This window comes from Pan troglodytes, chromosome 12 (assembly GCF_028858775.2).
Source record: "Pan troglodytes isolate AG18354 chromosome 12, NHGRI_mPanTro3-v2.0_pri, whole genome shotgun sequence".
Classification (NCBI taxonomy): domain Eukaryota; kingdom Metazoa; phylum Chordata; class Mammalia; order Primates; family Hominidae; genus Pan; species Pan troglodytes.
Window position 1 is genome coordinate 91,407,157 of NC_072410.2, and position 144,179 is coordinate 91,551,335.

The following is a 144,179-nucleotide window of genomic DNA, read 5'->3' on the forward strand; positions in this document are numbered from 1 at the left end:
CAGAAGCCCCTGGTCCTCCTGAGAGAACGAGGAGCAAATCCAAGCACTGGGCAGACCCTGCAAGAGTGCCGCGCCTTCACCCTTCTCTGCATATCCTGGGCTCAGGGACCTGGGGGGAGTTGGCAGTGGCTAACAAGTTCCGTTCCATCTGCTGCTTCTGGCAGAGTGGACCTGGAACCTGGGGCCCTTCTCTAGGTCTCCCCGAGCCAAACTATCAAATGAATGACAGCTAAGATTCTATCAATTTCCCACCGTCTGGTTCTTTTCTTTCCCTGTGACATTTTTACACTCTGCATTTTAGTTTGGGTTTGCAGAATTTCACAAGATTCTTGTTCGATTTCCTTCCTCAAAGCACTTTATTGTGATTGTAACATTAAAAACAGAGAAACAAACCACGTCCATGAGTTTTTTTAAGACAGGCCTGAAAGCCTTGGAGCCTGCTGTGTCACACTACATGCTGTTTCATCTTCTACTCTCCTCACTCTGATTCTTCTAAGGCCAAACTTTCTCACTGCTGCTGCCAACCCTGCGTTAGTGAGACTCAATGAGATGGTTTTTCCTCTGCCCCCCACGCCTATACAGTGTAAAGGGGCCATCCTGGATGGTGTCCAGCTAGGAAAGCCCAGCCTCTGCTCTCTATTGCTGTCATAAGATTCTAGAATCACAGGGGCTTGGGTTCGAGTCTTGATTATACCTTACCAGCCATGTGACTTTTTGTGACAACTTCTGTGAGTCCAGCCAGCTTCCTTATTTATTAAAAAATGTGTCTCTCTCATAGGGATTTTTTGAAAAGTAAATGAGATAAATATGGAATGCCTGGCACATATTACACTCTTCATAAACTTTTGTCCTCCTCAAACTGTCTCTCACTATGGAGGTGATTTTGCCTTGGCCAGCAGGCTGGAGGCCTTCTGGGGAAGCATTGAAAGCAAGAACTTGTAGTCTCCTAAAAGAGCTTTAAGCTACTTACTAGATCAATAAAGAGATATGAATGTCTTAATTTACCCAATCCTCATAAAATGCACCAAAATAAAGCTAATGATACAAGAAATCCCCTTAAAATTCTCAACAAGGCTTGCTCAGTGTGCTGAGAGGCAACTGTGTTATTGTAGCTCATGAGATAAAATTTATGTTTCAGAAAATGCTAAATATTATGTCATGAACTTTCAGAATTACTCACAAATAGCCAAAATCTCAAATATTAACCCATAAATGCCAAACATCAACTTACTTTCAAAGCTCTGGAGAAAGGGGCAGACATTTTCCAAAAGTGTGAAAAAGAGTGGAAGGAAATGTCCCATCAGTAGAAGACAATATTGGCCAGGCATGGATCAAACCACCAGTAAGTGATTCCTGCAGTAGGGAAGACTCTATGGAGAAAGTCAGTCCAGTTTCCATTTCCTCTCCTTGAGTGTTGGGAAAACTAAACTTACTCTAGAGAACAGATCTGAGGTTGTCAGCTTGCTCTCTGTCCCTGATTGCTTTGGGGAATATGCTCCTTTTGGGGGTTATATGCCTAGGGATGCAAACAGTAGTTTAATGGACTTCTTTTTGCAGGAGAAAAGGGGTTCTTTTCTTTTTAAAAGTAAAACAAAGAAGATGACAGCATTAACAATACTGAGTTCCTGTGGAGAGTTCCAGTACAAGAACAAATTTAGAACAGGAACAGCAGGTGATCTTCCTGTAGCCTTTTGTGCTCTGAATTGACTTCTTAGAGTCCATTGTAATAAAACTAGGAAGTTGGCCCAAGCGATCTGGAGGAAGTGCTCAAGTTTTCATATTATACCTATTTCAAATATATCAATATATCAGCCTGCATTTTGCATCTGTGTTAGGCCATTCTTGCATCGCTACAAAGAAATACCCGAGACTGGGTAATTGATAAAGAAAAGAGGCTTAATTGGCTTATGTTTCAGCTGTGCAGGAAGCATGGTGACAGCATGTGCTCAGCTTCTAGAGAGGCCTTAGGAAGCTTTTAATCATAGCAGAAGGCTAAGGGGAACAGGCACGACACATGGTGAGAGTGGGAGCAACAGAGAGAGGGAGTCTCCACACACTTTTAAAAAGCTGGATCTCATAACTCACTCACTACCATGAAGACAGCACCAAGCCGTAAGAGATCTGCCCCCATGACCTAAACACCTCTCACCAGGCTCCACCTTCAACACCGAAGATTACATTTCAACATGAGATTTGGGTGGGACAATTATCTAAATCATAATAGCATCCTTGCTCTGGGGAGTGGTGAAGTTTAGGAGGGTAAGTAAAGAGCTTGGGTTCCGTTTTTACAATGTTGGCTCATGGTTTATTTCTAAGATACAGTAAGGATACACTTTAAGCCTCTTTGTCCCTAGAGTTTACTCAATGCCCAGCATAGTGCCTGACATATGTCATATGACAGAGCCTTGTTATGGTTGATCAGTAAATGGATGTGTAAATATTGCCTAGTGTAGAAGTTGCTCTGGAATCCATCCTTAAAACATAGTATGGGAATGGGGACACTTAAGGTTGAAGACCTGGGGATGAAAATAAGTTCTCCTAAGGACCTAACACCTGTTTGTGGTATGAATGGATGAAAAAGGGAAGTGATCAAATGAATGGTTCCACTCAGGTGTGGATTAGAGCCACAAGACAGAAAAGACTCAGATGAACTACCAAATATTTGACCTAGGAGGGACTTTCTAGACAGCATCAAGTTCAACCCTCCAACATCAGGTAGGAGGAAACCCTGAATAGTTAAGTAGCTAGTTCAAAGTCATCCAGCAAGTTAGTGTCAGGATCAAGATTCAAATGAAGGTCTCCAATCTCCTAGTTGGGTGATCTTTCCACTATACTGCCTTTGCAACATGAAAAGGATGGCTTGAAAATAAGAAACAGAAATAAAAGAAACACTTTATAAAAAAAAAAAAAGAAAAGAAAATAAGTTCTCCTGAGGAGCCTATGAACCCCAGTGATACCATTTGCACACACAGCTTTGCATGAGGGCCAAGCCAGACATTTAAGCTATGCTCCTTTGCGTTTAACTAAAACCTGGTTCTGATATCGTTTTCATTCATTCATTTGTTATTCAACAAATACTTCTTGAATATAATAGTATGCCAATCATGTCCAGGCAGAGTTTAGCATTGAATAAAACAGATAATATCTCTGCCTTTGTGGAATTTATTGTATTAGTGAATGTAATATTAGAGGCTATAACAGATAAACCCAGAAATCTCAGTGAGAAAGCACAATAGAAATTTATTTTTTGTTCCTGTAAAGTCAATAAGCAACAAGGGTAGGGGGAAATGTTCAGCTCATTGTATTTATTTAAGCACTTGAGTTTATTGAAAGCTCTGCTGTCTTCAATTTGTGACTTCCAACGTCACCCTGGTCATTGACATCAGTTGTCAGACAGTAGAAAAGACAGAATGGGAGCCTGGACATTGTACACATCACTTTTACCCATATTACATTCATCAATATTCAATCATGTGGCTTTAGCCATATATAAGGGAGCTGCAAAATGTAGCTCCTGGCTGGATAGTGACTTCCCAGCAGAAACTCTTCATTAGAGAAGGAGAGCATGAATATTTGGTGGGAAGATTGACATTCCTGCCACATTTACGTTCTGCTGGGTGCAGGAAGACAGACAATAAACATATAAATGAGTGCACTAGGTATCATTTCAGATGATAATAGTATAAATAAATCAGGGGAAGGAATTAAGGGTGCAAATAGTTGTAATAATAATTTTCTCCAGTGGCTACTCATTGGTCTATATTGTCTACAGGTCACATGTGAGTTGATCCTTGAATAAGTGAAGAGGTAAGGACTTTCTTTCCTGAATTGTGCAAGAGCAGCTCATAGTGGAAAGAGAAACTTTACTTTGTCCAGCTAGCCACCAAACACACATGGTCGTTGCCACACGTGACTCTGTGGTGACAGACTTTATTGAGTGAAAAATACATTATAAAAAACATAAGGATGATGCAGACAGATTGAAGTGGGTTTACATTTGCTTTGAGGGCCTTTTCTATTCCCTGGGACTTTGTGTATTTGCAGTGAAGACCCAGGCTGAAGTTTACATGCTTTTAGTTTTGACTGTGTCCATTTTTTTTTATAATCTCATCTTCCTAAGAGGATTCTCCCAGATGAATATTTGCTTGATTGATTGATTTCCTCTATAGTAATGAAGTAATGTGACCTTTATCTTAAGGAATACTAGCTGGTTAACTAACAAAAGTTTAGTTAGAAAGGAACTGGTAAACGAAGTTAAATGATGCTGAGAATATATGAAATGACGGAAGAAACTTCTGTGTTTAGTAAAAGGCAGACGCTTAGATATTTGTGAAAACATAACTCATCCCTTGCACTGTGGACACAATTCAACAAACATTTTTTGATGCTTCTATAGATCTGGCTCTATGCTAGGCACCAGTGAAACAGTGGTAAACACTGTTCTGCTCCTAATCTCAGGGGCCCACTATCTAGGCAAGAGAGAAAGACACTTTACCAACCAGAAAGCTGGATTTCAGCCAGACTAAGAAGGGCCATAAATGCTATGCTAACAATCCTGGTTTTACTAGTGAAGAACCATCAAAGAGATAACTTTTCTGCTGGGAAATGGGTGACGGATGTAGAAACTGGCATTTGCTTGTCGTGCGACAGTTGGCAAGTCAACCTCTCTGACTCTCACTTGCTTTTGTCTGAAAAAGGAAGATAAAAATAACTTCCTTACTTACCTCACAGGGCTATTATAAGGATCAAATGAAATCAAGATGTGTGAAAGAAATGTTATTCATAGTCAAGAACTATTATTAGGATTACTTAATAATATAGATGTCTGAGAGAACAAAGGAGTATTGGGTGTTGAGTAGTAATGCTCTGAGAATATGGCAAAAATCTTTCATCCAGAGTGGAGCATATGTAGGAGTGAAACCAGTCTTGGTTAAAAAAATCTGAACAATGGAATATATTGAAAAAACATTTTCTTTCTTTTAAAGTAAACTTTGTTGTAAATAAAGAAAATGAACAAGAATGCCCTTAGGTTACAGACAAGAATGTACATCTGGTTGAAAAGAAAAAGGATGGAGCAGACTGGGAAGAAGCTGCTGCAGAGGCAGGATAAAGGCCAGCAGTGACTTCTAAAGAGAGCTAGAGACACAGCCAGGGCACAGAAGGTCAGGGCATGAATTCAAAAGCACTAAAGTCTCCACAGCTGCTGGTCTAGCTCTGACCAGCCTTTCAGGAAACACTCCATAGTCTTTCTTGAATCATCTTCTTCCAGGAAGTACTTGGCCCTGAGGGAGCTCACTCTTCAAAAAATAAGTTATGACTCTTGGCAGCATTTTTACTTTTCTTATCTTTTATGATTTCCTGAAAGTGTGGCTCCCGCTGGGAAGAGGTCTGTGTCCAGAAGGCCTCAGGGCTTATCTGGATTTTCTATGAATCTTAAAGCCTCACATGCCAATGCAGTGTATATTAAAAGCCAAGATATCTCTTAGGAGAATAAGGTAAGTTAATGTAATACAATGTACATCACAGTTGGTCTATTACCAGGTGGTAAAATTCCATTACTTCAGCCAAAATTTCAGAATTCATCCTAATGTGAAAAGCATATACAGTAGATATTCAGTATGGAAAAAGTTCTGACTTTAGATTTTTTTTCCCTTCATTTATACTATTTTGAAAAGTACCAAAGAAGAGACTGATGTCAGCAAGATGGTGGAATAAGATTTTTCAGCACCCATCCTCTTGCAGAAACATCAATTTAAACAAATATCTATGCAAAAAAAAAATGCCTTCATAAGAGCTAAGAATACCAACTGAGAGATTATAGCACCTAGGTACAGCATAGAAATGAGAAAAGATGCATTGAAGAGGGTAGGAAGAATGGTTTTACATTATCTGTGTTACCACTTCCCCAACCCTAGGCAGCACAGTGGAGAGAGATATCCTTCACTTGGATATCTCTCCAAGATCTCCAAGGAGATATCCAGGGACAGGGAAGTGAGCACTAAACTTTGCCTTGGACCCAACACTGGGTCCACTAGAGTAAAACCCAGTGCCAGGCAGGCGTCCATGGGCCCAGACTCCAATCCACTTGGGGATTAAACCTCCAAGCCCACTCTGGTGCCAAGTGTGACCCCACAGCTTCAGGTTCCACCCTAGCACCCTAAGCCAGCCCCTGCACATTCAGGTTCAAAACTTATCCCAGCACCAGGTCAATGCCTACAGACCCAGACATCAAGCATCAGTGGAAATAGGCTCCAGGCTTGCCCTCACCAACTCAGGCTCCAGGCCTACTGCCCTTGGATTCAATCAATAGGTCTACCCCAGTGGATCCTGACCCCAGGCCCACTCACCTGCTGACCTAGGCATCAGGCCAGTCTTCCTGAAGGCTCCAGCAGAAAGCCCACCCTCAGATTATACCAGACAACCTGCCCCAAATCTCTGGACGGGCTGACTGGTGAAAAACTTTCCCAGACAAAGCCAGTTTGCAAATACTGGAGTAAGTCACTACTTCTTTAAATGCTCAGATATCAACAGAAGGCAGAAAGAAACATGAAAAAGCAAGTTGATAGAACACCACCAAAAGAATAATCTCCCAGTAGCTGACCCCAAGGAAATAGAGATATAAAAACTGCTTGACAAGGATTTCAAAATAATTGTTTTAAGGAAGTTCAGCCAACTTCAAGAAAATATAAAGAAATTCAAAGAAATCAGGAAACACAATGCACAACCAAAATGGGAAATTTAACAGTGATATTGAAATTATTTAAAAAGACAGAAATTATAGAGCTGAAAAATACAATGAATGAAATAAAAATGCAATAGATAGCATCAAAAGCAATATTGATTAAGCAGAAGAAAGAATCTGTGAACTAGAAGACAGGTTATTTGAAAACATACAGCCAAAGGAGAAAAAAAATGATAAAAAGGAATTTTAAAAAAGCTTATGGGTCTTATGGGACAACCTCAAAAGTACAAATTTTGAGTCATAAAAGCTCAAGATGGAGAAGAGAGAGACAATGGAGGTATAAAGCTTATTTAAAGAAATAATAGCAGAAAACTTTACAAATATGGGGAAAGATATAAATACACAGGTAAAGAGGGTCAAATGTCTCCAATAAGGTTCAATTAAACAAAACTACACCAAGACACATTATAATCCAACCATTAAAAACCAAAGAGAGGATCCTGAAAGTAGCAAGAGAAAAGAAGCAAATAACATATCAGAGAGTTCCAATGAAGTTAGCAATAGATTTATCAGCAGAGACTTACAGGCCAGGGATAGTGGGATGATATATTCAGGATGCTGAAGAAAAAACTCTGTCAACCAAAAATATTGTACCTCAAAAGCTGAAATGAAGGAGCGATGAAGAAGGAGAGATAAAGACTTTCCCAGACAAAAACTGGGAAGGATGTTTACATCGCTAAGCTTGTCTTACAAGAAATGCTAAAGGAAGTTCTTCAAGCTGAAAGAAAAGAACACTAATTAGTAATACAAAAACATATGAAAGTGTAAAACTCAGTGGTAAAAGTAAATACACAAATTCAGAACACTCTAATTCTGTAATGGTGGTGTGTAAATTGCTTATATATTTAGTATGAAGGCTAAGAGAAAAAAACTATTAAAAATAATGACTACAATAATTTGTTAACAGGTACACAATATAAAAAGATGTAAATTGCAGCTTCAAAAACATAAAATGTGAGGGAGAATGGAGCAAAAGTTTAGGGTTTTGTATGCAATGAAAGTTAGGTTGTTATCAGCTTTAAATGGCCTGTTACAACTGTAAGAGGTTTTATGTAAGCTTCGTGGTAACCATAAGGGAAAAACCTACAGTAGATACACATAAGATAAAAAGTAAGCAATCACAGCATAACACTAGAGAAAATCACTTAATCACAAAGTAAGAAAACAAAATAGGCCAAAAGCAACAAAAGATCTATAAAACAACCAGAAAACAATAAAATGGCAGTAGTAAGTCCTTACCTATCAATAATTACCTTAAAAGTAAATAGATTAAATTTTTTAATCAAAGGACGTAGAGTGGCTGAATGAAAAAATAAATAAATAAAACAAGACCCAATTATAAGCTGCATACAAGAGACTCATCTCACATTTAGGACACACATAGACTGCAAGTGAAGGGATGGGAAAAAATATCCATGAAAATGAAAACCAAAAAAGAGCAGGTTAGCTATACATATATCAGATAAAATAAACTTTAAGTCAAAAACTGTAAAATGAGGCAAAAAATTATTATATAGTGAAAAGGGGCTGAATTTCTCAAGAGAATATAACAATTGTAAATATATATGCACCCAACATTGAGACACCTAAATATAGGTCTAATCCCAGCACTTTGGGAGGCCAAGGTGGGCAGATCACCTGAGGTCAGGAGTTCATGACAAACCTGGCCAACATGGTGAAAGCCCGTCTCTACTAAAAATACAAAAATTACCTGGGGCTAAATGAGAGTGCTTCAATGGTGGGTCTGTGAGCAAAGATTGTGAACTTGTTCAGGACAAATGAGAAAAAGAGAGTACTTCTTCCTAGGAAAAATTTCATCAGCCTCTCCATGCCTTTGTTATAAACAGACAGAGGCCTCATTTAACTGGTCTAGAGAATTTTGGAACCAAACATGAGGGTGGCACATGCCTGTAATCCCAGCTACTTGGGGTGCTGAGGCAGGAGAATTACTTGGACCAGGGAGTTGGAGGTTGCAGTGAGCTGAGATCACGCCACTACATTCTAGCCTGGGCGATAGAGCTAGGCTTGTCAAATAATACAGAATTTCAGTTAGATAGAAGGAATAAATTCAAGAGATCTATTGTGCATTGTGGTCACTGTAACTTAATAACGATGTATATTTTGAAAATCTCTAAGACAATTTAAGTGTATTCACCAGAAGAAATGATAAATATGTGAGGTAACATGTATGTTATTCAGCTCAATGGAGCTATTTAACAATGTATACATATTTAAAAACATCATATTATATATGATAAATGTGTACGATTTTAATTTGTTAATTAAAGAAATAAAATAAAGTCACAGAGAAAGAAAATGGTGGCAAATACTTTGCTAAATAATAAGTAATCATACTAATTCAAGTTTTTGTCAAATGTCAGTATTTGGGGTTTCAACTAGTTATTACAGAGCTGAAAATTCTGCATGACAACACAAACCCTTATTGAAAATTTATTTCACTTTTATCTTTCAATGCTCCATAGTAATATAGAGGAATTTCACCTCTAGGTAAGAGAGGGGTTGAAGATTTGCTGAGTGGGGAGAAGCACACCAACATTAGTTTCTCCTGTGGACAACAGATTTAATCTATGTTTTATTTCATTCAGCTAAGAGTTGGTCCTTACAAAGCAATTATGGCCACCTCCATTTTGTAAATGAGAATACTGATGCCAAGAGAGAGATTTTTGCCAAAGGCACACAGAAGTGGTGGAGCTAACATTCAAGCCAGCCTATCCAAAGCCTGAGCTCTTTCCTCAGCCCGTCCCTTTAGCTTTTCTTGGAGCATTGGCTGGGGAATGCCTAGGAGGAAGGGGAGGGCTTGTTAAATTGGGTAGATTAGTGCATAGAGGAAAAGCCTCTCAATCAAAGAGGTGTGAGGGTTTGGAAGAATTGACTAATTACAAAACATGCCCGAGGTTCAGTCCCTTTCTCTCTCCCCAGCTCCTTCCTTCTTTCTTTCAGGGCAGAATTTCTCCAGCTTGGCTCTATTGACATTCATTGTTGTTCATTTTATTGGGGTGGGACTGTCTTGTGGTTTGTAGGATGTTTAGTGGCATTACTGGCCTCCATCCATTAAATGCCAGTAGCATCCCTCCCCAGTTGTGACAATAAAATATATCCCCAGACATTGCCAAATGGCTTCTGGGGTAGGGAATCTCTCAGATTTAACAACCGGTTTTGGTTTCGGTTTTGTTTTTGAGATGGAGTCTCACTCTGTCGCCCAGGCTGGAGTGCAGTGGCACGATCTCAGCTCACTGCAACCTCCACCTCCTAGGTTCAAGTGATTCTCCTGCCTCAGTCTCCAGAGTAGCTGGGATTACAGGTGGCCCACTGCTCCCAGATAATTTTTGTATTTTTAGTAGAGATGAGGTTTCACCATGTTGGCCAGGCTGGTCATGAATTCCTGACCTCAGGTGATCCACCCACCTTGGCCTCCGAAAGTGCTGGGATTATAGGTGTGAGCCTCCATGCCCAGCCAACAACCAGTTTTATAGTGACCAACCATCCCAATTTGCCCTGGACTGAAGGATTTACTAGGATCTCTGAGGCATTTGTCAGGGATTCAAGGCTAAAACTAGGATAGTCCAGGGCAAACTGGGATATTTGGTCAACCAACAAGTAAAGTTTCATCTCCTGGTTAAATTAAGGCTGTGGTGGGAGGGGGCATTGTGTTGATTGTGTGGTTGTCCTGTCAGTCTTCAGTTTCTCTAAGCTGTTGCTATATCAAGTACATCTGCCTAATACTCCTTTCTTCCCCCTCAGGTAGCCTGCTAGGGTTGTAGTGGAGGTGTCTTACTTAAGGAAGGCTGGCTGAGCCACTGTATGGGTCATTACAGGACAGAAGAAGACCAGAGTGAATGCTGGTCTCTGTGTGTGTGTTTTATGTGTGTGTGTGTGTGTGTTGAACTAAAGAACTGGTAGGGGCAGTTGGGAGGGTGCTGGACTGCAGAGAGCCCTTTAGTGCTTCTCCAGTGGACGTGCACATCTGTGTTTAAACTGAGAGTTAATGGATATTGGATGGGGAAAGGTTTTCAGCTATGTGTTACTGTAGCCTATGACTATGTGGTATGAGCATTTTAATTTATTTGGTGTTTTGAGATACTTTTATGAGTTACTCTGACAACTTGTCAAGGATATTTTCCTGAGAGAAACAAATAAAAGACAAATCTCAAAAATAGTTTGCTATTAGGATTTTATTTATTGAGATGTTGAAGATGTCTTTTCAACAGTGAAAAATGTTTTGGTTCTTTGCAAATTTACAAGGCACTCCCAAAATGTCATTTGTCCCTCATTCTTCTATTCTTGATGTCATTCTATGATCCTGTACAGGATGAAAACAACTGAGTTCTGAAGGTAGTAAGTAACATGCTGAGGTCAAATGCCAGGATCTGAGTCAGGTTCATGGGGCTCCATGTCCTGTGACCTCTCTGCTCCACCAGGCTGTGAAAGAATGACTCTTGCATTCATGCAGTCAGTCTGTGTTGCTGTAAACCTGAATGGTAAAATGACAAATGTAGACACAGAGGGTGTGAATCAGCTCTATTAGCAGTGACTCTGAGAATGGTCCTTCCCCTCCTCTGTCTTCCCCTTCTCTGTCTTGTAGCAAGTGGGAGGATGAAGCAGGTTTCATGAGAGCAGTGCCCAAGACCCACAGTCACCTAGTGCCAAGTCAACAACCTTACTGATATCTGGATGTAGTTTCCTGTGCTCTTTGACACAGGTATGGAGATTGTAATTTGCTGTGTGTGATTGTTTGCACTTCCTTGATTATGTAAACCAGTGGCTTTTGCCAAGAACTCTTCATGCCCTGAAGCTCTGAGCTGGTTCCCTCCCATTGGTGGACCTTATTTCATTTTATTGGGAGGCGTAACTTTCAGGTCACAGAGCAGTGATAACTACCTGCCAGTGTCTCTTAGGAGTGAGGTATCTGGAGTTCGGGGACCCCAACCTGTGACAATGACAGCAGACGAATTGGTTTTCTTTGTGAATGGCAGAAAGGTAAGTAGGAGCTGACCTTTGGTTTTGTGTCCCTTCTCCCTGGGAGGGGAAATGTGTCCTCTGGCAGAGCCATATCTTGCTCTCTGTCTTTCCTGTTCCCTCTTACTTGTTCTCCTGTCTTTCTCTCTCTCCCTTTAAAGGTGTCGCTGCATTTTGGTAACATTAGGGAAGAAGACCTTCTCGGGGCTAGAGCACAGACAAGATACTCAGAGGCCAAAGAATGAGGGAGAGAGAGGCAAGCAGAGAGGCATCTGTGAGCTAGCTGCCAACTCTCTGCAGTAGTGGAGATTGGCACAGAATGAGAAAGGGGAGTCGAGTTCTAGGTGAGATTTGAAGTCATCACCACACTTCTATTTCTGTCTTTAATCAAATATATCCTAAAATTTACATTGCTCTCTTTACAGAGAGAAGGAACAGGAATGTGTTTTCCTGCTTTTATCAGGATATAAGATGTACGCAGCCTTTGAATCTAATATATTATATATATAGGTTTAACAGCCAGTCCTGATTCACTGTGAGGTGACATATACTGACACCTTGTGGCAAACCACAATTTTTTTTTTCATAAAGGGCATCTCCCGCATTCCCCCCACTCCCCACCCACACACACTGAGTTCTACATGTAAGCTGCAAATCTCTTACCTACTTGAATTTACCTTATTGGTACACAGGGACTTAGGGAAGGTGACATGGGTACCAGCCCTTGGACAAGAGTGAGAATCTTTGCAAATTTTAATGTGGTGCAGAGAGAGAGGGGGCAAGCACATTACATGGTCACTAGCCTCCATTTGCCCTCCTTCAACACTGCTGAGATGCTCACACCTGTTCAACTTCCCACCTAGGAATGAAAAGGATAGTAAAAGAGTCCCATAGTTGCACATTGTAACTAACTGTGTGGACTGTGCGTGATGAATGTGCCCAAAGTGTCCCCCAAAAAAGGGCAATTTTATTTGTCTTTCTATATTGGCATTTTTGCATTGAGTTGAGAAACTGTTGATGTAATTTTGAGTGACTTTTGGTGTAATTTTCAAGAACAATAATGTGTTTCACTGGACTCCTAGGTCTTAAATTTCCAGGATGTGTTTGGGTGACTGTAAAAGAAATTTCATGAACTGTTTCAACGTCGGTGCTCCAAAGATTGATGGACTCTCTTTGAGTGGTGCCTTTGGGAAGTGCTGGGGAATGGGGACAGTCATGTTCTTCTGGGTTCAGAGTTTCCTCTCTGAGCTGCATCCTTTTCAGGGTTGGCACCTGGTACCAACCCAAGAAGTAGGGCAAAGCTTTCAAGTGTAAGATTTTGCATCCAACATTTCAAACAACTTCTTTCCTTCAGCAATTACATTGTAGAAATCTAGGAAACCATTGTGCAATTGGCTTTCTAGGAGAGCTACTTACACAAAGCCATCTCTGGAATTTTTATTAGTAATTTTTACATTGGGTAAACAGCTAGATTCAATGACGTCCAAGGTCATGTCTTACTCTAAGGTTTTATTATTTATTAAACCAAACCATTGGTTAACGTGTAAAAGTATAAGTTTCTGCTCTTCTTCAGGGATGGCTTGCTGTTATGCACTAAATCTAGAAAGAAGAATTTCAAGGTAAATCTGGCTTGGGGAAAATTATTTTCCCTTGCATTTTACTTTCACTTTAGGAGAGTAATTTTAAATTTTTCGATGGTACCATCACATCAAATCCTATTATTTCTAGAAGCTTCTACTACTGCCAGTTTCTGTGATGAATATCCATGTTTGTAATTTATAATGATGTAGCATCTTCAGAAACTGCAAGAAAGGTAGAGGGGCAATGCAGAAAGTAATTATGTGAAAGCAATGCTGTAAAAACAAGACCAAGCAAGGGAATTCCTGGGTAAACAATGGCAGCTGTGAGAAAGTTGTCCTCATTTTTATTCAGAAGATATTCTAGACCTTTTGTGACAGGAATTGTGCAAAGTAGTTACCAAAGAAGCTGTGAGAACTTAGTGACTCTTTTTTTTTATTATTATACTTTAAGTTCTAGGGTACATGTGGACAAAGTGCAGGCTTGTTACATATGTACACATGTGCCATGTTGGTTTGCTGCACCCATTAACTCGTCATTTACATTAGGTATATATCCTAATGCTATCCCTCCCCTCTTCCCCCACCCCACGACAGGCCCCGGTGTGTGATGTTCCCCTTCCTGTGTCCAAGTGTTCTCACTGTTCAATTCCTACCTATGAGTGAGAACATGCAGTGTTTGGTTTTTAAATGTGAGCCTACTCCTCTCCTTGTTTTGTACCACTGTCCAGGACTCTGGCTTCACTAAATGGGGTCCTGCAGAAGGTGTTCGATGCAAAAAGTCGAATACCTCTAGGGCCTTCTGTGGTGGTGATGAGCCTTGATGACTATTGTTTTCATTCACATCTTCTTTTGTTCTAGAGTCAGAGTCAAAGGGAAAGAGCTGTCCAGTATTTTATTTTTATTGTAATGACAGCCTTTTTGCAAGGCAGCATTCTAGCTTTTCTGAGTAGTCACTCTGTCTAGCTGAGACTGTGGCACCTGGAAGAATCTGGGAGGATCTGGCAGGTTGGGTGCAGCCAAAGGTGTCCAGGAGTGATCCCCACAAGAAGTGAGTGTCGGCTACAGAGATCGTCACGGTGACTTTCACTCACTCACTCACTCACTCACTTACTCATCATTCACTTGCTCACTCCCCATATAGTCAACATTTATCAAGCTCCTTCTGAGGCCTCAGACAACAGGATATGCACTGGGGGAATAAGATCTCTAAGATCGGGCATTTGCCATTCTGGAGCCCATATACTAGTTAGAGAGATGGATTATAATTAGACAAAGTAATACCTTCTGAAATGTATTTCACAGAAAACTAGCAGCATGAGATGCTTTTCTTGGATATTCTTAAACCACTTAGCACAGTGCATGGTATACAGTAGGTGTCCAACTAGTGTGGATGGAATAAGTGGGTGAATTTTTAAAACTTTGAGAAATCCTGTAGTAAATAAATTACTTCTCTAACTTTGTATTTTACAATTATTTTATATTTAAAGAAAAATTGCAAGAAGAATACAAGGAAATACTAAATACCCTTTATGTACTTTACCAACTGTTAATGTTTTGCCACATTTGCTTTATTATTCTCTCTTTCTTGCTCTGGACACACACACAGATACACGTGGATGTATTATAAGTACATAAATAATTCTATATATTAATGTACATAATTAATATAAATGAATATATAGTATAAGATAGATTTCTGAACCTTTTGACAGTAAGTTTCAGACATCATGTTCCTTTAGCTCTTATCCTAAGAATAAATATATTCTTTTTTTTTTTTTTCTGAGACAGGGTTTCACTCTGTCACCCAGGCTGGAGTGCAGTGGCGCGATCTTGGCTCACTGCAACCTCGCCGCCTGGGTTCAAGCAATTGTCTGCCTCAGCCTCCTGAGTAGCTGGGATTACAGGCGCCCACCACCATGCCTGGCTAAGTTTTTGTATTTTTAGTAGAGTTGGGGTTCTACCATCTTGGCCAGGCTGATCTTGAACTCCTGACCTGTGATCCACCCACCTCGGCCTCCCAAAGTACTGGTATTACAGGCGTGAGCCACCGCGCCTGGCCAGAATAAATATATTCTTACAAAACTGTAGTCCATTTATAGAAATCAAGAAACTTAGCTTTGGTGTAATACTATAAACTTTATGCAAATGTATTCCAATTTTCCCAATACTGGCATTTATAACTCCCCAGCCCCAGCCCGGAATCCAAGATTACACCTTGCAGTTGGTTGCCATGTCTTTAGTCTCCTCTAATCTAGAACAGCTCCTCGGCTTTCCTTTCATGACACTGGTGTTTCTGAAAAAACAGGCCAGATGTTTTTTAGAATGTTCCTCACATTGAATTGTATTATGCTTTCTTATAATTAGATTCAGAGTCTGCATTTGGGGGGCAGGAATACCACAGAAGTAATATGTTTTTCTCACTGCATTCTATCATTAGGTTTGTTTTTTTAACGTCAGTTTTTGGGTCTTTTTTGTGATGCAAACTTTGATGACTTGGCTAAGGTGTTATCCACCAAGTTTCTTCACTGTAAGGTAACTTTTCTTTACCTTTATAATTAATAGAGGCTATGTGAGAAGATAATTTGGAATGATACAAATTCTTGTTCGTCAAATTTTCACCCACTAATTTGAGTATCCATTGATATTCTTTTTTTAAATAATTTTTATTGTGGTAAAATACATAAAATTTACCATCTTAATCATTTTTACATGTACAGTTCAGTGGTATTACATACATTCATAATATTGGGCAACCATCATCACCATCCACCTCCATAACTTCTTTCATCTTTTAAGACAAACTCTATAAATTTACTAAATAATAACTCCCTATTCTACCTTTCCCCCAGTCCCTGGAAACCATCATTTTTTCTGTCTCTATGAATTTGACTAAACTACCTCACTTAAGGGGAATCATACAGTATGTCTTTTTGTGACTGGCTTATTTCATTTAGCATAATGTTCACCTATGTTGTAGCATATGTCAAAAATTCCTTCCTTTCTCAGGTTGAATAATATTCCATTGTATGGATGTACCACATTTTGCTTATCCATTCATCTACTGATGGACACTTTGGTTGCTTTCACAGTTTGGCTACTGTGAATAACGTTGCCATGAACTCAGGTGTATAAATATCTGAGACCCTGACTTCAATTATTTTGGGTATAAATCCAGAAGTGGAATTGCTGGATCATATGCTGGTTCTATTTTTACTTTTTTGTGGAACCATCCTACTTAGTTTTCCACAGTGGCTGTATCATTTTGCATTCCCATCAACAGTGGACAGGTGTTCCAGTTTCTCCACGTCCTTGCAAACACTTATTTTCTGTTTATTTGTTTGTTTGTTGATCATAGCTATCCTAATGGGTATGAGGTGAAATCTCATTAGAGTTCTGATTGGTGATGTTCAGCATCTTTTCATTTACTTGCTGGCCATTTGTAGATCTTTGGGAAAATGTCTATTCAAGTCCTTTGCCCATTTTTGAATTGGGTTTTATAGTTGTTGAGTTTTAGGAGTTCTGTATTACACTTGATCTCATAGTCACTGATGGCTCATTGCAACATTTACATAAAAACCAGAAGAAAAGAGAAGAAGGGGAGATGAAAAGACCTTTAATTTTTAATTTTTGGGGCTACATAGTAGATCTACATATTTATGGGGTACATGAGATACTTTGATATAGGCATGCAATGTGTAATAATTACATGATAGAAAATGTGGTATTCATCTCCTCAAGCATTTATCCTTTGTGTTACAAATGATCTAATTATACTTTTTTAGTTATTTTTAAATGTACAGTTAAATTATTATTGACTGTAGTTATTCTGTTGTGTTATCCAACTCTAGGTCTTTTTCATTCTTTCTATTTTTTTGTACCTATTAGCCATCCCTACTTTCCTCCTACCCCCTACTACCCTTTCCAGCCTCTGATACCATCCTTCTACTCTATCTCCATGAGTTCAATTGTTTTGATTTTTAGCTCCCACAAATCAGTGAGAACATGTGAAGTTTGTCTTTCTGTGCCTGACTTATTTCACTTAACGTAATGACCTCCAGCTCCATCCATCCATGTTGTTGCAAATGATGGGATCTCGTTCTTTTTTATGGCTAAATAGCACTCCAGTGTGTATATGTACCACATTTTCTTTATCCATTCATCTGTTCATGGATGCTTAGGTTGCTTCCAAATGTTGGCTGTTGTGAATAATGCTGCAAAAAACATAGGAGTGCAGGTATCTGTTTTATATACTGACTTCCTTTCTTTTCTGTATATACCCAGCAGTGGGATTGCTGGATCATATGGTAGCTCCATTCTTAATTTTTTGGGGAACCTTCAAACTGTTCTCCATAGTGGCTGTACTAATTTCCATTGATGATTCTTAACTGGATCAATTGTGCTGATTACAAGATGGCCAATCATATTTATTAGATGACATTCTTCTGCCAGGAAGAGCTTTTCCATATCTTCCCTTTGTTTGTTTGTTGACTCTATCTATTTGGACTCATAGGTTTTAATTGTATTTAATGTATTATAGCCCATTATGGCTGTTATTTCTTTTGATGCTCAAGTTTTACCAGAGCAATCTGCTTAACCCAACATTTCCTTAACTCACTTCCCTATAAAATGTTTTTCCTTTGGGATACCCATTGGTATCCTGTTGAGAGTGTTCAATGGAGTGCACCATGGTAATCCTGCTGTCACACCTTGAGAGTGGCACAGTCATTCTCTATAGCAATCCACTTGTGGCTGGAGTGATAAGGAAAGCCTTTATGAAGAAATTGTTTGAAGTCTTCTGATAAGTCAAAATGCAGGTGGAAGAGGAATGGCATAGTCAAAGGCACAGGAATTAGAAGATATGAAATGTATTTTTAGTGCACTAAGATGACCAGCTTGGCAGGGAAGTAGAAGGGAGAAAGGCTGAAAATGAAGATTGGGAATATATTGAAAAGGGCCTTGAAAGACAGCCTAAGGAACTTGGATGTTACCTTGAATATGTGGGTGGTCATGAAAAGCACTGAGCAGGGAACTGATGTGATGTGATAAAAGCAGAACTGCAGTACAGGAGAAATGAACAGTGTGGTAGTAAGCTAAGAGGCTCTTAATGTTGTCTACAAGAAAGGTGATAAAGATTGCTATTTTGTGCATTTATGATTACTTCTATGATTTGTAACCAGGATACTGAATAAGCTGGACTCATGGGGTGTAATCATATAAGAAAATTAATTTCATCTACCTTTCCTTTAAACTTTATTCAAAGGACAAATTCTGGCAGTTTCATGAACTTTTTATTACTCTTAGTCAATAAAAAATCTTATGGTTATTTTTAAGTTGCCAAACAGTCTCAATTCAGGACGGCAGGGTGAGGATAGCAAGAAAGCTCTCCTTTAATTGGTACTATTGTAAGATGGCTTCCGGCTTTCTGAGCCTTTTAGGTGTTTGGAGCTGACCTTTCATTCTTCTTGTGATGGCTTTCAAGGATCTTCAAGGGCCACCACAGGGAATATTTGCATGCATGTCTCATGGTATGAGTGATGCACTTTTCTCAGGCTGCTGTTCTCCATCAGCCTCCAGTTTGGGGAAGTCCACTCCACACAGTCTCTCTTTATTGAATGCTCTATCCTGTATTTTGGGAAATGATTTAAAGACCTCCAAGCCAGCTCTTTTTATCTCATGAATGGCTTGCATTACATCCATAGGCAACACTTCCACATCCTCTGCTCTACCAAGCTCCGGGAGTGTATACCAACCCCAGCACAGCCACCTCTCCAACTTAAGTTTAATGAGGAGTTTAAACTTGTCATTGTCGGTATTAATTTCTTGTTAAGCCTATCTCTTCCCCTATGCTGCAAAGGTGGCATGTTAGATTTTTATGTAGCACAAAGCAAGCTCCCTCACTGAGTTTGAGGTGGGAGGCAAATATTCCTCCCCTTCTCTTTTATTTAGGAAGGTGTGGGTAGTATAGTTCCCTCCAACGAAAACCTTATCATGAATTCTTTCTCTTTATTATCCCAATAATATACACCCTTTTAAGCTTTGGTAATGTGTGAAGAGTACTGAAATCGGTTTTTGTAGATTTCCTTTGACAATTCACAGTGGGAACTGACATCGCACTTTCTAGACCACTTTTTCCACCTTATTGAACCTAGTGATGGATCTTTGGTTTGAGATTTCTCTTTCATTTCGGACATGTATTAGTGTTGAGTAATACGCATCACATGCCAACACTCTGCTCTGAGCACAGGCCAACAGAATGGCCTTCCACAGTCACATGCAGGATCTGAGAGTGTATACTCAAAGAGGCAAAGTCCGAGATCTGCATGCCATGCTCTCAGATGCCCCTGAAATTCACAGGTGTGATCTAGCAGTTGAAATGAGATGACAGGTTTTATTTGAAGGGGATTTTGCCTTGGTCGAGCCAGCGTGGAAGGTGCAATGCCTGCGTGTTCTGTGGTGGGTCCCAAGATGAGCATTGAGGTACAATTTTAGAATTTAAGGATTTGAGTATATACATTGTCTGGCTGTAGTTTATAGGTTCATTCTTATGGAGTTGCCATAAAAATACCTTAGTTTTCATGATCTATTTAGCACATTGTATTAGGCCATTCATGCATTGCTATAAAGAAACACCTGAGGCTGGGTAATTTATAAGAAAAGAGATTTAGTTGGCTCACAGTTCTGCAGGCTGTACAAGCATGACACCAGCATGTGCTTGGCTTCTGGGGAGGCCTCCAGGAGTTTTTACTCATGGCAGAAGGCAAAGTGGGAGCAGGCACATCACATGGCCAGTAAGAGCAAGAGAGAGAGAGAAGGGGGTGATGCCACATACTTTTAAATATCTCGTGACAACTAATTCACAACTAAGGGGATGGCACTAAGCCATTCATGAGAAATCTGCCCCCATGATCATATTGCTTCCCACTAGGCCCCACCTTCAACACTGGGGATTACAATTAAACATGAGATTTAGAGGGGCAGAGTCCAAACTATATCACACTTCCTACTAACTCTACAAATTATTGAGTGAGACACTGAAGGAAGAAATTAATTGCAGAAAGATGACTAAGTATACCTATGATATATTTTTCTTTCATTTATTTTAATAGGTGGTGGAGAAAAATGCAGATCCAGAGACAACCCTTTTGGCCTACCTGAGAAGAAAGTGTATCCTGACTTTGGAGTGGGAGTGATGGAGAAGGGGGGCAATGGTGACTGATTCTGTAGGCCTTACATTGTTTCCTAGTGACTGGTGGGGTGGCCTTGAGGTGTGGAGGAAAGAGCACTGGATTAGGACTTGGGACACTTGCATTTTAGTTGCACCTGTAATCTGAAATTCTCAGCTACTGAATGAGAGGATTGTTTGTGGTGATCTTCGAGGTGTCTCCCCGCTAAGACTCTAGTAATGCCAAGGTTTAATCCAGGGCCTGTAGAAAGGTCCTCATTAGCCTTGGTGAGAGCTTCATGGTCATTCCTCTGTGGGAAGAGGGGGGCCTTCCTTAGGTGACATTTGCTTAATACATAAATGGAGTTCCTGGGGAATGTTTCCAGCTCTGCCTAGGTGGAGGGAAGCAAGGGAACATGTGTCTATTGGGAAAAGGATGCGTGAGGTAAGAATCCTATACAGGTAGCATTCATTGTAGAAACAGCAAACAGGGAGCCCTGGAGGGTGGGGGGACTCCTTAGAAAGACTGGGGTGCTGCTCTTCACTCAGTGTGGGTGGGGCTTCTGGAAAAGCCCCTTTACCTTTAGTTCTGAGTATCGGAAGTATTCTGGGACCCTGGAACTAAAACGATAATAATAATTGGAGTTAATATTTAATGAGCACTTCCTATATACAGGCAGGATTCAAAGTGATTTGTGCAGCTCACCTCAATCTCCACAGGAATCCCATGGAAGCGTAACACTCCCTTTTCACAGAGGAGGAACTGAGGCCTTGATATGTGAAGTGACCTGCCTTTTGCTAGTGTGTTCTGGGGAAATAGTGATGGAGACTGCACCAAAGCCTAGAGCTGTGTTCCCAACCTCTCACCCGCACTGGCAACTCTCCAGGGGGCCTGTGAGCAGGACTGTGCTCATCCTGACCTCTGTCAACAAAACCCTCCTTCTCCTAGCGGGGGTGTCTAGTGGATCTTTCCAGTGACATATTTGGGGACAGCAAGGATTATTTCAACACGCACAGAAGTGAGACTGGAGCCCATGCTTTCACTCTGGTTTGCTCCCCTCCTATCAGACGGTACAGTGGTTGGCTTTGGTGTACTTTGTTCTGGATTTTTTACCTTAAGTGGGTGTATCTGGAGGTTCACAGAAGATAAACCTGGTGGTGCTGGGGAGTGAAAGTGTCACTAGATCGGATCAGGTGATTGTGTGGATCTCCATTTACAGCCCATCTACCTGGGAGGTCTGGGAAGAGAAGCTCATTTTCAGAGATTATTGAGATCAATTTTAGCTTTCTAATAATAAAACTAATTTTAATTTTTTAATCATTTCCATTGTAGTTTTGAAGGCCCAGAAGCCTCAGAAATTCCTTATCACAGCAATTGGCTGTGTCACATCTTAAATGAAATGCAAAACCGAAAGTTGGCACATAAGTAGGATAACCTTGCAACTTATGGCTATCTGTGCTCAGAGTCAATTTATGGGAGTTCCAGATGGGGGAGAAAACTCCAGCCTTGACTTTTACCCTAGCTTCCAGAAAGGTCTCCAGGCTGGAAGAAGACCTTGCTAGACTTTGTACTGCCACCATTCATCTTCAGGTGCCACCATTCATCTTCAGGTGCCCCCAAAGTTGTTTGACCTGCTGAGAGCTGCATATATCCTGACTAGGACACAGAAAACCTTCCCAGGTGTGCTGGGGAGGAAGGAGCGTGATGAAGGGACCTCACCCAGTCTGGAGTCCGATGGCTGTGATGGAGCCACACCGGCAGGGCAACATGTGTTCCTGTGTCATCTTGTGTGGCCCATGTTACCTCTTGGGTCTCAGTTTGTTGTTTTTTTAAATCTGTGAGGAAGTTTCTTTCCTACCTGCTAACCAAATCATTCTGGAGATCAAACAGGTATCTAGGTGAAAGTGCTTTTCAAAAATAAGATGTTAAATCATTGTTTTTAAATTTTGTCTTGAAAATGAGAGAAGTGACCAGGCGATTATATCCTCAGTTCCCTCCATCTTCAGTAGGTAGTGGGTGGCTTAGAGGCCTGCAGGTCTGAGGGAGAAGCAACCATGTGACTCAGGGAAAGTGACCTCCACAATAGCTGTTCTCTAGAATAGCTTACCAGTTAGGCACTTTTAAAACTCAAAGTAGCAGATGATCTTTCTGCAAGTATATGTAAGAGTGAGGCCCAGTATTGGACCCGGACCTAAAAAAACCACTCTATTTTAATTTCCATTCACATATCTTTTGGACCAAATATTCAAAAGCCTCTGGTCTAGCCCTAATTTTGATTCTTGGGGATTTATCAGCCCAAAAAGTTCAGAGTGAAAAGCAAGGACTCAGAGGTCCCAGAACAGATCAATGTCTCATTCTGGCCCAAGTGGCTTCATGGTGTGCCCAGCTGGGAGTGATGTGAGAACTGCCCCGTATGCTCAGGTGTATGATTTACCTGCTCACACATAGAAGACCTCAACCCAAGAGAAGGCTCTAGGACTGACCAGTCCTAGAACTCATGTCCCAAGAGATGCTACTTGGGTGCTGTCCATGGGGTTCTGATGCCTTTGCTCTTCTGTGCAGTGGAGATGGCCGTGTTCCCTGCCTCCCTAGGGTGCAGTGCAGCCCCTCTGAATAAGGAGGCCAGTGGGCCTGCTGCCTTCCTTGGTTGAGGGGCCTGAGCACGTGTGGGAATGAATGGCTCTGCCCACAGCTCTGCCCAGGCATTTCCTAGCAACCCAGCAGACTCCTCTCCCTGAGTTCATTCTCCTTAACTCTTGACCACCCAGTGGGGCTGAGTGGAACCAAGCTCGGCTGTGGAGAGGGGGGCTGCGGGGCTTGCACAGTGATGCTCTCCAAGTATGATCGTCTGCAGAACAAGATCGTGTATCCTTTGCCTGCTGGCTGACCACCCACATGGGGGCTGCGATGCAGGACCAGCTTGTGAGGGAGTGCATGAGTGTATGTGTGTGCATGTGCGCATGTGTGAGCCCCTGTTTTTATGGAGAATCTGTGCACAGGAAAACTGTAGAATGATCTCTTGGCAAGTATCTTCTAGGCTTATAATATTGACCAGGCTCCGAACTGCTGATAAAATGACTTTTCTAAAATCCACATTTATATCACATTCCATAAAACCCTTCAATAGCTCTTCATTGCCCCCAGGACAAAATCTCTTTGCTTAGTGGGCAAGGCCCTGCACAGTATGCCCCAGGTTTCTTCTCCAGTTTTCTTTCTCACCATGGGCCCAGCACTCCATTCAAGCAGAGATAATTGTGAAATACCAATGACACAGGCCCACTAATTGCTTGGTCTTTGTTTAAGCTGGGAAGTTCTCCTAGGATTTCTCTATCTGACTAACTCTTACTAGCTCTTTACAACTGGGCAAAAATATCACCCCCTCCAGGAAGCCATCCTGGATCTCTCAAGACTGGGTTAGGTGCCCCTTGACTGTGCTGGTCCCATAGTGCCCTGTGCACAGCATTCCCAGTGTAAACTCAGGCATGATACAATTTTTACAGTTTATTTGAGAAAACAACAGTTCATGAGCTCAAGAAGCTCCAGATTAGAAGCAGTTCAGGAGCTCCACCAGGGAAATGCAAGCAGGAGGTTTTTGTAGGATGGACACAGGCAAAAAGCAAAGAAATTATTTGATTGGTTACAATTATACAATTGCCTTACTTGGTCTATCCCACTGGAAAGTCCCTAGTACTATAGTTATAAGTTTGTTGACTACTTCTGATTGGTTGATCGTAAGGCTTTTTTTTAATATGAAGATGTTCGTAAGAAGTAGCTCAAGTTAAGACTCTGCTGCAAATCAAGCAGAGTTTAGGTCACTTATGAGGCCTAACTGGTTTCGTCTGCTGAGTCTTCAGGCCTGGTCTCCTTTTTAATTTACTTTAACAAGATTTAAATTGCACCTTCATATGAGCTTCTGTTTTCTCAGTTGACTGCAGGCTATTGAAGGGCAGAGCTTTCATCTTATTCATCTTTATTTTCCCAGCCCTCAGCAGAGTGCCTGACTTATGTCTGGCACTCAATAACTGATGCTGAATGTAAGTGAATGAGTGATGAATAACAGAAGAATGCAAGGAAGTTCTAGCTAAGGGCTTGCTGTCTCATGTTGCCTGGGGGTTTCCTCCCCCTTTCCCCACAGAGGAATGAAAGCAATAGAGGCGAGGAAATGCAGGGAAGCAAAGTGATTGGAGGCTAAGGAACAGCCCTGCAGGCAGGAGCATGCTTTAAGGCTGCAGCCTGCCAGAGAAATTTCCTCTTGACTCAGCCTCCTGGGTCAGGCTGAGTAAGAGGCGACTGAAAGTGACCCTGGCTCCCTTGCTCCTGCTCAGAGGCTGAGGATGCTCTGATGCCTGATCCCACAGTACTCTGGAGGGGCTCAGCTTTACCTATAAGGAGGGCTTCCTTTGTTCCTTTCCCAGAGTCTTCAGTGGAGAGGTGAGGACACTGGTAGAAGAGACAAGAACATAAATGGGAGCGGAGAGACATAACATAAAGCCTCACAAAGTCCTCCAGAGCTCACAGTCAGGCCCATTCTGATGATCTGAGTGGACAATAAATGGAATGACCTTAATCTGGGGTTCTAGCCACTTTTCTGCCAATGCCTGCCTGGCCCCCATCTGCTCCTTGCACCATGTTGCAGTGACAACTGTGGAAGGAATAGGAAGCACCAAGACGAGGCTGCATCCTGTGCAGGTAAACAGAGGAAAGGGAGCTGTGCTCTTGAGATCAGGCTGTTTGCTCTGCAGGGAGGCTCATGCCAAAGTTGCAGACTTGCTTTGGGTTGTTGGGAAGAGTTTCACTGCCTAATCTAAGGAGGCATTGCACCCTGGCCACCTCCCCATCTCCTCTGGGTACCGTGAGGTGAAAAGAAGAAACACCCAAGCATGAAGCTCCTTCCTGTGAGCTGGTTGGTTATAACATTGCATGATCTGAAGGGACCCAAGAGGTCAACTGAATCTGGTGGCTAGGCCAGTCCAGAACTTGGAGGAAGGGATGCAGAAGAGCTTCCTCACTTTGTTCTGGAGTGTGTTTAGGAAACTCCCAGCCTTCCCAGATTTGAATTTTAATTATCTGTGCCCCTTGTTTATAAGCCCACTTACTCCCTACAATGGTAATTCTGCACCCCTTACCTCCCACCCGCAGATAGTACAAATGTAAACTGCTAGGCCTCCTCTTTCATTAGAATGGAGGTTAGCAAGTGCTAAATAAGATGACAGAGATTTAGTGCCTGAGCAAGGCTTTCTCCTTGATGGTATCAGACCACCTGAAAATGCATTGAAATCTGAAACACTTCTGGGGCGAATGGGCAGTAATAATCTTAGACTGGTTTGGGGAGACAATCAGGATGCTCTTAGGCTGAGTGGAAAGAAAGGGGAGTAGAGCCCTGTTGGAAGGAACGGCCATTGTCCCCAAAGCATTTTGTTTGAGGAAACTTGGGGTCTTTGGGAGATCAAGACTATCCTGACTAACACGGTGAAACACCATCTCTACTAAAAATACAAAAAAATTAGCCGGGCGGAGTGGCGGGCGCCTGTAGTCCCAGATACTCAGGAGGCTGAGGCAGGAGAATGGCGTGAACCTGGGAGATGGAGCTTGCGGTGAGCCGAGATCGTGCCACTGGACTCCAGCCTGGGCGACAGAGTGAGACTCCATCTCAAAAAAAAAAAAAAAAAAAAAAAAACAGAAAAAACAAAACAAAACAAAAAAAAACAAAAAAAGAAGTTACCAGAGCTTGGCCCAGGTCTTAATCCTCCCTTGATTATTTGAGGAGACATGTCGTTCAGGCAATGGAGCCAGAGCCTCCTGCGGAGAGGCTGGTTCTATTCCTTGGAGTGGCATCTTGGGCCAGTTATGTGAGGCCAGCCAGGTCGGGGTGGTATTGCTTCCCATCTATAGATTTGTTTCTTAGGCAGGAAGAGGGGAAATTACTAAACTTGTCCAACCTGAAGGAGACGTGAGAGGGTTAATTAAGGCTTGTTATTTTCTTTGAAACAAATAGGTGAAAGAAAGAATAAATAGTTTAAACATAGGAGTCAAGTCTCACACTGCTGATAAAGACATACCCAAGACTGGGTAATTTATAAAGAAAAAGAAGTTTAATGGATTCAGTTCCACGTGGCTGGGGAGGCCTCACAATCATGGCAGAAGGTGAAAAGCACATCTTACATGGTGGCAGACAAGAGAAATGAGAGCTAAGTGAAAACAGAAACCCATCAGATTTCATCAGATTTATTCACTACCATGAGAACAGGATGGGGGAACCACCCCCATGATTCAGTTATCTCCCACAGGGTCCCTCTCGCAACACATGGGAATTATGGGAGCTACAATTCAAGATGAGATTTGGGTGGGGACACAGCCAAACCATATCAGGTTGTATCTGTATAATCAACCTAAAATCCTCCCTATCCAATGGTACAGGTTCTTATTCCTAATCCACTTATTTTGGCTACAAATAGGCTACAGAGCCAGATTCCACTTCTTGTCCATTTATTTGTTTTCTCTTGGTTTCTGTGACACTGTGGTTCTGGCTTTTCCTTCTCTCCCCACACTGGCTCCTCCTCTGCTCAGTCTCTAATTGCTGCAGTGCCCTGAGCCCTGACCTGGGCCCCTCCCCTTCTTCATCCCTACACTCTCCCTACATGAGTTTGATGTTGTCCACATGCCAATGGCACTCTCATTTACAACTTCAGCTTTGACCTCTCCTCAGAAGTTACATTTCCAATTGCCTATTTGACATGTCAATACGGATGTCTAATCTCAAACTTAAGAAAACCCTACTCTTCTCCTAATGGCTTCCTTCCCCAGTCTTCTCCCATGTGAGTCAGTGGCAAAGCCATCCACCCAATTGCTCAAGACAAAAATCTAGACATCACCTTTGACTGTTTCTGTCATGTGCCACACCCCAATCCATTCAGAAGCTGCCTTCTGGTTATGATAGTCACTGTTCTTTGAAGGGACCTTCCTAGTCATAGCTAACACTGGCTGACTGCCTGCTATATGCAGGTACAGTGTTAAGGGTTTTACATGAATATCTCAGTTAATCCTCATCGCAGCTCTAGAGGTAACTACAAGGATGGTCCTCATCATACAGATGAAGAACCTAGACTCAGAGGGCTTGGAAACTGGCCAAGGTCACAGTTGGTAAATGGTGGCACTGGGGCTTGACTCTGTGCAGTGATTACTACCCCCACTGTCTCTCAACATGGGCTGGCTCCAGTCGAGTCCTTTGGGGAGCCTGGGAGGGTTCTGCCATCCCAGTTGTCTATGCCATCTGTATCTTTTAGGAGAGAATTGCCAAAAGCCACGGCTCCCAGTGCGGGTTCTGCACCCCTGGCATCGTCATGAGTATGTACACACTGCTCCGGAATCAGCCCGAGCCCACCATGGAGGAGATTGAGAATGCCTTCCAAGGTATGGGCCTTCAGGCACAGCCTAGGAGGTGGAATGGCAAACGAGGCCCTGCAGAGGTCAGGGCAAGTGCCAGAGTGAGAAGCATGAGGGACTACCCTTTGGAGGAAGGGCTCAGGCCCCCCAACAAGGTGGTGACTAAGATCTGCTAGAAAGCCAACCCTCTCTTACTTGGGAGAACTCCTGGTTGGTGTGGAGACCTCCTGGGGTCTCCTGCCTTTGGGTCCATCTTTCTGAGGTGTCTGTCTGCCTTCCACCAGTATTGGAGTGGGGTTGGCAGTGCATGGCTGGTGCAGGAAGACGTCATTTAGAAAACTCCACGGGGGCTAGTGATATGATTTCCTTCCCTCTCAGTTTTCACCAGAACAGGATTCTGCAGGGCCAAGACCACCAATGTGTCTGCTTCTCTGAATTGAATAGAGAAGCCTCCCCATCTATTCACCATTTCCATCATTTATTCAGTTATTTTAGTCACATCCTATGCCACAGGGATAAAAGACACAGCCTCTACTCTCAAAAAGTTCATACTCTGAAGAGGAGAGTTTGTAATGTAGTCTGATAGGCTAACTGATGAAGCTATGATCAGCCACTGTGGGAGCACTTAGGAGAGGCACCTGACTCAGTCTGGGCATTCTAGGAAGGCTTGCATTCTAGGAAAGACTTCCTGAAATCATGATAACTTTTCTGAAGTCAGGATATGAGAAGGCCAAGAGGCCTTCCAGACAGAGGTAACAGAATATGCAGCCTGGTAAAGAGAGCACCCAACTTAGTTGCAAGCAAAGTCACAAACTCCTCACCCATCCCAGGGCCCTGCACTGACATTGCAGTTTTTTCCTTGGCCCACAGGAAATCTGTGCCGCTGCACAGGCTACAGACCCATCCTCCAGGGCTTCCGGACCTTCGCCAGGGTAAGTGGGGACCCCAGAACATCAGTGTCTCTGCTTCTAAAATGGCAACACTCAGAAATCACTGTGGGGAGGGAGACCAAGGGCCTCTGGTCTACAAACAATGATGATAAGATGACCAGTTAGTGAGTCTTCCCTCTGGGGACATCTGGCATTGGGAGTAGAGTCTGCCATTCTTATTCAGGGAAGGGTTCTTATGAATAGCATGGGACTTTCTGCCAGTGATGGTCTGGAGACTGGCTTCCTGGAAGAGGCTCACCGCCTGAGAGTGCCTTTGAGCTTGGCAGTGCCTTTGGGCTTGGCAGCTTTCCCTTGGAGACTGGCAGGCTCAGCCCATGGCACAGGTGCTGAATGTAGCATTTAATAACAACATGGCCTTGCTCAGCACTTGCACCCCTCCTCCTTCCCTCTCCTGGCTGCTTTCTGTGGCTGGCACTCTGTTGGGCTTATGAAACTGGTAATTAGATCTCCAGACAGTTTGTGAACCCCTGCAATGTTCATATAACTCTGAGTGAGAAGTCACAGCCGGATGTGTGGGCATTGATTATATAAACACATACACACACCTGCCATCTGGCAAGGAAGGCAGAGAGCTGGCATCTCCTTTCTTGGCTTAATCTCCCCCCAGGTTTTACTTGACTTCTCAATTGGGCCACGTTAATCCTGACTCCAAATCAAACCATCTCATTTCAGTTTGATTCTGGGTCCAGGGGAGTTACAGACTCCTGTGCTTTCCACTCACCTTTAGGGTTGGAGCTTCATGAAAAAGAGTGCTGTGTCTGTATAATCGTATAATCCAAGAAGGGGTGGGTAGACATGGAGACAGGACCTTATAAGGATGGAAAACACCACACTCTGATTAATGCTGCTGCTGATGAAGAATTAACAAGTGTGGAATTAAATGAAAATGCCTGAAAACACAAATTCAGATTCTGCAGACCTGGGTTCAATTTGAGGCACTTAATTGATGCACGACCTTGGGCAAGTCTCCTTGTTTCTATTAGGTTGGTGCAAAAGTAACTGTGGTTTTGCCATTAAAAGTATGGGAAAAACTGTAATTATTTTTGCAGCAACCTAATAAAATGGTGATTTTATTAGGTGATTTCATTAGAATATCTACCTTACTGTGTTTATAAAAATTAAGTACTTCTTGAAAAGCTTTTAGAACAATGCCTGGCACATTTCTGTTATTCAATAAATGGGAACTATAAATTATGAAGCTGGTATATTTCTTCCATTAGCCTCTATATAATCTTCCCAAGTTACTCAGTGTTTCCTGAGAACCAGAGATTGTTAATCTTGCCTCTATTTACTTCATAAGAACCTGCTCAAAGTGATATAATGTAATCAGTCCTCTTAATTTTTCAAAAGAGAAGGATTTTTGAGTATAGCAGTTGCCTTCCCTCCTGGAAGTTGAAATGGCTCTTGATTTCACCATGCAGAACTTACCTCCCTCAATTCAGCTACCCTGCAGTGCAGAGCAGAGCAAGACTGAGAGCTCTGAGCAGCCAAAATGCCTGACACACAAAAGGTGCTCAGAAGCTAATGCATGTTACTCATCGGAGGTCTCCGAGATGTTTCTTCAGAGCCTTTTTACTTTTATTTTACACACAGCTCTAACAAACTCGGTTACTAGCTTTCCTGTCCACAGCACACACTAGAAAGCATGTGGAGGGTCAACTAGAGGTGGGCACACTGCTCACGGCAAGAAGTGACCACAGCTATCTGGTGACAAGGAAAGAAATGGAGGAACCATTAAACAGGTACAAGCAAGACTTCCAGTTTCTGGTCTGGCATGTAAGCAGCTTAGGAGTCTTTATTTCACCTAAACAAGAAGAAAAAGGCGAACAAACTGAAGAATCAACAGTTGTTTTTAGATCCATCAGAGGAATGAGGTCACAGGACAACTCATTGTCCAGAAAATTGGAGAGACAGACAGGCAGACACGGCATATCAGAGCAGAAACCTCTGCAGGAACCTTTGCCAGGATAGGAAGATGTAAGGACTAACTGATGAATTGCTGGAGTTTATACATGGATATAAACTCCAGGGGGATGCAGTCATGGAGGGGGTGCTCTACACCTTTGTGAGTTTTACCTCCAGGATCTCCACCAGGTCCTCACAGTAAACGTTGGAGAAAAATCTCCTTGTGTTTCTGGTAGGGAGTGGGAAAAATGAACCATTTTGGAATATGCCAGAGCATTCTGTTCTTCTTAAAAAGGCCTGTCCTCAGAAGAAATTATTTTACCGCAGCCTAAACTTCTGAGGTTATATTAGATCCTTGCCTACCTTGGGGAGGGGAAATACGCAACCCCAGGACCTTTAGTCTTTCACCTGTGGGAAGGGAAATACACAAGCCCAGCCCCCTCCAGCCATCCTGTCCCACCAAACAGAGAAAAAAAACCCTGAGAAGCACTTGTGAAGTTCACAGGTGAGCGGCACAAGCTCACCAAAAAACTGAGACTAATCCTAGGACTATAGGATACTTCTCCTTCATATCTTACCAATACATTAACTAAAGGCCTATTTATATCAGGTCTTTTTAGCCAGTACATCATGTCCACCTTTCAACCAAAAATTATAAGGCATAGTCAAAGGCAAACACAATTTGAAGAGACTGAACAAACAGCAGAACCAGAGTCAAATAGGGCAGGAATATTGGAATTAACAAATGAGGAATTTTATAAAGCTATGATTAGTATGCTAAGAGATTTAATGGAAAAAATAGATAACATACAAAAACAGATGGATAATGTAAGCAGAGAACGGAAATTCTAAGAATTAAAAAGAAATGCTAGAGATTGAAAACGCTTATAACAAATTGAAGACTACCTTCGGTGGGCTCATTAGTAGACTGGACATGGCTGAGAAAAGAATCTCTGAGCTTGAGGATATGACAATGCAAACTTTCAAAACCAAAAAACAGAGAAAAGGAAGTGAATGAAAACAAACAGAAACAAATAAGAACTGTGTGATAACTACAAAAGATGTAACATACGTGTAACGAGAATATCAGCAGAAAAAGAAGAAAAAGAGAAAGGAAAAGAAGCAATATTTGAAACAAAAATGACTGAGAATTTCCCAAAATTAATGTCAGATTTTAAACCACAGAGTCAGGAAATTCAGAGAACACAAACCAGGATAAGTACCAAAACCCAAAACCAAACAAAAACTATACCAAGGCATGTGATATTCAAACTTCAAAAAATCAAAGGTAAAGAAAAATGACTTGAAAGAAGCCAAAGGAAAACACCCCTCACCTATAGAAGAGCAAATATAAAATTATATCTGACTTTTCCCAGAAACCATGCAAGCAAGAAGCATGGAGAGAAATACTGAAAGTATTGAAAGAAAAAACCAAAGCACCTAAAATTCTGTAACCTCCATAAGTATCCTTCAAAAGCGAGTGAAAAATATTTTCTCAAACAAAACTTGAGAGAATTTGTTGCCAGTAGACCCATCTTGTAAGAAATATTAAAAGAAGTTCTTTAAAGAGAAGGAAAATGATGTAGGCCAGAAACTCATATCTACATAAAGGAAGAGCATCAGAGAATGAATAAGTAAAGGTAAAATAAAAATTTTTATTTTTCTTAATCTTAATTGGTCTAACAGATAGCAATTTGTTCAAGACAATCATAGCAACCATGCATTTGTTTATGTGTGCATATGTATATATATATGTGCTTGTGTATAAGTAAAATGAATGACAGCAATGATAAAATAAACAAGAGGGAAAAATTAGAAATATTTTGTTATTATAAGATACAATCACTATCTGTAAAGCGGCGTAGTGTTATTTAAAAGTGGACTTGGATTAGTTAAAAATGTATACTGCAAACTCTAGGGCAACTACCAGAAAAAAAAAAAAAGAAAAAAGGAAGTATAATTGATACTTTATGAAAGGAAAGGAGATGAAATTATATATAATGCTCAGTTCAAACCACAAAAGTCAGAAAATGAGTGAAAGACAAAACTAGAAACAAAGAATAAGGACGACAAATAGAAAACAATAACAAATATGGTAGATACTAATCCAACTATATCAATGATTACCTTAAATGTCAGTGATCTAAATACACCATTTAAAAGACAGAGATTGTTAGAGTAGATGAAAATAACAAGACCCAACTATATGTTGTCTACAAGAAACCTACTTTAAATGAAAAGACACAGATAGATTAAAACTAAGTAGATAAAGAGAGGTAGACCATGATATACTAATCAAAAGAAAGTGGAAGTAGCATATTAATTTTGGACAGAGCAAACAGTTATCAGAGAAAAAGAAGGGCATTAAAAATAATAAAGGAATCAATACTCCAAGAAGATATAACAGTCCTTAATGTGTGTGCACCTAACAACAGAGCTTCAAAATACATGAGGCAAATCTGGTGGAACTGCAGAGACAAATAGATGAATCCATTATTATATGTGAAGACTTCAACACCCTTATATCAGAAACGGACAGCACCAGGCCAAAAATCAGTAAGGACATAGTTGGACTCAACGGCACCATCAATTAATTGGATATAATTGACATTTATAGACTACTTTAGCCAACAACAGCAGAAAAGACATTTTTCTCAAGCTCACGTGGAGCATTCACCTAGATGGACCACATTCTGTGCTATGAAACACACATTTACAAATTTAAATTGCATGAATAGAGATCATACAATGTCTGCTTTCAAACCAAAATGAAATTAAACTAGATATCGATAACAGAAAAATAGCTGGAAAACCCCCAAATGCTTGAAGATTAAACAACACAATTCAAAAGAACACATGGTCAAAAAGAAAATCTCAAGGGAAATTTTAAAATATTTTGAATTAAATGAAATTGAAAATACAGCTTATCAAAATTTGCAAGATGCAGTGAAAACAATGCTTAGAGGGAAATTTATAGTATTGAATGCATATATTAGAAAGGAAGATTAAAAATCAATAATCCACCAGGCACGACGGCTCATGCCTGTAATCCCAGCACTTTGGGAGGATGAGGCGGGTGGATCACGAGGTCAGGAGTTCAAGACCAGCCTGACCAACATGGTGAAACCCTGTTTCTACTAAAAATACAAAAATTAGCCAGGCATGGTGGCACACACCTGTAATCCCAGCTACTCAGGAGGCTGAAGCAGGAGAATCACTTGAACCCAGGAAGTGGAGGTTGCAGTGAGCCAAGATTGCGCCATTGCACTCCAGCCTGGGTGACAGAGTGAGACTCCATTTCAAATAAATAAATAAATAAATAATAAAAATAAAATACAAATAAAATCAGTAATCTGGGCTCCCACTTTAGAAAACTAGGAAAAAAAAGGCAAATTAAATTCAAAGTAAGCTGAAGAAAAATAAAATTTGGAGCAAAAATCAATTTCATTGAAAACAGACAATCAATAGAGAAAATCAACATAACTGAAATTTGGGTCCTTAAAAAGATCAATGAAATTAATAAGCCTCTGGCCAGGCTAACTAAGAAAAAAAAGAGAAGATACAAATTACTAATATCAAAATAAAAAGATCTCACTATAGAGCTCATGTACATTAAATGGATAATGAAAGAATATTAAGAACAACTCTATGCTCATATACTTGATAACCTAGATGAAATAAAACAATTCCTTGAAAGATGTAAGCTACCAAAACTCATACAAAAAGTAGATAATCTGAATAGGCCTATAACTATTGAAGAAATTGAATCATTAATTAATAACCTTTAACACAGAAAGCACCAGGCCCAGATAGATTCACTGGTAAATCCTATCAAACATTTAAAAAAGAAATTACGTCAATTCTCCACAATCTCTTCCAGAAGATAGAATCAGAGGCAATACAAAAGTTAATCACTTTCATATGTAACAGCAATGTATAAGTGGAACTTGAAATTCAAAACACATTATCATTTACATTTTACATTAATACTCTCCAACAAATGTAATACTTAGGTATGAATCGAAAAAGTGTGTACAAGATTTATGTGAGAAAAACTACAAAACTCTGATGAACAAAATCAAAGAACTAAACAAATGGAGAGATATTTCTTTTTCATGAATAAGGAGACTGAATATGTCAAGATGTCAGTTGTTCCCAACTGTAGACTCAATGCAATCCTAATCAAAATCCCAGTAAATTATTTTGTGGCTATCAACAAATTGATCCTAAGGTTTATATGGAGAAGAAAAAGATCCAGAATAGCCAACTCAATATTGAAGGAGAATAGAGAACAAAGTCAGAGGACTGACACTACCCAATTTCAAGATTTACTACAAAGCTGCAGTTATCAAGACAGTGTACTATGGACACTGTCCATACTACAAAAAGAATGGACAAAAGAATGGACAAAGAGATCAATGGAACAGAATAGAGAGCCCAGAAATAGACCAACATAAATACAGTCAACTGATGTTTCACAAAGAAGAAAAGGCGATACGATGGAGCAAAGATTGTCTTTTTAACAAATGGTGCTGCAACAACTGGACATTCACATACAAAAAAAAATGAATCTAAACACAGACCTTATACACTTCTCAAAATTAACTCAAAATGAATCATAAACCTAAGTGTAAAGCAATAAAACTCCTAGAAGATGACATAGGAGAAAACCTAGATGACCTTGGAATGATGATGACTTTTTAGATGCAACACCAAAGGCATGATCCATAAAAGAAATAATTATAAGCTGGACTTCATTAAAATTTAATAACGATGAGTGAGGAGACAAGCCATACACTGGGAGAAAAATATTTGCAAAAGACACATCTTGTAAAGTACTTATCCAAATATACAAAGAACTTATAAAACTCAGCAATAAGACAATGAACAACTAAATTAAAAAATGGGTAAAAGACCTGCACAGCTACCTCACCAAAGAAGGTATATGGATGGCCAGTAAGCATATAAGTTCAACATCATATGCCATTAGGGAATTGCAAATTGAAAGAACAGTGAAATACCACCACAGGTCTATTAGAATGGTCAAATCCAAAACACTGACAACATCAGATTCTGGTGAGGATGTGGGGCAACAGGAACTCTCATTCATTGCTGGTGAGAATGCAAACTGCACAACCACTGTGGAAGACAATTTGGCAGTTTCTTACAAAACTGAACATGTTTTATCATGCACCTCAGTGATCACACACCTTGGAACTGACTCAAATGAATTTAAAACTTATTGCCACATGAAAACCTGCACAGGCATGCTTACAACAACCTTACTCATAATTGCCAAAACTTAGATGCAACCAAGATGTCCTTCAGTAGGTGAATAAACTGTAGAACATCCAAACAATGGAATGTTAATTCAGTGCCAAAATGAAAGGAGCTATCAAGCTATGAAAAGACATAGACAAACCTTAATTGCTACTACTAAGTGAAAGAAATCAATCTTTAAAAGCTACGTATTGTATGATATCTATTCTATGAAATTCTAGAAAAGACATAACCATGGAGGCAGTAAAAAGACTAGTGGTTGCCAGTGATTAGGGGAAAGAGAGGGATGAATAGTCAGGGCACAGAGGTTTTTTAGGGCAGTATAACTCTTTCTGTAAGATATCATAAGGGTCGACACATGTAATCATGCATTTGTCAAAACTAATGGAATGTACAACACCAAGAGTGAACCTTCATGTAAATTAATGGACTTTGGGTGATAATGATGTGTCAATGTGGGTCCATCAGTTGTAACAAATATACCACTTTTGAGGATACTGAAGTGGGGAAGGCTGTGCGTGTATGTTGGGATAGGGGATATTTGGGAATTCTCTACATCTTCCACTCAGTTTTTTCTGTGAACCTTAAACCACTCTAAAAAAAATAAACCTTTTTTTTTTAAAGGCACCAGTGCAGAAGCCTTAGCCTATTTAGTAAAGTAGGAATCTCAGGAGGGTGGGGATGAGAAAATGTAGTCTTATCCAACCTCAATAGACCTTGAGGGCAGTGATGCATTACTGTACATCACAGTAATTTATGTCATTAACACACCAATGAATTATCAAGAAAACAGATCTAAGTAATAATGCACTGGCACTTTGTCTGGAAAAGGCGCTTCTGTGAAATATGTCCTTCCTCAGAGGGCCAGGTGAGTGGGATGCAGGACTTTCACTTCAGGTAGGCCGGGGCATTTCCCTACATCACTGCTTCTCCAAGAAGAAAGGTGAGAAAAGGCACTAAGAAACCTCTCTTTCTTCCTTTCTTTCTTTCTAAATATAGAGGGGAAGTGCAAGGTGGCTGGCTGGGGGGAGGCTCAGAATGGACGGAGCAGGTCTGGTGTCCAGTGCTGGAGCTGTGAATGCAGGAAGAGTCTGCACACAGAGCAGCATGTCCAGGTGGTGGGGTGGATGGGGTGTTTCTCTCCTGATGCCACTGCCTGCCTGCTTACAACTTCTCCAAGGTCACACCTCCAGCATCCCATGAGTGCTTTCTTGCAGAAGACAATGAGTTGTGAAACAGACTCTGGGAAATGCCAGCATGGCATGGTGTCTCCTGTGGCTGACTTGCAGAAGGACTGCTCCCAGCCTGCTTTTTCAGGAATTGACTACCCCATAAAAGTGCCTGAGGCAGAACCTATGAGTTTCCCCTACTTTTTCATCTCAGCACAACTCCAGGACTCTGTCTTCTGAAGCCCTGAGCTGCAGATCAGTCAGCTGAGTGCACCCCTCTGCCACCCTGCAATGCCTCGGTGCTGGGTGGTAGTGATTCTAGACTCTGTGTGTGCTCTGCCACTGGTATCCTAAGAGGTCCTGAGCAAGTCTTTTCCCAGAGATGCTGGGTGGTCTGACCTGCATACTTCTCCAGAACAGGCCCACAGTGAGGAGTGAAGAGTGTTTACCTTTCTGGGAAGAAGTGCCTAATAAGCAGTAGGGAGGCCATTGGGCACACTGGCTGGACACAGTGCTGGGCTCAGCACCCGTCTTGGACATCCTTTGGCAGGGTCCCGCAGAGAGCCCAGCCTGGGAGACACCAGCCACGCCCCTAGAACCTTGCTGATCTGGAAGTCAAGCCTCTTGAGTCTTGAGAGAGCCAAAGGGAATATCCCTCATAGACGCTTCCTGAGGAAGCAGCACTGAAGAAGAGAAATGGGCATAAGGGATAGGTTTTGATAAAGTAGGACCTAGCTTTTATGGAGGAAAGTTCCTGAAATTCAGTGACCTTGTTGCTCCTATTTGTTTATCCATGAGTTGTTTAATCTACGTTAGCCAAGCAAGAGGGAATGTAGCTGAAGCCTCCACTCTGGGCGACAGGCAGGCAGGATGCCCCTGCTGTTGATGCTGGGACAGGCATCAGAGCTGGAGTGTTCTGGATATTAATAATCTAGATTCCTTAGCTTCTGCAAATACTCTTTGTAAATACCCTTGTGCAGATGTTCATCATCTCTCTAGGATGGTGGATGCTGTGGAGGAGATGGGAATAATCCAAATTGCTGCATGAACCAGAAGAAAGACCACTCAGTAAGTGAGTTCTTCTCCCCCTGGAAGCCTGGGGGTAATCTGAGACTTAGAGGAGTCAGTGCACGAGCTCAATGTCCCTGGCAGTGGGGCTGGAAAAGGAACCTACGGTGAGTCGGTGATGGCAGACTGTGGGGATGGTGATGGTGCATGTTAGCCCCGGGTCCTGTAACTGAGACTCTCTCATTCCTGCCTCCCAGGGATTACCTGCTCCTCTTGCAGCCTGCAGGGGGCTGGGAATGAGCTCGCTGGAAGGAAAGGCTGAATTGGTCCTCTTGGGTGTTTGAAAGGAGGAGATACTGCATCACCTACCTGTTCTCTTTCCCCATAGGTCAGCCTCTCGCCATCTTTATTCAAACCAGAGGAGTTCACGCCCCTGGATCCAACCCAGGAGCCCATTTTTCCCCCAGAGTTGCTGGTAGGTGATGCCTCAGGGACAGATCCAGCCCGGTCTGTACTGTGAGTCCCTGGAGACCTGCTTTATTTTTTTCATACCCACTGGGAACTTTGTGTCTTTCTTGTCCTTTATGTTTCAGCTTAAATTTCCCTTCCATTTTCTGACACTCCCCTAGGTTGAGTCTCTGCTACGTTACCCACAGCCCCTGCACTTCAGTCCGTGTGTGTCACAGTTACAGTTATTAATTTGATGTCTGTGTTCCTTGCTAAATGACAAGCCCCATGAGGATAGGGACTGGCTCTCTAGGCACACTGTGTAGCGTAGCAGGTTCACTATAACCATTTGTTGATCTCCTGCCTATATCTAATACATAAGCACTCCAAGAAACCTATTCCCTCTATAAGCAATCCATTTATTTAAAACAAAACAGAACAAAAAACGAGAGCTCTCTTCAAAGGACATGATCTGCAGCTCACAGCTCTGTCTTAAGGAAACCCCCTCACACCCACTTTATCACCATCACTCTAATATTTATGGCAACGAAAGAATCAAGCCACTTGGAGTTTTTGAAGTGCACACTTCTCAGGGTCTTGAGCTCATGAAAACTACCTTGTAGCTTCAACAGGCCAGAGAGAATGGCTTTGCAGCAGGCCACCAGCAGATCCTTCTCTGGACTGTGAAACTGAAAATACTGGCAGTTTGATTTGAGGGCTTCGTTCTCAGCCCAGTGTCACCCTGCCAGCACTAAAGCCAGCCTTCCTAGGCATCCCCTTACAACAAACCCCTTCCTTCCTTCTTTTCTTCCTTCCTTTCTTCCCTCCCTCCCTCCCTCTCTCCCTCCCTCCCTCCCTTCTCATGCCTTGTCCATGGTGCCCCCTGGAGATAGTATGGGGCACTGCAAGGAATCTGGGCTTTCAGCCAGGTCTGTTGGGGACCCCTCATGGCAGGTGACCTTCAGCAGGTCCCATAACCTCCTTGACCCTCAGGATCTTCTTTCACCGCTGAAAATGAGGCTCATAATGCCTCCTTCATGGAGGTCTTGTAAAGACTAGTCCCAATGGAGTTCCTGCCTCTGAACATATTACTTCCCCTTGCTTCTTCCTGATAGATATTTTCATTCTGAATATCAGTAAAACATCCCATTGAGGACTTAAAACAATTTATAAGAGGAATGACAGTAGGAAGAGGGAGACAGTGTAGTAAGAAAACTGCATTTCCCAGAGGCTGAAAGACACTCCTCGGAAGCAGCTGCGATTTGAAGGGGAGCGTGTGACGTGGATACAGGCCTCAACCCTCAAGGAGCTGCTGGACCTCAAGGCTCAGCACCCTGACGCCAAGCTGGTGGTGGGGAACACGGAGATTGGTAAGGGCCAGGGAGACTGCCCTGGGGCTGCCAGGGGGTCTGGGGGTGTTTCTAGGTCCTCTTGCCCATCCTCACCTCCCCCTGACTTTACTTGCCTCTGCACCCTATCCCTCTGCCCCACTGACTACCTGGAGCCCACTGGAAATCCCTGGACACTCCAGTTCCTGCAAAGGCCCCTAGCTGTGGAGTCCCACAGGCCTGGCTCAGCCCCTTGCTGGATGTGTGACCTCAGAAAAGTTGCTTGTCCTCATCTACCCTCATTTTCTGTTTTTTATATGGGGGTACTAACAACTCCTTGAAGGATTGTTTTGGGTGTGAAATGAGATCCTTGCATGTAGTTGACTTCTCTCCATAAACATTTACAGAGCACCGAGCATGAGCCAGGTACTCTGGAAGGGGCTTGGGATACAAAGCTCAATTGGACATGGTTCCTTGCCCTCAAGGGCCTTCTAGTCTAAGGGAGGAGGAACTAATTTAAGCAAAGTGCCTAGGCCAGTGGCTGACGGACACTAGAGGTTCCATAAATGTCGCTTTTGACCCCACCACCCCACTTTTCCTGGGGGAGGATGTGATAAGGTAAAGAAGAGGAGAGCTCCAGGTGTGACTGTGTTTGTGTTGCCTATGACCGTGGCCACCTGCCCTGTCAGTGCCACCACCTAGGACGTGAGGCCTGGAATAGTTGAACAGGCTGGGAGACTCAGAATATGCAGCTCTCAGCCCCAGTGCTGTAAGAGATGGGGAGAGGTTCCTAGGTCCCTGCTAATCTCTGTCGATTTCTAAACCTGGCATGGCCTATTTCTACTTTGCTGGATCCCAAGCCTAGTGAGGATCTACGGAGGAGACAGTGGGACAGCTGAGGACCTCTGCTGTGGAGGGGCATGCCATACTTCTAAGCAGTCAGGTCCTGGCTCTGGTTCCTGAAGGAGCTGCCAAGCCCTGAGTTCTGGTTGGCTCCTCAGTCACAGAGAGGAGAGCCTGGCTTGGGTCAGTGCTGATGGAGTCAGAATGGGCGCCTCCCTCGTGCGCACATATACATAAGTTAGAGTCCCCAACTGTGGTTTTGTGACACACTGAGGCAGCAGAGTGGGCTGAGACACATCTCAAGAAATGTGATCTTGATGGCCATGGCTTAACAGGACTCATGGCTCATGTAGCTCAGGTGCAGCTTGATTTAAGGTGGCTGGGGGAATCTTAGGAGGTCCTTCTTTTTTTTTCCTCAAAGACAGGGTCTCACTCTGTTGCCCAGGCTGAAATGCAGTGGTGCAATGCCACCATAGCTCACCTCAAACTCATGGGCTCACGTGGTCCCCCACCCCAGCCTCAAGGGGATCATTTCACACTTGCATGCTCCCTGCCATGAGCCATCCAATGTCCTGGGCCCAGTTGGATTCCAAGAGAAATGAATAACAAAGATTACCTAAGTTCCACAATTGGAAATGATTTCTCAAGACCACTTCTGTCTGTGCCACTCCCTCCTCTCTTATGCATACCCCAATAGCGTAGTCACCTCCAGTCAACGCAGAGTGTTGGGGGAAGGCAGACAAAGAGAAAACCTTAGTAACGTAGAACTTACTGCTTCAATCTGTGTTCTTTGTCCTGGAAGCTGATATTCAAAAGGGGCTGGTATTCAGGTGCTGTTTAGGATTTCTGAAGGGAGCTTTGAAGATTCTGGAATCTGGGGGCCCACAAAGCCTAGGGCCCCCTTCAGAAATCCTAAACAGCACCTGGGGGGAAGGAGGGGGGCAAAGAGGTCACAGGTATTTCTTTTTTAACCTTTTCCATCTACACACTGTTGGCAGGGCTGGGAGAGGTGCTGAGCCAACTGGGTCTAAGGAACAGAGGCACACTTGTTTAACAGAGGCTTCTGACTCATTTAGTCAGGAAGGCCAGAAACCACATACAGATGTGTGGCCCCGCAAAGCCAGACAACTTGAAGAACTCAGGCAGATAGTGGGAACTGGAGGACAGATTTGAAGTTTTCCCTCCCATTTTCCTTTTTTGTTTTAATGTTAAACTTTCATGTTTTTATTACGATTATATCCCAACACGAATAATCATTCCAGTACTGAAATTTGGTTATTCTTAGCTGTGTGATTTGGGCAAGAAACTTAACTTTTCTGTGCCTCAGCTTCTTCATCTATAAACAGAAAAATCATAGTACATCATAGGGTTGTTGTAAGCATTAATTAAGTTAAAATAGGGAAAGTGCTTAGAAGGGTTCCTGACATACCTTAATTTCCTGTGTTTTCTAATGTACACACACACACACACACACACACACACACACACTAGAGTGAATTCCAACTCATTTCATTTGAATTCAGGTAGGTTTTTTGAGAGGGAAAGAAAGACCTAGTTTTGGGCTGACAGTCCAAAGACTGCATCTAATCCCACCCCTGGTCTACTGAGTTTCCTATTCCCAGACACCTACAGTCACCAGGGAGCATACTATGATTGTGGATATGTCATATATCCTGTGTGTAATGGTGAGAAAAGCTGCTAAGGCCTGCCCTGGTGATACAACAATGGGCATACAACTTCAGCTTCTTGTTTCTCTCTAGGCATTGAGATGAAGTTCAAGAATATGCTGTTTCCTATGATTGTCTGCCCAGCCTGGATCCCTGAGCTGAATTCGGTAGAACATGGACCCGACGGTAAGAGGAGGTTCACTCCAAGCTTATGGAGGGGCTGTGAGGCTGGGGATAGGTTACAAGGTGGGTGGCAGGTATCAGGGTGGTCTCCCCACTGGCTCTGGCTGCCCCCTGCTTCTCCTGGGGCTCACCTTGCACAGGGAAAGGCGGGAGGAGACCCCATTCATTGCTGAAACATCCATGGTAGGGTGCCAGTGGGCAAGAGGCTGCAGGATCTTCAATCATTTTTCTCAATTCTGGCTACACATTAGAATCGCTCATGCGGGGGTGGGGAGGTGGGGATTGTGCCTGAGTGCTTTTAAAAAGAATGCTAGGACTTCGCCTTCAGAGATTCTGATTTTAATGAGTTGAGAACTACTGGTTTAGAGGAAAGAGCATTGGTTGTAGGATCAAGAGGCCCAAGCTTGAGTACTGGCTCTTTTATTAGCTGTGTGGCATTGGTTAGGTCACTCAACCACTCTGGGCCCTAATTTCCTCATCCATGGAAAGCTGTGAGTCCTGATTCAGCCTTGCTCCAGTTGCTGGAAAGCTTCAGAGGAACTGTGCATGAAAGCCTCTTCTGAACTGTGGGAAGAATTGCTGTGATTCCGAATGTGTGTTCCCAGGTATCTCCTTTGGAGCTGCTTGCCCCCTGAGCATTGTGGAAAAAACCCTGGTGGATGCTGTTGCTAAGCTTCCTGCCCAAAAGACAGAGGTGTTCAGAGGGGTCCTGGAGCAGCTGCGCTGGTTTGCTGGGAAGCAAGTCAAGTCTGTGGCGGTGAGTCGCTGTCAGAAGCAAGTGAGGCCCGTAGGACGGAGCTTTCATCTGAAAGCAGGGCAGCCAGACTCTCACTGTGTCAGTGCAGTGGGCCTCAAACTTTAGCGCTTAGAGTTGCCTGGGAGGAGCAGTGCTTGTTAAAGTGCAGATTCCTGGGCCCCACCCTCAGAGATTCTGATACATGGGTCTGGGATGTAGCCCAGCTCTTCAGGTGCTTCTGATGAAGGTGGTCTGTGGGGCACCCTGGGAAACGCACTCCACGACTCCTAGGCTTCATTCTGTGGTTGCAGAGATGAGGCTTCCTGCCTCCCTCCCGCTTCCTGAGCTTGGCTGAGCCAAACAGTAGGTGAACAAGAGATATGCTAGGGAGAAGTCAGAATTGAGAGGGGAATTTCCTTTCAGAGCTATAGGGAGAACCAGAGACAGAGCCCTCCAACAGAGGGAGGAATCCACCTGTTGATTATTCAGTCAGCCTTCAGACAAGTCCCCACATTCCCAGTTTGCAAATGGTGGCATTCGAACACCCTATGCCAATGGAAGCTCTTCACAACAGTTTATGGTGTCGGAAGAAAAGCTATCTCTTCCATTTTTAAATTGTTTTTTTAAATTACAACAAAACAGCCTACTCCTATTCCTCCCAGCCCCCACCCCAAGTACCTGTCACTTCTGATTATAGATAAGGAAACATAAACTATAGATAAGGAAACATAAACTCAAAAACTCTGCTGAGTTCCCTGGTTCTGCTAAAATCTATTTCCAGGAAGAATTGTATTTTCGTCGTGCAACTGATTTTCTTCCTGTTTTCTAATAACGAGAACCCTGTATCTGATTCTTCTTACATTTTTTTTGCCAAGTTACCAGGAAGTTCAGATCCAAATAGAGCAAATTGTTCAACCTTAAGTCTTACTCCTCTCTTTCCTTGATCTTTATCTTTTATTTTACTAAGTCTATATGGCCTCTGTGATAAATCACCTCAATCCTTTTGGGAAAAGGTTGGGTGAAATCATCAATCAAACAAACACACTTAAAGGGGCTTGCCTGCTAAAATTTTAGAGTGGGGATCCAATCTCAAGTATTCTGATTTCAAATTTTGCGCATTTTTCAGAATGCCGAAGTTCTCACTATGCTGGTATTGTGACTACAGTAGGCACAGGTCCTCAGGGGTCTGCCTGCAGCAGGTGTCACCCGGCTGCCCTGTGTTCAGGAGCCTGCTATGTGAGCAGGGGTTTCCTGGGGTGGGCTCTCACTGCATGCTCTCTGCTTGTTTTAGTCCGTTGGAGGGAACATCATCACTGCCAGCCCCATCTCCGACCTCAACCCCGTGTTCATGGCCAGTGGGGCCAAGCTGACACTTGTGTCCAGAGGTGAGCTGCCTGAAGCAGAGGTCCAGGAAGAAGGACTTGGGGGAGAAAAGTCTCACCAGATAGGTCATTTTCTGGAGAAACAGAGCTCAAAGTTCAGTGACCCAGCTTTCCCTGTGATTTGGATCCAGGGAAGCAAGGAGAATGTACCTGGTTTGGTGGACGGGAAAGCTGGATATTTTCTCTGTAGAGAATTCACAGCAGGAACTGCTACCTGCATGCCTTACCTAGTGGGGTACTGGGGCTGGGATGCACTGGCTCACCACAGCCTGCTGTTGGATCTTCAGGAATTCTGTGAGCCATTTGTGAAACACAGTTATTAATAAAAATCAGGCCAAGTGCGGTGGCTTATGCCTGTAATCCCAGTACTTTGAGAGGCTGAGGCAGGAGGATTACTTGAGGTCAGGAGTTCAAGACCAGCCTGGCCAACGTGGTGAAACCCCATGTCTACTAAAAACACTAAAATTAGCTGGGTGTGGTGGTGTGTGCCTTTAGTCCCAGTTCCTTGAGAGGCTGAGTCAAGAGAATCACTTGAACCTGGGAAGCGGAGGTTGCAGTGAGCCGAGATCTCACCACTGCACTCCAGCCTGGGTGACAGAGTGAGACCCTGTCTCAAAAAATAAAAATAAAAATAAAATTGTATAAAATGACAATGAAATAAATTATATTCAAAACAAAAGGAATAAATACTTAAAATTCATCACTTCATAAGTACTTCATTTTGCTGTTATCAGTGCTCCTGGAGTTATTTGCATCTGTTCTGTCTGTACGGTGGAAATGCTCTACAATTATGTGCTCCTGTGCATCTCTGCCTTGTCAGAGGGTCCCCAAGACCACCCCGGCTCTGATATTCATTGAGAGGATTCAGCATGCCGTCATATTCCTGGCTATGACTTATTATAGCAGGAGGATGCAAAATCAGCAAAGGGAAAAGATACATGGGAGCAAAGTCTGGAGGAACCAGGTCCAATCTTCCAGAGACTTCTCCCAGTGGAGCCACACAGTGCATGCTTAATTCCTCCAGCAATAAGTTGTGACAACACAAGTGATGCCTTGCCTACCAGGAAAGCTTGTTAGAGGCTCAGCGACTGAGGTTTTCTTGGGAGCTCGTCACATAGGCAGCCTCTACTAGCATGTGCCTAAAGTCTGGACTCCCAGAAGGAAAGCAGGGGTTCAGCATAAACTATTGTTTGTACAGATAATTTAGGCACAGTGAGCTGCTCCATCATGGAGCACTGGGAACCCTTCTGAAGTACAAGTTCCCAAGGGCCAGCCTTGTAAGCAACCCCTACAGAGTACAGCAGTCCGGGTTGCTGTGCTAACTCTTTCCTCCCTTCTTCCCAGCTTCACATTCAGTGATGCAACTTTGGTGGCCTGAAATTGGCTATTGGAAGTATTTACACCACAGAAATTGGCAAATGCTATAAACTAAGGCTTTTCCCCCTACACGGAACTGGTTGTTAAAGATTCACCAGCACACCATTGCTTAAGGATGCTTAAGGATTTCAGATAGAGGATTTGGCCCCAATTGTGCCAGTCATTTGCTCTGACTGTGGGCATTGGAGACCAGCATGAAGAATCCCACTGATGGTTATCCTTTCTCCCCATGGGGGGTTCCCAGCCTTTCCCTCACGTTGGCTCCTCTTCATCTTGCTTCTGTACAGGCACCAGGAGAACTGTCCAGATGGACCACACCTTCTTCCCTGGCTACAGAAAGACCCTGCTGAGCCCGGAGGAGATACTGCTCTCCATAGAGATACCCTACAGCAGGGAGGTGAGATGTTGGAAGTGGTTCCAGGCTCTGCTCAAATAAGTCCTATTGCCAGGCTCTAGACAAAGAGATCAGAATATGCTTCAGGGACCAACTTGAGCATCTCTCAACCTTTACATTGATGACTTTTCTCTCTGAACTTTGCCTCTGTTGAACCAACCATACTCCTTTCTGGACAATGAGAAGTTGCAGGATAGGAGTCCACATGGCATGGACTGTGGAACCAGATAGCTAGAAACTTGGTCCTGAGTGAGCCATTTCACCTTTCTGAGCCCCAATTCCCTCATCCGTAAAATGGGCACCGTGTCACTATACGGGTTATTGTGAGGACTGAAAATAAACAATTCATAAGGTTCCTGGTGATGCCTAGAAGCCAGTGGAGATGACCAGCAGCTAAGAACAGAATTCCAAGAACACATCTAGGTGTCGAGGATTCCTGCCCATGTCAGAGGAAATTTGCTTTCCCGTGGTAAAGAATGTGGGGTTCATGTGCTGCGTGAAGAAGCTGCCTGTGGCTCAGACCCTCATACGCTGACCTTAGGCTTGACGAGGTGTTGCTTCACTGACCTCGCTGTGGATTGGTGCGGATGGATTCCTGCTTCATGAGTGGCTCTTCTGGCCTGTTGGGGCAGGTCTGGGCACCACTGGCTGCCTTACTCTTTGTTCCCTGGGCCCTGTGATGTCTTGACCTGGTGTGGGTCTTTCCTCCCTTAGCAGCTACCAGCTCAGAACACATCCAAAAGGGCCTGTCAGAAAAGGCATCTGGGAGAGGCTGGGGGAGCCGCTGTCAGAGAGAGTGTGAAGGTTTCCCACAGCTGGAGCTTTAGTGAGTGTTCTAAGGCATGTTTTGCCCTTGGTAATTTTGACCTCCTTAATGAGAATGCTAATTAAATTAGAGCATTTATATCCCTGAGGTGGTTTCTTAATGGTTTTCTAGCTTGTCTGTATAGACCATTTTGAGCAGTGATTCCCAGAGTTTTGAATTTCACAGTTCAGTAAACTTTTTTTTTTTTTAAATTATGAGTGATGAAAGTGGGGAGGAAACAGGTGTAGCTCTATTCAGTTTTTATTTGCCAGGTATGGTCATTAACAAAACACATCCTTCCATGAAAGAAAGGAGATTTTAATACCCAGAATTAGAAACTCTCAGGAAAGGATATTGTCAACCTGACACTGACAGTTCACTGTACCCCAGCGAGAATGTCCCCGTGGACGGGCACAGTCCTGGGAGTGAGCACCTGGGACCTCTGTTCCAGAACAAAGGTCAAACTCTGGGCTCAGTGCCCCAGAGCCACACATGACATGCAAGCTGAGCTAGCTTTATCATCAGGAGCGGGCTCCATGGCTTCTTCAGGGAAAAGTGTGTGGCCATTTGGGGGCCTCAACTGTGGGCCTCATTGTGCTTTTTCCAATAGATCTCCTCTCCCTAAACCTGCTAATTTTGGTGTTCATCAGAATTTGTGGTGCCAGAGTGAGTACAGACCTCAAAAGGAACCTGACACAGAAAGGGCTTGAAGTCAGGTGGCTCTTTCCTGGAAAATAGCTCATGCTCTCCTCCTATCCTTAAAGAAAGATCCTGGCTCGAACCCAGGAAGGAAAATGTGTTTAAAGCACAAGGGCAGTGATTGTTTCATAGTGTGATAGTGATATTTTCTTTCTTGCTTGCTTTCTTGCTTTTCTTTCTTGGTTACTTTCTTCCTCTTTCTTTTCTTTCTCTTTCTTTCTTTCTTTCTTTCTTTCTTTCCTCTCTTTCTCTCTTTCTTCTCTTTTTTTTGAGACAGATTCTCACTCTGCCTGCTGGCCCAGGCTGGAGTGTAGTGGCATGATCACGGCTCACTGTGGCCTCAATGTCCCAGGCTCAAGTGATCCTCTCACTTCACCCTCCCAAGTAGCCGAGACCACAGGTGTGCACCACCACACCTGGCTACTTTTTTTTTTTTTTTTGTAGAGATAGGGCCTCACTATGTTGCCTAGGCTGGTCTTGAACATTTGGCTTTAAGTACTCCTCCCGCCTAGGCCTCTGGGATTACAGACATGAGCCACTGTGCCCGAGTTCTTTCACCAAGATTTCTGAACGATGCCAACAGACTGGTGGGAGAGGCAGGTTAGAGAGGGCACTGTGGAGGCCACAAACAGAGGATGCCAAAGGCCAAACAGCCTCAGTCCCCAGAGAGGCTGGGTGGGCACTGATAGTGGGCACCAGGGTAGGGAAGGTAAGGGGGATGAGGGGTCTCTAAGGAGCCTTTGTGAAAGCACCCTTCTTCCTCTGCAGCTGTTGTTCAATGGAGACCACCCAGTTCTACTTTGTCCCTGACCCTCAGCTTTTCTGACTAGCAGGGAGAAATCCTGTTTTTTTTTTTTTTTTTCAGCTTCTGGGAATGTTATCTGGAACCTCTCCTAAACAGGTGGTAATCAGTTACATTTGGTCTTTGATTCCTGGGGCCAGTTCACCCACTGATGTGTGATGGTGTTATCCCCTCACCTCACCTCATAGCCCTGTGGTTTGGGTCTGCCATTTGCAGCCCCTGCAGAGCAAGGTGGAAAACAGGCACCTTCCTGATCTCTTTTAGGGGGAGTATTTCTCAGCATTCAAGCAGGCCTCCCGGAGAGAAGATGACATTGCCAAGGTAACCAGTGGCATGAGAGTTTTATTCAAGCCAGGAACCACAGAGGTACAGGAGCTGGCCCTTTGCTATGGTGGAATGGCCAACAGAACCATCTCAGCCCTCAAGACCACTCAGAGGCAGCTTTCCAAGTAAGAGCTAACAGCAGAATGAAACTGCTGCTAATGTTGCTGCTACTAATAGTATCATTGTTACTGCTGCTGCTACTATGACTACCAGTAGTATTACTATTGCTGCTACTACTACCATAACTACTGCTACTGCTGCTACTACTGCTACCACTTCTACTTGTACTATAACCACAGTTGCTACTACTACTATTACCGATACTACTACTAGTATTACTACTAGGAGTATTGCCACTGCTATGCTATTACCATTGCTGCTACTACTATTGTTACTATTGTTACTATTATTGCAACTATAATTAATATTATGATTGCTACTACTCCAGCTGCTTCTACTAAAATTACTACTGTTACTCATTATTGCTATTACTATGACTACTGTTGCTACTACTATCACTGCAGCTATGATCACTGCTGCAATTCCTACTGTCACTATTATGATTAGTATTATTGCTGTTATTACTATTACTATTGCTAATACTACTGCTGCCTCTTCTACTACTTGCTCTATTAGTACTACTACTACTATTACTGCTGTTATACTAGTATTTTACTAATAACATTACTGCTTCTAATATTATTGCTACTGAAATTACTACTACTACTACTACTGTTACTGCTACTACTACTACTATTACTATTGCTACTAGTATTGCTGCTGCTACTATTACTGCTAACAGTAGTATTACTGCTGTTATTGATGCTGCTGGTGCTATGACTGCTACTTTTTGGCATTGCTTCTGTTACTACTATTATTACTACTGTTGCTGTTGATTCTATTACAACTGCTTCTATAACTATTACTACTTCTACTACTACTATCTATCTTGTTACCACTACTGCAACTATTACTGCTGTTGCTAGTATTATTACTAGTAGTATTGATGCTGATGCTACTACTACTGCTCTGTTATTACTACTATTGCTACCACTATGGCTGTGATTAGTACTACTGCTACTACTATTACTATTTCTATGGTTATTATATAACAGAAATTGTACCAAACACTTCACTAGCATTATCCTAGGAAATCCTTACAGCACCCACATAGGATCAATAAAGCTTAACTTGGAGTTTGGTTCCTTGGTTCTGAAATTCCTGGCTTTGTCATTTACCAAATAGATAACATAAGTTAAGTTACTTAATCTCCATGTGCCTCAGTTTTCTCATTGGTAAATGGGTGTAGGAATTTTCCTTACTACATTTTAAAATTTAAATTAAAAGTGAGAATTCATATAAAACACTTAAGATGTTGCCTGGCACATTGTGAGGACCTGATAGATTTTAACTGTTATTATTTTGGTGGTCTTTTAAAATTGTATCTGTTTTTGAAGATGAGGAAACAGGCTCAATGAGGTTAATTAAAATTGCCTAAAGTCACCCAACTCTAAGTATCCAAGCCAAATTTTGAACCAAGCTTTGTACAGCTCCGAGGCCCTGGGCACACAGCTCTACACAAAGGGGTCTGGAGGGCTGGGCAGGAGCGCTGTCCCACGCCCTGCTCTCTGGCAGGCTCTGGCAGGAGGAGCTGCTGCAGGACGTGTGTGCAGGACTGGCAGAGGAGCTGCATCTGCCTCCCGATGCCCCTGGCGGCATGGTGGACTTCCGGTGCACCCTCACCCTCAGCTTCTTCTTCAAGTTCTACCTGACAGTCCTTCAGAAGCTGGGCCAAGAGAACCTGGAAGACGTGAGTGGGGCCTGGCCAGGCACAGGCTCTCTGTAGCATGTTTGGGGATATAAGAAGTTGGTCTGGGTAGTAAACTTGCTCCTCTCCTCTGGACATCTGAGGGCAGAATAGCAGGGACCAGGGTCACAGCACAAGAATCATGGAAATGGGAGTGACCAGCTGGCTTAGAGGCAGAGTGCTGGGCTGGGCTTTGGCGACACAGGTTCTTGCCCTGTAATCTCAGCTACGTGGGAAGCTGAGGCAGGAGAATCGCTTGAACTCGGGAGGTGGAGGTTGCAGTGAGCCAAGATCATGCCATTGCACTCCAGCCTGGGCTACAAGAGCGAAACTCTGTCTCAAAAAAAAAAAAAAAAAAAAAAAAGAAAAAAGAAAGAAAGAAAGGAAAAAAAGAAAGGGAATGCAGAGTGTGATGAGTACGTAGGGTGGAATGGGAATGTCAGGTGGGGCTGCAATAGCCAGGAGGCTGTGGAATGCATAGGATGTGTCTTCAAGAGAGAGTGCAGGCTGAGGTGGGGCCCAGCTCCTGAGATTTGTTCACCAAGAATTTATTTTGCACCTATCCTATGCCAGGTTGCATGAGGTGCTAGGGGGCAGCTCAGTGTCGGGGAGAACATGGACAATAAAGGCCACACTTGGGAGACAACTGCGGAGATGGAGTGTGGAGGGAGCCCAAAGCAGAGAGGATGTCACTGATGCAGGGACAGCAGAGATAAATCCTTCTTTAAAAAAAAAAACTTTAAAAATACAGGATTGGATAAAGAAAACCTAAAATTACTCTTACTCTCAAATCCCAGAGAAAACCACTGCTAAGTATTTTGGTTATTTCCTCTGATCTTTTTTCCTGCATTTATCTGTCCATCTATCTGTCATACTGTTTGTCTCCCCATCTCTCTCTCTCTCTGTTTCTATCTGTCCTTCCATCCATCTATCAATATCTGTCATCTTCCTATCTTTTGATGTGGATATATTATTTTCTAAATAGACTTGGGACCACACTGCATATAGTGCTTTAAATCCCCCTCTGCTTCCATTGGGATTATATTGTGAACATTTTCCATATCATTAAATGCTTCCCACGGAATTGAGGAGGGCAAGGAAGGAGGAGAAGGATATTCCCAACAGAGACAGCAGCAGGCATAAATGCAAGAAGAAGGGAAAGAGTTTGGGGTGTTGGAGAAAGTACAGACCATTCAGTCTACAGGGTACACTGGGGGGCTAGCAGTGAAGCTGAGGCTGCTCTTAAATTCTGAGCTCTCAGAGCCCATGTTTGGATGCTGAGAGATCCAGCCAGCACTCAAAGGGGTATGAAGTGAAGAGACAAGGGGATCAGTTATCAGTTTGGTCATTTTTATGGACAAGCAACGAAGGAATCAGTTATTGAAATATAATCCTGGTCACCTCTGTTATCTTGTCTCCACAGAAGTGTGGTAAACTGGACCCCACTTTCGCCAGTGCAACTTTACTGTTTCACAGAGACCCCCCAGCCGATGTCCAGCTCTTCCAAGTGAGTACAGTCAGTGTGTGGCTAATATCAGGGGACTTTGCAGGCCACATGAGTTGGCTAGTGGCTGACCATCGGCTAATGACTAACTTGAATTGTATATAGGTGCATAAAGCTCCTTACTCTTGTGCGTAAATACCCAGTGAAGAAAATGGGAATCGTATAGATGTTAATGTCACTATTTCTCCCTTGTTTGCCTAAATTTCTCTCTTTGGGATTAAACTCTTAGCTGCCCCTCTTCCTTACAGATTTTTTTTTTTTTACGTGATGGATAATGTGCAAAGCCAGACGTCTTCTTGAGCATACTAAAACAAACAAACAAACAAACAAAGCATCTATCTGCTCCAGCTTTTTGAGAGGTGCTACGTAAAGGGTCAGCAAACTTTTCCTGAAAACATTTTAGATTTTGTGGGCCAGATGGCTTCTATTGCAACTTCTCAACTCTGTCATTGTAGCACAAAAGCAGCCACAGGAGAAACAGGAATGAATGAGTGTGTTGCCTTCCAATAAAACTTTATTTACAAAAACAGGCAGTGGGCCTGTGTTGGCCCCCATGCCACAATTTACTGCCCCCTGCACACTAGAGTGTAGTTGTCCCAGGCATGAACTCTGGAACCTGACTGCCTGAATTTGTATCCACACTCTGCCATTTCATAATTGTGCAACCTTGAACAACTTACTTATTCCCTTGTGTGCCTCTTAAGCAAGTTAATTATACCCACCTGCAAATGTGGATAATCACATACCTGTTTCATAAGATGGTTTTGAGGATTAAATGTGTTAATAAAAGTAAATTGCTTAGATGGTCCCTGGGATATGGTGAAACACTCAATAAACATTAGCCATTGTTATGATTACTTTGTAAAACAAAAACAGAACTTTATTATGAAACCAATAATTTAAAACATTTTAGAAAATACAGAAAAGCATAAAGAAGAAAATAAAAATCACCAAAAAGTCCACCTCCAAGAGCAAATTATTATTATATTTTTGTTTAATTCTTTTCATTATTTCCTATGTGTATATGTACATGTATATACTATATTTATAGCATATATTATCTTTTCCTACATAATTTGAATTATTGTCAAACACAAACACAAATGTTTTGCGTCATGTTTTTATGCTTGCATGAACAATCCTTCTAGTTAAAGTTCTTCAAAAGTATGTTTTAATGGTTGCATACTATTGTGTTATATGGGGCTGCATAATTTATTTACCCAATCCCCAGTTAGTGGAAATGTAGGTTCTTCTTTTTCTTGTTGTTCTTTTATATAACAACACTAGGACCATCCTTGCTATCACTTATGCACCTTCCTGTTCCCTTTGCCCCACGCCCCTCTGAATTCTTTATTCTTACCCCTTGGTGTCCTTTGCCATGTAGTCTGAAGCTCACCAGTGTCCCCTGGGCCCGTAGAAGGGCAGTGTCCTTGGCAGCTCACCCTGATTGATGACCCTGTCATTCCAGGAGGTGCCCAAGGGTCAGTCTGAGGAGGACATGGTGGGCCGGCCCCTGCCCCACCTGGCAGCGGACATGCAGGCCTCTGGTGAGGCCGTGTACTGTGACGACATTCCTCGCTACGGGAATGAGCTGTCTCTCCGGCTGGTCACCAGCACCCGGGCCCACGCCAAGATCAAGTGAGTGTCACCGCCAGGAGGAGCTGGTGGAATGCTGTGAGGGGGCCACTGGGAGTACCCAGGAGACTTCTCTCACCCTGCTAGGCCATGGAGATGCAAAGATAATGAGGTGCCTCCAGGACCTCCCAGGCTAGAGAGAGGGGAAGACCTTATAGGCAGGTCCTATTATTATCTCTCTGTTCCAGATGAGGAAACTAAGGCACAAGCAGGGTATGTTACTTGCCCCAGGCCACACAGTTGGTAAGTGGCAGAGTTGGAATTTGAAGCCAAGCAACGTGAGCAACTGTGTTGTGCTACCTCAGGATGTTCAAGCCAGAGAGTGTGAACTTCACTTCCTGGTGGGCGTTAGACACATACCCTGCTGAGCAGATCAGCTAGGAAAAGCCCTTCCCTGGGCCCACTGTGTGGAATAGGAATCAGGTTTCCTTATCATTGGTCTTTTCTCTGCTGCTGCTCCTAGTTTGGAGACAGGCTCCCTCCAGGAATGGTGAACCAGGCACAGCTGAAATCTAACAGATAAATAAACTTGTCCAGGTCCCTGAAAACAAAAAAAAAGTGTTTAAGTTCCTATGGTTGGCAGCTATAGGATACATTCTTTCCCTTTTGTTCCTTGTCTTGAGCCCATATTGACAATACCATAACTCACATTGTCTACACTCAAACCACCTCCATCCAAGCAATGTGTGAATGGATGGAAGAGGATGAGGGGGTTGACATTGTTGTAACTGCAACAGTTGGGGCCTTCCCGGGCTGCACACACTTGGAAGTGGGTTTGGCAGGACAGAGCTTAACCCTCCTAACTTAACCTCAGTTCCAATAATCCCAGTCACGCTGCTTTCTGGCTTAGTGACTTTGGAAAAACTACCTAACTTCCTTGAGTCCGAGTTTCCCCAAACATAAAATGGGAATTAGGATAAGTACTTTCAGGGTTTCTTGTGAGGATTAAGCATTTGGACGATGGTTAGTACTTCAGGGCAGTTTACATACCTTTCCCTGAAATGTGTTGCCCTATTTCCCCATGGGGGCATGTGCCAGTGTGATGAGTACATAGTTGAGACTGTTATCCTTGATCATATAGTCAGGCATTCTCCCTTTGAGGTTCGTGTTGCCTAATTATGGTAGGATGCCCTGTCATGCTGGGATAGCACAATGAATGTGGGGAGACAAATCCAGCTTTATGAAGCTGTTCAGGGCCATTGGATCAGTGGCACAGCCGGGCTCCGTGTGCTGATTTTGGAAGGGAGTTAGGTGTGATGTGTGCATGAGCCAGAGCGCTCCAGAGTAAGTGCTGTTCATTCTGATATGGCTTGCTTGTACTTGGAGACCAGACAGGGCATCATGTAACATCCAAAGAGGCCTGGCCTGCCTTATTCACTTTATTTATTTTTAAATGGAGACAGGATCTTGCTATGTTGCCCAGGCTGGTCTTAAACTCCTGGGCTCAAGTGATCCTCCCACCTTGACCTGCCAAGGTGCTGGGATTATAGGCATGAGCCACTGTGCCTGGCTGGCTTATTCACTTTATATCCCCAGCAACATTCATCATAGTGGCCTGAACATGGTGAGGATTTAATCAACATTTGCAGAATAGAATATAATTGAATTAGAATCTAATAGAAAAGAAGCAGAGAATCGAGGAATTAGGATGGAGCCAAGCCAATCAAAATAAGAACAAGGTTGTCCAACCAGGTGATGGGTCCCCTGCCCCAGCTTGCTGACCTGGCCCCTCACACCACTCATTCTTGCAGGTCCATAGATACATCAGAAGCTAAGAAGGTGCCAGGGTTTGTTTGTTTCATTTCCGCTGATGATGTTCCTGGGAGTAACATAACTGGAATTTGTAATGATGAGACAGTCTTTGCGAAGGATAAGGTAAGTCTTGGATTTTTTTATATGAAGTAAATTGAATAAGTATTGAAGTTTTAATTTGTGTACATTGCTCCAAACTCCTGATCTGGAAAGGTTATACATTTGCATGGATTGTGGCCATCATCCAGTTGGCCCATATTCAGGACAATCCAAAAAGATAGAATATGTTACTTGTTTATTTAATTGATGGCTGCTCTTTGTACATGGCAGGATGTCTCTATGCCAAAGTGGCAGTAAAACAACACTGGTGATTGCATTTGAACTAACAATTGGGTTCTTAAGGGACAACAGTAAGCTCTTTAATTAAAATAAAATAAGAATACATTTAATACACTAACTAGAAATCACAATACCACCACTACGTGAATTGGTAATTCACTTACATGAAAGTTTATCTATTGATTTCAACTATATGGAATTCTGCAACAACAAACAAAATTTTTCAAATGTTTAAGACAGCTGCTACAAAAGTCCTTATATTTTACTCATAAGATAGTTCTCGACAGTCATTTTGTAATTCCAATAGACATCAAATGTTGCAAATTAGACATGCGTGGGTACTTCTGAAGAGTGAATTCATCTTATTATTGACGTAAAAGTGAAGGAGATAACAAAAAACTAAAAATATGAGAACAAAGACTCCATGAGGAGAGCATTTCATAGAAGAACAAATTGCTTTACATACTTTAAGAGCTTCTCAGAGCAGTGCTAGCATTATGGCTAGTGAAAGTCAGCCAGATTTAACCACCGTTGCAATAACCAACAGCCAGATTTAACCACCATTGCACTAACCAACTAAGTCAATAGCTTATTTGGGCCACAAGAGATAATTATCAGAGACATGCATGCTAATTGTTGGTTCCTATTGTCAGAAACCTCGTCTTCTAAAGTGATGTGTTGGACAAAAATTTTTTGTTGTTTACTTTTTCGGGGATGTTGGATGAAAATTATCTCTGAAGGAGATCCATTAAGCTTTTATGAAACTGAATTATTAAACAAAATAAAACAACAATCATTATCATATAAATTTTAAAAAATATTTTCATGGGTCATCAAGTCTAAGAACCAGTATTTGAGAGCTACTGCTTTTGGGTATTAGTTGAAGTATAAGACATGATACTTAAAGTATCATGTCTTGTAAGTACGTGTCTTACAGGCCTTATATTGATGCTTACAGCCTTTACAGCCTTTGAGAAGCTTTTGGTATAAATCTGGGAAATAGAACATAAAAGAGAGTGGTGTGGTGAAAAGAAAATAAAACTGGGGGTCAGGGCCTAAGGTTAGTCATGATCTGTCAATAGTAACTAGCCAAATGCGGCCTTGCCTTCTGAGTCTCCATAGGAAGACCAATGGTGTTGGAGTGAATCCGAATTGACAAATGCACTTCCTGGTGCCATATCCCCCTTTCTGCTCATGGCAAACAAGGAATCAATTGCCACATTCTATCTGGTTCAGCTTCTCAATAGTCTGCCAGTACTAAATACTCAGAATTGGCCCTTGAGATGAAATGTGTTTGCCATCTTGATCCTAGTGATCCTCAATCAGTAGGATAAGGAAATTAAGAGGCCCCAGGGCATTCCTAAAGTGTGCTTTGATTGTGAGGGCAGGGACTTCTTTTGGCTTTTTGAACAATCCAAAAATAATTTGTTTCACCATGAGCCTGGTTGCGTTCTTTAACAGTCTGTCTCTGCTACTAGGTTACTTGTGTTGGGCATATCATTGGTGCTGTGGTTGCTGACACCCCGGAACACACACAGAGAGCAGCCCAAGGTGTGAAAATCACCTATGAAGAACTACCAGCCATTATCACAATTGAGGTAACTGAGAATGGGCTGCCTGTGTAGAGGAGTGAGCTCCCCGTCCCTGGATGTGCATGTATTAGGATCCCCTAGAGGGGATTTGAGCAGCAGGTAGGGATTTGACTAGATGGGTTTTTAAATCCCTTTCAACCCTGGGATTTGGGGTCCCATGAAACCTTCCCCTTTATGATCTTATGCCCAGTCCACTAACAACAGCCAAACTGAACTCCTCCTTCTCAAAATTTTACCTCCATCTGGTCCTTGTGGTATTCTTTGCTTTTCCTCGAGGTCCAGGGTTGTCCACCTACAGCTGAGGAAATGGAGGAATATGATTCTCTGGGCTACAGTAGAGCTTACTTCAAGTCTGTCTGTGAAGCATATAGAGATTCATTTATGGAAAGAGAGAGTCAACAATTCAGAGAGCTTCTCTTTCCCTAATCAGAAGCTATCTTTCCCTCCCTGCTAAAAGCCACATTTCTGAAACTTCTTTGTGATCCTCAGGATGCTATAAAGAACAACTCCTTTTATGGACCTGAGCTGAAGATCGAGAAAGGGGACCTAAAGAAGGGGTTTTCCGAAGCAGATAATGTTGTGTCAGGTAGAGCTGCTCCATGCCGCAGTGGGAATGGGGTGGCCCTGGTTTGCAAATTAAATTCAAGAGATATGCATTGAACCTTAAGCAGGGAAGTGATTTCCAGACATTTCCTGACAGAAGATTCCCTCTTACGTTTGTAGCAAAATAGTAGACAGTTGGCTGGGAAAGAGCTTCAGTTATCTTAATCTCTACTCTCCTGTCTCTAGGCTGGACCTAATGATTCTAGAGTATTCTGATCTGGAAGACCATCTAGGGATGATAACAGCCACATATGCCTGACAGCCTTAGGTCTGCTAGGCCTCTAACCGCATAAATTCTCATCCTCCCCCTACCTGAAGGCAGTCCTTACGCATCTTCAACTAGCATCCTCCCTCCTCTTCCCTTTGCCCTGCTCTCCCTCCACCTCTGTCTCTGACACTGTGAAATCCAATCCATTGCTTCCACCCCAGGACAACACAGCTGACTACCTGTTTTGGAACTGTTTTTTACATTGGCTGTTGTGCTTTGCAAAGTCACTATGAAGCCAACTCTCCACCAAGCCTGGTATGAAGCCGACTCTCCACCAGGCCTGGTAGCTTAGGTTCTGGAACATGCTCTGGTTTTCAGTGTTTCAATCACATCTATTAATCCCTGCTTTACTTTTTCCAAAATTTTACAATGACAGTTTTTGAAATCCTTGATTTCCATAAGCTGCAGTGAGAAGAGAACTTTGGACTGGATGCATTTCAGTGTCGTTCTTTCTTTGTTGTGGGGGTGGGGATGAGGCTGGAGCACTCAGCTCCCAGATACCTAAGACTTTGGGATCCTTTTCCACCCCAAGTGGGAAACCTTGAGGTTACCCCTCAGGTAGCCCTGTGATCAGTTGCTTCCTGCCCAGGCCACTTGGCAGAGTATACTCTCTCCTTAGGCAAGCTGGCCCCTTCTGCAGCACCGGGCTCACTGTGAGGGATCTCACTGCTTCCTCAGGGGAGATATACATCGGTGGCCAAGAGCACTTCTACCTGGAGACTCACTGCACCATTGCTGTTCCAAAAGGCGAGGCAGGGGAGATGGAGCTCTTTGTGTCTACACAGAACACCATGAAGACCCAGGTAGATGCCTTTTGGGTCAGCTCAAGGGGCTGTCAGGGTAGCGGGGAGCTCCTAGCAGACCAGGAGGGCCATGTGGGAAACGGGAAGAGGGAGATGTGGGCTGGTCCAGAGGGTACTCGAGTGTCATAGTCCTGGAGCCAGACTCTTTCACCAACAAGCTGGTATCACTGACCTTGTTCCATAACCTTTCTCAGCCTCAGTTTTCTCATTTATAAAATGGGGCCTGGGTGGGTTGTCATAATTATTAGGTGAGTTTTAATATTTAGACTAGAGTTTGGTACATGTTGGCTGTTATCATTTCAGTGCCTATGGCCTCGGTCAAGTCATATCCTGCCTCAGTTTCCTCATATGTAAAATGAAGGTGTTGGATTAAGTCATAGCCACAGGGACCACTAAATTATCTACAGCAGCTCAAATATTCTTTGTTTCTCTACTGCCTGTAATGTGACAGCGGTTGCCAGTGTTTTCGGCAGCTGGTCCTACTCTCATGATCTACCAGACGCTGGTCACCTGGTCAGACAGAATAAGTTTCTAAAAGTATTCTGTGACCAACTGCTTGCCCTCTGGTTAAAAACCAATGCTGAATTCAGTCTGGCAGGCCCCAGCATCACGAACCACAAAGCTGCATGGGATTTTCAATCAAGGAGTTTCAGAATTCGCAGCAGTAATTAGGTCCATGCATATTGGACAGGCTCTGCCTCAGGCCTGAAATAAGTTCAGGTAATGGATTCAGTGTGAATATTCTGTCTTTCCCTCACAGAGCTTTGTTGCAAAAATGTTGGGGGTTCCAGCAAACCGGATTGTGGTTCGAGTGAAGAGAATGGGAGGAGGCTTTGGAGGCAAGGAGACCCGGAGCACTGTGGTGTCCACGGCAGTGGCCCTGGCTGCATATAAGTGAGTTCCAAAGCCTGTTTCTCCCATCTGGCTCTGGGAAGAAGAATAAGGCTGCCTGTGCCAGGAAGGTTTTCAGGACTTCCCCCTGTTAGAATTAGTTTCCCCCTGCTTTGAATTCTCACAGCCCTCTGTTTTTAGAACCCTTGGGCATAGTGGGAGGGTAACATCGCCTGTTCCATTGTGGTCTGGCACAGGTATCCACGTCTGATCTCTCCTACTGGCTGTGAGCTCTCCAAAGGAAAGCACATACCTCGCTTCCTTATATTCTCCACCTTGTCTAGCACAGTGCCTAGATGGCAAAGCAGCCCTATACAGGTCTGCTCAGCGTGCAGGTGGGAAAGATGGCTTCCCGGCTGTTTTTATTCTGAGACTTGCAGGGCTGAGCTGCTGTTGAAGGCTCACAGACTTCTAACACTGTCGGTAACCCCCAGGACCGGCCGCCCTGTGCGATGCATGCTGGACCGTGATGAGGACATGCTGATAACTGGTGGCAGACATCCCTTCCTGGCCAGATACAAGGTTCTAGATGTTGGGGCTGTGCTGGGGCGGGATGTGCCATTTTGTGAGGAAACCTGGGACCGAATGTCCAGGCATCCTGAGCTGCACTCTTACTTTTTGCCTATCTGTAGAAGTTCAAATAGGATATAGCAAGAAGAGAAATTCAAATAGGCTAACAGCAACACAGAAAGGTAGTGCTGAGGGAGGCTGGCACCCCATCTCCCAAGGGTGGCATTCGTGACTTCTGTGGATTTGCTGTGTTCTGAGTCTGGTCAGGCTCAGAAACATGATTCACCAGCAGACTCAGGGTAAACCATCGCGCTTGGTAGCCCAACATTAACATGATCACAGGCGTGATGTAAAAATTGGAATGACAGCTTAGTAATTTACTGTGAGAAATAAAACTTCCCAGGGGCCTGGACAGGCCCAAGATGTTAGGATGGGTATGTACTTTTCCAGACCATGGTTGGACATGGTCCACACTTCTCTCTGGGACAGTCCCTCTTCTGGGTTTCTGTGGATGACCAATGCACCCTTTCCCTGTACACATCAGCAAAGCCTTATGGGGCTCCGCCTAGCTCTAGAAACCTGAGAGCTCTCTCTCCATGAATTGGCCTTGAACATGGCCTTTGACCTATTCTGAGTTTGTTTCATGATTTAACTCCCAGCAAGGGATTATATTTCTCTTAGCCCCAAATTCTTGTGGGCCTGAAGAGGATTCCTTGATCTTTTGGGGTCCCAGTTTCCATATGTGTAAAACAGCCTGTAAAGGGTATTTTAACAGTGTACATAAGGTCAAGGATTTGCGTGCTCCTGTGAAATGCAACTTTTTTTGTCTTCTGACCAAAATCTGTGAGGAGACAGTCCGGTATCTTTCCTAGTTTCTCTTCCCTGCGCTTCCCCCCCGCCCTATCGTGACCAACCTTCTCTTTCCAACCTCCTTACTCCCCTCCTAGACCAGAAGCCAGGTGCCGGTAGCAGGAAGAAGGGGTGTGGGGACAAGGGCTTCCAGGGGTGGGGAGCCAAGTGTGTGCCACTGGGGAGAGGTCAGTTCCTCTCTTCTTCACTTGTTACCTTCTGGTGACTTCTGAAGGTCAGCTTTTTTTCATGGGATGATGTGGTGTTCTGTTTATTTCCTCCAGGTGACATAAGTGGGAGGGAGGATCAGAGAGAGACAGAGAGGTGGGGGAAACGGGACTTAGGATAAATCACTCTCCTTTCTCCTTTTATCAGGTTGGCTTCATGAAGACTGGGATGGTTGTGGCTCTTGAGGTGGATCACTTCAGCAATGTGGGGAACACCCAGGATCTCTCTCAGAGTGTGAGTAGGACCTGCAGCCGCCCCTGCACCCAGAGCTGACTTCGAGGTCAGCCTGTTCCCACACAGGCACAGGCCTCCCCAGTCCCTGCTTGCTACTGTTGCAGTAGTCTCCTAATGGGTCCCCACCTTCAGGTTTCCCATCCTCGATTAATCTCTATAGCACAATGATGATCGTATTATTTCTCTGGTTAAAAACCCATCCTTCCTGTTCAAGATAATTTGCCAAGCTAGCAAGTTAGTTACAATGTTTTATGTATAGTGTGGTGGCATTGTGTGTGTGTATATATGCATGGAATAGTAATATATATATATATATACAGTAACATATAAACTAATACTAATATATATTACTATATATAACATGCATGGAAAAGTGTCTGAAGGAACATATACCAAACTGTTAGCAGTGATGATCAAATTATTAACAATGATTGGAATGGTATTGAGAGGGGTACACACTGTCATTTTCTGTGTTACACATTTCTGTGATGTTTTAATTTTAAATAATTCGAATTGCTTTTTTAAAAATGGTTTCATTGAAGTATAATTGACATACCATGAAGTTAATCCATTTGAAGTATATAATTTAATGGTTGTTAGTAAATTTCAAGAGTTGTTAGACCACTGTCACAATCCAGTGTTTGAACTCCCATCACCCCAGAATGATCTCTTGCATCATTTGTAGTCATTCTCATTACCATTCCATAGGCCCAGGTCATCATTAATCTTACTTTCCGTTTTGTAGTCAAGTCAAATTTTATAGAACCATACACTATGTAGTTTTTTCTGTTTGGTGTCTTTCTCTCAGAATAATGTTTTGTAGGTTCATCTATGTTTTTATTATTATTCTTTCTTTTGAGATAGAGTCTCACTCTGTCGCCAGGCTGGAGTGCAGTGGCACGATCTTGGCTCACTGCAACCTCTGCCTCCAGCTTCAAGCGATTCTCCTGTCTCAGCCTCCCAAGTAGCTGGGATTACAGGCATGCACCCCTATGCCTGGCTAATTTTTGTATTTTTAGTAGAGACAGGGTTTCACCATGTTGACGAGGCTGGTCTCGAACTCCTGACTTCAAGTAATCAGCCCTCCTCAGCCTCCCAAAGTGCTGGGATTACAGGCGGGAACCACTGCATCCGGCCCATCTATATTATAGCATGTATCACTACGTCACTCCTGTTCATTGATGAATAATATTCCATCATAGGGATATACCATATGTTGTTTCCCATTCACCACTTGATGGACATTTGTGTTGTTTCCAGTTTTTTGCTTTTATGCATAATACTGCTCTGAACACTCTCATACTAGCCTTATGTAGACATGTATTTTGATTTCTCTTGAGTAAATTCCTAGGAATAGAATTGCTGAATCTGTGGTGAGCTTAACATTTTAAGAAATGATCGCATTTTCATGGGCGGAGGCGGCCCGGCAGGCACTGGGAGAGCTGGGCTTTATTATTACTAATATTCTACAATTGTTTAAATAAAAGGAACTTTATAATGAAACAGTTTGGAATACTGGCTCAAGAATCTATGTCAAGATGAGCTGAATTTTAGTAAATTATTTTAGGAATTATGACGAGCTAATTGAATTAGGCTTGTGACAATGAGAGGAATTTACATGACAGGTAAAACTTACTCATATTAAAAATGTTTAGATATTTGCTTCTATAGATGTCACTTTAATAAAATACCAATTTAGTTTTACTTGTGGCTTATCTAGTTAGTAAGAACTTTAATAGGCTTTACTGGGACAAGCTTACTGCTCTTGTAGGAGCTCCTCTCACAAGTAGTTGTAATGCCATAGTGTGATACTCAGGATCAGTAGCTTGAGATGTTATGGTTTTTCTCTTCATCTGTGACTTGCAGAGAGCCTCCCCTTTTTGGATCCAGACATCTTTTCTGAATCCTGGTTCCACTAGCACACCTGCTCCCCTGTGATCCCAAATCATAGTCAATGGTGCCTCGAACATAGCACCTTCAGTTAAAGGCTGCCTAGTGCTCTGAGGAAAGCTTGCTGATTATCTTCCTGCTCTACTCACCCCAAAAGGCAGAAAAGCAACGTAGTCAATCCTGTGCTCCTTTGTAATTGTAAAGATCAGTTATATATATATATATATATTTGTAACAAGAGCAAGTATATACTCATTCTAGGATAAATTTAAGGAGTTTAAAATATCCCAAAGTAGAATTTCTATATCTAGTCTTTTGTTTCTTTCATGAATATTTGCAAGCGATTACCATTAAATTCACACATGAAAGATTAATCTGAAAGATCAGAGAGACCGTATTATTCCTGACCATGATAGAACTGCTTCTGTGGTCTGGGACAAGTAACAAAGCATCTGCTTGAGTTTTGTTTGTAAAATACACTATTAATATTTGACCTACCTCAAAACATATTGAGGATCTGTGAAATGCTAAGTGTCCAAAATAAAATATTGCTGATTGTCTTTTTATTGAAAGTAAATTTCCTCATTAAGCCAACCTGCCTTCTGTAAGTCACAGTGCTTAAATCTCAGGATTTTTCATCAGGAGAGACCTGTCATTAAGGATTTGTAGGTATAATTGCTTAGCCTCCATTATTGGTGCTTGGGATAGAGAGGTTTTAGATTTTTCTGTTTTTTGTTCTGCTTCAAAGCTTCATTTATTGAAGACATTTATAAGCTATTGGATCATCACTTGAATCAAGATTTTGACTAGTGAGCTTAATTGTCCATTTCTTATGATTTCAAAGTTACAGTCTGAGAAATGGCTGATTTTAATAACTGTCCTTTCATAAATAAATGTTGGAATAAACTGAAGCTGGAGATAAATACTTCATGAAAACTGGCTAAAGTCTGAAATAATTACCTGTTTTATGTCCAATAGCTACTAAATTTGATAGAACAGTTTTGAGAAACATTTCATTCTTGAAGGCAACATCTGACATGGTTCTCAGCAAGTTGGAATAGTAAAGATTGTTGGGCTGTTATGATGAGTGGAAGGAGCGTGTTTGTAGCATACAAGTTATTCAGCAATCTTGTGCTGTCGACCTAAAAATATGTCTTAACTCTTCATCAAGGCAAGCCTGGTGAAGCCTTTACTTGTTACTACTTCAACAGTTGGAATTAGTTGCTCTTTTTACTTGATGAAACAAAACTATACCTCTGAATATTTATGGATACTTTTTACTAAATCAGGCTTGTGTTCTTAATCCAAATTAGTAAAGTTTTATGAAAGCTGAAATGTAACACAGTAGTCTCCCCTTATCTGCAAGAGATACATTCCAAGACTCCCAGTGGATGCCTGAAACCTCAGATAGTACTGAACCCCTCGTTATACAGTCATCTTCCCTTATCTGCAGGAGGAGATACATTCCAAGAACCCTAGTGGGTGCCTGAAACCTCAGATAGTACTGAACCCTTTATAGACTATGTTTTTTCAATCTGACAACCAAGGCGGGACTAAGCGGCTAAGGGGCAGGTAGTACACAGTGTGGATAAGCAGGACAAAGGGATGATTCACATCCCGCACAGGACAGAGCAGGAGATCATCAGATTTCATCACTCAGGACAGCTTGTGATTTATTTTATTTATTTTTTGTTTTGAGATGGAGTCTCACTCTGTCACCCAGGCTGGAGTGCAGTGGTGCAGTCTTGGCTCACTGCAACCTCCGCCTCCTGGGTTCAAGTGATTCTCCTGCCTCAGCCTCCCAAGTAGCTGGGATTACAAGCGCCCTGCCCCACCACGCCCAGCTAATTTTTGCATTTTTAGTAGAGACGGGGTTTCACCACGTTGGCCAGGCTGGTCTCGAACTTCTGACCTCGGGTGATCCACCCGCCTCATCCTCCCAAAGTGCTGGGATTATAGGCATGAGCCACCTTGCCCGGCCGACTTGTGATTTAAAACATAAATTGTTTATTTCTGGAATTTTCCACATAATATGTTTGGACCAAGGCTTCCTTGGTTAACAAACTACGGAAAGTGAAATTGCAGATAAAGGGGGTTACTGCTCCTGTGCTCTAAAACTGGTGTTTGGGTGATCAGGAGCAGGTAGCCAATGGGAAGAGCACATCTGAGTGATAACTAAAGGAGTTTCTCTGGTGGCCTTTTCACATTCTCAATGCTCAAGCATATTTTCCACTTACCATTTTCTCTTTCACCTCATTTTGCCTCACCATCCCCCATCCCTGCTTATTTCTTAAGCCCATTGATGTGTTTAGGGCTAATGAATCATTGTTCCTTAATATCCTTTTCAATATGCCACAATTTAGGACACATTTAAAATTTTCTAAAACAATATCCTAATCCGAATATTGATTAATTTGAGCCACATTCCCAACTCTAACTCAGGACACACTGCCAGTCTTCCCCAATATCTCCTCTCAATTCCTCACCACACCTCATAAAATTGGAATCAAAGAAATCTCACTCTGTCATTGTGAATCTAAGAATAAAAACACTGATTTTAATACTGCTTTACTAGTTTCAGCCTTCTAAGTAGGTAGGCCTCTAGGTATTCTGCAGATCACTGGTGGTCTTGATAGCCATTAATATATGTTTGTATTATGTTATTTTTCAAGTAAATCACAGTTGGAAAAAAACATCTTTGATATTATGCCCTTGGACCTGTTACTGCATCACTAGCACTTGTGATGCAATAGGACACTTTGCCTGTACTAAAAGGGCCAAGAGTAAATGCCTTGTTTTTTTTTTTTTGGTTTTTGTTTTGTTTTGTTAAACATGTCTATAGAGTTGGCAGTTAATGCTGAATTTGTCAAATAGCCCTTCCAAAATTATTCTTGTATTTAACAAATAAATGGATCTACCTAATTTCTACTGATTTTTTAAAAAAAGAAATGATCAAATTATATTCCCGAGTGACTACACCATTTTATATTCCAATCAACAATCTTTAGGGGTTCCACATCCTCAGTAACACTTGGTATTGTCTGTCTTTACCCACTAGAATTAGTGGGTGTGAAGTGATAGCTCATTGTGATTTCAGTTTGTGTTTCTTATATCCTGTGACCTTGCAGAACTCATTTATTAGTTCTAGGATTTCTTCTGTAGATGCCTTGGGATTTTCTCTGCAGACAATCATTATCATCTGCAAATAGGGATGGTTTTTTTCTTCCTTTCCAATCTGCATGTTTTCTTTCATATCCTTTTCTTTACATACTGTGATGGCTAGCCAGACCTTGCAGAACTATAGGTCATATATCCTTCCTTTGTTTTTATTCTTAAGGGGAAGGCATCCAGTCTTTCACCATTAAATATGTTATTGGTAGGGTTTTGTTTGTTTGTTTGTTTTTTGTAGATACTCATGATCAGATTAAGAAAGTTTTCTTCCATTAGTGTTTTCTGAGCATCTTTATAATGAATGGGTGTTGAATTTTGTCAAATGCTTTTTCTGCACTGACTGATGTGATCATGTGATTTTTTCTTCTTTAGCTTGTTAATATCGTGGATTGTATTCATTGATTTTTTTAAACACTGAACCAACCACTGTCCTTGGAATAAATCCAGCTTGGTCATGGTATAATTAATATATTGCCAAATTTTATTTGCTAAAATTTGTTAAGGATTTTTGGATCCATATTCATGAGAAATATTGCTCTGTAGTTTTTTCTTTTAAAATTATACCATCTTGGTCAGGGTTTGGTGTCAGGATAACACTAGCTTCATAAAATGAGTTAGAATTCCTCTTCTAATTCTAGAACAGATTGTGTAGAATTGGTGTTAATTCTTCTTTAAATGATTGGTAGAATTTTCCAGTGAAATCGTTTGGACCTGGAGACTTCTTTTCTGATAGCCTTAAAACTATTGATTAAATTGCACTGTGGTCTGATAGACAGTTTGTTATAATTTCTGTTCTTTTACATTTGCTGAGGAGTGCTTTACTTCCAACTATGTGGTCAATTTTGGAATAAGTGTGATGTGGTGCTGAGAAGAGTGTACATTCTGTTGATTTGGGGTGAAGAGTTCTGTAAATGTCTATTACGTCGGCTTGGTGCAGAGCTGAGTTCAATTCCTGGATATCCTTGTTAACTTTCTGTCTCGTTGATCTGTCCTAGAACTTAAAAGTATAATACTTGAAAAAAAAAAAAGAAACAAACAAAAAAACACTATTGATTAAATTTCCTTAATAGTTCTAGGACTATTCAAATTATCTATCTCATACTGAAGTGGTAGTTTTGTATTTTGAGACATTCATTTAAAAATGTTTTGTTTTTCATTATTATCGGTACATAGTAGTTGTATATATTTATAGGATACATATGATGTTTTGATACAGGCATACAGTGTATCAGGATAAACAAATCAGAGTAATGTAAATATCTATCACCTCAAGAATTTATCATTTTTCTGTGTTAGGGAACATTTCAATTCTACTCTTATTTATTTTTAAATATACGATAAATTATCATATATTTTAAAATATTATAGTCACCATATTGTTCTACTGTATGCTAGATATTACTCATTCTAACTATATTTTTATATGTATTAACCATCCCCATTTTATCCCCTGTCCCTCTACCCTCCCCAGCCTCTGGTAAACATCATTCTACTCTTTATCTCCATGAATTCAATTTAATTTTGTCTAAGTTATTAAAAAATTCATGTGTGTAGAATCGTTCATAGTGTGTTCTTATTTCTCTTTTGATGTCTTCAGGGTCTGTAGTGATAGCCCCTGTTTCAATCCTGATATGGTAATTTGTGGCTTCACTTTGTTTTTCTGTCTTGCCAGAGGTTTGTCAATTTTATTGCTCTTTTTAAAGACCCGGGTTTTTGTTTCATTGATTTTCTCTATTGTGTTTGTTTTCAATTTCACTGATTTCTGCTCTTATCCTTATTATTTCATTCACTCTGTTTGCTTTGGATTTATTTTTCTTCTCTTTTTCTAGGTTCTTGAGTTGAAAGCTTAAATTAACTATCTGAGAATGTTTTCCTCTTTTTTAATGTATTCAATTTAGTGCTATAAAGTTTCCCCTCAGCACTACTTTAGACAGGTCCCATAAGTTTTGGTATGTTGTATTTCATTTTTTTCTTGTATTTTTGGTCTGCTTGTTTATTTCCCTGACACCTTCTCTTTGATCCCTAATTATTTAGAAGCATGCTGTTTGGTTTTCAGGTGTTTATAGATATTCCAGTTATCTTTGTATCCTGAGGCTTTCTATTGATTTCTAGTTTCATTCCATTTTAGTTGAAGAACACAGTCTATAGGATTTCAATTCTTTGAAGTATGTTGAGGTTCATATCATGGCCCAGGACATGGTCTGTTTTGATACAAGTTCCACGGGCACCTAAGCAGAATGTGTATTTTGCTGTTGACGGCTGTGTATTAGTTTTCTGTGGCTGTTATAACAAATCACCACAAATTGGGTGGCTTAAAATAACGAACATTTATTTTCTCACAGTTCTGAGGCCAGAAGTCTGAAATCAAGGTGTTGGCAGGACCGCACATCCTCTGGAAGCTCTAGGGAAGGATCCATTCCTGACCTTTTCTAGTTTCTGGTGGCTGGTGGCACTCCTTGACTTGGGGTTGCATCACTCCAATCTCTGTCTTTGTCTTCCCACACCTTCTCCTGTGTGTCCATTCTTGTCTACCTATACATACTTCTCTCTTACAGAGACATGTGATTGCATTTAGGGTCCACTCCAATAGTTCAGGATAAGCTACTTCTCTCCAGATCCTTAACTTTATCACCTATTTTGCCATATAAGGTAGTATTTACAGGTTCCATGATTAGAAAGTGAATATGTCTTTGGGGAGGCATTTCTTTTTCCTACCACATGTCTAATGTGCTATAAATATCTACTAGATCCTGATGGTGGTGTTGAGTTCTTCTATACCCTTCCTGATTTTCTGTCTATTTTTTGCTACCAATTTTGAGAGAGGAGCATTGAAATCTCCAACTGTAATTGTGGAGTTTTGTATTTCTCCTTTTAGTTCTACCAGTCTTTACTTCATATCTTTTTCAGCTCTGTTATTTGGGGCAGACACAATTAGTATTGCTGTCTTTTGGGAGGATTGACACTTTTATCATTATATAATCTCCTTCTCTCTGTCTCTGGTAATTGTATTTGCTCTGAAGTCTACTTTATATTATAATATGAAGTCATATTAATAAAGCCAGTCTTGCTTTCTTTTGATTAATGTTTGCATGGTATATCTTTTCCATCCTTTTACTTTCAACTTGCCTACATTATTATATTTGAAGTGATTTTCTTGAAGATAGTATGTAATTGGGTCATGTTTTTAAATCCATTCTGCTAATCTCTTTTAATTGTATTTATACTATTTATACATAATATAATGATTGATGTATTGAGGCATAAGACTGCCACTTTATTTTTTGTTTTCTGTTTGTTCTATCAACTTTTCATTTCTCTGTATTCTTTTGTGTGCCTTGCTGTGGGTGGGTTACTTGGACATTTTTTTTTAATATTCCATTTTTATTAAAAGTATCTCTTACATAGCTTTCTTAGTCATTGTTCAAGGTATTATGTTATATATACACAACTTATCACAGCCTACTGAAGTTCTCATTTTACTAGTTTTGGTGAAGTATAGAAAACTTACCTCCCTTTATGACTCTGCCCTTTCCCATTTATATTATTTTTATTTTAAATATTTTCTTTACATTCATTTAGAACCACATCAAGACAGTGTTTTAATTTTTGTTTCAACTATCAGACAATTTTAAAAACCGAGAAGAAAAGCTTACTGCTTGTACCCATGATTTTGCTTATAGTGTTTTTCCTTCCTTCTAATTTTCCAAGCTTCCTGCTTTTATCATTTTCTTTCTGTTTAGAACTTCCTTTAGTCATTATTTTATTGTGGGTCTGCTGGGGACACATTTTCTTAGTTTTCCATCTGAGAATGTCTTGATTTTTTTCCTTGTTCCTGAAGGATCACTTTACTGGGCATTAAGTTTTGAGTTAACAGTTCGTTTCTTTCAGCACCTGAAAAACTGCCACTTCGTTCTGGTCTCTGTGGCTTCTGATGAGAAATCCTTTGTCATTCTAATTAGGCTCCCCCTATAGGTAAGTTGTCATATTCTCTGGGTGCTTTCAAGATTTTTCCTTTGTCTTTAGTTTTCAGAAGTTTAATTATGATAGGACTTATCATAGATTTCTTCAGGCTTATCCTGTTTTAAGATCACCAAGCATCTTGAATCTGTAGGTTTACATATCTTGAAACCTTGGGAACTTTTCAGTTAGTATTGCTTTGAGTACTTTCATGCTCTTCTCTTTTTCTCCTTTTCTTCCAGATCTCCAATGGCATGAGTGTTAGGTCTTTTGTTATAGTCCCAAATGTCCTTGAAACTGTAATTTTTTTTTCATTCCATATTCTCAATATAGTTCAGACTGGATAATATATCTTATTCTATTCTTCAGTTCACTGATTCTCTTCTATGTCCCTTCTCTTCTGCTGTTGAATCCACCCAATAAGCTATTTATTTTGGTTGTTGCCTTTTCAATTCTGAAAGGCCCATTAGGTTCTTCTTTGTATCTTCTATGTCTTTGCTGAGACTATCTGTTTATTTCTAGAAGCTTTTTATTTCTGTCAAGTGTGTTCACAATTGATCTCGGAGGCATTTTTTTCATGGCTGCATTAAAACTACAGTCAGATAATTTTAACATCTTTGTCACCTCAGTGATGGCATCTCTTGGTTATCTTTTATTATTCAGGAAGTTTGAGATCTTCCTATCACTTGGTATGACAAGTGATTTTTCACTGAAACTTGGAGAAACCCGTCATTAATGTACAGATGATGGTGGTGATGATGATGGTGATGATGATGTTCTGAGAGCTTGGATCTATTTAAGCCTTCTATTTTAATTGGCTCCTTCTGACCTTGCTCTAGCAGTGGTGGATGCCACCTCATCACTGCTAGGTAGAGGTAGAAATCTTGATCTTCCACTTGGCCTTTGTTGATACCCAGGTTAGGAACAACTCCTTCTTACTTCTGGGCGGAGGTGGGAGATCCACATTCCACGTGTTGTCCATGGACATCATGGTGTGGGTGGCCTCTTTACCACTGGCTTGTGCTAAAAGCCTTGACTCTTCACTAGACTTTTTCTGACACCACCAGAAAGGAAGGGAAGAGTGGTGTGTCTTTGTTATGTGGGTGGGGAAGTCAATGTGTTCTCCAGTGACTCCATCATAAGGTGTAGGTACAGCCTTATGACTGGCCATCAGCAATGAAAGTCTTGACTCCCGATCTGGTCTCCTCTGGCACCATCCCAGCAGGAATGTTGGGGTATCTCATAACAGCCTCATGAATGTGGAAGTCTAGGCTCCTACTGAGCTTTTGCAGGTGTGAGTAGGAATGAGACTACATTTTTTTTTTCTGTGATGTTTGGCTGGGGTACTTATTGTCTAAAAGTGTTTAGTTTTGCTAGACTGCCCTTTTCTTGGTCTTTTGGCTAGAGATAAAAGGATTTGGAATATAGAGTGAGCTTTTTGGTCTCTGTCATCATTGGCATTTCTGGATTGCCAGCTCCTGCCCCAAGTCTGGGATATATAGATGAGGCAAAAAGGAAACCCCTGGAACTCACCATCATGTCATTCCTTGGGTTGCAAAGTCCCTACCGGGACTGCCTTTATTTTTCCTCCACTTTTCAGAGTATTCTTACGTTGTTGTTGTGGTTGATTTTAAATAAATATATAGAATTCCAGAGTTTTTAGTGGTACTTAATGGAAGTATGGAAGTGAAAGTCTCCGTATATACTTCAATGTTGAGTTTCTCACAAGATAGAATCCTGAGTAATGTGTCAGTAATTATCGTGTGCTTTTATATTTAGTCTCAGTTGATGCTCCTCCAGTCACATTGTAAATGACCAGGGTAAGACCAGAAGTGGGAGCTACGTACTCCTCATTATTGTGGTCACAGCTTTGGCAGATGAACTTGGAATATTGAGTTGTTTAGAAAAATAACTAGAGGGCTTGGATGAAATAAAGTCAATTGTGAGAATTAACAAATTTATTTTGGTGGTACCACTTTTTACAGTTTTTTAAATCTTAATTTTGTAACCATAGTAGTTACGTATGTATAGATTCTTGTTTGAAAAAAAAAAAAAAGAGGTGGCTGGGTGCGGTGGCTCATGCTTATAATCCCAGTACTTTGGGAGGCCGAGATAGACAGATCACTTGAGGTCAGGAGTTCAAGACCAGCCTGGCCAACGTGGCAAAAGCCTGTCTCTTTAAAAAAAAAAAAAAAGGTTAAAGTTTTCAGGAAAAGCCGACATTCCCCTTTACCCTTTTGGATCACACTCCTCTCTGCTAGGGGCTGCCTAATTGGCTCAGTTAGGAAACTTCACACTTCAGATCTAGGGTTAAAATTGTTCAAAAAAAGAATTATTCTTATTTCTTGTTCTCTTCATGTATAAGACATGCTTTCTGGTATGGGAAAAAATCACGTTGAAAAACATACAGTCTTTGTCCCCAGACATCCTACAAGATTTTCAATTCAATCCAGCAAATATATTAAGTGCCTAGGGTGGCTACATAAGGAAGGCTATGACATTGTTTCTGCCCTCAAGAAATTCACAATATGGCAGGGGAAGTAGATGATAAAAGAAACAGAAATACAAGTTGATAAAGTACTAGGGAAAGCAAAAGTAGAATTAATTGAGACATAGAAAAATCATTTAGGATGAGTAAGACTGAAATTATCAAAGACACATAAAGCAACTTGTGGGAGAGAGAGAGTACCCATAGGGAAATAAACCAAAACCAAAATAAAACAAACAACAAAAAAAGAAAGCTGCCATTGATCTTTCCAGAGAGATGAGATATTACAACTTAAAGAAGGAACAGAATGTTACTAAAATGGAGCAGTCAAAGAATAAAAATGAGCTCTCATGAATTGACACTATGAAAGCAGAGGGGTTCAAAGAAACTTGACAAATCTCCCAAAAATGGAAAACAATGTGAAAAAATAGAGAAAATACAAAAAAAATTTGAGGATCAGTTCAAGAGGTCCAAATCATAGACATTTCAGAAAGAAAGAATGGAAGAAACAGAGAAGGGGAAGCTATCAATAATTCAAAAAAATTTCCAAAACCGATGGGCATACACTTTGGGATTAAAACAGCCCATATAATAACCAGCACAATGAAAGAAAATAGACCTATGCCAGGTTATAACGTTATGAAATTTAGAAACCTGAGGACAAAGAAAAGATTTCACAATTTTCAGGAAGAAAAAACAGAACTCTCCAAGAATTGGAAAGGCATTGATTGGACTTCTCAATAGCAGGAAGCTAGAATGTACTAGTAAAATGCCTTCACATTGCTGAGAAAAACTGGAAAGCCTACTTCCAAATTAGGATTCTATATACAGCTGAATCATTAATTAAAGGTGAAAGTAGAATAAAGACATTTCAGACATGCAAGGTGTCAAAGATGTTCCTCTTTGTGTACCCTTTCTTATGAAGATATTAAAGGATGTACTCCAACAAAATGAGGGAGTAAAATTTAAAAAGGGAAAGGCATGGAATCTAGGAACAGGGGATTCAATATGGAGTGAGGTGAAGGGAATCCCTGGGATGAATCCCTTTACCCCTTTGGATCCCACTGGGGGATTTAAGATTTAAATCCTTAGGTAACAGCTGAATAGCAGATCTAGTGGGCAGCCAATTTAAATTGGAGTAGGCCAGATGGCTCTAGGATAGAAAATCTGATGTGCTTGAGCATGTTGGAAGCAGAACTCAGGAGGGAAAAGAGAAAATATATTAGGAGCAGATTTTTAGAATTGGGGAAAACTTTAAGTTGGCTTAGTAATAAGTACATACAAAATGAAGCAGATGAAAAAATAAAGACAATTATTAGCTCCAGGGTGAAAAAAATATTATCAAGAGAGAAGAAATTGTAATGTAACTACATGGTTCAGCTGTAAGTAATGTTTACAGAGTTATAATATTAAATTGACTATTGATCTGATCAAAATACAACTATACTGGGAAATAGGAAGCTGGTAGGGGTGAGGGCTGGAGGGAGGGGGCTAAGCCAAAACTAAATTCTCCTTTTCCATAAAAGAAAGACAACCTAAAAGTCTAAAACTGAAAAAGTCAAGACATAGCAATGTAGCCACATTATCTAGAGATGTATAAGTTTATCTAAATAGCTGATAAATGATAAGCTATGAGAATTGTAAGTAGTTGCTTCTGGAGACTAGAAGGAAGGAAAGTGGAAGAGGCTACTGTTTTTCATACCATGACTTACAGAAGTATGGGACACTTCAAACTATTTGCAGTACAACTTTCATGGCTGTTTCATAGTTTTCATTAACTAATTTACAATGAATTTTTAAAAGTTAACTGTTTTCAAAAAGAGGCAAGTGATTAGTTCCAACTAGAGGCTCTGGAAAGAATTTCTCCACAGAGGAGCTGAATGAGGGGACTAGTAGGTGGATAAGGTGCAGTAAAGATGCTGCCGCAGGCTGGGCTCATGCCTGTAATCCCAGCACTTTGGGAGGCCAAGGCGGGCGGATCACGAGGTCAGGAGATCGAGACCTTCCAGGCCAACATGGTGAAACCCCATCTCTACTAAAAATACAAAAATTAGCTGGGCGTGTGGTGCGTGCCTGTAATCCCAGCTACTCAGGAGGCTGAGGCAGGAGAATCGCTTGAACCAGGGAGTAGGAGTTTGCAGTGAGCCAAGATCGCTCCACTGCACTCCAGCCTGGTGACAGAGCGAGACTCCATCTCAAAAAAAAAAAAAAAAAAAAAAAAAAAAAAAGATGCTGCTGCAATATCCTGGGGGAGAAATAACTTGGGTGCAGAGGGGAAAGGCAGGCAATGGATACAGCCCTCAAAGTTCCTACTTTGAGGAACCAATGCAATCAGTACACTGTTCTCTCCCATTTTTGTTTCCTCTGCTTCAGATTATGGAACGAGCTCTATTCCACATGGACAACTGCTATAAAATCCCCAACATCCGGGGCACTGGGCGGCTGTGCAAAACCAACCTTCCCTCCAACACGGCCTTCCGGGGCTTTGGGGGGCCCCAGGGGATGCTCATTGCCGAGTGCTGGATGAGTGAAGTTGCAGTGACCTGTGGGATGCCTGCAGAGGAGGTAAGCTGAGAATTTGGTAGCACAAGTCAGAGTGGTTTAGACTACTTCGGGGGACAGCGGCTTTGTATCTTGGGCATCTCCCATGGGGGCAGATGACAGGCAGGGGCTGCTGAGGGGGTTGGAAGCTTAACTTTAGGTTGTGCCCTGCCCCCACAGTCTCTTGCCGCCAACAAGGCCTCTGTGTCTCTCTCCTTGGGAAGGTGCGGAGAAAAAACCTGTACAAAGAAGGGGACCTGACACACTTCAACCAGAAGCTTGAGGGTTTCACCTTGCCCAGATGCTGGGAAGAATGCCTAGCAAGCTCTCAGTATCATGCTCGGAAGAGTGAGGTTGACAAGTTCAACAAGTAAGCACTAGGAGTAGAAGTCCAGTTGCTCTTCTGGGTTTCATATCCTACAGCCTTTCTGCTGACCCCCATATAGGAAGCTAATAATTCAATGGATAACTTATGAGACTGCTGAGTTTGCCAACTCATTCACAGCCATCTCTTTAAGATCTTATAATGATCTTCAGCCCGGGGCAGGTGGGCTCACAGCCTGCAATCGGTGTCATAGCCTGTCAGTTGTGGTTCATCTTTACGCGTTTGTAAACCTTTGGACACACCATATTATAAAGAACACTGGCCTAGGACTAACACATCACAGTTATGCACCTGCCTCTGACACTGATCTATAAATATGAATTTGGGAGTCCCTGGGCCTCAGTTTCATCATCTGAAAAGTGGGCATAATTGGGCTGGCTCTGTCTTCCTCACAGAGTTACTCAGATAATTAAATATAAAGCACAGAGAAGGCTTTATTATTGTCAGTGAGGCACAGTGCCTCCTGGAGATGATGACAGCCCAAGATTAGCAGGGTACTCTGACCCAGTACGGGTTGCACTCAGGGAAGAAGAGTGTTGACAAGACCCCCTGGTGTGGGCTGTACACCAGCTGACTGTTCTCATCTTTGTCTACATTATTGGGGCATAGTTCCATTATTGCAAGACTATATGGGCAACCCCAAGGATGTCCTGTTTTGATTTGAACATCCAAAGATGTTCATGTCCTCAATATGGTAGAGAAGGTTCTGTAAGAATATTCCTTTTTCTCTAGGGAGAATTGTTGGAAAAAGAGAGGATTGTGCATAATTCCCACCAAGTTTGGAATAAGCTTCACAGTTCCTTTTCTGAATCAGGTAATTGCTTTATAGAATTGTGTCCATCTCCGCTGGACTGGGACCCCATTTCCCTGTTGTTTACAGTATTGCAAGGGAAATTTCGTTGTCACTGGTAACAGGGCTTACTGGAGGAACTCTTTGCTCCTTAAATGAAAGTCGAACTTGCACAGTCCTATTTGTCCAGTAGGTCATGGGCAGTGAGACTCAGAGATCTGGGATCAACCTCTAGTTCTTACCTTTCCTTAACTATCGGACTGGAGAGAGCTACTCTATTTTTCTTGTTCTGTTTCTTCACTTACAGAGTGAGGACAGATATTTGACCTATTTCCCTTTGAGAACAAGAGAAACAGAGAGAAACATATGAAAACCTTCTGCAAACTACTGAAGTGCTATATAATTAAATCATGAGATTCATACTGCCATAATTTTTGTCTGAGGTTTACATCCAAAATGCTGCTGGTTCTCTTGTTCCTGGGCTCCATACCTTTGGTCCCAAACCTTAATGAGTTGGAATTTACTGAATTTTGTGTCTGGCATCCTTCTCTTTCCCTAGGCAGGAGCCCTGCTTCATGTGTACACAGATGGCTCTGTGCTGCTGACCCACGGGGGGACTGAGATGGGCCAAGGCCTTCATACCAAAATGGTCCAGGTGAGCAGCCGTCTCTGGCAGTGTGGTGTCCGTTGTTAGAGGAAGTGGTATAAGAAATTGAGCAGTGGGACCTATCAGAGCAGAAGCAGGCCCGGGGTCTGGCCCTGGCCCTGTTGCTTATGTCCGTGTAGCCTCGGGCAAGTCTTTTCCCCCACTTGAACTCAGTTTCCTCATCTGTGCAAAGGAGTTGGCCAGGTGACCTCTGAGGACATTGCTATTACCAACATTCTCAGTGTGTGAGGCGGGCATGCTCTGTGTGTAAAGGTCGCGAGTTTCCCACATTCCAAGACTCCTCGGAGTGGAGTGAGGACAATGAGCTGGATTAGAGTCAGCACATCTGCTTGGCGCATGGAGACTGGCCAGACTGGATCTTTTGAAAAGTGAGTGTTAGTGTAAAAAGGCACTGTTTGTCAGTTTATGAATTTTTTATCCAACCGAACTCCGTCAAGTGCTCCTTCAAATTCAGCCAGATGTAAGGACATCCCAGACAATGAGATTAGAGCTTACAAAATTGTTTTCTTGCCTGTAACAGTGAATGTGAATCCTGTCTTGGGGAGAAGGCAGCCAAGCGCCATGATAACCCCTTCCCTAGAGGGCAATGTCTTCTCTTTTCGCAGGTGGCCAGTAGAGCTCTGAAAATCCCCACCTCTAAGATTTATATCAGCGAGACAAGCACTAACACTGTGCCCAACACCTCTCCCACGGCTGCCTCTGTCAGCGCTGACCTCAATGGACAGGCCGTCTACGTAAGGAGCCCGTGGGAGCCCGCAGAGCAGAGGGCCAGCCCAGAGCTGTGGGCCTGGAGAGTCTCCCTGGGTGGGAGCTAGAAGGGTTCCTTGTAGGCTCTTTGGCTCTGGCCAGGCCTCTGGCTCCCTTATCCAGGAGGATGCTGTTTCTCCAAACCTCAAGCTAAAAGAGAGGCCCAAGAATCATAATCACTGCCCTCAAAGCTGGGAAGGATGAGTGCAGGAATGGGGGGGTGAGGATACCGAGGGAAAGCAGAGGCTTCTGGAATTACTCCCTGGTGCTGGAGCTAGCAATAGGACAATGGGCTGAAGCTGAAATTTGATTATAGAGGCAGGTTGGCCACACTGGCTCCTCTGCCATATGGGGGATATAATCAAACAAGCAGTTTGAGGGAAGAAGACACCTCTCTGGGGATCACTCAAACATTTCGCCCTCTGTCAGCCCAAGAATTGAGTCAGGAAGTGCTCTCCAAGCAGGGACTAGTGGTGGCCCTATTGGCCAGGTCCTGTGGATTCTACCCTGGGCCTTGATCATTCTGGAGTGGGTGGCCAGGCTGTTTGAGTGGCACCCTGGGTATAGCATTGCTTGGAGGTAGCCTTGCTGGGGCCCTCGGGTTTTGCCTGGGCTACAGAATGCAGAGGACTGATGTGTCTGGGGTGTGGGGGGTGTTTACTTTAGGCGGCTTGTCAGACCATCTTGAAAAGGCTGGAACCCTACAAGAAGAAGAATCCCAGTGGCTCCTGGGAAGACTGGGTAAGTCTGAGCTGATCCAAGTCACTTTTGCAAAGGAGAGGGAAATTGACAGCAGGGCCTCCGTTCCAAATCCGAACAAGTAATAGGAGACAATATTTTAGTCAGAACAGCAGAGAGAAGTTGAGGTGGTTTGTGTGATTTTATAGGATGAATAAATGCTCATCCTGGCTCGGTCCCTTTCTCTATAGCTTTCATCATTGAGGGAGGTCATTTGAGGGAAGTTTCTGATCCAGGATCTTGACAGCCTTGTGGGAATCAGGGTTTTCTTTGCCTGAGCCTGAGAGGATGGGTGCCTGCTGAACATGCCTCATTGGATTGTCTTGACTCAGCGGGTCTGCTCCCACACCCCGCTTGTCCCAGATGAGCCTGGTTTTCCTCAAATCTCCATCTCTTGAGTCTGAGTCTACTGAGATTCCCTCTGTGACAGCGTGGGGAGAAAACATCACCCAAGGACTTCTATCATTCCTGTGATTTGGGGAATGACAGAACAAGCACTTATGATAAGAATGAGCCCAATTCTCTGACTTCTAGACCAGTGGCCTTGAATGTCAGAAATCTCAGAGGGAGGGGGCAAGGGAGTCTCTTGCAGGCGGGAGGCTGTGGCTCCTCCAGCAGGTGGAAATATTAATGGCAGCTCTGCATCCTTCCCCAGTATTGGAGTGGTAGAACTGGGCAGAAGAGTAACACATCAAATGTGACTGCACATAAACCAGCTCACTAGAAATCTTCCTCAATAGATTTAAAGAAAACATGCCATTTTTCTCAGACCCACTCATCTTACTATGCCTTCTATGACCTCTCCATACCACGTGTACCAATAGCACATGAAAGTAGCCTGATTTTGGTAGTTGGGTTTTAGCATGGATTTATCAGGCAGTTTAAATGTTTTTAACAACAGTCCCGACAACAATGTTCTATCATCTGACCTGCGGATCTGAGCTTTGTCTTCAACCACCAGCCATGTAGACCAGTGTGCCTGGGAAACAGATAACCCCAATAAATGAACCACAGTCACCAACACATACATACGCATGCACACGTGCACGCACACACAAACGCACACAAGCATGCGTGCACACACACACATGCACACACACATTATGTTAAATGACTAGTGCAGGTTTTAGGCCCAAGTCTTTCCAAGCCTTAGTTTCCTCATCTGTAAAATGAGGCTAATAATAGTATAGGTTTTCTAGGGTTGTGAATATAGGTAAGATAATGTATGCAAAGTGCTAAATAGTGTGTGTGTGACACAGTAAATCGTTTGGTGGCTGCTAATGAAGAAGACACAAATTATATCAAGTACAACTTAAATCTGAGTCTGTGCTAGTGTTTGGGGATACCAAAAAAGCACATTATATAGTCCAAGGGATAGGATGGAGGGATAGTTTGATCAACAGGAAAGCATATGTGAAAGCACAAGGTGAACATGTGAAGTACCACATGAGCACTATAGCGTGTTGCTTTTATAATGGCCAGTTAGGGAGAGTTCGTTCACCAAGGAGGGGAGAATGGAGGGCAAGTTTGAGTAGTTGTTGAGGAAAGAAAAGGATTTGCACATATATAGAAGAGGAACCACATAAATAAAGGTGCAGAGGTGTGGGAGATGGAAGAATTGAGAGAGGTTTAGCTCTTGAGTGTGGCTGGGGTGGCCATGGTGTGCTGCAAAATGCCAGAGAGACTGTGGTCCTTAACATCAGGCATTTGCTCTATAGGCAATAAGGAGCCATGGAAAGCTCTAGAGTAGGGTAGTGACATGCACAGTGTGGTATGTTAAGATGGCCACTCTGGCTGGGCTGGGGAGACAACTCAAGGGAGGAAGACCAGTTAAGAGGTGACTACAGTGTTCCAGGCTTCAGATAATGAGGACCTGGTGCAGGTGGTGCCAGTGACAATGTGAGGTAAGGTATGGAAATGGGAGTCACTAGTAAAATGAGTTGATTGGCTTCCAGAGGAGGTGAGCTCCTGAAAGCTTAGTGGCAGGTCAGGGTTCCTGAAAACCTCACTTCCCCTGCCTGATGGCCATCTGCTCTCCTCAGGTCACAGCTGCGTACATGGACACAGTGAGCTTGTCTGCCACTGGGTTTTATAGGTAAGTATGGTGTTGTCCTTGCCCAGCTCATAGTGTGATGTCATCCTAACCTCACTGGTCCACTCCAGCACCGAATCCTGCCAGGCTGTGGTCAGGAGAGAGCAGCTCCACTTATCTCTTCAACAGACTTCCGCTAATTTCAGTCTAAAGATGCTCTAAAATATGTGGAATGGCCACACTGTGTGCCAAGGGGTAAAAGCACCAGCTGTGTGTCAGAAGACCCGACTTCTAGTTCTGGTCTCGGGGTGCACCATTTCACCTGAGGAAGTCGGTGGTCCTGCTGAACCTGTTCCCCTGTTTCCTCACTGATGACATATCGGGGCCAGTACCTAACCATTCCTCCCTCAGTGTTCTCCTGCAGAAACCGGGCTGTGTAGTGTTATGAGTTAGGCATTGCTGTTAGCTATGCATGCTTCTTTGTACTGTGTGTGGGACTTTTTTATAGAAGGAGAGGAGGATTTAGAGCACGTGGTCTTGTTACAAAATGCAGAATACAGTGGAACCTTATTAATACAGGGAGATTTTCAAGAGAGCGTATGACTTCTGCAACTTTAAATTTAGTAGCAGCATGAATAGCTAGAGACCCTGCCCATCTGACTTAGCAGCTGTAAAAAGATATGATCATATTTACTGTCAGTCATCATATTTTAGCCGTCTCTGGGAAGTTTAACTAGGACCTTTTCTTTCACAGATATTTGGAATATTTTCTTTCAATATATTTGGAAAATAATTCAATGTTTCTTTAAAATATCATGTCTGAATGTATGAATATATAGATGCATAAATATATATATGTATAAACATTTCTTTGTATGAAACATTTATTTTCCGTATGTAAATGAATATATATATGAACATATATATGTTAGGCATATATATGTTTATACATATAAGGCATAAACATATATACACAAAAAAACATTTATATGCCCTATATATGAACATATATATGGCTAATATATATGTATAGATATTACACTGAATATATATTCCTTATACATATATGTATAAGGCATATATCTGTATAAACATGTACACACACAAAACATTTCTATGCCATATATATGAACATACATATGGCTAATATATGTATAGATATTACACTGAATATATATATGCCTTATATAAGGCATGTATATGTATTATACATATATGTATAAGGCATATATGTATAAACATATATACACACAAAACATTTCTATGCCATATATGAACATATATGTGGCTCATATATATGTGTATAGATATTACATTGAATATATATGTATAAGGCATATATATGTATAAACGTGCATATATATATATATATGGTGAAGAAATGTTTTGCCAATGCTTTCTAGGTTATTAATATCTGACCTACACATACATAAACACATTTTCTCATAAATTCCTATTACATTTCTGGAGTTCATGAAACTAAGGTTTTATAAAGGTGAAACCAGAGGAGCATGGTGAAAGCAGAGGTCAAAGGAATTGGTGGCGGTTTTTTCTGGGAGAAGCCTTTTCCCTCAGCCCCATATTTGTTTTGTTTTTGTGCAGATCTGGTCATATCAGCTCATGTTATTCCTGTGTAGTGTATAGAATAACACAGTCAGTGTACTGTAAACTCTAGGTGTGTGAATACACATGCACAAATGCATAGATATACACATATATGTATATGACTCAGGCAAAAGTGGAATTGTATAAGGTACTCCAGATTGAAAATTTTAAAAATGTATAAGGGAGCATTTGTTTCTATTCGTATCATTTCCCTCAAATCATTTGTTGAACTTTCAAAGGGACCGGCAGGTGGGGAGTGGCCGCTTAAAGATGCACCCAGGTTAGCATGAGATGCTGATCTTATTAACTTTCACCTTGAGAAGGTAAGCAGGAGAACTTGTGTGAACAGTCTAAGAGCCACCACAAGCAGAACCTTCAGTCCTGAAGACCTTGGATTCTAATTCAGTACATCCTTTGGAATGTGACTTTCATGTCCTTCGTGAGCCCAGATGGATCTGTTACCTCTCTTTCTACTGTGCAGAGGCTAGCATGGTAGTAAACACTGCTAGGCTGTACAGAATGAGTACAGAAGGGCTACTGGCAAAATAGAGGAGGGCCCAGAGACAAAATGTTCTGGAATATCTGGGTTTCATTAACAGGTTCAAATTGTTCAAACCATGGACTTTTTTGGAGAACAGCTGAGTGCAAAAACTTGTGGGGTTTAAAGATGCTGTGGGTCAAGCTGTGCGTGCATAGGGAAGGGGGTGTGTTCATGTTAATACATGTGCAGTATCTTCTCTTTCCTCTCCCAGAACACCCAATCTGGGCTACAGCTTTGAGACTAACTCAGGGAACGCCTTCCACTACTTCAGCTATGGGGTGGCTTGCTCTGAAGTAGAAATTGACTGCCTAACAGGAGATCATAAGGTAAGAAGTTTGCAAAACTTTAGTACTTAGTGGGAAAGAGAAGAGAAACAACTGAGTTGTAATACCTAGAGCTGATAGAGACAAAATTTCTGGTTGGAAAAATAATGCCTTCCATTAAGGTTAGGCAAACATCCTATAAAGGGCCACAGAGTAAGTGTTTTAGGCTTCGTGGGCCATACAGTCTCTGCCTCAGCTACTGAACTCTACCACTGAAGTGTGACAGCAGTCATAGACAGCTTGTAAACAGGTGTGACTCTGTTCCAATAAAATATGATTTATAGACACTGAAATTTGAATTTGAATTGAATCTCATACAATTTTTACTTGTCACAAAATATTCTTCTTTTTATTTTTCCAGTTATTTAATAATGTAATTATTAGCCTACAGGCCCCACAAAAACAGGGGCGAGTTGGATTCAGCCCATGGAATGTAGTATATTGACCCTTTTGTACATGATCTACCCAGACTCAGATTCAAAGCCCCAGGTTTCTGGGACCCTATCTGACTAGTCACTTATGAATGTGTGTTATTCCCAGTTACTGAGAGATCACGGCTGCTCCCCACCCACTACCTGGCTGCTACAAACTCAGACTCCAGCAGGGATGGTGGCAGCAGAGATTTGGTGGGAACATCAACACTTCTGCCTGAGCACACCCAGGGCTTTCTGCTTGGGAACATACTCTTTGGTTGGCACTTGTAGTCTGAGGGTCACCGTGAGTCATCTGTCATATTCCAAACATCTTTTCCTCCTCTAACTTCTTGTAATTTTGCTGTCTACTCTAGAACCTCCGCACAGATATTGTCATGGATGTTGGCTCCAGTCTAAACCCTGCCATTGATATTGGACAGGTGAGGCTCAGTGGGACCAGGGTGGTGACAGACTTGGCCACCGATGCACCCCATTCCCCTCCTGGGGCCACCTGCCACAACATGTTGTCCAAGGTTGTCTTCAAACAGGCTGAAACATGGAACCTAGGGAGTTTCCCCCAAAGTAGAATTTAGATTGGTGATAGTCCAACCAACCCTCAAGGCAGAAAGCAAATTAATATGGGTCAACTTGGGAAGGGCACTCACAACTCAAAAACAAGATGAGAAATGGGGAAACATGGCGTGCACATGTGAACGTGCGCACACACCCAATTTGAGTGTGAGCACAATGTAGAATGGGGATTGAGTTTGGGATCAATGCCCAGACGGTGGGGTCTGAGGTCAGAAGAGTTTTCTGTCTTCTCATTCCTCCTCCACCCAGGACAGCTTTTGTACCCCAGGAAGTAGATGCTGCCAAACATGGAGTGGTGGAGGGCCCTGGGAGCAAAACACAAAGGCTTAAGCAGAAGAAGTAAAGGGAGGTCCCAGAGAAAATCGCTTTAGGAGAATATGGGATTACTAGGAAGAATAGGTGAAATAGGGCTGGGCCCTGTGGCTCACACCTGTAATCCCAGCACTCTGGGAGGCCAAGGCAGGCAGATCACCTGAGATCAGGAGTTCGAGACCAGCTTGGACAGCATGGCGAAACTCCGTCTCTACTAAAAATACAAAAATTAGCTGGGTGTGGTGGCATGCATCTGTGATCCCAGCTACTTGGGAGGCTGAGGTAGGAGAATTGCTTGAACCTGGGAGGCGGAGTTTGCAGTGAGCCAAGATCGCACCATGGTACTCCAGCCTGGGCGATAGAGCAAGACTCAGTCTCAAAAAAATAAATAAAATAAAATAAAGAATAGGTGAAATAGGAGAAAACAGAGGAGGAATCAAGAATTCAAGACTGAGCATCTGGTAGAAAATACAAATTGTAAAATGGACAACTACTGAGTGTACGAAAATCTGGCCATTAGTCAATCTGTTCATTAATTCATTGAACAACCATTTATGGTCCCCTACTGTGGCCAGGCACCAAGCCAGGCACTGCAGACCCAAAGGTGATTGCCAGTCGGTTTCTTTTCTAAATGCTCATTGAGGTATGGTAGTGCCCCATGTCATGCTTCTGAGCAGGGGGCTGAGAGAGCAGATGTGTGGGCCTGTCTAGCATGGCAGTTACCCTAGGAGAGACCTGTAAGCTGAACTGCAGTGGGGGCACTTTCTCCCAGAGGACAGGCAGGGGTGGGCGTTCAAAAAGGCTGGAGGTAAGTCTCAAAGAATCTACTATCGAATAAATCCTCCTGTGAGCTTGCTTCTTAGCTTTGGCTCACCATTTCCCCAGTAGCAACATGGAAGGAATATCTCCATCTGCACTGCGGCAGGTTGTAGTGGGAAACATGCCCACCTAGAATCACTGACCTTCCGTGTTAATGTCTTTGCTCTGCCTGAGCCAAAGCCTGGCAGAAGTCCGGATAGGTTATCCCAGGGCTGAGGCAGGAGCCAGGTAAGCAATAGAGGGCAGTTTTAGCTACATTCCAGGCCGCGCTGCAGTTGGCGCTTTGTGTCCATTGTGGCAAGTGGTATCTGTCCTCAGGGAAGAAGGTGGCAGGCTAACTGTGCTCTCCATCCATCCTGCAGGTGGAAGGGGCATTTGTCCAAGGCCTTGGCCTCTTCACCCTAGAGGAGCTACACTATTCCCCCGAGGGGAGCCTGCACACCCGTGGCCCTAGCACCTACAAGATCCCGGCATTTGGCAGCATCCCCATTGAGTTCAGGGTGTCCCTGCTCCGCGACTGCCCCAACAAGAAGGCCATCTATGCATCGAAGGTACCATTGCTCTGGCTCTGTGCTGTCTCTTCTGATCTGCCCTGGGGGAGGCCCCAGCGGGTGATGAGAGGCCTCAGTGACCCACCTGGTGGGACTTCAAAGGGCATATCTTGAGGAGGGAAGATGGTTTGACACTGACCTTGGTAGGGGCAGTGGGATAGTTGGGCAGTCCTGCTTGAGAACCAGTTAAACTGGGTTGAGGAGAGCACCTTAGTATGGTCTGAAGCCCACTTCTTTGGGTGAATTTAGAGGGATTCCTTCATCAAATCTTCTCATTTAAATCCTGGCCCACACCCATATCTCAGGCGTACGTCACTGGTGCTTGATCCTAAGAGATGATTTTACAGGTACAGCATTGCTATGGTCCAATGACAATCAACACATTCACTGCCAATGGGATAGCGCCTTTGTACACACCCTTTTACCTCCTTCAGTTGCCAATACTAGACCTTAAGACTTGATCAGGCTGGGTGCAGTGGCTCATGCCTGTAATCCTAGCACTTTGGGAGGCCTAGGTGGGTGGATTGCCTGAGCTCAGAAGTTCGAGACCAGCCTTGGCAACATGGCAAAACCCCATCTCTACTAAAAATAAAAAAAATTAGCTAGGCATGGTGGGGCACGCCTGTAATCCCAGCTACTCAGGAGGCTTAGGCACGAGAATCTTTTGAACCTGGGAGGCAGAGGCTGCAGTGAGCCGTGACTGGACCATTGCACCCCAGCCTGGGCGACAGAGCGAGACTCTGTCTCAAAAAAAAGAAAAAGAAAAAGAAAAAAAAGACTTGATCAGATGCCTGGAGGATTGAGAATAACTGTCTTCTATTTCTTCCTTATCTGCAGTAAGTATGAAAAAATGGTTGAAAATTGATTTAGCTGATGCATATAATCCTAGTTTGAAGAAGGAAGGCAACTAATCCTTGGTAACCACAGAAACATCCATTTGCTCATCTCGTGGTTTACTTTACCATAGTGGGTGGGGAAGCTGGGACATATTGTGACCCTTGCCATTGACTGTCATACTTTACCATGCTTGGGAATTACTGGGGCCCATGATAAAAATGTGCCTTTCTGGGGCCCACGCCTAGAAATTTTGCTCCAATAGGTGTGGCTTAGGGCCCTGGAACATGCATTTTCAGCAAGTATCTTTAGTGATTCTGATATAGGTGGTCTCTGATCTATACTTTGGCGGGGAGAAAAACCAACCTATGCTAGAAAATGTTTTAATTCCTGTTTGTTCTTATGCCTATAATTCCTGCGGATGCTGTAATATGACTATGGTGCCTGTAAATGTTGGTGTCAGAGTTGCAGGTAGACTCTTCCCCTCGGCTAGTGACTGAGGAAAAGGTTAAAACTCACGTCAGATTTTGTGGTCGGTAAAATACAATTACCGAGTATAACTTTAAATGGTACATTATATGTGCATGATGTCATCAGAGAAAATTACATGAGTGTTCAAAGAAATATGTCCATGCGGTCCAGTCATGTACTAGCTTGATTGTTCTTAGCCCCTGATCAATTCTGACTGTGCCTTCCTGCTGTATTTGGTGTGGCTCCCATCAGTGCTTTCCTGGTGCCACCAGCCCTCCTCATGCAGAGTTTGCTGCCTGGCCTCCTAGGTCCACTTGATGATGTGGAGGCAGGACCACCTGCCTGAGCCCCTGCCCTGTGCCCTGTCTGTGTTCAGGCTGTTGGAGAGCCGCCCCTCTTCCTGGCTGCTTCTATCTTCTTTGCCATCAAAGATGCCATCCGTGCAGCTCGAGCTCAGCACACAGGTAATAACGTGAAGGAACTCTTCCGGCTAGACAGCCCTGCCACCCCGGAGAAGATCCGCAATGCCTGCGTGGACAAGTTCACCACCCTGGTATGATGCCCCTCAAGCATCCACTCAGTCCAGGGGAGGCCAGGGATAGGCTGGCAAACTGCAGGGAAGGTTCTGCACAGAGGAGAGGTGTTGGGCTCTCTCTTAACCGGGCAGCCTTGCATCAATGGCCACCCTTCATTGTGCATGGTATGAAGCATACACTCGAACTTGCAAGAGAATAATGAGAAACCTCCTTAAAGCTATAGCTTGTAGCTGGGCCTCCTTAGAGATGGGAGGAATGTGTGGTGCACAGTCATAACTCACAGATTTTATTATTTTCCATCTAGATAAGGATGATGGATGAAACTCCAGAGAGCCTAATCTTTAGTATGAGTCAGTTGCTAGCATTTTTTTTTAAATTTATGTTAAGGACACTGTATGAATATTGGGGGGATGGAGGGAAAAAGAGGAAATAATTAATTAGATCAATCACATTTGTCCTGTGATTATCATGTGCCATTCTGATACTGGGGACACATAGATGTCCTTGAGGACTTTGCAACCTTGGGAAACCAGATGATTCCATTATAGGGTGATTGATTACTGCCTTGGAGGTGTATGTGGCAGAAAGTAGTAGAAGAATTCCGTAGTCATTGGAATCACTTTAAGAAGCACCTATGTGATACTTGTAGTTGGCAATGCCTAACAAAAGAAGACTTTGCTAGGACGGTTGCTTCCGCTTTGGGGATCCCAGAACCAGCCCAGCCTCTGAGTGGTGCTGAAGTGGGCTCTGTACCTTGGCTTTAATTCCCTTTGCAACTGCAACCTGTGTGGAGTTAGCAGGACTGGGTTCTTCCTGATACTCAGGTGGGGCTTCCTCTTTTTAAAATTCAATATGCTTTTTGGATTTATAGTTAAAGTGGGTACATGTGGTCCCAAGTAGGGAGGGCACAGAGGAGCCCCAAAGTCAGACAGATCCACCATCCCCAGACCTCAACACAGCGGGTGAAGGAGGCATGTGGGTCCCCATTCAGGTCTTCCTTGGGTCTACCAAGAGCTTTAGCTATGGAGTGAGAACTACACAGACCGTGTGGCACTCCCAGGCAGTAAAGATGCCCACATCTGTGCAGCAACCTACCCACAGCCCAGAACCTTCCCACTATGGCTCCCAATGCTGACAATCACCCAAACCCATTTCCCTGAGAGGAGTGGGCAGCATGGCTCCCAATAAGCTCCCACAGTTTGCAAGGCGAGCTCTTTGCCAACAGTCTGATGCAGAACTCAGTCATTTTCGTAAGCTCTCTGTGGCCCCAGACCTGAAACAAAGATCCGTTTCTATGTTACAACATACCAGCGATTTAAAAATTCTTGCCATGGATTTGCATGAGCAGCTGATTCTATGAACTTTTTAAGGACTGTGAGTTTCAAAAGGGATCGCATCTGTATTGTTTGTCACCATATCTCCAAAACCTAATAGAACGCCTGCCACATGGAAAGTGCTCAATGAAAATAAATGAATGGCTTAGGAAATTAAGGAGTCCTGCCCTGAGGCATTCTCAACAGCTGGGCCTGCAGAGTGGTGCTTGGCCTTGGAATGATGGTTGGCAGTGGTGGGAGGTGAGGTATGCAAGAGAGTGGGAGGAGCATGATCAGCAGACCCTGGCAATGAGAACACTGTCATTCCTTCCTAGTGTGTCACTGGTGTACCAGAAAACTGCAAACCCTGGTCTGTGAGGGTCTAAAGAGAGAGTCCTCAGCAGAGTCTTCTTGTGCTGCCTTTGGGCTTCCATGGAGCAGGAGGAACATACCACAGAACATGGATCTATTAAAGTCACAGGATGACAGACCTGTGATTTGTCAAGATGGGATTTGGAAGACAAGTGAATGCAATGGAAGATTTTGATCAAAAATGTAATTTGTAAACACAATGATAAGCAAATTCAAAACTGTTATGCCTAAATGGTGAATATGCAATTAGGATCATTTTCTGTCTGTTTTAATCATGTATTTGGAATAGGGTCGGGAAGGGTTTGTGCTATTCCCCACTTACTGGACAGCCTGTATAACCTCAAGTTCTGATGGTGTCTGTCCTTTGAAGAGGATTCCCACAAACCTCTAGAAGCTTAAACCAAAGTTACTTTAAATCGTGTGCCTTCCTCTGAAAGCCTTGCCTTCAAACCAATGAACAGCAAAGCATAACCTTGAATCTATATTCAAATTTTGCAATGAGGCAGTGGGGTAAGGTTAAATCCTCTAACCATCTTTGAATCATTGGAAAGAATAAAGAATGAAACAAATTCAAGGTTAATTGGATCTAATTTTGTGAAGCTGCATAAAGCAAGATTACTCTATAATACAAAAATCCAACCAACTCAATTATTGAGCACGTACAATGTTCTAGATTTCTTTCCCTTCCTCTTTGAAGGGAATATTTGTATTCCAAATACTCTTTGAATATTTACAAAAAAAGATTATGTTTAATCTTTACATTTGAAGCCAAAGTAATTTCCACCTAGAAATGATGCTATCCTGGCATGGTGGCTCACCCCTGTAATCCCAGCACTTTGGGAGGCTAAGGCAGGAGAATTGCTTGAGCCCAGCAGTTTGAGACCAGCCTGGGCAACATAGAGCGCTCCTGTCTTTAAAAAAAATTTTTTTAATTAGTTAGTCTTGATAGTGCATGCCTGTAGTCCCAACTACTTGAAAGGCTGAGGTGGAGAGATCATTTGAGCTCAGGAGGTTGAGGCTGCAGTGAGCTATGATTGTGCCACTGCACTCCTGCCTGAGCAACTGAGCAAGATCTTGTCTCTGAAGAAAAAAAAAAGAAATAAAAATGCTGCTATCAAAATCAAGCTCAACCAGAGGTAGAAGAGCCAAGAAGCCTGGGTTCTCATCCTAGCTCTGTCTCTTCTGTCTCTATCTTTGTGATCTTGGACTGTCAATTCCCCTTCCTGTGATCCATTTTACTGCAAACATAAGGGTTGCAGTAAAGGGTTGTCTCACGTCTTCTGCTTTAAAAGCCTATAAATATACGACCTGAAAACTCCAGTTACATAAGGGATCTGCAGCTATCTAAGGCTTGGTTTTCTTACTGTCATATGATACCTGGGTCTAATGAACTCTGCTGAGATCACCTCAAGTTTCTGCGGTTGGTAAAGAGAACAAGGGAAGAACAAACATCCCTTTTATTGCTCCAACAGGTGATTTAATCCCTACATGGTGCTGGGTGGACAATGTGTCACTGTCACATGCCTTCACTGTATAAATCCAACCTTCTGCCAGAGAGAATCTGTGGTTCTGGCCATGGAGGGAGGATAGTGGAAATGATATAGTTGGACTGGTGCTTGATGTCACTAATAAATGAAACTGTCAGCTGGTTGGCGTGTGAAAAATGCTTCTTAATGATCATCACACCAAATGCTAGTATCTTCAGTATCTTGGCCAGCCTTCATTTCTTGAAAACACACACACACACTTTCTTAGAAAAATCCCTCTCCAGAGTATCCTAGATATGCTGGCTGTTGTACAGCATGGTCAAAGTAGAAGAGCTTTAAAAACTAAACGAGTGTTTACACTGAGATTCAGGTCCATTTCAGATGATTTTCTGGGATGTTCTGGGACAGGGCCTGAGACCTGTCACTTGTTTTTAGTGAAGCTCTTGGGGTGAAGCTGTGACACAGAATTCCCTTGTGTGCTTAGGTACCAAGGTGAGAGTAGAGTGGTCATGAAAATCCAACAGGAAAGTGCTTTGTGAACTAGAAATCACTGTGCTATTCAGAGGCGTCGGCATCGTCCATCTGAGACCCGTTGTCTTGCCCTGTTGTCTTAAAGTGCTTCCAGTCTATACAGTGAGATGTCTTGGTCTTTTTGGTGTTGCACAAAGAATGCAGTCAACACTGTCTGCAGTATGGCCTGGAACCTGCAGAGGGCAGTAGAAGATTGAACAAGGGGCAATATTGTCCAGGTGGCCCAGCAGCATTGCATTTGTTAACCATTAGGTACTGATTTAGGTAGGATCTCTGCGTAGACCAGATGTCCTCGGAGGCTTCCCCGAGAGCTGAATTCAAAGCTGACTTAGGGTTTTAGATTGACAAAAGTCTCAAAGGAGCTCTCCAAAGACATGGGTCAGCCGTAGGAGTCTGAGCTCCAGATGAATGGCTAGCAAGGGGAAGGCAATTCTTATTTTCAGAGTATCTGCAACTTGCCAGGTGACAAGGTGAATGCTTTACCTACAGGGTCTTATTTAATCCTCCCAGTGGTTTTACGAGGTAGGTCCTTTAACCCCTATAACCACATGAAGGAGAAGCCCTACCCCTGACCATGCTGAGGGCTTACTCAGAGACATTTACTCCTAAGTGCCCCCCACAACCAGCGGGCAGCTCCCTTACAGGCCAGGAAACCTGGTGTGTACTGGGAGTCACCTGCCTGTCAGAGTGGACAGTTGCTAGCCAGGCTCGCGGAGGTGGATGGAGGCACCAGGATGTCCACCGTTTCATTTATAGGCAGGCTGAGGATTCTCTTGCTGGCACGGCCAAGGTACTGAGTTGTCATCAGGGCAGCTGATGAGACTCCCCTTACACCAGAGCTAGGTGGCTGGGAGGCTGGGACAGGAGGGCAGGACAGAGGTTGTAGGAGGAACTCTGGGCAAGGGATAAGGACAGAAATAGTCTTAGCTGATGGATTTATGACTGAGAACGTCCCCGAACCCATGGTATTTTTATCTTTTGCGGAGGGGGAGCCTGGAAACCTGTCCATTTGCTGCCTATTTTGGATCGTGGGACAAGATGATTCCTGACATACAGCTTCCTTAAACATGAGGTCACCCTGGTGCCCCCCAGGCCCAGGAGCCTGCCCTTTTGTTTTGTTTCTATCCTGAACTGGGGGAGTACGTGTTCCTAAGGCAGGAGACAGATCCTGTGACAGTCTTGTCACCTGAAACAAATCAACCCATTGATGGAAGTGGAAATGTCAGGCACTGCCCAAAGGGATTCTGGCGTCATCTCTGTCCTTGAACTGTCCTGCTCTGGCTTGCACAACCCCCCAGGCCAACTCAGCATCCCAGAGCTGGAAAGACCATCAAGCTCAATCTCTGTATTTTAGAGAGGGGAAACATAAGCCCACAGAGAGAAACTGACTCGCTCAGGGTCCTACGGCCCTTTAGTGGCACAGTCAGACTGACAGCAAGGCTGCCTGGTTCCTGGTCCAGGCTTTTTAAAACTTAACCATACACCATTAGTCAACTGAGCCTTCTATTAGGAAACCTGTGGGTCAGGGAGCTGGGGTATATGACAGAAATCTAGTTACACTGAATGGGAAGAAGACAGAGAGAGCACGCTTGAGGCCCAAGATGAACACTGGTGAGGAGGGTAATATGCCTGTATGCCTATATATGCCTATCTGCCTGTGCTCCTGTCACAGGATGCTAAAATGGGATTCTTTCCTCAGCCCCACAGATGGGAAACAAAACAATGAGTGCAAAAACATCCCCTCATTTCAAAGAGAGATGCTGAATCTAAATCATCTGTGCAAGACTTGCAGAGAGATGGCTGGAAACTAATTTTGCCACCATTAACTCCTCATCTACCCCAAGAGTTTAAAAGATTGAAGTACAGAATTTGACAGATTGGGAAGAGAGGTTTTCTTTGGAGGTAGCAAACCATGCATTCTCCCTGCCAAACAGGAGAGAGTGTGTGTGTGCATGTGTGTGTGAGAAAAGGGGGGTCTCGTGGTAAATGAGATCTGCTTGGGAAGCTGTGGTTGGATTAGACTGAGGCATTAAGGTAGTGAGAGGAAGGGGATGAGAGCCACAGGGCAAGGATACCAGTGTGGCCACACTGGAGGGAGCCACCACCCAGGAGGACTTCCTGAAGGGTGTCATGGAACCCCAACAAACAACGGGACCATCTGATGCCCCAGGATCAAAATAGCCTCGGGCTGGCTTGTTCCAGTGTGGCCCATGAGGAGTGCCCACACATCCTTGCCCTGGCTCCTTTGTTCCAGTTTAAATTTCCCCCTCTCCCCACACCTTTCAGTAGGGAAGAAGGTGAGCACCCAAGAGTGAGACCCTTTTCTTTGAGCCCTGAGTGTTAGTGGGAGGGAGCTTAGGAATGGATACACAGGCTGCAAACATTGTACTGATGAGCCCGTGCATCAGCCCTGGGAGCATAGAGTCTGAGTGGCATGTCATTTGCTCCCCTCCTCCTATCTTTCCGTCTCCATCACATCCTGGCAGATCTGATCCCCTGTTCAGCCAATTGCCCTTATCTGTGGGCTGACAACAAAGTCGTTCTGGTCCATGCATGTGCTCTCTGTTCTTCCTCTCACTAGATGGAGTATTCCCAGGGGTCCTCGTGGTGGCTGACATTCTTGTGGGGCACTCACTACCTTTCCTTGCTTCCCACCGAGGCTAGACTGAGCACCCGCCCCAGGGTGGTGACACACAGCATGCCTCTGCCCACTCTTGGGTGTTAGGAGCTGAGCATAAAAGCACGTGTGGAGTGCTCAAGCTCCTCTGCTTCTCCTCTGCTTCCCTCTTCTCTCTTGGGCAGGTTGCTTAGCTCCTCTGACCTCAATCTTTTCATCTGTAAAATAGGTGTGGATAATCTTATCCACCTCACTGGGCTGTTGTGAAGATTGAAAGAATCAGTGGGGTTAAAAGCACTTTTTGGAGTACAGAGTTGTTGTCATTTGCAGGCCTTTGACCATGCCTTAAAAGGGGAAGAGCACCGGGAAATCATGAGTAAGCTTTCCAAAACTTGGATGGAAGGGAAGATGCAGGAAGGCATCTCGACCATAATGAGGTGTAGGGTGATGGGTACATGGATTAGCTGTGATCTTAGGCCAGGTAAGAGAAGCTCACCTGCTCCTCTTGGCACAAATGATTGATTAGCATGTCTCAGCTTCTCACGTGAATGTGATTTTCCCAGCACTTTGGGCTGGGTAGGAGGGTGGGCTCTCAGCTCGCTATAGCTGACTAAGTGGCACACGTGAGATGGAATGAAGAGCTCGTCAGCCTCACCTGGCTATCTTCACAAGCCTTTATCAGAAGTGAAGAAGTCACTCTCTTCTGTTATTCTTGCTGTTTAGTTTTGTCTGACAATGACAACAACTGGCATTTGTATAGCAATTTGAAAGGCACTCCCCATTGCAATGCTTTCTGTAACTCTTGCGATAAACCTATGAGGTGTGTATTACAATCATACCCACTTTACAAACAAAGAAACTGAGGCTCGGGGAGAAGATGATGGTGCAGACAAGAGCACTACCTGTGAAATCAACTGATGTGTTTCAGTCTTTGTCTCCCACTTAGCTGCTGTGTGATCTCGGGCAAATTGCTGAAATCTTTACATTTCTACTTCCTTGTCTGTGAATGAGATAATGGTGGTACTTTCATGGGGTTGTGGAGAGGATGGCATCCAAAAATGCAGGGAAAGCACACAACCTAGTGCCTGGCAAGGAAGCTTCTACTCTTATACAGTGAGAGTACACCTGAGGAGTGTTAACTAATAAGAAAACCAACACTGCACAGCCGCAAACAAAAGAGAAGATGTTTTAATTGGGGTCTTGGGAATTGTAATGAGCAAGCAGCTAAATTGTGTCCCATCCAGGTGAGGTTGGGTAGGGGCTTATAAAGGTTTACTGTAAGTTTACCTATCTGGAAGGTTCTAGCAGAGTCTTTAATTGATGATGGCTGGTCACAGCTTAGGATGTCTCTGATGATCAATCCAGTTTGGCATAGCTGTTTCTCCAGGAGGTTAATGATCAGGTCCAATAGAAACAGCTGAGATCAAATGCAGCTGGTTTTACAATTTGGCCCAGTTTAATAGATCAGATTCCATCTGGGTGTGTACGTGACTGGGGTCCAACTCCTCATGCCTTCCTGGCTTTTTTGATACTTCTGACATAACCATCTCCATTTGGATTTTCTTTCTGACAGCAATGACTTTAACCTAAGACTCCAGATGCCAAAGCTTGAGCTCTTTCAATGGGGTGGTGCTGGCTCTTAATTTTTTGCATTACACACTTCAGTTGGCTTCTAGCCCTGGAGAGAACACACACACACTCACACACCCATCACACCCATCTCTCTACCTGTTCACTCTCTTCCATCCCTCCATCTTGGTCTCAGAATCCAGGGGAAAGGACATGCCTGGCTCATTGTCAGTAGAAAAGCACCTGCCTTAGGAATCAGACTCCCTGCTTCTCTTTCCAAACCCAGAACAGTCACTTCAGAGTGGGAGGCAGCTCCAGAAGGCGAGGGGGTTGGGAGGCATTGTTGATAATGGCCCAAAGGTCATTTCCTCCACACCCCAGGGAGTCCTGATTGTTGCTTAATGATAAGCCTTTCCCAGGGTACAGAATGTATGGCAGAATGTATGGGGTCTTGGACCCTTTCTCCATCCTCCTGAGAGCCATCAGTCTTATCAAGTGAAAGTATTCTTTGTCTTCTTGGAGTGGGCCAAGGGCTTCCTGCCAGGACCCTGTGTACTTTATAGGCCTTTGTGGATTGGTGACAATGGTCCCGTGGTGGTTCTGTAGTAGTGTGGCGCTCTGGGCTCTCCTATGCACTACTTTAATCTGGAAACACCCCCCATTCTCCATCCCCACCGCTGGAGGCCAGGAGTGCTGTGCCTCTGGGAGATGCGGCTGTAGTAAAGTTGTTGGTAATTTGTGGCCTTCAGCTAATGAGGAGATTGGCTTGCAAGGCACTCGGTATGCATGTTCCTAAGTCCCAAAATCAGGTTTTCTCCTTCCTCAACTATATATGCCATGTGTTCCTTTTAAAAGGCCAGATGCTGGGCTAAGCTAGGGGCTCAAGTGTAAAGAGCAAGGGCTGCCAGCAAACGCTCTACTCAGCTCCAGTATTTTCATAAGTTCTCTTCTCTTGGGAACATTACTCACCCTCTGAGCCTCAGTTTCCTCATTTGTAAGTGGAGGAGAATAAGACCTGTTGTCAGTGTGGTGAAGTTAAATGACATAGTCAATGAAAGGCACCCAGCACAGCCTGGGCAACATAGTGAGACCTCGTCTCTAAAAAAATTTTTAATTAGCCGTGTTCGGTGGTGTGCACCTGTAGTCCTAGCTACTTGGGATGCTGAGGCGGGAGGATTTCTTGAGCCCAGGTGTTTGAGGCTGCAGTGCACCTCAAATCAGACCACTGCACTTCAGCCTGGGTAACAGAGAGCGACTGTCTCAAAAGGAAGAAAGAAAATAAAAGAAAACAAAGACACTCAGCACAGCATCTGACACCTGTTGTTAGGTGCTCAATAAATGTCAATCCCTTGCTGTTCCAAGATTCTCCAAGCCTATGTACAACAATTTTGTAAATTTAGTGTCCAAACATGTTTATACTGTACACTTGTAGTAGACACTATTGCAAATCCTTTTCCTTGGCTGGGAGTTACTAGTTCCTCTAAATGTTGGCAGCTGACAGTACACATCTGCCTATTATCTTGAGAATTGCCCTCAGCTAAAACAGAAGTCCCCTCATCTGGGAGTTTATACCATCTTTTAAGGCTTTGCTTCTTGGGAAGCACCCTATGACAGGATATATACCATTTTCTACTTGCATAACTTACTAACAAATCACATTCTTCCCTCCCTACTCTCTGGGTATTGTATGGCTGGGAATCCTCACTCTGCTATAATGTAATATGTGGCTGGGAATTCCCAGTCTATTGGGAGCTGAGACCCAGTGTAGTGAGGTAAAGTGTGTGTGCTTGGTTGATCTTGACAATACCTTCAGTTTCTCCGGAGCCTCAATCATTTTCCATAGCCACTTGCCCCATTCTCACAATAGATAACATCCCTGGTCAAAGCATTATCAGTTTCCTCTATTGCTCCATCAAATGCTCCTCTTTTCTTGAGATAGCAATTGAGTAGCCACACACATGACCTGAGCTGTCTGCCTGGCCATTGTTGGCTCTTCATACTTTGTTTACCTAAGCTCTGAGAAAACTATGTGTATTGCTCAAAGGATTGCATCACATTTTAGAGTTGGAAGGGACAATCCCAAGGGCGAATAGCCCAGTGGTCCTCAACTGGGGGTGATTTTACCTTTAGGGAACATTAGGCAATGTCTGGAAATCTCTTTGGTTGCTGCAACTCAGGGAGGGGTGGTGGCTCCTGGAATCAGGCAGGTAGAGTGCAGGGATGCTGCTAAACATCTTATATTGCACAGGGCAGCCCACTGCAACAAAGAATTATTCAGCCCAAAATGTCAGTGGAACTGAGGTGGAGAAAGCTGAGTCTAGCCTACCACCTGGATGGTGGGGAGGAGGCAATGGAGGATTCTGGAGGTGGCTGTGGCAGAATTAAAAGCCAAGTCTCCTTAGCTATTCTTTCTACTGATTTTGTTGTTTCATTACGAGAACATCGGTCCTTTGTAGTAAGTGTGCGATAGCAATCTCTCTACAAAATAGAAATTTTCTAGTGCAAGAACATACCAAGAAATTCTTATTTGTAAATGGACACTCATACGGTATCCATTCCAGCATAGTGAATTACCCTCCCTGCAAAAGAATCATAAATGATGATATTTAACTTTGATATTTGCTTCTAATCCCTTATCAGAGCACATAATTATGTGTTTTGTTTGAACTATAGTTCCTTAACATCTTTCTATGTATTGGGAAAATTATACCCAGGAGTGGACTATCTGGTTTGTTAGTCATGTTTCAAATGTGTTTACAACCAGGTACACTTGTGAATTTGCTTCTTCCTTGTGGAGGGTCTATTTTTGCCTTTAAAAACATTTTTCTTAAATAAAAAGAAAATTACAGTATGAACCAAACATAAGTAATACAGAGAAGGATAAAATACACATATATACTTCCCACCTGGTTCTAAAAAAATGTTTGTTTGCCCATATTTGTTTCCCATGGTAAAAGATTAATGTTACAAGTACAGTTGAAGCTTCCCATTTTATCCCCCCACTCTGAGATTTTGCCCTCTGCCTTGAGGTAATTACCATCCTAAGGTTGATGTAAAACATTCCCATCCATGTTTTTATATTTTAATGCATGTGAACATATCCTAAGCAGTGCACAGCGTATGTGTTTTAAAATTCACACCCATTAACCACCATAATGACTAACATTAAAAAGACTAAAAATATCAAGTGTGAATAAGAGGTGAAGGAACTGGAACTCTCACACACTGCTAAGGTAGTAAAATGGTACACCCAATTTGGAGAACTGTTTATGAGTCTCTACTAAAGCTGAAAGTATGCATACCCTCTGACCCAGCAATTGCTGAGCATATACCCAAGCGAAATGCTTGCACATATGAACCAGAAGAAAAGTCCAAGACTGATCATAGAAGCACTGCTTGTAATAGTCCCCCAAAATTCCCAAATGTAGATCACCAACAGAGTTCATAAATTAATTGCAGCATATCCATACAATAGAATACCAGCATACCAAAGAAAATAAATAAAATCCAGCTTCATACTTCCATTAGGATGCATCTCACAAACATAATATGGAATTAAAGAAGCCAGACACAGCTGGACATGGTGGCGTGCACCTGCAGTCCCAGCACTTTGGGAGGCTGAGGCAAGAGGATTGCTTAAGCCCAGGAGTTTGAGACCCACCTGGGCGACAGAGCGAGACCCCATTTCTAGAAATAGAATTATTTTTATATTTTTATTATTATTATTTTTGAGAGAGGGTCTCCCTCTATTGCCCAGGCTGGAGTGCAATGGCATGATCTCAGCTAACTGCAACCTCTGCCTCCTGGGTTCAAGCAATTCTCATGCCTCAGCCTCCCCAGTAGCTGGAATTACAGCCATGTGCCACCAAGCCTGGCTAATTATTGTATTTTTAGTAGAGACAGAGTTTTGCCATGTTGCCAGGCTGGTCTTGAACTCCTGGCCTTGGCCTCCTAAGGTGCTGGGATTACAGGCGTGAGCCACCATGCCCAGCTGAAAAAAAAAATTTTGTTTTAATTAGCCAGGCATGGTGTCACCCACTTGTGGTCACAATTACTTGGGAGGCTGAAGTGGGAGGATTGCTTGAGCCCGGGACGTAGAGGCTGCAGTGAGCCATGGTCATGCCACTTCACTCCAGCCTGGGCCTGGGTGACAGAGGGAGATCCATCTCAAAACAAAAACAAAAACCCAGACGCAAAGAGTTCACACTGTATGATCACATATATATACATTTCAAAAACAGGCAAAACCAACCTCTAGGGTTAGAAGTTTGATCGTGGTTACCTTTGGAGGTATGTAGTACTGGGGGAGAGCCTCTGGGAGGGCTTGGTCATGTTCTATTTATGTGAGTGCAGGTTACCAGGCCAGGTCACTTTTCAATAATTCATTGAACTGTTCATTATGATTTGTACATTTTAGGTAAGTACGTATGTATATATATCATTCTTCAATAAAAAGTTTCCTTTGGAAAAGATCTACATTCATGATATCATATTGTGATAGCCTTCTGCAATTCCTTGTTTCTACTCAATGTTATGCTTCTAATATTTATTCATCTGGGCCCATTTGATCTGGTTTAGCCATTTATCCATTACATGGTGCTTTATTATATGCCAATATTAATTTTTTTATCCCCATACCATTGGATGTTTATGCTGTTTATCATCTTCCCTTTTCATGAACAACACGGTAGCAAACAATTTTGAACATGCCTCCTTCTGCAATGCATGAGAGCTTTCCTCTAAGGCACATAGCCCACACTGGAATTTTGGAGCATACCTTCCCCATTTCTTTATTTTCAACTGTTTGTGTCATGTTTTATTGAGTCTCTAATAAATAATACACATAGTTTGTGTATGGTTTGGCCTCTTATGAATAGCATGCATGATGGACGTGTGTGTTTAAATGCAATCTAAGGATATTTCTCTTTTAACTGGCAAAACAATGTGTTTACATTAATTGTGATTAATAGCCTATTTTGACATTTCTATCATCTCATTTGGTGTTTCACTACTGACCATGTTCTTTCTCTTTTTCTCATTGTCTGCTGTTGGCTTAATCAAGCATCCCTGTCCCCCGACCCTTCCCCTGCCCCACCATTCTCCCCACCTCATTCTTTATATGAGTTTCGTGCTTCTACATCCTATTTCTATTCTTTTAGAAGTCAACTCTGTATTTTTAGCATGCACACTTGATTCAGCAAAGCCTATGTTTAATTAATATTTCTATGTTGTCACCAAACAGTATGAGAAGCTTAGAATGCATTAATTGATTTTCCCCTCTCTTCCTCCGTGTGGCTATAATCAAGTGTTTCAGTTTCACTTTAACACTCTGATTAGTCATTGTTGTTATTCTTGTACAGGCAAATATTTAGTTTTACTCATACGCTTACCTTTGTTTTTCTCGTTATTGCTTTTTTATTCCACTCCCTCCTTCTGGCTTCAATTTCCTTCTTTTAGAAACACACGCTTTCATAGTTTTTCAGCCAGAGTTTGTGAATGGCAAGCTCTGTCTCTTTTTGTTAAAAAAAAAAAAAGGCTTTATTTTGCCCTCATTCATAAATGATGATTTCGCTGAATTAGCTGCTATTGATTTAGCTGAGTAGTTATATTTCCCAAACCCTTGGAATGTATTTTTCTGATGCCAGCGTAATTGTCTTTCTTTTGCAGGCACTATCTCTTCTCTGGCTGTTTTTCTTCTGTTAAAGTATTCTATTTTAAGGTGTTCTGTTGTCTAGGCATGGATTAAGTTTTTACCTATTATTCTTGGAATTCACCATGCTTCTTTATCCTGAGAACTTGTTTTCAAGTCTGGAAAATTCTAAGCCCTTATTTATTGCAACGTTATTTCTCCTCCATTCTCTCTATCCTTTCTTTCCTTAACTTCTAAATAGATTTGTACTGAAACTTCTAATTCTATCCTCCGTGTATCTTTAGGCCTCATATTTCTCATCTCTATCTCTGTGGTGCTTTCTGGGTAATTTCCTAGGTCTACATTTCAATTATTTAATGATCTCTTCAACTCTGTCTATTTTCATGTTTAAGTAAATCGAGTTTTTAGTCTTAGTTTCTTTACTTTTATTTTCATACATTCTGATTTTTTTTCACATTCACTTGAGTTAGTACAGACTAGGTTATGCTACAGAAAGAAAATAATCCCAAATTTCCCAATCTCCATGATTGAATACAGCAATAGTTTATTTCTCACTCCTTTGTACCCAGTGGATTTTGGTGGGGTCTGTTCTACACGGTCACTCAGAGACCAAGGACGAAAGAGGCTCCATCATCTAGCAGTTGCACTACCTGGAATATGAGGCTTACTGGGTGTCTGCAACAGGGAAACGGACATCTGGAGGATGTCACATTAGCTATCCTATGGCCAATATTGGAATTAACACGCAGCACCACCTGCCACAGACCACTGGCCAGAACAAGTCATGTAGCTCTACCAAGTGCCAGTGCATGGGGAGTTTTGGTAGTGCTTGGTATGTGATGATCGACACTATTTCCTTTTCCATTTATTGTATTTTATCATTGTGTTCTACTCCTTCTTTCATCTCTTTAAAACAAGTAAAATGCTTAGAACAATGCTTACCATGTAGTAAGAACTTCACAAAAGTGTTTTCTAACATTTTAAGTACAATTTATTTTTAACAGATTTTACAAGTTCTCATAGTCTAATTCTTTCCTTCAATGTGGAATATTTATTCACATAGATCATTTTTTTTCATTATAAGCTTATTCTCAATGAGTGTTCCGTTTCCTGTGGTGAACTTGTGCTCCGTGGGTTGGGGAACGATTCCCTATAGAGCACATGTGTCTTCTGTGCTTTTATTGCCTTTTTATCAGTTCAAAGGTGAGCTTCTACCATGTGTGCTGAGTAAATATAGACCCCACACCTGGAATTTTGATTTTTCATATGAAAATTTTTTTTCTTTTCTTCCCAAGAACTCTGAGTAGATACAATGCTTTCTTGCTGCTTCCACAGGCTAACGAATAGTTTTTTCTCTCCCCTCTTCATGGGTACTCTACATAGGGTGCTTTCCAACACTACAACTGATTCTCTGATTCTCTGGACATCAGAGTGTCCAACAGTTCAGATCAATTCTGACACTAACTACCTGGAGTTATCACAGACCTCACAGCCTAATGGCTCAGTCTCATAAGACTGCTCCTGCTTCAGTGCCAGGCCTCCTGTACTTCTGGCCAACTGGCTATAAATAGGGGTTCCCATGCCTCTCTCCTCATGTTTGATAGTTTGCCAGGACAGCTCACAGAACTCAGGAATGCACTTTACTTACATTTACCAGCTTATTATAAAGGATGCAAATGAGCAACCAGATGAGTTCCAGGCAAATGAGTTCCAGGCATATAGGGAACATAGGAAAAGGTCTGAAGAGTGCTAAGTGCAGGAGCTTCTGTTCTATGGAGTTGAGGTGCCCCCATCTCCTGGCACGTGGATGTGTTCAACCCGGAAGCTCCCTGAACCCCATCGTTTAGAGGTTTTTTATGGAGGTTGGATCACATAGGCACATTCTATTATTAACTCAATCTCCAGCCCCTCTTCCCTCCTGGGGAGGATGGGGTGGTGTGGGAGGGTAGAGTGATGCTAAAAATTCTAGGCTTCTTATCAAGGCTTGGTCCTTTTGGTAACCAGTCACCATTCTGGAGCTGTCTAGAAGCCCACCAAAAGTAACCTCATTGGAACAAAAGATACTCCTATCACCTAGCAAGTTCCAAGCAATTTAGGAATTCTCTATCAGGAACCAGGGATGAAGACCAAATAGAAGTTTCTTATTATGCCATAGGTACTATTTTGTATAGAAGTTCAGCTTTCTACCTCCATCAGCCTGAGAACATCTCATCTTCACCTGTGGATGTTAAATCCCTAAGCCAAGCCATGAGGACCGATGTCCTGTTCCCAAGCCCACTGGACTGCTCAGCCATTGCTCTTGACAGTCTGACTTGGAGTTTTCTCTTCTCTGGAATCTGAGAGTTTCCTTTTCTTTATTTTGAGCTCAGCTGGATATTAAAAAATTATATTACAGTTTCTACAACATTTCTATCTATTTGAAGCAGGAGAGGAACATTCATTTCCTTAAACTTCCATGTTGCTAGAAGTTTTAAGAGGTTATATTTTAGAATCCTACTTGTAATCCTATTTATTTTTTGTATTAATGTACATCTTAGGACCAACTGCCACAGCAGTCAGATTCCAAGCATCAAAAAGATTTAGATATCCTACTTTTGCACATTCTAGTTTTTCTTATGCTGTCAGTATCCATCACTGGCTACTCTTTTCTATATTTGCAAATATTTCCGGGGTCCATATTTTAATTCCTAATTGCCATAGAGATTCATTTTATTAAACAATAAACATCCATCTACTGGTAGGAAGACATCCTTCCAACAAAAATTTAGCTCTGACTACATATGAAGCGTTCTGCAATGCCCTAAAAGGAAAATAAAGATGAATCAGCCTCAGATACTGCCCCAAGTAGCTCGCAGTCTATCTAGCAGGAGAAATACAACATGTGCACAAATAACCCTAAGACCAGGTGGACCACGATGGTGGCTGAAGAGACCTGGGGAAGAGTGTTTGGAGAATTCAGAGACGGGAACGCTCACGTATATGGAGGGAGGAATTGGAGGAGGTTTCACAGAAGTGGCATTTGCATTGATCCTGAAGGATAGTGTATTGTTTTCTATTGCTGCCATAACAGATGACCACAAATTTAATGGATTAAAATCACACCGATTTTTATTATTCCACAGTTCTGTAGGTTAGAAGTGTGGGTACGTGTGGCTCTACTCAGTCCTCTGCTTAGAGTTTCACGAGGTCAAAATCAAGGTTTTGGCAGGGCCGTGTTCCTTTTGGGAGGTTCTGGGGATGAATCTGCTTCTAAGCTCATTGACTTTGTTGGCCAGATTCAGTTCCTTACAGTTGTAAGACTAAGGTCTTCACTTCCTTGCTGGCTGTTAGCTGGGGGCTGCCCACCTTCTCCTCATGCTTTCCACGTAGCCTTCAGCAATGGGGGTCAAGTCCCTCTCATGCTTCCAATCTTTCTGTTGAGTTCTGCCACTTCTCTTCTGACTCCAGCGGGAGAAAGTTCTGTGCTTTTAAGGGCTCATGTGATTAGATTGGGTGCACCTGGATGATCTGGGCTACTCTGGCTTTTTTTTGGTTTTTTTTTTTTTTTTGACAGAGTCTTGCTCTGCCACCCAGGCTGGAGTGCAGTGCCACAATCTTGGCTCACTGCAACCTCCGCCTCCTGGGTTCAAGCAATTCTCGTGCCTCAGCCTCCCTGTAGCTGGGATTATAGGCATGCACCATCACGCCTGGCTAAGTTTCGTATTTTCAGTAGAGACAGGATTTTGCCATGTTGTCCAGGCTGGTCTCTAACTCCTGACCTCAAGTGATCCACCTGCCTCGGCCTCCCAAAGTGCTAGGATTACAGGCGTGAGCCACAGTGCCCAGCTGTACTCTGGCTATTTTAAATTCTGTAACCTCAATTACATCTGCCAAGCCTCTTTTGCAATGCAACGTGATATATTTACAAGACGCAGGGATTGGGGCATCTTTGAGGGGCCATTATCCTGCCTCAGGATGGATAGACTTTACATCTGCTGAGCCATGCCAGAGGGCTGTTCAGCAAGAGGGAGTGGGAAGAACAAAACCATAGAGGCAGTAAACCACATGGAAGGGGCAGTGAGAACAGCCAGCCTTGCCTGGGGTGCTAACCAGTTAGTTTCCTCCAAATGATGAGATATGTGTGCAAGCTCTTGCACAGAGTAAGACCTTCTGAACCAGAGAAAGCCAGCCACAGATTCCTGTCCTAGGGCATGTAGGCGTTCCCCACTGCTCATCTCAGTTCTGTCAGGGAGATTGCTGTTGTAGCGTTTCTACACTTCCTGTGTACACCCTGTTCCTCCAGATGTAACAATGTAGAGCCAAGCACCTTCAACAAATAAAATTTATTTACTATTACATTTGTTGCACAAAGTACTGGCAAATCAGAAGAAGAATATAATAATTGCCCATAATCCGGACACTCAGAACAACTGTTAACACTGGTGTTTTATGAGGTGCCTTTAACAGGCAGCTTTCCCTGTCTATTAATATTCTTTCTCAATGGTATTTTCTATTGTATGGATGGCACTGTAGTTTATTTAATGGACATTTGGCTTACTCCCAAGTGGTTTTGCTCTCATAAACATGGCTGAGATAGCATAACAAGAGTTGTTTTGACAGTCATGTTAAACAGGATGTCAGCAGGCCCTCAGTGGGAATGCGAAGGGGAACTTGGGGTGGTACAGCTGTGAGGGTGAGTGGCTCCTTTCCTAGTTTCTTCATCCTGGCCTCTTAGCTAAACCCCTGTGTACTGCTTTGTTGTTAACTTGGTCCAGCTGCACCCGAGAGCTCATTGAATGGTTCACTTAAGAGCTATGCATTTCACTATGTGTGAATAATCCTCAATATTTTTTAAAATTAAGTATGTCCTAGTTCCAAACCAGCAAGATCTTGCTGTTTTTGTGCACATTCACATAAATGGGATTGGATGTAATAAAAACCAAAAAAAAAAAAAAAAAAGGCACAGAGAGGAGCTGGCTGGGCGCTGGCCTCCAGCATGGGATGGTAAAGGGAGTAGTTACTGGGAACAGGCTCAGTTTGGTGAGGGGTGGCCACCACACTGCTTTGACCCTCAGCCGCCTCATTTGCATGAAGCCCCACCTTGCTGGCTTGTGCTGTGGTGGGGGGTTAAGACCCCGTATATAAAAGTCCAGCATGGCACCTGAGATGAGACAAGGAGTCAACATAGAGGAGCCATTCTTGAACCTCCAGGAACTTTTCCAGGGAGGTGCAGCCGGCGCTGGGCTGCTGTGCTCTGTGGTTTCCCCTGTGGGTTGGTGGTGAGTCAAGGGCCCCCTGGGAAGAGCAGAAAGAAGACAGGCGCTGGGGATGTTGCTAACTGCTTATTTCTGAGGGTCAGAAAAACCTCAACTCAGTACAGCTGGGCTGTGCCCTTCAAGGGTGGAGCCTGAGGGTGGAGTTAAGTAGAGAGAACTCTGGAAAGGGGTGAGGCAGGGGCCAGAGGAACTGGCAATTCTGCCTGAAGGAGGTGGGCCTAGGGTGCCAGGGGAAGATATCTTTTTCTTCCCAAAGCAAAAAAAAAAAAAAAAGGAAAAATGACAAGAACTCTGCTCAGAGCCTGGCTCAGGGCTGCTTAAATGTCTCTGCTGGCACCACTATCCTACCCACTGCCTTTACAATTTCATGTGGGAAATGAACATGCTTACTATGATGAAATATCAATCTCATGCAGATTTTGAAGGGATTACATATACACACATCTGCTTTCGCTTTGTGGTTATTTATATTTGAACAGCAAGCCGCGTGCCTTAAGTTCTAGTTATTAGGAATGTGTAGGCCATGGTTTATACTGATGCCAACCTGCTTGCCTACATACTGTAGGGTGAGCCATATCACCCATAGAAAACAAATTGATAGTGATGAAACAAATATAAATTATCATTAAAGACCAAAAAGACCAGCAATTTTAAATCACGACCCATTCAAGACAACAGTGATGGTCCTTTGATTACACTGCGTCCTTCTAAATGACTACCAATGGGGACTTCCAGTGACTTTTGTGGACACTTACCCATGGAAGTCTGCAGGATGGCTTGCTGCTGCAGGTACCTCTGGGCAGAAGAGTGGGTTGGCATCCCCTTTAAGCCTGACAAAATTCCTCATGTGAGTTTATGAGTTCCAAATAATAGTAATAAACTCAATAACTCACTAGGTAGGTGTTTGGTAAATGATCTTTTGATATAAAAATGAAATTGTATAAACATTAAAGGAGGATCAGTGAGTGGCTTATCGGAACCATCCTCCCAGTATTCCGCGGGGTTAAATGTTATACCCTGAGAAGGCTTGACAAGAGCTCTGAATCATCTGAGCTGGTTATTGAAAATGCAGGTTCAGGGCCCCCCTTGCAGAGATTCTGGTTAAATAAATCTAGAGTGAGACCCAAGAATCTGAATTTTAAACAAGCCCTGGAGGTGATTCTGATGCATGTGGTCTGCAGATACAAATTGATGGAAAATGCCCAAAGAGAATGGGGCCACTCTCTGCCAGGTGTTAAGAGCACCTGCTATTCTGAGAGCATTTCCAGGCTGGAGTCTGCCTTTATGAGCTCTGGGTGGGAAGGTAGTTCAGGCTGGTTTATACAGCCACATACAGGGAAGACAGTGAAGAATGCCCAAACATAGGGGGTGCTCTATGCTGGAGAAATGTTTAGTTTAATCCTTGAGTTGTGACAGGTTGGCAGGAACTAAAGATCTCTTAGAGAGGGATGGGCCTGAGGCATGAGAGACTCAGAGGCCAGGTCCAGAGATGCAGCGTGGAAGGGAGGGGACCATGGAGAAGGATAGAAGGACATGGCAGAGGGGATAAAGAGAAAAAAACGCATGTACACATGACACCTATTATAATTATATGTTGAGGGCTTTGCCTGTGTCAGCCCATTCACTCCTCAGCACAGCAGTCTAAGATGGCAATAACATTTGTTTTTTACATGTGAGGAGACAGTGGCTTCCAAAGGTTAGAATAAGAATGGAAGTCAGAGTTTTATTTCAGGACCATGTGGTCCCTAAGCTCTCACTCTTGATTTTGTGTTTCTTTAGGCAAGTAAATGATGTTTAGCCACTATACTCATCTATATACCTATTCACTATTTCATTCATTCACTCAACATGAATGAGCTCCTGCTAAGTGCCAGGCACTGAGACAGGGGCTGAGGATTGACAGGTGGACAAAAGAGACCCTGCCTTAGATCTTAATAGGAAACATGAATATTAAACAGTCAGACACGTAACTATAACTTTGCAAAGAGTTGGAAGAACTGAAAAGGAAAATTGCAGGTTCTGTGAGAAATAAAGCGGGGACCCTTAATTTAGAGTGGAGGGTCAGAAAAGGCCTCTATGGAATGTTGGACTTGAAGGATGGGTAGGAATTAGCTAAGCTCAAGTGTGGGGATAAATGTCCCAGAACTGTGCTGTCCAAAAGAACTGTTGTGCTGTCCAATATGGTAACCATCAGCCACATGTGACTAGCAAGCACTTAAAACATGTCTAGTGTGACTGAGAAATAAATCTTAAATTTTATTTAATTTTAATTAATAAAAAAATACATATTTCTTAAAAACCACATGTGGCTAGTGGCATCTGTATTGGACAGCACAGCTCTAGAACAAACGGGAAGTTTAAGCAAAGGACCTGAACTGAAAAAGGGTTTGATGGCTTCCAGAAGCCTAATTTGTGGTGGGTACAGCGGGGAGACTGAGACAGCATGAGGCCTGAAGGGAACAGGGCTCAGAGTGTGCAGACACTTGAGGGAACAGGGCTCAGACTGTGCAGACACTCAAGGGAGCAGGGCTTAGAGCGTGGAGGCACTTGCAGGCCTCATGAGGGGTTTTCAATTTTACTGCAGTGGGGAAGTTGTTGAAGGATTTTGAGGAGAAGAGTAACTTGGTCAATTTTTGTTTTAAGATCACTTTTCACTGTAGCAAATGGATCAGAGGGAGCTAAAGTTAGAGAAAGGAAACCAAGGAGTAAATATTGTCATTTCCTAAGAAAGAGATGTTGGTTGCTCAGCTTAAGGTGGATACTGTGGAAATGAAGAGACATGGGTGGATGTGGTATAATTTCTAGATAGAATGGATGGAACACACAGTTTTAAACATACAGAATCCGGTAGCCTAGGCCTGTGTTGTCTAATATGGTAGCCGTTAGCCCCTTGTGGCTCCTTAAATTTAAATTAATTAAAATTAAATGAAATAAGTCTTTCTGCACTGTACCATTCACATTTCAAGTGCTCAAAGGCAACACGTGACCAGTGGCTGCCATTATTGGACAGGGTAGCCTTTAGTGAACATTCCTATCGTTGTAGAAACCTCTACTGGATAGTGCTAAAGTCACTTGGAGAAATGTTTAAAAATGGATCTAGAAGAGGTCATCAGGTCCAACACCCTCACTGCGGAGGTGACATGCTGGGGGACACTCAGCTGATTGCTGGGTGTTGCTGGAGTGGTGCCTAAACCAGGCTCTCGGGTGGCAACCTTTTCCACACAAAGCATCAGAAACATCATGGGCAGAATTGCCTGCTTCCCCAAGGGCTTTGTATCCTGAGAGAAAGGCCCTGCTCCAAGAGCACAGGGCAAAGCAGTTCTCACTCCTCCCCAAGCTTTTATCCAAGAGAGGGGAATGGGAGCAGAGGGGAAGGGCACGTGGGTGGAGTAATGAGACCCACTTGTCAGAAGGCTAAACTAAAGCGTTACCAGCGGTGTTTGTCTAAGGAAAGGCTTCTGAAAGGCTCAGGCCTGATTTTGACTCAAACCATTTAATAATTCTATGGCAGCCTGAAAAAGAAAGGCTGAGATAGAAACAACAGAAATACAACCACCATTATTGTTTCCAGCTAACATGGCCTATCACTGGAGGCTCAGAGAACGTGTCTTTAGTTACTTCTGCAGAAAATAATGCATTGCTTTCTGAAAGCCACACACCACCCAGGCCACTCAGTCCATCCCCTCACTCAAGAAACACCACAGAAATGGATTCCAGAGAAATCCGATCAGCATACCCTTGCCACACAAGGCTGGACCCCAAGTGACCCTTGTTGTCTCCAGAAAGCATAAGGAAGAAGAAGAAAAAAAAATCCAAGGTACCAAAGCCTCCTGGTGACCTAGTAATCTGGGAACAATTAAGCGAGTTCACAGGAAGTAAGTGAAGCGAGGAAAAAACTTTGTTTTCATCACCTCTGAGTTTCTAGTTAGGGACAGGGCTTGGCTCAGATGAGTCAAAAGGAGGGGAGTGGGGAGCTGCTGGAGGAGCAGGCTTGGGGAGGAGAGGAATGCACAGTGGGAGGATACCTTGGTTTGCTAAAGCTGGGACAAACTTCACTGTGGGACCATGGGTTTATCTCCACCTCCCCTACCCTGGCAGCTCAGGACTGCGGGACTCAGGGTCACAGGCCCTAGGAGATGACCAGATCCCACCTCAATGGCAGCAGTGGTGCCCTGACTGTCTTCTAGTATTTCTTGTTGCCCTGTGCCCTCTTGGAGTATGGACAGATGACGCATGACTATGCCACCTCCATATGTCATATCCCTCGGTCAATACTTGAATTTCCATCTCTCACATTTGTATTGTCATTACTCTTGAATAGGATTACAAGGATGGGCTACCATTAGTTGAGTATTGCCTATGTGCTGGGTGCATTGCTAAGGGCTTCATGTGCATTCTCTCAATGAAACTTCACAATCACCCTATGGGACTATTGTTATCTCCACTTTACCAGTGAAGAAAATGAGGCTCAGAAAAGTGAATATGATATAGCAATCATTCTCCTGGGTATTTGCCCAATTGAGTTGAAGACTTAGATCCACAAAAAAACCTGCACATGGATGTTTACAGCAGTTTTATTTGTAATTGCCAAAACTTGGAAGCAACCAAGATTTCCTTCAGTAGGCGAATGGATAAATAAACTGGTACATCCAGAGAATGGAGTATTATTCATTACTAAAAGAAAATGAGCTATCAAACCATGAAAAGGCATGGAGGAAGCTTAAATGCATGTCACTAAGTGAAACAGCCAATCTGAAAAGGCTACATATTGTATAATTCCAACTACATGGCATTATGAAAAAGGCAAAACTATGGAGACAGTAGAAGGATCAGTGGTTATCAGGGGTCTGGGGGCAACAAAGGATGAACAGGTGAAGAACAGAGGATTTTTAGGGCAGTGGAACTACTCAGCATGATGTTGTAATGGTGGATGCATGTCATTATACATTTGTCCAAACCCTTAGAATGTACACCAAAAGTGAACACTAATGCAAAGTATGAACTTTGGGTGATAATGATGGGTCTATGTAGGTTCATCAGTTGTAACTAATGCACCACTTCAGCATGGGATGTTGACAGTGGAGGAAGCTGGGGTTGGGGGTGATATATGGGAAATCTCTGTACTTCCAACTCAATTTTTTTGTGAACCTAATACTGCTCTAAAAATTAAAGTCTAGCCGGGCACATTGGCTCATGCCTGTAACCCCAGCACTTTGGGAGGCTGAGGCGGGAGGATTGCTTGAGCCCAGGAGTTTGAGACTGGCCTGGGCAACATAGCAAGACCCTGTCTCTACAAAACTGAAAGATTAGCTGGGCATAGTGGCATGTGCCTGTGTTCCCAGCTACTCAGGAGGCTGAGGTAGGAGGACTACTTGAGCCCAGGAGGTCAAGGCTGCAGTGAGTCATGTTCATGCCACTGCACTCCAGCGTAGGTGATAGAAGGAGACCCTGCCTGAAAAATAAAAAGTCTATATTAAAAATAAAAGCATCAGCATCTGCTCAAGGTCCCCGCATTAGTGACCAGTGTAGCTGGAACCCAAGTGCTGGGCTCTTCAACTTCAGATACTACGTTCTTCACCTTTATGGTGTCCCATATCACTGCAGGCTTTCATACCTCAGAAATACTTTTGTTTTTAATTAACCACTTCAGTTCACAGTGATCCTATGATGTCAGCATTAATTCTATTTTCCAGATAAGGAAATAGGCTCAGAGAAGTTAACTAATTCACTCAAGTCATGTACTGGGTGGGTAAGTAGCTGAGTCAGAGCTTGAATCTGGGCTGAACTACTCAAATCTCTGTGCTCTTCTCAAATAACACACATCATCCAGACACTCATCTGATTAAGCAGACACACAGTGCTGTCTGAGCTGATTACTGCACCTGCAGAAATCGCCAGGGATAGCGATATGACTGTATCCATATGACCTATCCATATGACTTCTGCTAGACCTTAAGTCATTCCACCAGCTGCTGGCAGTAGATGGAGCCTATGTCGATGTGGGCCACATCACCACCAAAGCAAAGTGCATGAAAAATGATTTGTCAGTGGTTCACACCTAGAAAACAGGGGTGTGTGACTAGTGAAGAGAGAAGGAAAGAGGGTGGTAACTGGGTTAGTGTGCTGAAAAACCGAGATCCAAGCCCGGCACCTCACTTCTCACCAGAGAAGGCTCAGCTCTTCTACCCACTGAGCCTTCGGATCTGGGGCCATGGGTAGCCAGACCTCCCGGTTATAGGGGAAATCTTACAGCAGCAATGGTCATGGAGAAGGCCCTTTGGAAACACTGAAGAACATTTAAAACTCCCTTCTCTCGGCTGGGCATGGTGGCTCACGCCTGTAATCCCAGCACTTTGGGAGGCCGAGGCAGGCAGATCACAAGGTCAAGAGATCGAGACCATCCTGGCCAACATAGTGAAACCCCATCTCTACTAAAAATACGAAAATGAACTGGGCACGGTGGCACGTGCCTGTAGTCCCAGCTACTCAGGAGGCTGAGGCAGGAGAATCGCTTGAACCTGGGAGGTGGAGGTTGCAGTGAGCTGAGATAGTGCCACTACACTCCAGCCTGGAGAGAGAGCGAGACTCCATCTCAAAAAACAAACAAACAAACACAACAACAACAAAAAAACTCCCTTCTGTCTCTGTCCTTTCTCTAAAGGCAGTTTGACAATGTCCTTCTTTCCCTAGTAAGTGGAGAACTTGCCTGATTTTAATCCTGGGCACATGCTGGTCTCCTCTCTCCTTCTGGCCCTCTTTCTTCCCCTTGCTTCTAGGCCACATGCCTTTCCTTATTCTCTCCTAGGAAGGGAGGAGATGGAGGGAGCGGCCCATGTTTTCCTTGAGTTTTGGCAAGAGTGTAGGGTTTTAAACCTCAGTGTTAACTAACCACTCCAGAATACTGCAGGAATAAACCAGGAAAGCCAAGAGAACCCACAGACCCTCTGAAGGAAGTGGATTGCCCCTGCAAAACCCGGGAGACAGCCCAAATACTGTGAGTGCCTAAGCTGTGGAGGTGGGAAAGGGGGATCGTCTGCCCCCAAACACATACCCTCACTGGGGAACCTGAAGGTCTAGATTATGGGAGAAGATTCTGACCTTACCTGGAGCTAAGTCAATTTAGAGAGCTGAGCAAAATACAGTGGTAGAGGAAGCAGCGGCAAAAACCCTGTGGGCTCTCTGAGTCCCCTGGGAAGCTATTTCAGACTTGTCTGACAGGGGTCCTTGGGGAGGGGAGGAACTAAGAAAAGACCACAGGGAGAAGGAAATCTCCAGCTGAACTTTGTAAAAATTCCAACCAAATGCAAAGTTTCCTGGCCAGAACTCAGGGGAGGGCATGAATCTGTTGTGCAGAATCCACAGGTGGGGAAGCACAAAAGCCCTACTTGCTTTTGCAGCTGGGAGGCTTGTAGCCTGGGGCAAGTTCTCAGCCCTGTTCACCTGCTGGCTGGAAACAGACTGTTGCTGTTGATGGGGCTGGGTGGGACACAGTGGGAGTGAGACCCACCTTTTGGGTCATGTGGAAGCTGGCCGAAGAGTGTGACTTCTGGATTTCTCCCACTTCCTTGACCACCTGCATGACACAGCAGAGGCAGCCATAATCCTCCTAGGAACATAACTCCAATGACCTGGGAACCACAGCCCCAACCCCCACAGCAGCTGCAGCAAGACCCACCCAAGGCTCAGACACGTCGAGCCCCACCCCCACCTGATGGTCCTTCCCTATCCACCCTGGTAGCTGAAGACAAAAGGCATATACTCTTGGGTGTTATAGGACCCCCAACCCACCGCCTGATCCTCCCTATACTAACACAGCTGATGCTCTCTTGAAAGCACCACCCCCTGGCAGGAGGCCAACCAGCACAAAAACAGTGCATTAAACAACCCAAACTACGGACCCTCTCAGAGTCCAATTCACCCCCTGCCACCTCCACTGGAGCAGGTGTTGGTACCCACAGCTGAGAGACCGAAAGACAGTTCACATCACAGGACTCAGTGCAGACAACCTGTAGTACCAGCCTGAAGCCTGGTAGACTTGCTGGGTGGATAGATCCAGAAGAGAGATAACAATCGCTACAGCTCGGCTCCCAGAAAGCCACATCCCTAGGAAAAGGGGGAGAGTACTACATCAAGGGAACACCCTGTGGGACAAAATAATCTGAACAGCAGCCTTGAGCCCTAAATCTTCTCTCTGACATAGCATACCAAATGAGAAGGAACCAGAAAAACAATTCTGGTAATATGACAAAACAAGGTTCTTTAACAGCCACCCCCCAATCCCTGCCAAAATCACACTAGCTCACCAGCAATGGATCCAAACCAAGAAAAAATCCCTGATTTACCTGAAAGAGAATTTAGAAGTTCAGTCTTAAGCTAATCAAAAATGCACCAGAGAAAGCTGAAGTCCAATTTAAGGAAATAAAAAAAAATGATACAAGAAATAAGGGGAGAAATCTTCAGTGAAATAACTAGCATAAATAAAAAACAATCACAACTTCAGGAAATAAAGGACGCACTTAGTGAAATGCAAAATGTCCTGAAAAGCCTCAGCAATGGAATCAAAGAAGAAGAAAGAACTTCAGAGCTTGAAGACAATGTTTTCAAATTAACCCAATCCAACACAGACAAAGAAAAAAGAATAAGAAAAAATGAACAAACTCTCTAAGAAGTTTGGGATTATGTTAAGCAACCAAACCTAGGAATAACTGAGATTCCTGAGGAAGAAGAGAAATCTAAAAGTTTGGAAAACATATTTGGGGAAATAATTGAGAAAAATTTATTTGGCCTTGCTAGAGACCTAGACATCCAAATACAAGAAGCTCATATAACACCTGGGAAATTCATTACAACAAGATTATCACCTAGGGACATGGTCATCACGTTACCTAAAGTCAAGACAAAGGGAAAGAATCTTAGAAGCTGTGAGGCAAAAGCACCAGGTAACCTATAAAGGAAAACCTGTCAGATCAACAGCAGATTTCTCACTAGAAACCCTACAAGCTAGAAAGTATTGGGGCCCTGTCTTCAGCCTCGTTAAACGAAACAATTAGCAGCCAAGAATTTTGTATCCAGCAAAACTGAGCTTCATAGATGAAGGAAAGATACAATCTTTTTCAGACAAACAAATGCTGAGAGAATTCACCACTACCAAGCCAGGACTACAAGAACTGTTAAAAGGAGTTACAAATCTTGAAACAAATCCTGGAAACACATCAAAACAGAACCTCTTTAAAGCATAAATCACACAGGACCTATAAAATAAAAATACAAAAAAAAAGAACAATTAAAAAGACAAGGTATACAGGCAACAAATAGCATGATGAATGGAATAGTACCTCGCATCTCAATTCTAGCACTGAATGTAAATGGCCTAAATGCTCCACTTAAAAGATACGAATTGCAGAATGGATAAGAATTCCCAACCAACTCTCTGCTGCCTTCAAGAGACTCACCTAACATATATGGACTCATATAAACTTAAGATAAAAGGATGGAAAAAAGACATCCCATGCAAATGGACACCAAAAGTGAGCAGGAATAGCTATTCTTATATCAGACAAAACAAACTTTAAAGGAACAGTAGTTTAAAAAGACAAAGTAGGACATTATATAATGATAAAAGGCCTTGTCCAACAGGAAAATATCCCAACCCTAAATATATATGCACCTAACACTGGAGCACCCAGATTTATGAAATTACTACTAGATCTAAGAGATGAGATAGACAGCAACATAATAATAGTGAGGGACTGCAATACTCCACTGACAGCACTAGACAGGTCATCAAGACAGAAAGTCAACAAAAAAACGATGGATTTAAACTATACCCTGGAACAAATGGACCTAACAGACATTTATAGAATATTCTACTGAACAACTGCTGATTATACATTCTATTCACCAGCTCATGGAACTTTCTCCAAGATAGACCATATGATAGGCCACAAAACAAGTCTTGATAAGTTTAAGAAAATAGAAATTATGTCAAGTACTCTCTTAGACCACAGTGGAATAAAACTGGAAATCAACTCTAAAGGAACATTCAAAACCATGCAAATACATGGAAATTAAATAACCTGCTCCTGAATGATCATTGGGTCAACAATGAAATCAAGATGGAAATTTAAAAATTCTTCAAACTGAACGATAATAGTGACACAACTTATCAAAACCTCTGGGGTATAGCAAAGGCAGTGCTAAGAGAAAAGTTCATAGCCCTAAATGCCTACCTCAAAAAGTCTGAAAGAGCACAAATAGACAACCTGAGGTCACACCTCAAGGAACTAGAGAAACAAGAACAAACCAAACCCAAACCCAAAAGAAGAAAGAAAATAACCAAGGTCAGAGCAAAACTAAATGAAATTGAAACAAACAAACAAAAAACAATACAAAAGATAAATGGAACAAAAAGCTGATTCTTTGAAAGATAAATAAAATTGACATACCATTAGCAAGATTAACCAAGAAAAGAAGAGAGAAAATCCAAATAAGCTCAAAAAGGGAGCTATTATAACTGATACCACAGAAATACAAAAGATCATTCTAGGCTACTATGAACACCTTTACGTGCACAAACTAGAAAACCTAGAGGAGATGGATAAATTCCTGGAACGATACAACCTTCCTAGCTTAAATCAGTAAGAATTAGATATCCTGAACAGACAAATAAAAAGCAGCAAGATTGAAATGGTAATAAAAAAATTACCAACAAAAAAGTCTAGGACCAGACTGATTCTCAGTTGAATTCTACCAGACATTCAAAGAAGAATTGGTACAAATCCTATTGATGGTATTCCACAAGATAAAGAGGGAATCCTCCCTAAAGTGTTCTATGAAGCATGTATCACCCTAATACCAAAACCAGGAAAGGACATAACAAAAAAAAGAAAACTACAGACCAATATCCCTGAGGAACATAGATGCAAAAATCCTTAACAAAATATTAGCTAACTGAATCCATCAACATATCAAAAAGATAATCCACCATGATCAAGTGGGTTTCATACCAGGGATACAGGGATGCTTTAACATACACAAGTCAATAAATGTGATACATCACATAAACAGAATTAAAAACAAAAATCTCATGATTATCTCAACAGCCACATAAAAAGCATTTGACAAAATCCAGCATTGCTTTATGATTGAAACTCTCAGCAAAATTGGCATACAAGGGACATACCTTAATGTAATAAAAGCCATATATGACAAACCAACAGACAACATAATACTAAATGGGTAAAAGTTGAAAGCATTCCCTCTGAGAACTGGAACATGACAAGGATGCCCACTCTCACCACTTTTATTGAACATAGTACTGGAAGTCCTAGCCAGAGCAATTAGACAAGAGAAAGAAATAAAAGGCATCCAAATCAGGAAGGAGGAAGTCAAACTGTTGCTGTTTGCTGATAATATGAATGTATACCTAGAAAACCCTAAAGACCCCTCCAAAGAGCTCCTAGAACTGATAAGTGAATTCAGCAAAGTTTCAGGATACAAAATTAATGTACCCGAATCAGTAGCTCTTCTATACACCAACAGAAACCAAGCTGAGAATCAAATCAAGAACTGAACCCCTTTTACAATAGCTGCGAAAAAAAAAAAAATAGGAATATACCTAACCAAGGATATGAAAGACCTCTACAAGAAAAACTACAAAACACTGCTGAAAGAAATCATAGATGACACAAACAAATGGAAACACATCCAATGCTCATGAATGGGTAGAATCAATATTGTGAAAATGACCATACTACCAAAAGCCATCTACAAATTCAATGCAATTCCCAACAAAATGCCACCATCATTCTTCACAGAACTAGAAAGAACAATCCTAAAATTCATATGAAACCAAAAAAGAGTGTGCATAGCCACAGCAAGACTAAGCAAAAAGAACACATCTGGAGGCATCACATTACCTGATTTCAAAGTATACTATAAGGCTACAGTCACCAAAACAGCAAGGTACTGGTATGAAAATAGGCACACAGCCCAATGGAACAGAATTGAGAACACAGAAATAAACCCAAACACTTACAGCCAACTGATCTTCAACAAAGCAAACAAAAAACTTAAAGTGGGGAAAGGGCACCCTATTCAACAAATGGTGCTGGAATAATTGGCTAGCCACATGTAGGAGAATGAAACTAGATCCTCATCTCTCACTTTATACAAAAATCAACTCAAGATGGAATGAGGCTTAAATCTAAGACCTGAAACTTTACAGTTTTATAAATTCTAGAAGATAACATTGGAAAAACCCTTCTAGACATTGGCTTAGGCAAGGATTTCATGACCAAGAGTCCAAAAGCAAATGCAATAAAAACAAAGATAAATAGGCAGAATTTAATTAAACTAAAGAGCTTTTGCATGGCAAAAGGAACAGTCAACAGAGTAAACAGACAACCCACAGAGTGGGAGAAAATCTCCACAATCTATACATCTGACAAAGGACTAATATCCAGAATCTACAATGAACTCAACAAATTAGCAAGAAAACAAACAAAAAATCCAATCAAAATTGGGCTAAGGACATGAATGGACAATTCTCAAAAGAAGATATGCAAATGGTCAACAAGCATAAGAAAAAATACTCAACATCACTAATGATCAGGGAAATGCAAATCAAAACCACAATGTGATACCATCTCGCTCCTGCAAGAATGGCCATAATCAAAAAATAAAAAAATAATAGATTTTGGCGTGGATGTGGTGAAAAGGGAACACTTCTACACTGCTGGTGGGAATGTAAACTGTACAAACACCATAGAAAACAGTGGAGATTCCTTAAAGAACTAAAAGTAGAACTACCATTTGATCCAGCACTCCCACTACTGGGTATCTACCCAGAGGAAAAGAAGTCATTACATGAAAAAGATATTTGCACAAGCATGTTTATAGTTCCACAATTGCAAAAATGTGGAACTAACCCAAATTCCCATCAATCGATGAGTGGTTAAAGAAACTATGGTATATATGTATCACATCAATTAATGAGTGGATAAAGAAACTGCGGTGTATATATATATACACATATATATACACACACACACACATATATATACACACACATATATACATATATGTATACATACATATATGTGTATGTATGTGATGGAAAACTACTCAGCGATAAAAAGGAATGAAATAATGGCATATGCAGCAATCTAGATGGGATTGGAGAATATTGTTCTAAGTGAAGTAACTCAGGAACAGAAAACCGAACATCATATGTTTTCACTCATAGTGGTGGGAGCTAAGCTATGAGGATGTGAAGGCATAAGAATGACACAATGGACTTTGGGGACTCAGGGGGAAAAGGTAGAAAGGGGGTGAGGGATAAAACCCTACAAACTGGTTTCAATATATACTGCTTGGGTGATGGGTGCACCAAAACCTCACAAATTACTACTAAAGAACTTAATCATGTAACCAAATACCACCTGTCCCCAAAAACCTATGGAAATAAGATTAAAAGATTAAAAACAACAACAAGAGGGCTATCAGTTGGCAGCACTTGCAGTAGCTGGGGGATAAGTCCTTCAGTCCTGAAGGAGCATCTGGGCAGCTCATCACAGAATCTACAATGGTCCGTCCTTTGTGCCACTCAAATCCACTTCTTATAGGTTCTGGAAGCAGCTCCTCCCCATGACTGCTTCATTTTCCATTTACTCTCAAAATTGACTAAATGGGTACCAAGGGACACCCAAGTAAATTACCTGGTGCCAAAGGTACTCCTCCCTGCCCCTGACTGACAGCAGCCGTACCTCCTCCCTGCTGATTAGGGTCACTTACCCCTGCCAGGGTAGTGAGCCACTTCTTGATTTCTGGCCCCTTGGCACAAAAAACCCAAATTGCCCTGGTGGCAGCTGCAGCTTAGAATTCAATGGGACTCCCTGTGATCTCTGGGAGGATTTCCCCTTTAGAGAACTAGGACTTCTAAACACACAGAGCTCAGTGCTTCAGAAATGGAAGCAAGAACTCCCCAAGAAGGTCACAGAGTGATGGTATGTGGAGCTTTCTAGACCCACGTATTCTACCCACAGGGGATGCAACCCCTTCAAAGGGGAACCTGGGATGCACGGATGAGATTCTGCACACACAACTCAAGACTGGAGCAGCAATAGTTTAACTAACATCATTTAATGTGTATCACAACATTTTTGGGAAAGGTTCCTCTGGGAGCACAATACACTGTCCTAAGTAGGACTCTGAAGTCATCTTGTATTCTGAAAAGGTGCAGGTGTTCTCCCTGCTCAGGTGACATTGAGCTGCAAGCTTCTCCATGGTTTATACCTTTTTCTACATACTTCTGTGGCTTCCTATTGTACACACTCATTCCCTCTCTCTCTTTCACACACGCACACGCACACGCTCACACACACACACTAGCAATGGAGTAGAATTTGACCCCAGCCTGCTACCTAGGGTTGAGACTTCCGTTTGAGCCCCAGCCCCTCTCCAGGGGTTGCTCTACCCTGAGCAAACCCAGGGCATTCCTTAGGGTGTCGAGAAAGCAAGGAAGGGGCTGGCTGTTAGAGTCTTGAGAAAGCCATTGGAGGAGAAAACACAACTTTCCCACTTGGTGACAAGATTTTCTGCTTTCTATTTTATTAGATGTCTCAGCTACAAGGAAAAACACAACAGGCCTTAGTTGAGTCTCATTCAGAGTAGAATTAAGAGGCCTCCTGTGTAATTTTCTTCCAGGGCCTTACAGGCTCCAGCAATGCCTCTACTTCTCTGCTTCCAGCTTCTTTTTTGCCAAAGCCCCACGGAGCAGAGGCCTCCCAGGCCCCAGCAGGAGATGACCTCAGCCTCGGCTTTCTCTTCTGAGAGGCTGCTCCTTCTGTCTCTGAGCTGTGGCCCCCTGCACTGGGCTCTGGTGGGGAAGGTGCACTTTTAAGGCTCCAGGTATTTTTAATCACTGTGTGTTTATGGGAACAGGGCACGGGGCTCTGTGGTGATTTTTCTTTTCTTTTCCTGCACCATCTGCTGGGCAGGAGTTCCAGGCTGTGTATTTATGGGAGACCCTAGTGGATTCGGAGAGGACGGTGACACACTGATCTTCCTTGGGGGCCTAGAGGCTTTTCTGCTCTTCCCAGACTGTTGCCCTGTACCCGGGACACCTTCCAGAGGGAATCACTGAGCTGTGCAAGGAAGAGGGGGACGTGGTGGCAGAGCCTCTCAAGCACTGGCTTCTAACCTGGGGGGTCACCCCACTCCTGCAAGTATGCCCAAAATGTCTCTTGTGGCACATCTATGCCTTTCTCAACCTGGGAAACTGCTAAGTCCGGGGCTACGGAAGGAAGGATCTGAGAGACAGAGACGCCACCACGGTCCCGGCCACGTGGGATCACCCAACAAATACTCATCAAGTAAACGATACTCCTGGCTGATGTGGATGACCTGCGGCTGACTCTGTATGTGTGCTTCTTTTCATTCCAGCCCCACCTACAGCCCAGTGGCCCCCAAAGAAATGTCAGCGAGCTGCTCTGTGGGCCTTAGAAGCTGGCCTGCACATGACTGACCTCCTCCCGCCCCAGGCCTTCGGGATGTTTTTTCAGGGTGCTTACCAGTCTGGGCACAGCCTAGAGCTGTGCCAGTAATCCTGCTGTTGGCACACAGGTGTGAAAAGAACAGAAAGCAGACATCACTGTCTGCTGATTTAATTTTTGCTCTCAGAGCAGCCAGGATTGGATCTGGAAAGCTCCTAATGGCAGGCCTGTCCCTGGAACAAGGGCAGATGCTGTGAGCTTTACAAAGGAGGCTGACAGGCTGAGGCTGACAGGCTGAGACTGACAGGAACCAGCCAGTCGGGACAGAATCCACTGGGTTTGGCTTCCTTTTCTTTCTTTCCACAGGGGTGGGGGGTAGAACTCAGAAGAACTCCACTGCTGGCCCTGAGGAGCCTGAAGCCAGAATCGGAGTAGGACACAGCTGGGCATCCCTTCAGGGGAAGCTGAGCTGTGCATCGCAATGGCCAAAAAGTGTGTCCTTTTTATTTATTCATGCAACAAACATTTATCATTAATTCACTCCACAAACATTTATTAAGCACTTATTGTTTGCCTATTGTGTCTCCCCTGGGGACACAAGGTGAATTGGTCAAACGCCCACAGAACTTCCCAGAACTTTTGTTCTCTGTTACCCTTCAGCAGGGGCTTGTGCCTGCCCATGAGTTTATGGCACAGAAGAAGACTTTATGGCCACTGTGTCTCCTTGAGCATTGTGTAGAATTTGAACCCAGGCCCGAGGTGCCTCCAGAGATGGCCCTAGAAGACCCCAGTGAAGAGCTGTGGTCCTGTGAGCATCCTCTCGGGCAATCTTGGCTGCCCCAGGTGGGATTTTCTGATGTCCTGTGTTTAGCGGCGGAAAGGCAGACCATGCATCTGTAAGGACTGTCCATGACTTCAGACCCTCTCAGGGGCATGGGAGGAAAAGCATGGGGTCATTTCCCAGAGAGTTTGGTGAGAATGAGCTAACAAGAGTAGCAATCTCTCTATGTGGATGTGAGCTGTTGAGTCTGCAGACCAAGTCCAAGTTCTTTGCAGAGGCTCGCCTAGCCCACATGCTCCAGCTACACAGCTCTCCCACCCCCACCTTCCACCCAGCCAATGCGCGCAGTCCCACCCAACATCCTTCACGGCCATGGTGCTGCTTCTCTTTCCTCACAGAGGAGCTCCTAAAGCCATTAGTTTAGTTTGGCTGAGGCTAGACTAGACCAGACTGAAAAGATGGTGCTTTTTACAGCAAAAGGATCCAGACTGGGCACTTGAACACTGAAGGATCAGACTTTCCATTCCTTTCCTCTTTGGTTATCTCAGTTTACTATCCTGTTTTCTTTCATGACGTGCTTTTATTGAAAGCTAATATCGAGGGCTCACTCCATCAGGCACTGTGTTTATGTGAATTGTTTTATTTAATTTTCAAATAGTCTTGTGAAGAAGCATCAGGCAATCACATTTTACAGAAGAGGGGAATGAAGCCTGGCAAGGAGGAAGTTTGCCCAGCATCCCCAGCTAGTTACAAGATTTGACCCCTCATGGTCAGTGCTACTGCTCTTAACCAATGCACTATGCATCAACCTTTGAGGCCAGGTGATTCCACATCACACTTGTCTCATTCATGGTCAAGGGTGAAGTTAGTCCTTGAACCAGTCATCAGTTAATTCAGGAAGGTGATTTTCTCTTGTCTCGTGTTTTCAAGACCTAAGGCTTGGCTTCCCCATGTCCAAGGGTAGGATCTGCCTAGTCCTATAGCTCAGAGGTCCCATTGGAGTCAATGGGGAGTCACTAGCCTCTCCCAGGTCCGCCATGCTATATGCCCCCAGAGGGGACCGTAGAGATGAAAGAGGAGGTGATGCTATAAATGCCCATAGAATCTTGCCCTATCGCTCACCCTCTGTGTGACCTTGAGCAACTTATTAGCCTCCTTAAGCCTCAGTTCCTTATCTGCGAAATATAGGTAAAATGAGAACCTTCGTTAGAGAGCTGTTAGTGAATTATATAAGGTAACTCACAGTGGGCATTTATGAGAATGTCTGACACAAAATAAACACTCAATAACTATTAGCTATTATAGGCCCATAGTCCATTACCTATAATGCTGAAGTCAAAAAAAGCTCTGAAAATTGTGCAGTTGGAAGTAAAACCTGTCCCGAAGTGTCATACAACTATATCTAGGTTTTATTTATCCCACTTAGTATAAATATGCATATGCTTCACTGCAGAAATACTAATAAGGTGCCACTCTGGACCCTACTAGGGTTGTTACATGACATACTGTATGTGTACCGTATGGCCTTTCTGAAATCTGAAGAACTCTGAATGCCAAAACACTCCTGATTCCAAGAGTGAATGCCCAGTAAGAGATTGTGAACCTGTATTACTTTTGAGAGTAGAGCCAGTAAGTCCCCTGATGGAGTTACAGTAGCATTGACTGTCAACTCTGGAACTGCGAGAGCCAAAACCCTGGAAGGAATAGGATTAACTCCCTTCTCTCCTATAAGAAACTGCAGGCTGCTGCTTAAGGGCAGAAAGAACGAGAGGTAATGAAGTCAGCTGGAAAAATATATCTCCTTGTTCACTTGCTCATATGATCACTGAGGGATTTCTGTAGGGGATCTGAACCTGGGTGAGAAAAATCTTTAAGGACCATCTCAATTTCAAGATCTCAGGAAAGGTGGTGATCCTCTTACTTCCTGCTTGATCAGCATGTTGCTAGGCTGGGCCAGGGAAAAGGGAGCAGAGCAGTTGTCCTCCCTCAAGGAATATGGACTTTCATTAAGCATACAAGATATGCATGCCTGAAACAAGTAGTGATATGTTAGAAGATTAGATCAGGTTAATTGGAATATATTAGAAGATTAAGAAATTAACGTTCAAGTGAGTAACAAAGCTGGTATGCACCATAGGAGTTCAGAAAAGGGATACCAAATGTCAGGGAGCTAGTCTAAGGCCAGCTAATTCTTACAGAGAAGAACCCAAGGAATGGATAAGGAAGGAGAGGAGAGAGGGAATTGAGGATGGAGTGGAAGGAGAAATAGGGACTTTGTGGTCTAAACTCCACATAAGGTATGGGCAATTTGGATAACCCTTCTGAGGCTTAGTTTTCCCATTTCAAACATGGAGACAGTTATAGCTCTCTCTAGCTATGATCATTATAAATATTTTTTAAAATGTAAAGTGTTACCAGAACATTCATTCTTTTTTGGTAGCCATAGCCCCTGCAATTTGACTCTCAGAAACTGAGTTTTTGTTGATTCCATGATGCCTGTTGACCTTGAACTGGGTAGCTCACAGCCAAGCTCAAAGGTGTATGTTTGACAAAGGCATAGAAATCCGGAGGAAAAACAAATAATTATTCAACTAGCCAGAACCCCAAACAAATAACCCCCTTCACCCACAGCAACACTTGACAACTCTTTACATTCAGCCACTTTCGTTATTCTAATTAAGCTGATCCTCCATCCAGCTGCAGAGAGAGAAAGCCAGCCTGCCCGTGGGACCTTTACCCCTAAGTCAGAGATGTTTGTTCTTAGGAGATCTCATTTTATCTTCTTCTTAGGACCTCTTGGCCTGTTATAGCACACAGAACCACCCCATGGATGACTTCCTGATGGATGATGATTGTCCTGATATCTTGGCTCCGATGGCATTGTGCAGCCTCAGCAGGTCACACAGATACTAAAACCATGCAAATCCTACATGTCAATGAGGGGAGAGGCGAAGGGGAAATTGTAAAACAAAAGGGAGCAGAGGTTATCACTGGTAGAAACACAGAGTGAGAGAAGGCTGCATGCTATTTAATGCAAAGGAAAAGTGGAAGAAATAGTCACCGGAGCAGAGTTAACACCAGAGCCCACTCTCTAAGCAGAGAGCTCAGGAAAGCCATCTAAATTCTGATGGGAAACATCCTTACCTCAATATAAAACACCTAATAGAGCTGGGACGAATAAGGTTCTTGACAAATAGAAGTTACTTGTAGTAGGAGCAGGGGTTTGGTAACATCGTCATCATCATCATCATCCCCCATCACAGAGGACAAGAGTTCATGAAGATCATCTCTTCTCTGAAGGCTGGGGTCAGGAAGAGCCTATCTGCTCCAGTGACAGTGAGAGAGGAGCCTGGCCACAGCAGTAGGCCAGGCCTGGCAGTTTCCACGTGGAGGTTGGAAGAATTTGAACATCAAACTGAGCCTTCATCTACAGTCACTGGGGTGACATTGGGCATTGTTGAGAGAACAAACGTTGTGATTAAAAATGACACAAAGGGAGCCCTGTAGTGATAGATGATTGTGAGTGTTTAAATGAAGAAGGGGAGGGGTCAAGAAGACTAATCGGAAAAAAAAATGAAGGGCTACGTCCTGATGACAATTTCGTTTTGTTTTGTTCAAATTGCTTTTATTGCTTATCAATGTCAGTTTCTTATAAAATTTGAGATGACATTCACAATTCAGTGGCCTTTAATACATTCATAATGTTGTTCGACTACCACCTCTATCTAGTTCAAAACATTGTCATCGGTCAGTAAAACCTCTACTCACTAAGCAGTCCCCTCCCCACTATCCCATCTCCCTCCAGCCCCCGAGACACCACCAATTTGTCTTCTGTCTGTATGGACTTATCTATTCTGGATATTGCATACAAAGGGAATCATACGATATGTGACCTTTTGTATCTGGCTTCTTTCACTTAGTATGATGTTTTTGAGGTCCATCCACATTGTAGCAGGCATCATTACTTCATTACTTTTTATGGCTGAATAATGTTCCATTGTGTGGATGTACCACTTTTTGTTTATTTGTTGATGGATATTTGAACTGTTTTCACATTATGGCTATTGCCAATAGTCAGTATGAACATGTGTGTACATCATGGAGGAATTTCTTATGGCTCTCTGAGTGGGATGGTTATTTTTGCTATGGTTACACCCTGTAAAAGCAACTGCCTTCCTAAACAGATAGATGCTTCTTCCAGGGGAAAGAACTCCTGGAGGCTGCCAGTATCCAGCTGAAGGTCCTGATGACCTCTTAAAGATGACTTTAAATGGCTTTAAATGTCTTTATGCATCCTTTGCTTGGATGCCAGGGCCAACCAAACTTTCTCACATAACACTTAAAAAGTTAGAGTCCCAATTTTTGTTCCTGGTGAGCCATAGACATCCATAGGCAAGAGGATAAAGATTGGATTACCTTCCTTCTGGGAAAGTAGCTCTAATTCAGCTCAAGTGGCCTGTGAGAGGCAGTGTGGTCTGGTGGAAAACATCCCTGATTGGAGTCAGAAGACAGACGGATGTTTAAGAGATGGCTCTGCCAATCCCAGGCTGTGTAGCAGCTGAGTAGCTCTGAACCCCAGCTTCCTCATTTTTCAAGACGTGCTGTGATTGCTGCTTGCCTTTCTCACTGAGTTGTTAAAAGGCTGAAGGAGTTGTCATATGTGGGAGCGAATCTTAAACAGTCAAGGATCACACATTTGTGCTATGACTATTACTCCCCTGTTAGGAGACATGCAGGGTGACAATTGTGACTCACCATCAGTAGACTTTGTGTTAGTCACAGTGCATTACTTGCAAGTAATGGAGTAATTAAAAAAATGGAGACCTATCAGAAGGCTACTGTGTCGCCCATAGAATTGAAGGAGAAATGAATAATCAGGCCCCAAAGGGCAGGAACCAGACAAGGTCTGGGGCTTCGGGGAGCAGGGGCTGACTGTTGGGGTGAATGAGAGGTGGCCATTTTTCTGTCTTTGCTTTGCTGCACTCAATGTTCAAAATCCCAGGAAAGGGTCTGATTGATGGACTGCTTGCCTAGGGGAGGACAAAGTCCTTGACTGACAATTCCACCAGGCTGCACCACAGGGGAAGAGGCGATTCTCCAAATAAAAATCAGGGAGCTATTAATAGGAGAAAGGGGGAATAGATTCTGGGAGGCCCCCAAACTGTCCACCAAAAATGTACTCTTTGAGCTGCTCATGCAGAAGCAAGCACAGATTGGGACTCCCGAGCCAATGGCTCTGGGGCTACCCTCAAGCTCAGCGCAACTTGGAATGACTAGGGATTTGGGGTGCAGTTTGGAGCCTGCTACCTGCATGCCGGTGCAAGGTGCTTCCCTTAAACACCATGCACAATGTGTGTGATCGAAGATCTCAGGCTTGAGAAATCTGAACCAAACTGCATCTGGCTACTAAAAATATCCAGGCTCCAGGGAGGCAGCAGAGAGAACTTTTCCAAAGCCAGCTGAGGCCTTCGATGTATGTAGGAAATTATTAATCATGCCCTGTGATTCTTCTTGGTATGAGCTGGCTTCACACTTTAAAAATAAATAAATATGAACCGAGGCCCATCCAACCCCTCCTTTCTTTAACTATCCATCTCGGAAATAGTTGGTAACCCCCACTGCCCATGCCCCCTGGGTGTAGGCTGCCCTGCTCCCTGGAAAACAGGAATTTCTTATCAGATCAACAGGAAATTCTATTTTTACTTGATGTTAGAATTAAAAATATCACAGGGAGAGAGAGACCTCTCGTATCCAAGCCTTGCACTAAATTTATCCCCCAACTGAGGAGCTCTCCTTCCAAATAGTTGCTCCCAGGGTTCTCTCCCTCCGAGACTGGCCCCAGATGGCAAGAGAGACAAAGATCTTTGACACGCCAACTTGGTTTTCTTTCTAACCCCAGGTCACAGTATTGCTGTGGAGACCACCTAGGGAACTTGTAGAATGCTTCACGGCAAGTCACAGTTGAGCCTAGACAGTGGCTCCAGAGGCATTCACTAAGAAGCAGAGACAGCTCAGGTTAGAAGCACTGTAACACTCACTAAAAGCCCTGGCTAAAAGTGGTGCCTAAGTTGAGTGACTCCATTTTCAAAAGCAAGCAAGAAGAGTGAAGCAAAGTTTACTGACGCCAGACTGTGTGTTAGGTACTTACTAGCATGGGTCAGGCCATTCAATCTTTCCAGCAGCCCCCAAATAGAAGTAACAGCAGCAGCTGCTGCATCTTTCCAGTTTACAGAGGAGAAAGCACAGGCTGAAGAAGGTTTCTGGGATTAGAATTAGAACTGGGTCAACTTGATTCCAGAGCTCATGCTCTTTTCTCTTTACCATCAGTATTTTTTTCAACATCTTGAGGCAGGTCAGAAGCTAAGCTAATGAATCCAGCAGCTGCTAGTGTAGGCACTACCAGCTGGATGACTGGCAGCCTCCAGGAATCCTTTCTCCTGTAAGAAGCATCTATCCAGAAGGGCAGCTGATTTCACAGAGCTGTAATCATAGCACAAATAACTACCCTACTTAGAGAACTACAAGAAATTCCTCAATGCCCAGTTTGCTTAACTTGCAAGTTGTATGACTCTTTCTTGTAACCCTGCTAATATATCCTTAGCTTCTTGTCTGAGATGTGTGTAAACCAGTGAAATAGAAGAGTTATCTGACCTCCCTTGCAGGATATGTGACAGGGGTTTGGCTCATCTGTCAACACCTCTGCTCATACCCCTTATGGGAAGGGGAGCACACAGATGGACAGGTGCAGGAGCCAGGGTGCTAGGCTCTGGCCCCATGGCAGTGTCCAGGGGTGGGAGCCTGTGACTCCTAGAGCCCAAGTGGGCATGTGTTACAGTGTGCTCTTTTAGCCTTCCCATCTGTGGATTGCTTAAGTGTTAACAAGCTCACTGGACCCTCTGGTTTTTTTTTGCAAGGGCAGAGGGCCAGTGTGACAGCTTTCTGTATCCCAAGCTCTTGTCCAGCATCCTGGAAGAATCGGGTTACACACGGACTTGAAGGATAGTGAATGCAGGGGTTTTGTTGGGTGGTGGAGGTGGATCTCAGCAGGATGGATGCAGAGCTGAAAAGGGGATGGAGTGGGAAGATGATCTTCCCCTGGAGTTTGGCCATCCAGCGGCTGATACTCTGACCATCCTTAGTGGAACTCCTCCTGACGTTCCTTCTCTTCTGTCCTTCTCTGCTGCTCTTCTGCTCTTCTGTTCATCTGCTTGTCTGCTCGTCTGCTTCTGGAGCCTGGGGTCTGGGGTTTATATGAGTACAGGATAGGGGGCTTGGCAGGTGAAAAGGCAAGTTTTTGGGTGCAAAACCAGGAATGCCTGTTCCCATTTAGGGCCATGGGTATCCAGGCTTGAGGCTGAGGATTTTGACGCTCTTCTACTCAGTATTTCCCTGCCTCCTGTCCATATCACCAGCACCTTATTTACTTACTGAGTGTTTTGTATTGTTTGTTTTGTTTTAATGGTGCAACTAAAAGAGTATTGCAGGATATCTGGGCTTTAACCCTGGCTCTGAAGCTGAGACTTTATGAAATTAATTTCTCATCTCAGGGCCTCAGTTTTCTCATCCGTACTAATAACAAGCTGAGTCCTCATATGGCAAAAAGTGGGGCTAGAGATCTCTCTGGGTCCCCTTTTATAAGGGCATTAATCTCATTCATGAGGGCTCTGCCCTCATGACCTAATTACCTCCCAAAGGCCCTACCTCCAAATACTACCATATTGGGGATTAGCATTTCAACATAAGATTTTTTGGGAGACACATTTAGTCCATAACAGCACCTATTATAAATGCCACAGACCCCTGACCTCTCTGCCACCAATAAAAGGAAGAGGGTGCCCACCTTCTGAGATCCTTCCTGCTGTGGGGTTGATCATCTCTTTCAGGAAGCCAGGTATTTGGCTAATGGCTGAGAGGCAGCTTCAACTTTTGGCACCATGTCCAGGAGTGAGAGATGGCCTGTCACATTTTAAAACTTTGATTTATTTTTTAACTTCTAAAGAATTGGTCTATTCATGCAGAAGCAGTATAAGGAAAGGAGATCAAAAGACAAAAAAAGGAATTGGAGCATGTCATAGACAGAAACCCAGTGACTCAGGTCGAAAGGCTGACAGCTCTCAGAATACTCAAGAATTGGGGCCAGATAAAAACCAAAAAGCTAACACACTCTCAAACAAGCTCACACCTCTCATTGTAAGGGTACACTGTATTGCCAAAGGCAAGGTACTTGTGGAGCCAGTTAAGGACTCTGAATGCTAATTGCATGGATAACAGCTAAAGCCAGGGCCTGGATAGATGAGTCAAGTATGAACTCAGATGCCTGAGAGCAACAGAAGGAGGAACTTGGAGGTATGAAAGTTGGTTCAAGAGTGCGTCAGTGTACTCAATCTGGCCTTTGCCTCCCCTGTAGAAGGCAGTATAATATCCCATGAGAAAGATGGGATATTGAGACCTCCTTTGCAAAAATTATAACAGAAAATTCTGGCATTGTGGGGGAGATCTGATCTAGCCAATCGTCTTCTTGTCTTTAGCCTTCCAGCTGCCAAGCTAGCTTTGGGAGACATTTAGGTTGTAGTTTTAATGATAATAGCCCTTCCACAAACCTCAACTGCCTTAGTAAAGCTAATGAGAGACCACTAGGCTAAGAGGAAGAGAGGAGCCTGAATTTTGCTAAGGTATAGACATAAACAATTGCCAGCCGTTATTTAACAAGTTACAAGATATGCCACTTTCCAAATTACTCCTACCGATGACATCTCTTTTGTGGAACCTAAGATTGGCCTTTCAAGATATGTTTTCAGGTGTTTTGCATGTCGCACATCCATAGCTCCACTTGGACCCACTGATCAATGGCTCCTGTGGCATCATGTAGAAGTGAATCAGCACACAGAAGGACCATTTTCCACACCCCTATGATTGCACCCCAACCAATCAGCAGCAAACACCATTCCCTAACCACCCCCAGCCCTTCCCCCAAACTGTCTTTGAAAAACCCCTAACCTAGGAGCCTTCGATGAGATTGATTTGAATAATAACTCCATCTTCTGCATAGCGTGGCTGGCCTTGCATCAATTAAGCTCTTTCTCTACTGCAATTGTTATGCCCAGACCGTTTGTTCCCCAAAGAAGACCACCAGAGTCCAGAGTCAAAGCCAAGCGGCAAGGATCTTTACTACAAGTTCGAACCTGGTCCCTCCATTCCACCGCATACAAGAGGGCCCTGAACAATGCGAGTGTTTGCTTTTTTATAGCCTCAAAGTTACAGGGGAACAAAGGAATTCTTTTGGTTCCCGCTCTTTCAGTAAAACTTTGAATGGCTGTCCCCTCATCTGTCCCCTTATCGGAGACTTTCCTGGTGGTGTTTGTACTGGGCTTGTTTGTTTTGAGCCCGGGGGAAGTTTAAGAGATATATGGTGATATGTGGTGGGATGGGAGGATGGGATGTGTTTGTACTGGGCTTGTTTGTTTTGAGCCCGGGGCTGAGGAATGTACCTGGCTCTTTTCATTCCCCCCCTTTCTTTTCAGGTATTTTTTAGAGCCAATCTTGGGTCTTATAAGTCTGATTCTGTTTCAGCGTTTACAGGTTGGTATTGGGCTCTGAGGACCATGAGTTGTACAGTGTTAAACCTTTCTTTAACGAACCGCAAAATTCTGTTAACAACACAAGGTCCTACGGTAAGCAGAAATAGTAGACTCAGCAGGGGTCCAAGGAAGGGGGCTAACAGAGAAAACATAGATGAGTTCCACCATTGGTCTGCAGCTGAAGCAAACTGCCGTGTTCTTACTTCTGTGCTTAACTTGCGTAACTGTTGGACTCGGTCTTCCACGAGTCCTGATTCATTTATGTAGAAACAACAGTCTTCCTTTAGAAACATACACGTTCCCCCTTTTTCAGCAGTGAGTAGGTCTAAGGCCCTCCGGTTCTGCAAGGTTACCTGTGCTAGGGACGTGAGCTGCCGCTGGAGGGAGGCAAGGGACTCAGCTGACTCCTCCATAGCAACGGCAAATTGTTGTACAGCTTGTTACTTTCTATAAGGATGTGACCTAGGGCTCCCCCAGCCAGTCCGGCTGCCATGAAGGATGCGGTGAGGGAGATTCCTGCAATGAGGGGGAGAAATATGGCTCGTGCAGGTCTCGGTCTAGGGTCTGGGTGAATAACAGCACTAGTCCAGTTACCGGTATACCCTAGGAACTCGCCGGCAGTAAGTAGAGTTAACCGGGGAACTAATGTGACAGGAAGACACAGTAGGTTGGTAACAGAGGGGCTTGATAGGTTTTTAGATAATGTTCCATTACACCAGAAGAATATGCCTGACGGAGCCCTTAAGGTGATGTTAGGGGGCGTTGCAGTGATGTTGCAGAGGCTGGAATTAGTTCCTGAGAAACAGTAGGGAAACTTCTCTTGACTGGGGTTTAGGTATAGTGGCACGTTAGGGATAGGGGCATATGAGAGGTTTTGGTGGTTGTTAGCTTGGGCAGAGGTGGATGATCCCCATGGCAGGGGGACAGCGGTTAGCGGTGGACGCCCTAGAGTGGCACATAGAAAGCAGCCAGACAGGCTGTGAAGTCCTGTAAGGTTGGCAAGTTCTAATCCTTCTTGCAATAATTTTAACCAGGAAAAAGGACATAAATCTTGTGTCAGGCGGTTTTCTTGTCGCTGGATATTTCCATGGACCAGGGGCCGTACCTGCACTAGACCCCGCCACAGATAGAGGTGACTGCTAGGCCATGTGGAGGCGGAGGAGTAGTATACAGCCCCGTGTTGAGGCGTGGTCCAGCGGGAGTTCCAGGGGTCTCTAACTATCCATGTATATGAAAGGTCTCTATCTCGTCTGCGATGGAAGGGCCATCTGGGATCTATCTGTTCTTCTCCACCCCACCATTGGTATTTATGGATGTTACAATAGTTATAAGGGCAGCCGGCACTTTGGTGCCACCAATAGTGCTTACAATTGTATTCAGTCTGATCATACTCGAAGCATATTATTGGTGCCACTGGTTTGGCTACTGGGAAATCGGTAAAATTTAGTAAAATTGGGCTATTGCACCCTGAGGAGGGGCAATATGCACTGGCCACTAATTTCCCGGGCTTATGAGGTTGCCCAGGGTGGGTTTGGTTTTCATAAAGCCAGAATCTCCAGACAAAGGGATTAGGAGCTGGCTTTATGTTTTCCCCAGCGGCCACTAGGGCGACTAATGTTAGAGTTAGACTACCTAACTGCATGTTTGCAGTGAGTTATGCTGCCAGCGCAGGGTGAGTTTTAAGGGGTTGTTCTTAGCTCTGTCCACAGTCCACGTGTCCGGTGCTTCAGCCGCCGCCGCCGTGATTGGCCCCAGAAGGTCGGAGGTTGGGTCCACTGGCTTGACGTGGGTGTAGTGGATCCACGACGCAATGCCTTCTACCTTCAGGGCGGTGGGTGTGGTCAGGAGTACTTGGAGTGGTCCTTTCCACCTGGGCTCTAGGGTCTCTTGTCGGTGTCGCTTAACCAGGACCCAGTCTCCCGGCTGGTACGGATGGGGTGTCGGTGGGGGACTGGTCTCATATAGCTCTCTCAGCTTGGGCCAGATTTCTTGGTGAATTTTCTGTAAGGCTTGTAAGGAAAATAAGAATTCAGAGACATTTTCTGTTTCAGACTTAAGCAGGTCATCTTTTAAGCTAGGAACCAGGGGTGGAGGTCTGCCATACATGATTTCGTAAGGGGTGAGGCCCAGTTTGTAAGGGGTATTACGGGCCCGGAACAGAGCATAGGGGAGAAGGACTACCCAATTAGCGCCAGTCTCTATAGTCAATTTAGTTAAGGTCTCTTTTAAGGTCCGATTCATCCTTTCTACCTGTCCTGAACTCTGGGGCCTGTAAGCGCAATGTAGTTTCCAATTTGCCCCAAGGATGGAAGCCAAGTCCTGACTTACCTTAGCGACGAAAGCGGGCCCATTATCTGACCCTATCTGGATGGGGAAGCCATACCTGGGGAGGATATCTTCCAGAATTTTCTTTGCTACGACCTGAGCAGTTTCTCTTTTGGTTGGGAATGCTTCAGTCCACCCTGAAAAAGTATCTACAAAGACAAGTAAGTACCGGTACCCGTACTTTCCTGGCTTTATTTCAGTAAAATCTACTTCCCAGTAGATACCGGGCCTGGTTCCCCTGAGCCTTGTTCCTGCTGCAGCTTGAGATTGGGGGTATGCGTCGTTAAGCTGGCAGACTTTGCAACTTGTCACGATACTGCTGGCCGTCTCAGCTATATGTCTGATTTTGAGCTTGGAGCATCTGATCAGGTCTATCATCCGCCGGGCCCCCAGGTGGGTGGTTCGGTGGATGTGTTCTAACACCTGTTGTCCTAATTTTTCTGGTAGGATGGTTTGGTCATTAGTATCAGTCCACCACCCATTCTGGATTTGTTTCAGGGGAAGTTTGTCAATCCACTGGAGATCTTGTTCTGAATATTCAGGGAAATATGGCAAGTCCCGGGGGCCCGGGTCAGGGAGCTGGAGTGCAAGGAGTTGGCTGGGAGCCTTCGCCACATTTCTTGCAGTTTGGTCTGCCAGAAAGTTGCCTTGAGCAGTTGGAGTAGTTAGTTTCTGATGCCCTGGGCAATGTACAATGGCTAATTTTTCTGGCCTCCATAGGGCTGTTAGCAGGGCTAGGATCTCTTGCTTGTTTTTTATCTCTTTTCCTTCAGCCGTCAGTAACCCTCGCTCCCTGTAAATGGCCCCATGTATATGCGCCGTTGCAAAAGCATATCGGCTGTCTGTATATACTGTCAGCTTTTTCCCCGCCCCTAAGGTAAGAGCTTGGGTGAGCGCTATCAGTTCGGCCTTCTGGGCCGATGTCCCCGGGGGCAGGGGTTCCGCCCAGATTACCTCAGTCTCTGAAGTTACTGCCGCCCCAGCGTACCTCTGGCCTTGATGCATGAAGCTGCTCCCATCAGTGAACCAGACGAGGTCGGCGTCAGGAAGTGGGCGGTCCTGCAGGTCTTCTCGAACTCCGTGCACCTGAGCTAGTATCTCGGTGCAGTCATGGAGTGGGGCGTCCAGGTCCGGGTTGGGCAGCAGCGAGGCAGGGTTTAAGGTCATTGGGGGCAGGAAAATTATCCTGAGAGGATTTAGTAGTAGTCCTTGGTAGTGGGTGAGCCGGGCGTTACTCATCCATCGATTAGGTGGCTGTTTGAGTACACCTTCGATGGCATGTGGAGTAATGACCCGCAATTCTTGCCCCATGACAAGTTTATCAGCATCTTGCACCATCAGAGCCGTGGCCACAATCATTCGGAGACAAGGGGGCCACCCAGCAGCTACTGGGTCTAACTTCTTTGACAGGTAGGCAACTGGCCTCCGCCAGGGGCCTAAGTTCTGAGTTATTACCGCCTTGGCGACACCCTTATTTTCATCCACGTATAAGTGGAAGGGCTTGGTAGCATCAGGTAGTCCTAGTGCAGGTGCGGAGAGTAGGGCGGTTTTAATCTGTTGGAAGGCCAACTCGGCTTCGTCTGTCCAATTAAATGGTTGTTGCCCCCGTGTTGCCTGATACAAGGGTTTAGCCAGTTCTGCGAACCCAGGTATCCATAGTCGGCAAAATCCTGCCGACCCCAGGAACTCTCTCACTTGTCGGGTGGATTGTGGCCTGGGGATCTGCAGAACAGTTTGTTTCCGGGCGTCTGTTAGCCAGCGCTGCCCTCCCTTAAGCAGGTACCCTAGATATATTACCTCTGGCTTACAGATTTGAGCTTTCTTTGCCGAGGCTCGGTAGCCTAGATTCCCTAGAGCTTGTAAGAGACCCTTGGTCCCTTGGATGCAAGCTTCTTGGGTCTCAGCAGCAATCAGGAGGTCATCAACATACTGGAGTAAAATTATTTCAGGGTGTTTACATCGGTACTCACCCAGGTCTTCATGGAGGGCCTCATCGAACAGGGTAGGAGAGTTTTTGAATCCCTGCGGCAGCCTGGTCCATGTCAGTTGGCCACTTATGCCCTTATCAGGGTCATTCCACTCGAAGGCGAAGAGCTTTTGGCTCTGAGGGGCTAAAGGCAAACTAAAGAAAGCATCTTTCAAATCTAAAACAGTGTACCATTGATGTTTAGGGTTTAAGGTACTTAGGAGGGTATACGGGTTAGGTACAGTTGGATGTATGTCCACAACCCTCTTGTTGATTTCTCTTAAGTCTTGTACAGGTCTGTATTCTCCACTATTAGGTTTTCGTACCGGCAACAATGGAGTATTCCAGGGTGAGTGACATGGGCGTAGGACCCCTTGGTCAAGGAGCCGGCGGATATGCGGGGCAATCCCTCTCTTGGCCTCTAGGAGCATCGGGTATTGGTGTACCCGCACGGGGTCTGTCCCAGGCTTAAGTTCAATAAATAAGGCAGGACGGTGTTTTGCTAGACCTAAGCCCCCCGTTTCCGCCCACGCTTCTGGATACTGCTGGAGCCAAGTTGCTATGTCCTGGTCAGGGGCCGCTTTCTCCTGGTGGAGCTGGTACTCATCTTCTAGGTTTATAGTCAGGATGGACACGGTTCGATTGTGGGGGTTGGTCACGACGGGCCCCTCAGGGAGGAAATGGATCTGTGCTCCCATTTTAGTTAGCAGGTCTCTCCCCAATAGGGGACAGGGGCTCTCAGGGATGACCAGGAAAGAATGGGTTACATTCTTGGCTCCGAGGTTTACTGTTCTTTGTGTTGTCCATGGGTATTTCTTAACTCCTGTGGCCCCTTGTACCCACGAGGATTTGGAGGATAATTTCCCATTAGTTTTAACTAAGACCGAGTGCTGTGCTCCCGTATCGACCAAGAACTGGACTGGGGACCCCTCCACTTGCAAAGTTACCCTAGGTTCAGGGAGGGGGTCCGAACCCCGTCTTCCCTAGTCTTCGTCTTGAGTGACTAGTACGGGTGTAGACCTAGGGGGTCCGGGTCCCTGTCCTCATGGTTTCTTTTTGGGGCAGTCTTACCCAGTGGCCAGCCCCCTTACAATAGGCACATTGGTCTTTGCTCAGATTATCATGCCGGGGTGGCCGCCTAGGTTGGGTGTACTCTGGCTGTAGATGCTCTTTCTGTACCACTGCTGCCAGGACCTTGGTCATTTTTTCAGTGGCCTTAAATTGCTTTTCCTCTGGAGTATCTCTGTTATTGTAAACCCGCTGGGCTATCTGAAGGAGGTCCTGAATCCGCTTTCCCTCCAAGTCTTCTAATTTCTGGAGTTTTCTCTTAATATCTGGGGCTGCCTGATTTACGAAAGACATTACAACAGCTGCCTGACTTCCTGGAGCCTCTGGATCTATGGGGGTGTACTGTCTAAAAGCTTCCATTAATCTTTCTAAGTAGGTAGCTGGGCTCTCTGTCTTTCCCTGAAGAATAGAATATACTTTAGCCAAATTAGTGGGCTTGCGAGCAGCTGCCCGGAGACCCGCCATTAGAGTCTGGCGATAAAGGTGTAGCCGTCCCCTACCTTCTGCCGTGTTGTAGTCCCACGCCGGCCTGGTCAGAGGAAAGGTTGCATTTATGAGGTCGGGGTTGGCAGTCGGTTGACCGTCGTCCCCCGGGACCAGCTTTCTAGCTTCTATCTGTATTCTCTCTCGCTCTTCCGTGGTGAACAAAATTCGGAGGAGCTGCTGACAATCATCCCAAGTGGGCTGGTGGGTGAACATGACACTATCTAGTAAAGCCAGTAAATCTTTGGGGTTGTCTGAAAACCGAGCACTCTGAGTTTTCCAGTTATACAGATCACTGGTGGAGAATGGCCAGTACTGGAGCCTGGGGATTCCTGTGTCATCCGGGGGTCCTATTTCCCGAAGGGGTAAAGCCACCGTGGAGTCAGGTGGCTGAGGGGGGCTAGTCCGCGAAGTGCGCCCTCGCGTCCTCCCCGCCGGCCCTTCAAAGTTACTTTCCCTTTCAGCGGGCCCGTGAGTGCTGGCCGCCTCCCGTCCGCCTGCTCCCTCCCGCAGCTCAGCCAGGGGGGCTGGGGCCTGGGGCCCGGAGGGGTACGGAGGGGGTTCTGTGAACAGTAGGTCCCCGCTGTCAGGTAAAACAGGATGGGGGGGGCAGTTGGTTGCTTGGATTTTAGTGGTCGAGCAACTAGTGCCTTACAGGGTTCAGAGGCCAACTGGAAAGGGAACAGCCAAGGAGGCAGGTTCTCAACAAGGTCCTGCCATATGAGGATGTATGGGATATGATCTAAGTGGCCCGCACGCCCAGGTAGGAAAATCTTGGACTTTACCCTAGTGATGACAGCAAGTCGGAAGGTCCCTTCGGGCGGCCACCCCACATCAAAGGCAGGCCATTCGGAGCGACACAGAGTAATTAGCTTTCCTTTCCTGATTTCTATACCAAGATCATGGCCCCTTGCTCTAACTTCTTTGAAATTACTCGTAAGGAGAGATAGAGGAGTGCTCTGGGTATTACCCATCCTGTAATAATTTGTAGTCTCTTCCTGTAAAGGAATGTGGGTTTGAATCCCTGTAAAGGAAATCTGATCTGACTTACTTATTAATGATATCTAATCGCAGGCGCACTTTGGCAGCCCTGGTCAGAGGCAGCTGCTGCCTGCCAAACCGGGGCAGTTCAGATCGCAAGCGCGCACCGGAAGCCCGGGTCAGAGTTAGCTGCCTGGATCGCGGTCGCGCTGGGGCAGCCCAGATTAGAGACAGCTGCTGCCCGCTCAACCAGGCAGCTCAGATACGGCTGCTGCCCGCCAAACTGGGGCAGCTCAGATCAGAGACAGATGCTGCCCGCCAAACCGGGGCAGCTCAGATCAGAGACAGCTGCTGCCCGCCCAACCGGGCAGCTCAGATACGGCTGCTGCCTGCCAAACCGGGGCAGCTCAGATCGCAATATAGATCAGATGAGAGCCAGGGGACGTCTCCCACCGGTCTCCGCTGGCTGTCCTATAGCGCATCCGCCAGGACTGTGCCAGCTCTAGTTTCAGACCTCACGAGTCACAGATTCGGATTCAGAACAGACACGGACAGACAAATGGAGACGAGCCAGCTCACCTATCAGTAGATCGATCCTAGCAGATCCATTGACCAGGGGTCTGGTGGGCTTGGGGAATCCCGGACGAGCCCCCAGATGTTATGCCCAGACCGTTTGTTCCCCAAAGAAGACCACCAGAGTCCAGAGTCAAAGCCAAGCGGCAAGGATCTTTACTACAAGTTCGAACCTGGTCCCTCCATTCCACCGCATACAAGAGGGCCCCGAACAATGCGAGTGTTTGCTTTTTTATAGCCTGAAAGTTACAGGGGAACAAAGGAATTCTTTTGGTTCCCGCTCTTTCAGTAAAACTTTGAACGGCTGTCCCCTCATCTGTCCCCTTATCGGAGACTTTCCTGGTGGTGTTTGTACTGGGCTTGTTTGTTTTGAGCCCGGGGGAAGTTTAAGAGATATATGGTGATATGTGGTGGGATGGGAGGATGGGATGTGTTTGTACTGGGCTTGTTTGTTTTGAGCCCGGGGCTGAGGAATGTGCACGGCTCTTTTCACAATGCCATGGTCTATTGTGTGCAGCAGGAAGGAAGAACCCATCAGGTGGTTACAGTGTGCCTATCAGACTGCTAGTTGATCATCTCTACACCATGAGTGCCTGGTCAGTGCAAGGCACCCTAATGAGTACTGGGGGAAGATCATGCATAGAGAGGGGTACATAGCAAGACAGCCTAGAAGAGATTTTTGTCCCACATTCTCGTTTTATAGAAGTGAGGAAACTGAGACCTGAGAGCAGGAGTGACTTACTCAGGATCACATAGCTCGGCAGTGGTGAGCAGGGCCAGGATCCAGGGCTCTTGTAGTTAGGTTCTTGCCTCAACAATCCTACAGAATGGTGAAACTGCTTTTGCAAAATTATAACTGAGGAAATCAAGACAGTGAAAGAAATCAGAACTAACTGACTCTATCTTGCTTCTAATCCTTAAGCTGTCCTTGTTCATTCCTGGATGTAGGCCGAACTAACTTTGGGAAGGAATTCAGTTATTGGTTTGACTCTGAAACAAAATTGATAACAGCCCTTTCCCAAAAAGACCCCCTTCTTATCTGGGGTCCAAGAATGGCCCCCTTCTTGTCTTTGCTGGACTAACAAATTAGCTACAAGATTAGAAATTACAATTTAGGGGTCATGCAGCCTCTGGCTCCAGGAGTCTGAACCTCTCCAAGTTGCTTCTGGGGGTAAACATCACAACCTAAGATCAGTGCTTGAGATATTTTGCAGATCCTGCACTTGATGGATCAGCTGACACCACCCAGACCAGTAATCTGGCTCAACCAGCTCTGTGATCCCATTCAGAAATCAGCAAGAAGAACTCTCTTCGACCCTCTATGATGTTATCGTAAGCCTGACCAATCAGCACTCCGCACTTTCCGAGCCCATACCAGCCAAATAATCTTTAAAAATTCTGATCCCCGAATACTCAGGGAGACTGAGTTGAGTAATAATAAAAATCCAGTCTCCTGCCCAGCTGGCTCTGCATGAATTACTCTTTTGCCATTGTAATTCCCCTCTCTTGATAAATCAGCTCTATCTAGGCAGCGGGCAAGGTGAACCCATTGGGCAGTTACAATGGTGTCATAAAAGAGGTGTGGGCCTGAATATTAGGAGAACCTGATTCTAGAATTAGGTCAGCTACTTACCATGTGACCTTGGGGACTTCATTTCACCTCCTTTAAGCCTCAGTTTTCCCATCTGTAAAACAGGGGATGGGACTAGATGGTCTCTTTGGTCTCATGTTTCAATAGTCAGGATAGGCTAGATTTTGCTGTGATAACAAAGAACCTCCAAATCTCAGTGGCTTAAGAAGCAAACCTTTTTTTTTATTTTTGTAAATTATTTATTTTTTAGAAGGATTATCTTCAAATCAGTACAAATATTTCATAAATAATATCTGGCCATTTTCTAACCAATTGAGGAATTTGTTGCATAATAAGCCACCTTACATCTTTCAGCAAGAAAAGCATTAAATCTGAATAGTAAAGACATTATAAGGCCAGATGCGATGGCTCATGCCTGTAATGCCAACACTTTGGGAGGCCAAAGCTGGCAGATCACTTGAGCTCAGGAGTTCAGCCTGGGCAATGTGGAGAGATCCCATCTCTACAGAAAAATAAAAATTTAGCCAGGCATGATGGTGCACACCTGTAGTCCCAGTAACTAGGGAGGCTGAGTAGGAGGATCACTTGAACCTGGGAGGTCGAGGCTGCAGTAAGCTGTGATCACACCACTGTACCCCAGCCAGAGTCACAGAGCAAGACCTTGACTCAAAAAAAAAAAAAAAAAAAAGACATTACACAATGAATTAGGACACGATAAAAATTTGCTTTAAACATTTCTTTGGGGGAGGGGACATCAACGCTTCTACTCAATGAAGAGAAACATTTTTACAGTCCAGAGGGGTTTTATTTTTTTGCACCTATTATGCCATGAATCCATAAGAAAGAGGTTCTAGCAGCTCAGGCTCCTTCTCATTGGTTCTCACAAAGCGTGCTTCTCTAGTGGAGCAGGCTGGCACTTCAGCTGAATCCAGGTAACTTTCTCTTTGGCTTCCTTGTTTTTCTGACCATTTTTCTTCACATGCTTCAAGAAGCTATCTTGGCTCTCAGAGTGCTTAATGTGCTCAATATGCACATTGGTTCTCTTGGCAAGAATCTTGGCCTTGTTTGTTTATAATAATGCCAACAACATGCTGGGTGGCATTGTAGGTTCTTCCAGTATTGCCATGGTAACACTTGTGGGGCCTTCCTTTCTGAACAGTACCCATTTCCTTGATGTCTACAATATGGCCTTTCTTATAGATTTGCTTGTATGTGGCCAAAGGAACAACTCTGTTTTCTCTTTTTCTGAGACGGAGTTTCGCTCTTGTTGCCCAGGCTGGAGTGCAATGGCGTGATCTTGGCTCACTGCAACCTCCATCTACTGGGTTCAAGCGATTTTCCTGCCTCAGCCTCCCGAGTAGCTGGGATTACAGGCATGCAGGCATGCGCCACCACGCCCAGCTAATTTTGTATTTTTAGTAGAGACGGGATTTCTCCATGTTGGTCAGGCTAGTCTCAAACTCTCCACCTCAGGTGATTCGCCCACCTAGGCCTCCCAAAGTGCTGGAATTGCAGGCATGAGCTACCACACCCAGCCAATAGCTCTGTTTTCTAAAAGACCTAGAGAACATGTGTCGGGTGCCTCTCTTCTTTCCCTTTGTGTTCATTATTTTGGCAAATTACTGGAAGATGGCGGTTCCAGCCAACAGGGCAAAGGCCTCTTTTTCATTCACATCCTATGATCCTGTGGGTTGGCAGGACCCAGGCTGATGGAAGCTCAGCTTCCATCATGCATTTCATGCGGAAGAAAATATAATAAAGTGTATACTGGCCTTTAAAGCTTTTGGCCGGAAATGACCTGTGTCACTTCCACATATATTTTGTTGACCAAAGCAAGTCACGAGGTCATCTACCATGCACCCAGAAGACCCTAGAAATAATTGACAACAATCCTGCCTCCCATATGGTGCAAAGAGCTATGTGGATCAGTGAGGGTGGGGGTGGGGGTGGTGGGAGACACTTGCCCCAGTGGACTTCATGGAAA

The 144,179-nt window shown here is 43.5% G+C and overlaps 1 protein-coding gene across 2 annotated transcripts; it reads left to right on the forward strand.

The window, feature by feature from the left end:
* Positions 1–11,567: 11,567 nt before the first annotated feature.
* On the forward strand, positions 11,568–91,895 carry XDH (xanthine dehydrogenase). Of its 2 annotated transcripts, none has more exons than XR_678027.4 (36): positions 11,568–11,740; positions 20,406–20,463; positions 23,231–23,327; positions 25,043–25,151; positions 27,746–27,872; positions 28,716–28,777; positions 38,149–38,217; positions 38,546–38,632; positions 39,833–39,974; positions 42,536–42,628; positions 43,231–43,382; positions 44,653–44,746; positions 46,408–46,517; positions 49,085–49,269; positions 50,780–50,954; positions 52,375–52,458; positions 53,924–54,093; positions 55,842–55,965; positions 57,660–57,779; positions 58,263–58,359; positions 59,323–59,447; positions 60,208–60,341; positions 60,773–60,860; positions 62,073–62,159; positions 76,039–76,230; positions 76,431–76,576; positions 77,324–77,405; positions 77,941–78,036; positions 78,654–78,782; positions 79,462–79,536; positions 81,576–81,628; positions 83,923–84,037; positions 84,822–84,887; positions 86,532–86,720; positions 88,334–88,578; positions 90,210–91,895. XR_678027.4 is itself a non-coding variant. In XM_525729.7 (36 exons), the coding sequence occupies exons 1-36, from the start codon at positions 11,699–11,701 to the stop codon at positions 90,258–90,260; spliced, it is 4,002 nt and encodes a 1,333-aa protein (XP_525729.4). In that variant the 5' UTR covers positions 11,571–11,698; the 3' UTR covers positions 90,261–91,895. The 2 variants fall into 2 exon arrangements, 1 of the variants encoding a protein (XP_525729.4); XM_525729.7 differs by having other exon boundaries at positions 11,571–11,740; positions 88,402–88,578.
* Positions 91,896–144,179: the final 52,284 nt, after the last annotated feature.

Bases quoted from the DNA above. Each gene is read 5' to 3' on its own strand.
- XDH (XM_525729.7), top strand. From the start codon at position 11,699: ATGACAGCAGACGAATTGGTTTTCTTTGTGAATGGCAGAAAG. The intron at 38,218-38,545 runs GTAAGTGAGTTC...CTTTCCCCATAG, and splicing joins ACCAGAAGAAAGACCACTCA to GTCAGCCTCTCGCCATCTTT. The intron at 60,861-62,072 runs GTTCTAGATGTT...TCCTTTTATCAG, and splicing joins CCTTCCTGGCCAGATACAAG to GTTGGCTTCATGAAGACTGG.